The sequence below is a fragment of the Rousettus aegyptiacus genome, unplaced genomic scaffold (genome assembly GCF_014176215.1).
Source record: "Rousettus aegyptiacus isolate mRouAeg1 unplaced genomic scaffold, mRouAeg1.p scaffold_m13_p_1, whole genome shotgun sequence".
In the NCBI taxonomy this organism is placed as follows: domain Eukaryota; kingdom Metazoa; phylum Chordata; class Mammalia; order Chiroptera; family Pteropodidae; genus Rousettus; species Rousettus aegyptiacus.
Window position 1 is genome coordinate 155,875,793 of NW_023416284.1, and position 144,179 is coordinate 156,019,971.

At 37.8% G+C, this 144,179-nt stretch overlaps 2 protein-coding genes across 7 annotated transcripts; one reads left to right on the forward strand and one right to left on the reverse strand.

The window, feature by feature from the left end:
* The first annotated feature begins 775 nt into the window (after nucleotides 1-775).
* Nucleotides 776-84,928, forward strand: TPD52L1 (TPD52 like 1). 6 transcript variants are annotated; one of them, XM_016161341.2, is made up of 8 exons: nucleotides 776-979; nucleotides 53,245-53,360; nucleotides 61,240-61,388; nucleotides 71,648-71,749; nucleotides 75,182-75,196; nucleotides 76,695-76,733; nucleotides 79,683-79,743; nucleotides 84,300-84,928. In XM_016161341.2, the coding sequence occupies exons 1-8, from the start codon at nucleotides 961-963 to the stop codon at nucleotides 84,423-84,425; spliced, it is 627 nt and encodes a 208-aa protein (XP_016016827.1). In that variant the 5' UTR covers nucleotides 776-960; the 3' UTR covers nucleotides 84,426-84,928. The 6 variants fall into 6 exon arrangements, with proteins under 6 accessions (XP_016016827.1, XP_016016828.1, XP_016016829.1 ...); XM_016161342.2 differs by lacking the exon at nucleotides 75,182-75,196; XM_016161344.2 differs by lacking the exon at nucleotides 79,683-79,743 and having other exon boundaries at nucleotides 781-979; nucleotides 84,300-84,430.
* A 1,868-nt stretch (nucleotides 84,929-86,796) lies between these two features.
* On the reverse strand, nucleotides 86,797-107,726 carry HDDC2 (HD domain containing 2). The gene is made up of 6 exons (XM_016161348.2): nucleotides 107,598-107,726; nucleotides 106,345-106,466; nucleotides 104,539-104,641; nucleotides 99,171-99,239; nucleotides 90,822-90,960; nucleotides 86,797-87,169 (listed from the first exon to the last, which is right to left on the reverse strand). The coding sequence occupies exons 1-6, from the start codon at nucleotides 107,679-107,681 to the stop codon at nucleotides 87,072-87,074; spliced, it is 615 nt and encodes a 204-aa protein (XP_016016834.1). The 5' UTR covers nucleotides 107,682-107,726; the 3' UTR covers nucleotides 86,797-87,071.
* Nucleotides 107,727-144,179: the final 36,453 nt, after the last annotated feature.

Genomic DNA, 144,179 nt, shown 5'->3' on the forward strand with positions numbered 1-144,179 from the left:
GCTTCATCAACTTACAGAGATTCCTATGGGTTTGGGGTTAGAAAACATATATACATAGTTGATGCTTATTATTTGCAGATTCCATATTTGTGAATTTGTGTCCTCATTAAAATTTATTTATGACACCAAAATCAATACAGCTCTTTCATGGTCATCCCAGATATGGGCAGAGCCCTGAAAATTTTAAGCCGACAGATGCAGACAAGGCTAAGCTCTACCTTCTGGTTTCAGCTCTCAGACTGTAAACAAGGGTCCTTTTCACGGACCACAAATGAACCATTTTTGTGCTTTTGGTGTGGGGTGATTTTGCCATTTAAAATGGCTCCCAAGTATAATGCTGAAATGCTGTCTAGCGGCCTAGGGAGAAAATAGGTAAGTTTAAAAAGCTTAATAAGTTTCATTCAGGTATGAGCTATAATGCTGTATGTGGCGAGCTCAATGTTAATGAGTCAACAATGTTAAGTAAGGTGTCTTTAGGGAGAAACACATAAAACAAGGTTATATATTGATCAGTTGACAAAAACGTTGGGTCCACAGGATCAGAGTGGCCAAATTGTATTTCCACCTGGAGCAGTGGTTCAGTATTGTAAGACCCTCCCTTCCTTTCTCCCGTGGTATTTGCCCAAGTAAAGAGAATTCGGGGCCTACTCGATCTCGGTTAGGCATTTATTGGGCCGGAGCACGCGCCCTCACCCAGGAGTGGGCGCCTCTAACACGGAGTTACCGGCAGATGGCGCCCAGCGGTGGGCTCCTTCCCAGCGCAGTCTGGGCCAGGTGGACTGTAAGGGGCGGAGGTAACCAAAAGCGGCCAGTGGTGGCTGCCCGGTGGTTCCCCACCCCCTGTACGCAACGACAGGGTTGGGGCGCAGGCGGCTGGGCCAGCTGCGTCCTGAGCTCGGCACCGCTGTCTGCTTCTCTGCGAGCGCGGCCCCCGCTGCGTTCAGCCCGAAGTCGGCCACCATGGAGGCGCAGGCACAAGGTGAGTGGTCACTCGCCGATCGCCCTGAGGGTCAGCCCCGGGGCGCGCAGGAAGGTGTTTTTCGGTATCATCTAACTTCTCGGACAGAGTGGAGCGGTGCCATCTTCGCACGTCCGCAACTCTGCTCCTACCCGCGCCTGCGGGATAATTCCTGCTCCCCAAACTCAGGGTTTGCTGTGGGGCTGGGGACCAGTGAAGGAACCCCTAACTGGAGAGGCTCCTCCGCAGGAAATGCGCCCACGGAATGCTCTACCTCCTTTCCCCAGCCAGTTGCCCCAACCCTCCGGCCTCCTGAACCTCGCGGGTGCCCAAAGAACCTGTTGTGCAGGGTCGGGAATCCGCGTTCGTTCCTTTTCCCTCGGGGCAGTAGGGAGGAAGCTCTCTCTACTCTTCTAGCCCTAAGGGTGGGCTCGCGTCCTGCAGCTCCCAAGTTCTGGGCTGAGGGCGGCGCGCGCGGAGGTGGTGGCGCCGCGGAGACCCGGGTCTCCCGGATACGCGAGGGGCTTGCAGCGCGCGGATCGGCCTTCGCCAACCAGGAGAGCTTTGCCAGCACGCTGATCTCCCGCAGACCGACACGTGTGTCTCTGTTTCCCACGGAAGGGGATCGCCCTCAGCCTCCCCAGGCGGTCCTGTGCCCCCCTCGCCCCCTGGGAGGATGTGGAACACGAGACTGGGAGGACGAACTCCGACTCTGGTGTCTGTATTGGGAGCGACGCTAAGAAGGGATGGGTTGAGGAGTTCAGCTTTCTTCACCCTTTGAAACAATCATCACCACCTTTCTTCTACAGTATAGGAAATTCTATGATGGTTTTTAAGATAAAAGCCCGTTTAAAAAAAAGAAGAAGCGGTCCATGACCCTCTGAGTTCGCCCTCTAGGGGCAGAAGCGTCCTGAATGAGAGCGGTTTGGTTGGTGCACGGGCCTGGAGCCATCCAACAGGTTTGCTGCAAGGATTACAGTTGTCTGAACAGTGAAAACCAACTTTGTTTGTTCCATCAGCCAAGATTCTGTCCATAAAGCTTCTGCTTCCAGTCCCTCACCGCCCCCATTTTCTATATAAGAAAGGAAAAGTCAACCAAGGGCGGAGGTAGGGAGAGGGCATGCAGGTGTTGGTCAAATTCAAAAGCAGAGGTCGCCTGGAGTCCTCCTCTCCTGAATTGAAGCAGGTGGGAACAACACTGGAGCTTTCCAACCTGTCTTGGAAACTAGAATTATTTGGAGAGTTTTAAATACTGGCCATGGCTGATCCCAGACCAATGAAACTAGAATCTCTGGGGCCTGGGTATGGGTATATTTGAAAGCATCCCAGGTCATTCTATTGTTCAGTGAGCTGGAGAAAAACTACAGCAGGTAGACAATATTCATCTGAATCCTGAAGACACCTGAAACAACCTATTGGACTCACAGGTGTCATGGGTTTACCTGCGAGATTTACTTAACAAACAATGTAGTGTTTTCCTTTGCCAAGCTCTGTGCTAGGAGAAGCAAACAAACTTGATTTCTGCTTCCTGAACGAGGAAGAGACACAAATTAATTTGTTTGTTATCCGATGAATGTGAAATTGTTTATGATATGAAAAAGGGCCACATATTGCAGTGAGAACCTGAAAAACTTTCGACCTGGTAGGTGATAATCAAAATAATGAAGTTTATTTACTGTGTCTGCATTTCTCTTCTTTGTGCTGTACCTGTGTGTTGACTCATTTCTTCACAACAGTCCCATCAAGAAGGTAATGTTTCCATTCCCATTCTGCAGAGAAGAAACAGGTACAGGATGTAAATTCCTTGTAAATCAAGTAGGTAGTGAGTAGCAGAGTTGATGCTATGAATGCTCCTTTCCCAAAGCCTACCACTTTAGAGGAAAGATAAAGAAGTCTGCCTACTCTCTCCTGTCTTCTCTGCTGCTTCCCCTGCCCCTCATGACTAGTTGGAACCTGAGTGGGTGTGGGGGGACACATTTTTTTTGTCATTTAAGCAGCTGACATATTAAATTCTTTCAGAATAAAACTTTTCACAAAATATTTACAGAGAAAATCTTCATTTCACTTGGCATATTTTTTTTTCTGGCTAAATGAATTGTCTCTTAGATTCTGAGAGTCCTGTGTGTAAGTTTGTATCATCAGCACAATTTATTATAGAATATTTATAGTGTGGATGGCTTTTCTTTCTGCCTCTTAATCTAGAGAGAGGAAAGATGAGTGAGGTTAAGTAGGCAGCTGCTGATGACATGTCCCCTGTATTTTTCAGACCACCCAGGTGCTATGGACATTATTTGCATATATAGTTCAATAAATGAAGTAGTCTGTCCTAGAGACTTTTTCATAAGTGAAATTCTGCTAATATGTTGTTTGACTTTGTTAAACAAAAGATTACTTCCAGCAAAACAAAGCACATTCTGGGAAGTTGGTAGAACAGAAAATACAGAACTGGGATTATGAGCAGAGTGGTTCAATTAGGAGGGTCTGGAGAATAACGTGGAATCGAAACCCACAGGATGCCAGCATTCCCAGTTGCTTTCCTAGTATTAGAGAATTTTGCTTTAATATATTAGAGTAGCTATTTCCTGAAACGTGTCTGTCCTTTAAAATAAAAAGTTTCTGACCTTTTTAAACTATCTTTCTATATTTCATTTTCCTACAAAAGAACTTTTTGTCTTTCCTAATGTTTAAAGGACCATTTTCTCCCCCGCTTAACCCTTCTGGATATATTCAGGTGAATAACTATATTAGTTTCTCAGGAGTGCTATAACAAATTCCTACAAATTTGGTGGCTTAAAACAATAGAAACTAATTCTCTCATAGTTCTGGAGTCTAGAAGTCCAAAATCACTATCACTTGACCAAAATCAAGATATAAGCAGTACTTTGCTTCCTCTGGTTGCTTTAGAAAGAATCTACTCGTTGACCCTTCCAGCTTTTGGTGGCTGCTAATGGCATTCATTGACTATCATTCCAGTATCTGCCTCCATGGTCCTATTGCCTTCCCTGCTGTCTGTGACAAATCATCCTCTGCCTCCAGTTGCTAAGAACACTTATGATTTCATTTAGAGCTCACCTGGGTAATCCAAGATAATCTTCCTATCTCAAGATCCTTAATTTCGTCACATCTACAAAGACCCTTCTCTCATATAAGATACTATTTACAGGTTTCAGAGATTAGGACCTGATATCTTGGGGGCCATTTTTCAGCCTGCTACAGTAACTATTTTTTATATTCAGATATTCTACTGAGAAAGGTTGTCAGAAGTCCATGAATGACATAAAGTAGTAAATGCCAGATTAATCTTACCTGATTGCAAATTCCACTAAAGTAAAAATGACATATATACCTTACATTATACTTTGCTTACAGGACATTTATTTACCCTCATCTTGCTCCAGGAAGAACTTAGGGCATTTTATACAGTTATATGAAACACAGCAAGGCAATATAATTAAAAACAGAAGAAATAAGAATAAGAACAGAAAATGAAGCAAGGAGTGAAGTGCTAGAAAAATAAATAAAATTATATCCTTTTTATCAGTATTGCATGGAAAAGAAATTATTGCTTCATAAAGTGTGTTATTTTGTTATAAAACAATAAAAAAATTCCATAGCAACTGGCCAAGTCACTTTACATTGTAGGGATCAGATTCCCCAAAGAAAAATTTATTTTGTAAATTTTAGGCAATAGACGTAAACATCAAATAGTGGAAGCTAGGTGTTATACATTTTGTTGTATGAATTTTAAAAGTATTGTTAAAAACATTCTTCCTGTCTTCTACCTCCTATTGTTTTATTTTCCCTCCAAATAAAAGTTTTAATGTAGATAGTGATGTATACATAAGATGAAGTCAATCTTTGCAACAAACCATATACTATTGTTGCAATTAAAATTCTCATTAAATCTAATAATACGAATTATAGATATTATAGTATATGGAAACCTACTTTAAATTGCCTTCCCTAATGTGCATCTTGTTTTCTTGATATCCATGGTGGGCAGAATCTGAGAAGTTGCTTCAAAAAACTTAGAAGCAAGAGAGTCCATTTTTGTGGCCTATGTTAAGATTTGATACTTAGTGAGCTACAATAAATAATAAGGACTTCAACAAATATTGAGTCATTTAATAAATATTTAACTCAATATTTATTGATTACTGTAGTAATAGCAAATTTTCAACAAGCACTTAATATTGAGAAGTAGTACGAGATAATGGTTAAGGTTCCACAATTAAGGCAAACTGCCTGGATTTTAATCCTGCCATTATCACCATTAACATGACCCTGTGCAAGTTACTCGATCTCCCTAGGCCTTCGTTTTTCTACATGTAAAGTAAGGATAATAATAGGACCTAGATCATAGGATTGTAATGAGGATTTAATCAGTTAATACAAGCAAAATCCTTAAAGCAATGCCTAGTACATGGTAAGTATATATAAACATTTGCTTTTGATTTTAGTAGCATATGCCAAGAACTTTATATGTATTATCAAATCTTTATAATAGCACCATGAGATAGATATCATTACATTGAACACATTTATAGACAGGGAAACAAGGTCAGAAAAGTTAAGTGAAGAAGGCAGGATTCAACTCCAGGCCTATCTGAGTCCAGAATGTGAGCGCCACAACTATACAACACTGCCCCTCAATATGCACAGGGCAACATATGCCAATGGGAAACAAGGATGAATTTGGCATGGGTCACCTTCCTGGGGAGGGTAGCCAAGAAGAGTCATCCCTGCAGGTGATGACCCATAGAACTGACAAGATGCTGCATTTTATTCCCAGTGGAATTTGTAGAGTGCTAACATGCAAAATTAGAACAAATTCACATTGAGGATATTAATAATATTTTAGTATTTTTTTTAAATGTCAGATACCATGCTATGCACTTAAAAAATCACATTATTTAATAGATACAACAAAGTCATGAGGAAGGTGATGTTATTTTCATTTTACAGATGAGAAAACTGAATAACAGAGCAGTTACACAAGTTTCTCCAATTGTACAACTTGGACATGTTGGACCCCGCATTTGGAATCAGAGAATTTGACTTCATACCTTGAAATTTTAATTCCTATTCTATACTGTCTCAAATAAGTGTGCCTAGCAGTCAGGATGTAAAGTTGCAAATAATAGATTTTGTTTTACATTCCATATGGTCAAGGGGTTATTAAAGGGTAGAATTTATTTGCACTGTTTATCCCATGTACGGGCAGGGGCTGGGACTATGACTATGACCCAGAAGACCTGAGGTCTCTAAGAACGAGCCCCATAATACCACAAGTTCATGTATCCACAGCTTGCTGTTTTAGTTCTATTGTTGAAATGAAGAATCCTATAAAAGTCACACAACATGTGATCGTTTAAACCTGTATAGCATTTTACCACTAGCTGTAGGGAAAAACCAGTTCAAATATAAAGTGTTTCAAATATATTATTCCATTTGATATTCATCTGTATCCAGTAATCTCAGGACTTTGAAATAATTAAAAGGCATAGGATCTGCATGCTTGTTTCCAGAAGGTAGGATCTGTGCTCTTTAGATGCCAGTTGAAAGGACTAATAAATAATCTCAATGAATACCCATAAAAGAAAGATTTTTATAGTCTGATGACTATTATAATTACTTGTTTACGTAAATATGTTTTATTTACTTAGCCTCATTAAGTAAATAAATCATGTTAGCACAGTATCTACTTTAAGAAGGTACCTAGGGGGAACAATGGATAGTCAGAGGATTTGTCCCTAAGCTGCTGTAGCAATCTCTGTGTGAAATTTTTGTGGTCTAAAGTGGCAAATGAAGAAAAGGGGGCATCAGCCTCAGTCATCAGCCTGGCTTGCTCTACATGTGTGCAGATATCCACCATTTCTGCACTTTTGAAATGTCTCCAGCAACACTTTGAAGCCATCTTAAATTTACTTACTGAGTTGGTCGTAGTTAAGAACACATAAAGGATGACTCCATACTGTGGATTTTTCAAGGCTGTCATTCTGTTTTTCATTAAATATTTAAGAAATCAATTGTAATTTATTCAAAATATATGCATTAAATTAAGAATTGTCATGAATGCACCAGGGAAGGCAGGAGAATATTTTAATTAATTTAAGTTTGCTAAAAGGAAGCTTTGAGTCTTCAAGGAAAGATGAATTTTAAATAGTTCCTCACAGTGTCAGTGGTTTGTAAGTGTTGCATTTTGATGCAGAAGCAGTGAAATTCCCAGAGTAAAACCACAAATCTCTAAGAATACCCCTTCATCACCAACATATTGCTTTTTTCTCCAAAGACAAAAATCTGACACTTTGCTATTTGTGCTATAGCCAGATAACGTACCATACACTGAAAATGTATATATGCGTTATACCTCATTGCCAAACTTACCTTGCCAAAGGCTATTTGTACCTTACACAAGTTACGTGTTCTCTGATGTATGTCTAAACTATAGAATACTCCAATTCCTTGGAAATTGTAAAATGCATTTTTCTTATAATTAAAATTTTCTTTTGCCAATCACTAGCAAGAACCCTCATCAGGGCTCCTGGAAATGGACCTGATTCATTAAAAAGGAGAAGAGTCGAAATGGGGTGGGGGTGGGGGGTGGGGGTCTCTCTAGATCTCTCAATGTCAGAGTCTCTGGCTTTGTTTTTTTTTTTTTTTTCTCCCACTAATTGTTTCCCACTGCATATAAAAGAGCTGGCAGAAACAATAATGAGAGCTGAAAAAAATTGTTTATAAGCATTTTCCAACATTTCCACTGTTAAAATGGATTCATTTGTACATACAGACATCATAGAAAGATAGTTTCCCTTGAGAGTTAGGATGGGCCAGGAGGAAAATGGGGTCTTTGGCCCCATTATTCCGTTTAGCCACCCCAGGGCTCTAACTGGAAGTTTCAAAATATCTATGCTTCCCGCTCTTAGGAGATGTTCCATCAGGTTCCCATAGCCTGCTTTCAGTGAGACTGTACCTGAAAGAAGGTAGCACACTTTAAGGGTTAGAACTTGCATATTTTTTATTGCAACAGTTTAGAGAATCTGTATAAATAAGAACATACATGCAGAAATCTTTTGAAATATGATCCAGCCTTCTCTGATGATGATGCCCTGTGCTCTCCTCCATAGAGCTGGCCTCTGTCCTCAGATTTTTGTCTCCTTATCCCTTTCCCTATTATATATAGATGTTATATATGGTGACTGTATATGGAGGAGACATACTGGTCTCATGTAATAACCGAATTTGGGTTTCATTTGAATCGAGGAAAGAAAATTAGCTCTCTTTACAAAATAATTCTAGCGATCTGTTCTCAGTCCTCATCTTAGCTGAGCTACCAGCATCACTTAGCACGGTTGCTCATTACCTCCTTCTTGAAGCACTTTGTTCTCTTGGTTTCCAGGACACTGAACTTTTTTTCTCTTCCTTTTTCACAAGCCCTGCCTCAGTCTCCTATCTTACACTCCTATCTACACACTCTCTTAATGAGCTCCTCATTACTTGGGGCTTTGGATTTCATCCATCCACTGACAACTCCAAAATTCATTTTCCCCGTCTGTCCCTGGCCCCTCAACTTCAGATTGCCCACTTGCTATGTCTGCATAAAAGTCTAATAAACATCTTGAACTCAACGTGTCTAACACTGAACTTCTGCTCTCCTTCCTCTAAAATAGCCCTAATGGAAACTCCATCTCAAATGCAGAACCCCCAAACCTATCCACGGAACGATTTTTCTTGTTTGTTGTCCCCCCGCCCCCATCTTACCCCTGTCTGTCACACTAGCTCTACTTTCAAAACATACCTGGAGTTGAACAACTCCCCACACCTCTGCTTTTGTCCAGGGCACCACCATTTCTTTCCTGTACTTTCCTAGTTAATCTCCCTGCTTGGTCCCTGATCTATTCCCAGCACAGTAACCAGAGTGAGTGATCCTGTCAAAACATGTAGTATCATGCCACTCTTCCCTTCGAAACTCTACAACAACTAATCATTTCACCCAGAGTAAAGGGTGAAGTCCTTACAGTGGCTACAAGAGTGCTCTTCCCCTTGCGTGGTCTCTTCCCTTTACTCTCCCATTATTTCTCTGACCTCACCTCCTAATCTAATCTGCCTCAAAAGCTCTTCTTCAGTTACCTTCCTAGCCTGTGTTCTCATCCTCGTCCTCATCCTTGTTGCTAGCTAGTGTTACCTTTAGACCTGGCAACTGGACCCCTGTTGTTGGGAGACAGTTCTCCATGGGTCAGTCTCTCAGGTTCTGCATAACTGGTCTTCTGAGGAAAGACATTAACAGCTAATTTTCTCTAGATCATTCTCTTTTCCTAATTAAATTTATGGAGGTAACATTGGTTGGTAAAATTATATAAGTTTCAGGTATGCAATTTTATAATACATCTTCTGTATATTCCACTGTGTACTCACCGTCCAAAGTCTGGCCTCATTCCGTTTCCATATAGTTGACCCTTTTACCTTCTTCATCCTTTCCCCATCACCATTCCCCTCTGGTAATCACCCTAATGTCTGTTTTCTAAACAATCCTTTAAGGACGTTTGCATAACAGGCAGCCTTGGGAGGTAGAGACTATCTCGCTTAGAGGCAGATTGATTTACTGTCAGGATAATAAAGAGAAGGTCTCCCTCTGGATCAGATTTTGGGGCAGCCCCTATACTCTCCTGAAATATACCCTACTGTGTAAAGAGGCAACACCTAGCCTTCCTCATGTCGACCTTTTGGAGTTAGGGCTCAGGGAGCTGTTGCAACAATGTTATTATGGCTAGTGCTATTGCTGTGACTAGTTGTCTATTTTCTCTGACCGAAGAGTCGTGTGTCTTCAGCCAGCATCCATGAAACCATCAGGCTCATTTGTTTGCTTGGAAGTAGGGTAAAATCTGACCCTTCACAATTCTTGACATTTGTTCTGAGCCTTTACAGGGCCCTGTTCTAGCCACCTTCTGTCTGAGCCTTGTCCAGAATTAGTCAATCTATAGGTCTACCTAGAACCTATGCCTCCTCTTCTAGACCATTAACCTGGATACCTGGGACTCCAGAATTCTCTGCTCAAACAGCTCTCAGTGTGTCACTGGGCTTGCATGTGCCTTCCAAGGACAGATCATGCTGCCAGCATGCCATTCCTAATCCTGAGAAACTAAGAGCTGGCTCTGGGGGATGGCAGTGGGATGAGCTCAGATATCCAGGCTAGAGTACTGGTTCTCAGAGTGTAATCCCTTGACCAGCACCATCAGCTTCACCTGAGAACTAGTTAGAAATGCAAATTCTTAAGCCCTACCCTAGAGCTCCTGAATAGGAAACTTTGTGGGTGGGCCATCTGTGTTTTAACATACACTTCAGATGATTCTGGTGTACACCCATCTTTGAGGATGCTGATGTTAACTCGAGGGGCTAGGTTGTCCATGTGCCTATGCCTGAAGCCCCTGTTGGTGTTTATGGTGGAGAGACCCTACGGTGATCCTGGTGATTTCTGACTTCTGGTATTCACCGCTTCTTATAATCCCTCCCCCTAGATTTTGGGCAGGACCTGTGGCTTCTAACAGAATATGACAGACAGGAGGGGATGTTACTCCCTTGATTATGTATGTTCGAAAGACTGTCTTAGCAGACTGGAGCCCAAACTCCTTGTAGGTTGACAAAGTAGCTGTGTTCGAAAATCCCACATGGCGTTTTCTAGGACCCGAGAAAGGCAGCAAAAACCTGGAGCCTTCATTTTTATAGCTGTCAGGAAATGAATTCTGCCAACCACCTGAGTGACCCTTGAGGCAGATTCTCCCTGAGTTAGTCCTGTAGGTGAGAATACAGCCCGGCTGACACCTTGATTGCAGCTTTGTGAGACTCTGAGATAGGACCCAGAAAGCTTCTAACCCACAGAAACTGCTATTCTGTGTATTGCTTCAAGCTGAGAACCCTATGATAATTTGTGATCCAGCAGCAGCAGATAACTGACACCTCGTGGGATCTGTGTGGGAAGGAAGGATGGGCTGTGTGCCTAGCTTTATGTTCTCGCCTTGAGCCCTGCAGATGTCAGTGATGATCTGTGCTGGCTTCTCTGTGTAAAGTTCACCTTGCCTGCGTACCACACACACAAACACTTAATATTTCCTTTTCCTGCTCTCTCTCTCTCTCTCTCTCTCTCTCTCTCTCGCAGCTTTCCCCCTCTCTTATGCTATATATTTTACCTGATTTATTTTGTTCTCTCTTCCCAGCTCTTCTAAATGTAAGTTCCATGAAACAAAGATATTTTACTGTGTTGGTCACTGCTTAATCTCCAACACCTAGAGCTTACACATAGTAGGGGTTCAATTAAAGTTTATTAAGTTAATGAACTAAACTACAATCTTTTTAAAAGTCTATTGGTTCCTTGTTAACGCTCCATTGAAACAATAGGCTCTTCTTACTGTCTTAGTTCAGAATCAGATAATTTTATGAATGGTAAAAATAAATGTGAAGGAAATAATTGAAGCAAAGTAGTTAAATAAGTGAAAAAAAAATGAGTGCTATACCCTATGTTTCTCCCCATGTAAAAGAACTAATTAACCCTGGGTTTGCCATTCTTTCTAACAAGACCAGCATCTATCTACGAATATCACCATTAAATCTAACACTGACTTTCTATGAGCAGGTATCCTCCTACTTCGTGCAGCCTGGCTGCTGTGTGTGTGTGTATGTTGATGTGAGCACGTGCTCACAGGAGGAAGACAGAGTCCACCTTCCCCTTTAGCCCATGTTCTGTTCTCCTCTCTTCCCTTAATTTTAAGGCTGTACCAGCTCAGTCATTTGAGCCAAAGGACTTTCCACTTGAGTCAAACACATGGTCCAAGGAACAATTTGTAGAGGGCCTTGGCTCTTTTCTTCTATGTAAACCTAAAATTTTCTCTGGGTTGTTAGATATTCTCTGTTGTTTTTGTCATTTGTCTTTTGATCAAACTCTTTTGGGAGGCAACTTGATGCAGAAGAGGGTACTAGATGGGGAGCCAAGGGGCCTGAGTTCTGATCTCAACTTTGTCATCACCCTGTCACTCACCTTTTGGGTCCTTTGTTTGCTCACTTCTTACCTGAGAGGGTTGGATCAGATGCCCTTTGAGATCCTGATTAGCTCATTCTTAAGAGACTTGTTCAAATTACTTCAATACATGTTGCTTTAAAAAAAAAAAAAAAAAAAAAAGCTTCTGTTTTATATCTAAAACAACTGTTCCCTAAACTATGTTTGATTTTCTATGTTGAAAGTTTGCAGCCAATTAGATATTTTCATTTTCTAATGCAGTGGCTAAAATTTTATTCTGGATGCTGGTGCTTCTCATTTAGAGAATGACCATATAGCCACATAAGCGATTTCTCCAAACTAAGGAAATGATTGTGGTTATATGGGGAAAAGTCACAAGGAGTAAAGGTTCTATCATTTAAAGAGACTCTAGCCTCATGGTGAAGAGCATGGATGTTGTCACAAAGATTTGGATTCATGGCCCAGTTTGGTCACTGCTTAGCTATGTGACCTTTTAAACTTATTATCCAGGTCTCACTTTGCTCATCTACAAAATAACGAAGGTGGTAGCCACCTAGTGGGTTTTGTGAAATTGAGTGGGATGATGTGTGTATAAAGCTAGGATACTATTGCAACAATTAAATGGGAAGGTGAGGTTCATTTATTAATTTCTCGTACACATGAACTGAGCACTCCTTGTGAGGAGTGAAAGAACCAAAGCCCTTTATTTGTGAGTTTACCACACGATTTTTGCTGTAATAGTTAGGTGTTAAGCTAATACATTCTTTGGATTTTGTATACCACCTACCACATTGTTAAAAATAACTTTCTGGAGCTAAGGAAAGATGAGTAGGTTGAAGATAGAAATAAATCTATAAGTTGAGGGAAACTCGGACATCTGGCCCACATACAAAGTTCTTTTTTGAAGCGTAAATTTTACCTACTAAAGCATACTGAAAATTTGTTATCAGGAGGATATTTTAAATGGTTTTCTTTTGATCCTTCTTTATTAACTTAGATGAAAGCTTAAACAAATGCAGACATACAAAACAATGTTCATTATTTGAACACGTTCTGAGAATGAACAGGTAAATTTTTTGCTTATGTTTCCAGTACTTCTCTCACAATAATTTAATAAATCATTGAGAAGAATGCCGGGAGTGCTTATCTTTTCAGTCAGCAGATCTTATTTCTAGTCTTTGTGGCTGAGTTGTAGCTTATTTCAGTGCAGCCTTGCTGAAGGAATGCAAAGCCAGTGGAGAAAGGTGTGTATTCTGGATGGCAGGGCTTTGAAGATCCTGATGTCAGTTGCTTAGCAGCATGTTTGAGATTTCTGAGTCTTCTGAAAGCTTCTAAGGACAAATGTAGATTTCTGCTCTTGCTATTTTAAACTTTTTTTTTTAAAGACAAATAAAAACTCGTAGTATGTGTATGGATATATACATGTATACATTACATACATATGTGACCCCACCTTTGTCTTTCCCCTTTACTCTGCTTTGTTTTTCTTCATAGCACTGTGTTATTTTGTATTATGCATAGTTATTTGTTGTCTTTTTCCCCCAATGAGCATCTAAGCTCCTCAAAGGCAGGGACTTTGACCTTTTTCTTTATTGCCACATCCCCTGTGTCTAGAAATGACTGATTCATAGAAAGCACTCATAAATACTTGTGAGGAAAAATGATGGATGGATGAATGAATGAATGAATGAATGAATAATATTGAGTAAATAACATCATCCTTGACCCTAGGAGGGTATGATGGGGGATGCACCTATCAACTTTGATAAGAAATGAATAGGTTTTTAAAAAAATTTTATTATAGCTTATCACAGAAGCTCCCCAAATTAAAGAAATGCTAGAGTGATGGTAAGAGCTCTCAATAGTCCTCCCTTGTCATTTAATGTCATTCCCAAGTGGTAATCGGAAAGATGACATGAAGCTTAGGAATGGGCTATTTCAACATAAAGATAGAAGCTGGGGTAAAACTAAAGTACTCTTTTTAAGAAAAAGAGAGTGGGAAGTGGGGAAGAAATGGCCCCTAGAGACTGAGTCCTGGAGAAGACAGAAAGAGAGGGAGAGAGAACGGAGATGCCTGGAGGCTGAGGAGGGACCCAGGAAATGCTATAAACATTTAGTTCCCCTATGAGATCTTTAGTCATTCTGCATTGTTATTTAAATGTTTTGTGTGTGTGAGAATAGAGTTTTGTTGTGGGACAGCTTAAAAGAAAAGAGGTCACTAGATACCTGGTGTCTATTTTACAAAGAAATGGGTATTCATTTTCTCACAATCTCCATTAAGCAAATACTGAACAAATACTTAGATTATCAGTGTGAGATGTGCAAATGAACGATGTGCTTTGGGTGCTCATGTTTTTCTAGCTGTCTAGGTATGGAGGTTCCAACAAGGCAGATGAGGGATGAAGAGAGAGCTGCAGTCCACAGGCATGGAGAGTGGTTTGCCTGGGTAGCTGATTTTCAGTACATTCGAAAACCTTGGATCAGTAACACCTGTTCAAATTATTTCAACTGGACAGATGAAAGTCTCATTTATAGAAATAAAAGCTACAATAATTTGGTGGCATTTTCTTCTTTAATATACACGGGGCCTGCTCTGATTAGCTAGTATAGAGATTTATGAGAAAGTATGCCCATATTCTTGTGTTGCTTAAAAACAATATTCTGTGTGCTACACATTGTTATTGAACTAAACTTGAAAAACCAATATTTCCTTCCCTCAGTGTGCTACCTCCCCCAAGTCCTCACTGATAGCCTGCGAGGGTTTGAAATATTGATGAATAGAAATTTATTAATCTCTAATTTTCACCGACCCTTCAGTAGAGAGTATTTTTAGCTTTGTTCAGAATTTAGGGCAGAGGAAATCTTTTACAGAAGTAACAAATTATCTGAGTATTTTTTTCATTTTCAAAGAGCTCAAGATGGATTCTGTAACATTATATTTGCGTCATCCTGAGCCTTACACTAATGAAGTAATATAAGCTAATTTTTAAGTAAGCTGTCAAGAAATTGCTGTGTAATTTAAAAGTGTATTCTTATAAAATCTAATCTTAATACGAAGAGATATAATTTTGATAATCAATTGCTTATTTAGGTTCTATGCAAATACTGTTGTGCTATGAAACTATCTCTGACATCCTAGCAGATACAGTAAATGCTGCTACTAATACATTAGCTTTCTGGGTTATGACATATATTTATCAACATGCTGGTGAAGTCCTCTCTTTATGAGACTCGATGCCTAGCTCACTACTGGACATTTTCTCTTGACTCCTCTTTTTCCAAACCCGCTTTCTACTTTCCCGTGTTAGAGCTTACGCTCCGGTGGTTTTGTTCACCTCAAATACTGTTCCCCTCCTTTGAACTTGTCAGATCCCACCCAGCTACTAATGAGCTCCTGATTTTCCCACTGGAAGTAATCCTCCTGTTTTCTCTGCTCCCACAGCATTTCGAATCTGTTTTATGTCCTTAAGGAACAGCATCATAATTTAGAGTTGGGAGAGATTTAATAAATGATCTCATGCAGTCTCCTCATTTTGTAGATGAAAGCACTCCAAGACATCAGGGGATTTGCCTAGGCTGGTTTCTTACAAGTGGAGGCACTAGAATAAGAACTTTTTCTGCCTTGCAGCCCTGTGAACTTTTCTCTGCGCTGTGCAGCCTTTCACCTATAGCATATTGTGGCCGTGTGTACCTTTGTCCTGTTAAAAAGACTATTTGGAGGTTTATTTTTAATTTAAAAGTTAACATTTTATTTATTAAAGTCAGGTTCAGAAAACTTACACTTTTAAGTTCAGCTTCAAATTTATTCTATTTATAAAATTGGCAAATGTTAATACTCTTAAAGGAACTTTGGATAGCATGGTATTCAAATAGGATATCAACTGATACAAAAATTTAGCTGGTATACTCAATTTCATATTTAAGCACTTTAATTTTCTAATTGGCCAACCTTCCCAAGTACTAAAAGCTTATAAATCTAAACATTAAATATGTAAATATAACAACTCTGAAATTTTCTTAAGTGTTCTGTTATCACTTACAAACTTAGTAGGATTTCCTTCTATAATGACATTTAATTCGATTACCTGATTAAACATTTAATATTGTAATTATGTCTGATAGTCTCTCAGTAGACCACATTCTCTAAAACATAATATAAAATATCAAATATTCAGATGCCTTCCTACAAAATACTAGTTCTACGGTTTTGGATTTATTAATTTTTCATTTATTGCTTTATTCAATAATTATCTAAAATATCTATATGCCAAGCACTGTTCTAGACTCCAGGAAAAAACATAAGCAACCAAAATGAAAATTTCTGTCCTCAGGAAGTTCATACTCTAGAGAAGAGGCAAAAAGCAAACAACAAACTAATAAAAGACTTGGTATACTTGATGTTGGCAAATGCTAAGGAAAACAATAAGTTGATGAAGGGGTTTTGTGAAATGGGGGGTGGTGGTGGAGTAGTTGTAGATGATTCTACATCTTTCTGGCATTGATACTCTGCACAGAGACTTGATCAGTTAACAGAACTAAGTTTGCAGAAGACAGGGGTAGCTTTCTGAGTACACTGGAGCCTGCATAAGGACCAGAGATTTGGGCTGGGACTAGTTTTTCACCGGCGACTCTGGTGAATACTTTGAAATTTAACTTGCTGTGTCCACCACTCCATGACTTCTAAAGGGAAAACTGCACCCTCCCACACCACTTGATTGGATTTTATATTTCTTTGGCTCTTACAAAATATAAACATACTTTCCACCCAACTGTAAAGACCTTTGATGCAACACTGAAGTCCTTCATATTCTTCTGACCACTCAATCTTAACAGACATATCTGACTGAATTCCAGGCATCCCTGGTAGTTTTGTCCTCCACTTTGAACATAACTTCCTGAGTCACTTTCCTGATCAATTTAGTTCTCCAGAAGACAGTGAAATTCAAGAGGAAACACACCATGCCTTCGCTCTGTTTTGTTGCTTGTTCATCATTGTGTACTGTAGAGCAGGAATCCCCAACCTCTCCCCCCCGCCCCACCCCCCCCCCAAGCTGCAAACCAGTACTGGTACTGTGGCCTGTTAGGAACCAGGCAGCACAGCAGGAGGTGAGCAGCAGGTGCAGGAGCTAGCAAAGCTTCTTCTGTATTTGCAGCTGCTTCCCAGCACTAACATCACTGCCTCAGCTCCTCCTCAGATCATCGGGTATTAGATTTTCACAGGAGCACTGATTCCTGCTGCCAAAAAGGTTGGGGACCACTGCTGTAGAGCACAATGGGTTACCCAAGTAGACCCTCAGCATATGTTGTTTAAGGCAGGACAGTGCAGCCCAAAGACATAGGGTCATCCCACTCAGCCTCCTGGTTGCAGACAACTGCTCAGAGATTGTATCCTTCAATTGTTAGAGTTATTATAACAATTTCCATGTGCCTCAAAGCACTTTGTAAACTAAGAACCAATGTATGAATGCTAATTTTCCTTAGTATTAGTAGTTGATTTTTTTTTTATTCTTGCAAAATATTTTACAAGCAGATCATCTTTTTCCCTTTTTATATAGGATTTATGACGTGAGTTGTACTATTTTATTTTTACAGTGTTGATAATTTTATAGTATGTGATATATATGTAAGGCATAAATTCTTTTCACAGAATGACTTCAGTGTAGCAGAATGATCATTTTTCTTCCTTTATTTTCACTCTGTGGTACTAACTTCTTTTTTCTATTCCTTCAATGAACCTACTCTGAATACCAGTGATCTTTTTTATGGGTGGAAATGTTGAGAAGGCAGCTGTTGTTTAAAGTGAGTCTTTTCTGCTCTCATGCATGATGCCATTGTTAGAGCATTCTAAGATAAGTTCAGAGACGGTGTTTAAGAGAGGATTATGTCGCTCTGGGGAGTGGCATCTCATGGGCAATCTGGTTAATAGGGGTTGTTTGAAAGCCATTTCAACAAAGAAAGTCGCTTTCTCCTTGGAGTCTGAGCTCACCTGAATCTACCACCAGAGAGAATCCTGATGCCGCCTTGTCATCACCTTTAACCCACAGCTCTGGTTGCCGCTGTTATTCTCTCATGTGGGTAACTGTTACACTCAGAGTCTTGGGAATCATCGAATGCCTCAGTTTCCCTCTGTCCTTTAAAATAACTGCTGTGTAAGCCCTTTTACTTTTATGTAATTATTAGTTCAGCATATATGACATTGTAAGCCAATTTGACTTTATGGAGTGAAGATTGAAGGGAGGGAAGAAAAGAACAGAAAGTCAGGCTTGTACTATTACATTTTCAAAGGCAGATTTATTTGAGAGTGAGTCTCTTCTCAGAATTACCTACCACCTGCTGTGGGTAATTGGACACAGTGTCAAGCATAGCTTATAACCTTTCTTGATTGAGCAACATTTTACTTTAACCTTGAAGATCCTGAAATTACTGAATTACTAACACATTAGAGTTTGCGAATTAAATGTGGTATGTAACGTTTTAACTAAATAAAGAAAGGTGTGTGTGTGTGTGTGTGTGTGTGTGTGTGTGTGTGTGTTCAGCTGTTTCTTGATTGGAGAACACAAAGGAGAGTTTTAATTCCCCCCATTACCCCATTCTGGAAAATTCAGCTTTCAGTTGAAAACACGAATTAGGACTGTTTAACATCTATATAAAACACTGTTCCCTGGTCCTTCAAATGATACATTCAGGTGTCAACAATGTTTTCTATTTGCTTCCTCAGAGTTCTTTTAAATAAAAGAACAGAATCACACCAGCTTCCTGCTTTGAGGGCCCACAGAATCACAGTGAAATGATTTGTTATTACCATAGCCCTTTATATTTGCTGAATGCTTTTCAGTACATCTAATTGTGAGTATTCACAGTACTTTCTTGTGGTGTGAAGGAGGCTGGCGTTGTTCTTGTGCGGATTACAAAGCTGGAACCATACGAGGGGAAAACTTGATGGTTTAAAGTAATCTTAGAAGTTGGATCCAAGCCTACTGTTTGTTTTCCTCTCTAAGATCTAGAAAGATGAAGAAACTGATGGCAATGAGCGAAGTAATGAATATGATGTCATAATTATAATCTATAATTAATTTATAGCAATTAATTAGCAAACTTGACAATATGTGATCTATATGATTAGCATAAGTGACAACGCCAAGACCGAGAGAACTAAATAACAGACCTATCTAAGAAACTCAAGAAATATTTTGGCCAGGGTACAACAAAGAACTAAGGCAGTTGGGGAGTTTAGCTTTAGTGTCGAGGCAAATTAGGTATTTTACCTTATCATATACATGCTGTCTGTTTTCTAGAGAAAAAAGAGGGAACCAAACTGAGACTTAACTAGTATCTTAGGATTTAAATATCAGACAATGATTAGGTAAAGAATTTAGGTGTTTTATACTAGCACATAAGACAGGCCTAGATAGAAGCATATGTTATGATAACATTTATTTACTGACAAACATTTGCCGAATTCTTCTGTGTGCTAGGCAGTGTACAGACTCTGGGGAGATAGTGATGGACTAGAATGGGTGCTAAGGTGTATCAGCACAGATAACTGTAAACATCCAGGCCTTCTCAGTTTACCTTGGCATGGTGTGCGCCATAGGCCTTTGGGCAGTTTTTCTCTTCTCTCAGGTTGTCAAAGTCCAGGATTTTCCAGGAGAACTGGAATAAGTCAATATTGGATAGACCATTGATTCCAGGCTCTAAGGGGTCCCTGGGACATTAGGGAGATTCTGAGCAGTTGAATTTCATTTGGAAAGTTGGCTTTGGACTGCCTTTCCCCTGGCGGTCCCTGTCGAAATCATCCCTTTGGGCAACCCCTAGGATACTTCTGGCTTTAGAAAGGCACTGAGGTGCTTCTTTGCAGCTGTACTTTCTAGAAGCCAATTAAGCATAAAGACCAAGAGTCCCTGCGAAGGCAGGGAGTCACTGCCGGGGGCCTTTATTAACCAGTATTTGTGTATGTTACGTGACTAGGCATTATACAAAACAATTTAAACAGCAACTGTGCATTCTGTAAGGCAGATGTGCAAACACAAAAGCATACAGAAGCACAGGGGAAGTATGTAAACCCTAACCAACTGCAAGGTGCTGTGTTACTTTTGACCACGTATAAACACAAGCTGCCTTTTTGGGGAGTCGTGAGCTGAAGTCGTGAGCAAAGTATTATAGGATTTGCATTTTTAGAGGGAGTAAGGTGGAAAGAAGTGGCTCACTCTATAACAGTCAGGAGACAATTGTTGAGGGGGCGGTTTTTGAGAGTTGGTTGAAGGTAGAAAGAAAGGAAATCTGCCATCTGAATGTGTGATGACATTCCAGGCTTTGGGTACAGCTTCTTTAAGTAGCCTTTGCTTTTGGAGTATATCGGAAAAAGAAGATATTAGGTTAATTGGGCTGAGAACATCTGAGGGGGTCAGGATATTAAGAGCACTGGATGGCTGTCAGACATCATCATCCCTACATTTTCCTCACCTCGGGACTCTGGACAACTGCTGAGTAAACATTGCCAGACAGGATCCCATTTAGTCTTCTCTAAAATAGATCTCTGCGGTAGGTGACAATATCTCCATGTCACAGATAAGTAAATGGAGGCCTAGAGAATTGAAGTAACTTGTGTTCAAAATCACTGTGTGCATGTGTGTGAATGTTTATATGCCACATATGAATATACACACATATTGAGACGTTATGCCAATCACCATGTTATAGACTACGAAGACAACCAAAAAGGCAAATCCCTACTTTGAACAATATCCAATGGAATCAGTCCTTATACAAAAAAATAAAAATGAAAACAAGAAATAAAAAAAATAAATAAAAAGAATATTTGGAAAGCAGCATTAAAGGTGCCTGGAAAACACTGAAGCATTCAGAAGGTTCAGGCCGGCCAGACAGGTCAGAACTATACAGGAGAACTTTGTGGAATGATGAGATTGGAGCCAGGTTTGTTAGTTAGAAATGATAGGCTATAACTATTTGAAGAAACATAGATGAAGATTGCCAGTTCAAGGGCCTTGAATAGAAGCACATATTTATATCATTGATATTTTTCTATATTACTCTACTGGAAGATTTTAAGGGAAGTACTTTTAATGAAAACGATGAACAAAACATCACTGGATTATATGAGAATAAAGTTACAAAACATTTCTAAAATCTGTGAAACGTGACTATAAAACAATAAGGCAGGGATCAAGCTTTTACAGTCTTTTTTTCTGCAAAGACCGATCTCTAGCAACTTCGCTGACACTCAAATGTTGGCTGAATGTAAGTAGATAATGATAGTGGTTGGAATGTGTAATATAAGAACTGGGTAAAGATTCTTGATATAGACTAGACATATGGAAGGGGAAACTTCCTAAAACCAAAAGTACTAAATTATTATTATCTCAGTAAAATCTGGGAGTTCTATGGGGAGAAAGGGAGAGTATCATTCAGGGTCCAATTGCAGAGGACAGAATCCACCCCTCTATTTTAAACAGGAAGGGATTTGTTACAGAGCCATATTAAATGGCCACAGAATTATAGTATAGCTGAAGTAGTAGACTCTAGACTTAACTTTCAGGAACAACTCTTAAAACTACAGAGTAGTGTTGCTACTCTGCCACCGCTACTATTAAGAAGCATTTGGGATTAAGAAGCCACTGCTCATTTTATAAATTACATAAATGTCTAACGAATATACTGTATATTTGAAATTAATAATAAAATTAAATTAAAAAATAAAAAGCCACTGCCATCGGAACCTGCCTTGTCACCAAGCTGCTACTCTAGCCATTGGCTCCAGAACTGTGCTATACCCACTCCTGTCTGCAGCAGCAAAATGGATTGGTCGGTCACGCGGTGAAGTTAGTGGGTAACACTGGGACCTCCTCCAGAGAAAGCTAATGTCTCCAACTGTGCATGGCTGCCAGAACAGCGGAAGTGGCTGAAGAGAGGCCTCTACCTCTCTGCTCTTGCAGATCTCCTGGACAGTCTTCTGACTGATAAAACTAGTCACATATTGTGCCTCTGGCACTGAGGAGGCCAGCTCCTGCGATTTCGCAGCAGAGGCAGGCATATCCAGCCAGAGAGATAATTCAAGCTCTCATCTTATCAAGGCAAAAGGAAGGCAATGTAAGAATAACATATTTGGAAGGAAGAAATAGTTGGTATTTTCTTTATATGATAGCAAATATTCGATTATTTCTGATTACTAGCATTAGTCATTCTGTTTTCAGAAGATTTTAATACAAGTATTTGTGAAGGGAATGCAACAGCTTATAGAATTGAAAAGAGTGTAGAACTTATAGATTAACAAGAGAGATAAAAAGGAATGAACAGAACTTTACCAAGCTGGCAAAAGAGAGAGAAAAAAAGGAGAAAACAATAAACTAAATTATAAACATAAAATAGGAAAAAAATCAAGTATACCATTGCTATATTAAAATATAAAAAGTCTAAATGCCCCAACATAAAGGGAGAGACCATTGGCATAAAAATAATAACATAGATGAGATGTAAGAAATATATTTAATATTTTTTAAAGGTGAAAGGAAGACAGAGATAGACAAAATCCTCAAGCTAAAGAACCAACAAAATAAAAGCATGAGGAACAATAACTATATTGGAAAGGAAGCACAAAACAGTAAAAAGAGGTATAATTTGTGAAGCCATAAACTTCTGTGCCCAAATGGCATAACAGCTAAAAATCCATAATCAAAAGCTATCACAACTGCAGGGAGAATTGTTTAAAAATTCAGTGTTGTAGTTGTGTATTTTAATGAGTAGAGAGTAGTTAGTTAAAGACAGAAGAGTCTCGAACAATCGCATTAAATTGACTTAATAGGATATATTATAGAACTTTATGTTTTTCTCTAACTCCCTAGGTGCTGTGAAACACTAAGAAAAATTATCGAACTACTTTGCCCAAAGAATACCTTAAAACATTAAGAAGAGCTTTTGTAGACCACATTCTTTAATTACTGTCTAGCAAAATTAGAAATAAATATTAAAATATAACCCTCAAATTTTCACAACTTAAGAATTAAGGAACATACTTGGGCCAAAGGTAAAATCAAAATGAAATTCTTAACTGTCCAGAAAAAAATGAAAGGGACCCTCTAAAATCTGTGAGACACAGAGTAGCTACAAATAATACAAGTTAATACTTACATACTAGAAAAAAAGTACACTTTAAGAGAATTTTAAAATATCAAAGCGAAAATTAATGAAATCAGAAACATCAGCAACAAGAGTAACAGAAAGGATAAATGAATCCAAAGTTAATTTTTGGAAGATTACAAATTTCTTGCAAACCTGTTTCCAGAAAAACAAGAGCAAAGTTAGAAATGAAAAAAGAAACATAACTAAAATAGTGAAGAAATTTTAGAAGCTGGAGAATACCACATATAACTTTTTGGAAACTAAATTTTAAACCTAATGTAGGGACCTGCAAACTTTTTCTATAAAGGACAATACAGGAAATATTTTAGGCTTTTTGGGTCATGCAGTCTCTTTCACAACTACTCTGTCCCTGTAGCACAAAGGACCCATAGATATTATAAAGACAAGTGGGCATAGCTATGATCCAATAAAACTTTATTTACAAAAATACACTGAGTGCCAGATTTGGCCTGCAGTTTCCTGGCCCCTGAACAAGAGGAAATATAGCAACACATAAACTACCAAATTGATTCAAGGAGAAATTTTCAGTAGATGAATTAATAACTATATTAATGTAATTCCATTTACAGTCTCAACAAAGGTATTTTGGAATTGTATAAAATGCTCCTAGAGTACCTGCAGAAAAATAAATGTGTGAGACTAGATAAGGCATTATAATATAACTGGGTGGGGTGAAGGAGTTGCCTATGGACTATCAATATATACCATAAAGTTGCTTTCATCAGAACAGCATGGAATTGATGCCATAGGTAAGTACCACAAAATGGAGTCCAGAATGGATCTTAGGATAGTGTGAAATTTAATATATGCCATTCAGTGAGAAATATGTTTTATTTAATAACAAATACTAGTACATTTGACTAACTGAAAAAAAATAAAGTTTGACTCTCATTCTGTGCCTTACAAAATTAACTTCATATGGATTACAGTCTTAACAATAATAAAACAATGCAAATATTAAAAGAAAAATCAAATGACTATTTACAATGTAATAACTGGGGGACTGTTGTAACCAAGAGGACAGAGGTACAAAAAAACCACAATAGACATTTTATTCTATAAAATCTTTTCATGACAAAAAATTATCAAATCCAAATGATAAGAAGTAGATGAGAGAAAGAATTTTATTGCATATTGCAGTTAAATGATTAATATCAATAAATTATGAAAAAATTAATGATATATCAAGAAAAATAGGCGAGTAATTTGAATGGATAATTACAGAAGAACAAATCCAGTTGGCCAACTGCATGTGAAAAAATCCTTTAATTATTCTAGGGAAAGGCAGATTTAAGTAACAGTATGATATTGTGTTCTATACCTTGGATAGGCAAGAAGTTAAAAGTATAACTCCACTGCTCAGAAGGAAGAAGAAAGAAAATGTCCCCGTTCTGGATTCCTTTTGGAAAACAATACGCACCATCTATTGAAATTGAAATTCTCTTGGAATATTTTGAAACTAAAACTAACTTATGTAATGATACATGTACAAAGGTATTCCTTGCAGCACTAATTATAGTAGATACCTACTCACCCAGAAAAAAGTGAAATAAATGTCTATTAAAAGGACTATGTTTGAATTCATGCAGTATTTGCTTACCATGAAATATTCAGTAGTCGTTTAAAAGAATGAATTACAACTGTACCATTTGGCACATATATTTAGTATAAATTATTAAGATACAGCAAGATACAGAGGAGTATAAAAATATGATGCTGTTTTTGTCAATCAGTGGCAAAAAGTACGTGTATATATAATTATATATGTACATGTACCCACACACACATTGCCAAAAAGTAACCGATCTTGTGTTATCTTAAATCCAGAAACTATCAAATTCACTTTTATTTTTATACCTCCTCATGAACCAAGGTTTTTTATGGTGTTGAAGAACAAAGGATTTTAGTTGGATGTTGGCAGAAGGAGTAAGGGGAGCATTTCACATTTGAGAGTAATTATTAGGGATCTTATTTTGGAAGTGTCCAGGTTTTATGGCATCACCTACTTAATAAGATATCCTACAGTTATGCAAGCATATTGTGCATTTCACCAAAGCCTTCACAGCTGGTTAGGTTTTGAACAAGTTACCATAGCTGAGAAAAATAATGACTCCAGTGGTAACTTTACAGTGCCTCTCTCCTCTGTTAAGATATCTGTGTCATCAACTTGTTATCCAAGTGGATAACAATTTTTTATCCTTCAGTGGATCTATCTTCATGTGGTGTTGATTCTTCCTCCAAAAGCAGTGTCCTGAGTATAGCTAAAAGCAGCCTCATCATGTGTGTGTGTGTGTGTGTGTGTGTGTGTGTGCACGCGTGCGCATGTGTGTGTGTATGTGAGTGTGTATATAATAGTGGCTATAACTGAAACAAAACTTCATGAAAGATTACTTACCCTTAACTATGTGTATTCCTAATAATTTCTTCCCTGTTCTAGTCTATTTCATTTTTAAAATGTTGGTCACAGCCTATTAAATTGACTTAATGACCCACTAAATGGGGTAGTGACCTATAGTTTGACAAAGATACTGCATTAAAGGGCTTCTATCAAAACTGCATGCACGGCATTCCATGGTGAGAGGATTTCCACTCGGCCAAAAAGGAGGTTACTCAGGGAGGCCAAATCCAGACCTAGGTACATTTTGTTTCATTGAGTCCATGCAAGTAAGGCCAGCTTATGTAAGACATCTTGATAATAGGTTTCTTAAGGTAGTTTTAAGTCTTAGACAAAACTCTGTGATACTTTTAGAGAATTAATTTAACCGAGGCAAAATACTTTTTCTGCTGTTGTGGTTAGGATTTTTCTCCAACAGTTGGGATTGGCATGAGAAGGCTGGTTATCTTGGTATAAATAGAAGGTATCTCAGTTGATTTCACCTCTGCTCTAAGCATTATTGAATAATCTTTCCAATTTAGACTTTAAAATTATATGTTCAAGTTGGAAAAAGAAGACTTTCCATACAAATGAAACCAGTATATTCTCTTATGATAATTACCCCCAGTTGGGCAACATGCTAAGTTAATTCTTCCTGGGACCAGTAAGAGAAGTTGTGTACTCTGTTTCAAAGATAGGATTGGTGTGGGTCATAGGCACAGAGGTGGCTGAATGCAGGCATGCGAAGTGGAAGTGTTTGAAAACCTGACTAATACTTCAACCATAAAGGAAAATAACGTATGTAATATCTAACTAGATTTGGGTACAAAGATATTCAGAAAGAAGATGGAAAATGAACTCTGTTTATACACCTAATTTAAGATGTGTATAAAAACATTTTTAGATATTTATTAGGAAAGAAAGGCTGTTATATCTTGCCATTAAGTTTATTTTTCTCAATCTAACTTATTTTTTTCCTTGTGACTAACACTGATGCCTTGATGTTGTGGGTGTTGTCGTACAATAGTCAATCACATGGAGAAAGGGCAGAGGAGGATTGGCAGTCTCTGTCTTAGTACTTTTCCATGCAACTCTTTTCACCAACTTCACTGTTACTTTCCTTTTAACTCTGAAATAGCTCCAAATCTGATATTGTAGGAACTTAATTTTATTGCCTGACTACATAGGTATTTAAAAATCAATTGAGCCATTTTTTTCAAGTTATTTAATAAGCAGCAAAGAAAGAAGAATGTGAAGTAAAAGCAATAGTAACAATGACTTACAGTTGACAAAACAGCTAACAAAAAGGGTATGCCAAAGTGCAGAAAGTCAAATTATAGGGACTTCTAAAATTCACATTTCCATTTTCCTTCCCTTACTAGACTTCTCTACCAACGTGGCAGACTTTCTGTTCTTAAGACATTTATGTCACTTCTTTCTATAGCTGAAGACATAGTAACTGAAAGGGTCAGACTGGAAGTAGTTTCTGTGAACTACAGTGCTATTCATAATTTGAACTATTTCTACTAGCTGTGACTTTGTGACTGGCAAGAATTAATATGCTTTTCTTGGTTCATAGGTCTGTCAAAAAATAAGACACCAAACTTGTGACCAGTCTCAAACAAAGCAGACTACTGCTTTTGGTGCTCCATTTTCAGAATAAGTCCTAGAAACAGTCTCAAAGTAAGTGGCATATGGGAGCCACTGCAACAAGCAAACTGATGATGACAGGAAATTGATGAGACTGAGGGCCGTCGAGATTACATTAGCATGTTTTAGAATTTTTATGAAGTACTTAGTATATTTTTTTTTACTATACCAAGGAAACAAGAGGGAATCAGTCTTGTCTCCACTCTACATATTGACTATAAAATTTATATTATAGCATACGATGTTATGTGGAATCTTAATATGATTTTAAATTCAGTGTCTTCCAAAATATAACTAACATTTTCTTTCAAGTTGAATAATTTTTCTTGACTTTCAGGTTTGTTTTGTTTTTGGTGTGTTTGTATATGCATGCGTGTGCATGTGTGTGTGTGTGTGTGTTGGTTATTTTGTTCAAATATATTTTCTCCATTTTTTAATCTCAATAATATTCCTAGCCTTATTTCCTGCTGGATGATTTTGCAAAGGAACAAATTGTCCTTTGACTCTTGCATCTCACCCATTGTCCATTTGCTTGATGTGTTTCTGTGAACACAAACAGCAGTTTTCCACGCTTTTTTTTTTTTTTTTAATGAAGAAGAGAGAAACCAAATGTCCTTTTCTAGGTTCCATGTAAATATGGATTTACTTCTTTTCCCTCAATTTCAAAAGGAAAAGGTGAAGGAATAATGATGTGTTCAAAATCGAACAAATGGTATTTTTCCTATAACTGAAACAATGTGGTGCAACAATACAGATGTTCAAAAATAGCAGTCTTTTCCATTTGGCTGGCTGTTCTCACATGCAGTTTGTCAAAACAGAGAAATGAAGTGCAGGTATTCTGAGGATAAGACCAAACATACTCTGAGCGTGTTTCTCTTCCTATCATCTGAGAGAGAGCTCTGAGCAAAGGGGGAAATAGGCACTTGTGGGACATGTCTCAGTCCTCAGTGGCCTTCAGATACCTCTGTTTCTTTCTCCTTCATTCTGTTCGTTGGACGGCAACATACCTTGTCATGATGAACTATTACAATTTTTTTTTAATGAGTTTAAGAAAAAAAAAGAACAGTATATACACTGTATAAGAACATGTGGCACTAGGCAATTCTAAGGCAGAATCAAAATAGAATTACTAAAGATTTGTACAAAATTATCAATGAAAGATCCAACATAGCTACCACGTAGCCACCAGCTTTCCTGATAATTTCATTAACGGACTGTTGGAGGAGAAACCTGCATCCTCTCATCGTTCCCTCGAAGACTTCATTATATGAATATAGTGGGAGAAGCTGAGACTGGCTTTGATTTCAAGTGGAAATTTTTGTTTTCGTGATGAACTGACTAGCGCTCAGGACATCAAATATTTATCTGAGGGGATGTGACTATCACCTAATCATACCCACACCTGCCCTTCATGCTAATGGCAGCTGGTCCTAGCTCCATAAAGTTCTTTTGGCTTAATCTGTAGAAAACTGTGTTTTTGCGTCTCAAAATGTACTTTCTGGTAACTTGAAACACAGTCTATTAAGGGGAGGGGAAATGGACATGAAGATTTGATGTGACTCATCCAGACTTTGTCCCTTTAGTGGAAAGAAACCTGCTGTGACATCACCTACTTACCAGGGGATGTGCCATTGACAGAGGGCTCTTATTTCATCTACTAACCCCTCCTGAAGAACATAGCAAGGCTTGGGTTTTCGTGCAGCAGAACCTTACAGGGAGTGTATCTGCTGCCTAGCTTCATTTCTAAGGAAATAGGCATTGATTTTTCTTTCCCACATTGGTAACTGGCCAGCTAGGGCTGAGTCCACTTTTCTAAGTGTCAATAAAGAGTCCAGAGAGGAAAGAGGATATTAGCTATGGTTTTAAACACCGACCAAGTGCTTTGCTGTGGTCTGCTTTGGTGGCAGGCCTCAGTCTACACTGACCTTTGGGACTCACCTCCCTCGTGCTCTGCACCTGACTCCCTCGCATGCCTTACTGATGAAGCCAGGCCCACGTTTGTCCACTCTAGTGGCAGCTGAGTCTATCACAAGTGTCCCGCCTGATTTCTTGAAAGATTTTATTAGCTTCCATGCCGTCCATGGTAAACATTTAATTATAAGAGCACTGACAGCACAGTTCAGCTCTGCCTGACTGTTCATGATAATTATTGCTGCCACTTATTCGTTATCCTTATGTGTTAGACATGGTAACCAACAGTTTATATAGTTTAATCTCATTTAATCCTCCGAACAACTGTTTGAGGTAGTTACTATTATTTTCTCTATTTTACAGATGATAAAAGTGAAGCTTAGAGCAGCTAAATGAAATAGCCAGGATTATTCAGCTAATAATTGTGTTGCTAGGACCAAATTTATGTCCATCTTACTCCAAAGGCCATGTTCTTAAATTATACTGTGATTCTCAGTTTATGGGACAGAGTATAATGGAAGGACTTAAGGAATTCTTTTCAAATGCTATGTTTATATTCCCCTTTTCCATTCCCATTTCCCTCCTCCCCTTTTCCCTATTCTGTCTGATTTGCTTTCCTGGGTAGGTGGGATCAGGGGCGTGTCTGTTCTCACTACTGAAGGTCATTGCTACACTGTCACTCTTCCTGAGGTGGTTGGTGTGTCATAGCCCTCAGGAGTACTGTGATGGAAAAATAGCAGAACCATTCGACTGAAGGAGGGCTGACAAATCCTCAAGCAATCTTTCTGTGACTTCTTGTGTGTGGAATCTTCTCTTTGATGACATAGTTTCAGGTAGCGCACACAGCTGAGGACTGCTGAGGAAGGATGCAAAAAAACTTCTATGTGTGGAAAACATACGTGTGTGTGCATGTGTGTGTGTATACATATATAAAGGAAACATAAAATGCATATATACTTAGAAAACATACATATGTAAAACACATGAAAAACATATACGTATAGGAGAAAAAATATATAAAATATATACATTAGACTGTAGGTATGTATTTCCCCCTCTCCATTTCAATGTGAGCATTAGTAAGGGTGCGAAGCTGTTACATGTTCCTTGTGCAGCAGCTCTTCCTTGAGCCTTGCAGAGTGAGCTGAGGAGTTCATGCGGATTAAGGCCATACCAGGCCTTCAAAGAGTGCACAACCCAAAGGGGCCTTGTTTTTCTGGAGGATGGCACTGACAACAGTTTAATTTATAGATCAGTTCTCTTAGAGCATCACAATTTAGATAGCCATAGACTTCTGTGGATAAGTTTTCTGAAAAGTAAAAAATGACAACAACAAAAAGAAAAACACAGCTCAAACGAGGTCCCATGCCTTTTAATTCTAAGACCTGACTGGGTCCACTTTTCAGACTTATTTACTCAATTATATTACAGGTTTAAGTGTGACTTTTTCGTTTCCCTTGGCAACTTCTGGTTTGTAATCACTTAGAAATGGCAGTTGACAGCAGGGAGAGATCTGGAAGTAACACCAACGTTACATTCTTAGCGTTCCTGAGCTTTTTGTTTAATGCTGTTGAAAAGCCCCTGCAGTCATCCATGAAGTTCTATGTAGCATCAGAAAAGTAGTGTTTTTTCCCTTAAGCATATCTCTTGTGTTATCATTTCTCTGCTCAAAACCCTCTATGTTTCTCTACGGCCTCCATTCTCTATTGCAATTCTATCCTCTATGATCTGGACAAACATCCTTTTCAGTATGTTTCTTACCACCTTCCCCTAAAAGCCCGACCCCAGCTAGTCAAGCATCTCTTCATTCTTTCACCATTCTTGAACTTTCTTGGTTCTGATACTTTGCCAACACTCTTCCCTACAAGATCTCCCTCCCCATCTCTACCTGTCAAAATCTCTTATTTTGTAAGACCAAACTCAAACAGCATTATCTCTATGAAGATCTTCAGAATTCAGTACTGAATTACACATTCTTTATTTGTTTAGACCAAAGTCTAAACCATGTGCCATTATTTAATACATTCTTTATTGATTTGTATTAGCTGGGTACATTGAGGATCTCTTTTCTGTTCTTTGGAGATAAGAAGTATGTCTCCAACTTTTGTGTCACCCCTCAGTGAAAAACATTTTGTATAAAATGAGTAGTTTTTAAATAGTTTAGCGTTCAGTAAACTTTAGATTTATGGAAAAGACACTTCTGTGGAATTCCCTGATAATACTAAACAAACAGCATTGTCATCCTGAGTTACCCTAATCAGCACTTGCATCATTTGATCCTTTGATGTTAGAGACGTTTTTAACCAGAGGGCTTTTGAACTAGCTATTACCTCTTTTTGGAAATCTCTCTTTTTTTTTTTTTTTTTTTTTTTTTTTTTTTGGAGTTTGACATGGCAACTCCATCTTGGGCCAGCTCAACTGACCTATCTTAGAGAGTATTTCTCCAAACTCTCAAACTATTGAAGGTGTGTCTCTAGTCACTCTGTCTCAGTGCTCTGTTGTAGTCACAACTGGCTAAGTTGCTGCTTGTCTGCACAGCATGTGTTTCTTCATGAGGGCAGAGGCCCTGTCTACTGTGATAATCATTGTATGTATTTCCGGGACTTAGAACAAGTCTTCCAATAGCTGGTTCCCAGTAGAAGGCACTGTGCTGGTATCTGCTGATACAGGTGGCTGTGGCAATCCAGACTGTTCTAGAAGGCTGTCACATGAGACAGTGGCACAGGTCTACTTCATGCAGTTGCAGGCATGTGACAGAAGAAGGAGATTTTCCTGGGGCTGCCGATCTTACTTGGAAAACCTGGTGATTATGGTATGGAAGGACTGACCTTTTGTATCTCTGTTGCATTGGACTTAGGCCAGGTTACAGCGATATGCCTGCCTATGACTGCCCCTGTCCTGAATTCTTACCAGGAGGCATTGGGCTGCTTCCCACCCTGTGCTTGCCCTGTCTCTGCTTCCTAATTAAAAAAAAAGAGGAAGAATACATATATTTGCCACTTACAGTGGTGCCACTTATATCATATCATATTATTTAAAATCAGAGGTTTTCGACATTGGCTGCCTATCAGTGTCACCTGTGGAGCTTAAAAAAAACACAGACGTGCAAGGATGCTCTAAGTGTATGAATCATCCAAGGCTCGAGAAAACAAGGAAAGATAGGCTTTCCATAATTTTTAAAGTTGTTGTTTTTAAAACTTTCTGTATTCTATTTTAAATCTTCATTTCATATCTTTAAATCCTGCTGACCATCAGAGAGGTAGTAAGATCAAACATGAACTTAGATTAGTCACAGAAACATCTGAGGTAGTTTCAAAGTTTTAATTACTGTTTCAGCAACGTAAGACTTTAATTACAGTTAAATGTGTAAACAAGTTTTGGTATGTTGCCTTACAAATAAAAGAAACAAATAATTGTCAGCCAGTCTTCTGTCTCAATGTACAACCAACAGTTGCTAAATTATTTTTAAGAAATGTACTACATGTTAAATGGTTATTTTTCTGTTCACTTATGTAAAGTACACAACATTGAATAATTTGAAATAAATGCTTATATATCTTTGGTGTTTATGAGATTCCATTAAAACTGTACAACAAATTTCCATGAAAATAGAACTTTCCTTTAATCCTCATATTTCTGTATTCGATATCAGATATTATTCTTAGACTCTCATCACTGTGTATCTAAACATATTTCTAAGTATGACATGCTGTCCCCCTTACTTTACACATGAGACACAGAGGTGAGAATGAATAAGAATCCTGCTCAGAACCGTTTACCCCGTTAGTGGCAAACCCAGCATTAGAATTTATTCACCTTGGTATCCACGGTGTAGTCACATTCCTAAATCACGAGATAGGAAAATTAAAACAAAACAAAACAAAACACCTTGAACTATTCCTCAGAGATACCTGGCCAAGTCTGTGCCTTCAATCAGAATAATTATGTGATGAATCTTCCTTTAGGGATCTCCAGAAAAGATTTTCCCAATCTTTTCTAGACCATGAGGAGCTACATTAAATTTGTCATCTGGAAATAGTTCCTAAAACAGAATCAAAATCGTGCTCGCTGAAATTTATTTCATCCTTCTTACGAATGCTGGTAGAACAGCTGTTGTCCTTTTCCTTTTAACACGCCTCCCGATGTGAAGTCTCTACAGATGTCCCTTTTCCAGACTAAAATATGTTTTTACATGTTACTACTTTCACCTTCCAAACCCTTTAATCATTTTAGTTTTTCACCTTGGTAGGTCTTTTCATAATCTCTAATTAAGTAGTTCTAAACCACACACATGCACCAAGCAATCAGTTCAGTCTAGAGTGGGAATAAGTCAAGTTCACAGGCTCAGTAATGCAAGAAATGTAACTTTTCTTGTTTTTCTGAAACTCATTTTCATGTCTATTTTGAGTTCTTTTTCTACCAGAGAGCATTTTAGAGAAACGTTTGTCTCCTAAAGCAGGAGACACTCCTTGTTTAACTCCCTGCCAGGCCCAAAAGTAAAGACTTTTTTTGAAGATAAGTTTCAGAATTCTTAAGAGGCAGAATAGTTGAAAGAATTTTTTTAAAGTAAAGTCTATTTTGTACCCAAAGCAGAATATAATAAAAGTACTAATCAAGCATGAAAACTTGCTATTTCTAAAATAACATATAATGTAATATTTTTGTGAAGTTAGACCGCACTTCTGAAACAAGAATGCCTCTCAACTAAGATGTACCCCCAAAAGATAAGAACCATTTGTTAAGTTGCTTTTCCTTTAATTTTAATGCTAAGAATTCAGAGAAGTGGCAGGAACTAAGCAAGTGAAGGAGTTCATAATTGGTAAAGTGGAAATGTCCAAAGGGAATTGAAGCTCACTAAACCTCAGAGGTGGAGAGATTGCACCATCTATGTTCAAAGAGTCTAAAAAGGCATTTGAGTGCCTATTACCTAAAACAGTAGAGTCACTAGTGTCTCCAGAAAAAAAAAAAAAAGGAAATAAAAGAGGGAGGGGACACAGCTCATTGCTGGAATCCACAAAGGTGAGGTTGGGCAATTGCCACTGGTCAAAGTGACTAGTTAGCACATGGACCTCTGAATGAGCCTGTGATTCGAGGCCAGGGTCAACATTGTCAAAGCCTTACCAGGGACTGAGATTGTCCCTGAGCTTCAAGCCAAGACTCTGGCTCTTTTACTAATCTGAGTGTGATCTTGATTTCTGTTTTGCTCTCAGAGAGAAGGAGCCCAAGGCCTGTCTGCCTTCAGGGACAGAGATCTGTGATAGTTTCCAGTGAATCCTGATTACGGTTGGTGCAAGCAAAAAGTTTTCAGCCACTGGGAGGCTCTTCCCTTGCTTTAAACCCTTTAAGGCAATTGAGTCTTCTGTACTACTGTCTTAGTTGTTCTGCGAAGTGTTCAAAACCTACAGTGAATTAATGTGCATAAAACCCCTGGCCTAGTGCCTGACACATTGTGAACACAAGTGCCAGCTCCTGTCCAGAGACGTAATTGTAGACACAGAGCTGTCTCTGTGCCAGAGCAGAGCTTCCTCAGTGATTCTCAGTGAGCATCGTTTTGCTCCACAAGGGACATTGGACGATGTCTGGAGCTGTTTTTAGTAACCATACCTGGGGGGATGGGTACTACTGGTATCTTGCAGTTAGAGGCCATATATACCACTGAACATTCTATAATGCACAACACACAACAAAGAACCCTCCAGCCCAAAATGTCAGTAGTGCCCAGGTTGAAACCCATAGAACTAAATAGTCATAGTGAAAAAGGATGAGGCTGATTTTACTTCATCCTTAGGAAAAAGAACATGTTAACATACTAACATTACTGACCTCATCTGAAACTTAAAGAGACAAAGAACTTATAGAATCTAGACACTGCAATGAAACTAAATCTAATTCTGGTGAAAAATAACTTTTCCTTGATTCTAAAGAGAAAGTAAAGGATATTTTTTTAATTAAGCAATTCTAACTACTCAACTAGTTTATTGTATCGTAGATTGTAAGGTCTAAGACTGAATTTTGTTGATTTTAATTTTTACCAGTATACAACCTAAAATTTATTGATAGATTTGTATGATTTGCTAATTGCCAATATTTGAATGACACATAGGACTAAGAAAAAGTCACTTGTTAAATTCTGCATATAGAGTCTTATTTCAAGTCAAGTGTACCTCTAAAGAAAAAAAAATGTTTATATTAATGTTGCCTTAAATACAAACATGAAATGTGCTCTGATTGAGTACTTATATCACAAAATATTGGAAATCAGATGTTGATAAAAGTTTTAAAATGACAGTGCATAAAAATACTTTGGAGTCATAGGCAGTTTTTACAGCTCGACTTTGGTTCTGTATCCACACTGTTCTGTTGTTAAGTGAAATCTTCTTCGTGGGTTGATTACCACCCAACTACCTGGGCTGGGTTCCTGGGGACGCGTGAGAGAGCCAGCAGTCATCACATGTTCTGTAGTTGCTAGACCCTTTTAAACTTGCCGCATCTTTAAAAGGAACATACTTTTTCAAAACCAATGGTTATTATTAAAAGTCTTCTTTCAGACATCTTATTTTTGCAGACTCATTTATTTTTAGTTTTGTTTGCCAACTGGGAAGAATTTTAAAAGAGGACTTGGGCCCTTTCCTGCTTCTATGTTTAGCATGCCATAAATTCCATTAGTAAATTCTTAAGGTAGTTTGAGCTTCTGTTTTTTAAAATCAGTTCTAGAATTCAGTTGTTTGTTAAAAAGGTGTTGAAAATTGACTACAGTTGCACTAACCACAGGTAGATTTAAGTACATATTTTCTTTGAAAAAAATTCCATTAAAAATATCAGAATTGTTTTCAGAAATAGAAAGAAAAGATATACTTAGTTTCTCAATGATTCAACATGACCTAATTCTTAGATGTTCATCAGAAGTCATCTCTAGAGTGGAAAAAGGCTGTGTGTTTTCTGATTTCAGTAGGGACACGAGCACTGTCTGAGAGATACACAGAACATTCTCACAAGGCAGCCGAACTTTGGGACTGTGTGTTCTCTCTGTCTCTGCCCAGCTGGTCTCCAAAGACATCAACCCCTCAGACACTTTCTAAAATCCAGACCCACTTTGCATGGATCTAGTTTACTTGGTTTGAATATGTTCAGATTTATTCATTCATACTCCTTCACCATTCTATATTTGAAATAAAATCATTTCCAATTTAGAAATGTGTATGTATGCCTCCCAGTGATACCAAAACTGAGCCGAGCGAGATACTTAATGGTTTAAATATCTCCTGTACATTGGTGATAACATTTTATAGTTAAAAAGACAACCTATTTTTTTCTACTCTTGTATATAAAAATCAATCTTCTCTGAGTATAGGTTTTTTTTAAATGGCCTTTGATTTTTATTTTTAATTGCAATTAATTGCGGGACAGGTTTTCTTCCCAAACTGTGATACTCTCAGAAAAAACTTGCCTATTCAGTGATTCTTGCTTTTTTTCCTACTTGGTGATTTTTGGACAGAGGTTTCAATAATTCTCTGTGATTTCATGGGACATGAAGTTATACTTTATTCTTATTTAATTATGTATTCGCTTATTCATTAAATAGATTTGAGCACCTATTCTATATCACACTGTGTTCAGAAGGGCCAGAGATTCAGACATGATTAAGACTGTCTCTACTCTTAACGAGTTCATAGCTAAAGACTAATAAACACTAAATTCAATGTGATAAATGGTAGGATGGACGCAATGCAAATTGGTAAGACATATGAACAAGCAGCTAATTGAGAGAGCAGGTTCATGGTGTAGGAACCATTTGATTTGGGCTTTGAGGATAGACTGTATGACTTGCCAAAGAGTAGTACAAATAGAGGAATGGAAGCAGAAATTGCCCATGCTTTGAGAGTGACTGGTGTGCTGGTGTGGCTGGAGAGTAGGCTGCCTGATAAAGAAAGGCTGAAGGACTCTACCTGGTCTTGATGATCTATCTGCTAAAAGGGTTATATTTTATTCTGTACCCAGTGAAAATCCATTAAACGTTCTACTGTGATGTTATAGACCAGCTTACCCTTAGTTCGATTAGGTATGATGTAGGGTCCCCAATAGAGAAAGATCTATGTTAAAAAAAATAATAAATTTATTTATTTAAATTAGTTTCAAGTATACAATACATGGGTTAGACATCTATATTGTTCATAGAACAATTTCCCCAATTATTCCCTCCCTCCCCTGGCCCTCTACTTAGCTGTCAGAAAGATCCACATTTGTTAAAAATATATATTTATTTTAGAAAATTTGAGGAATACAGAAAAGAAGTTAGAAAGAAAAGAAAAAAATTACCTATAAATCCATGTACCAGTAATATTTTTTAAAAGTTTTTTTTGTGAATTTCCTCCTAATACTCTGTCTACACATATAAAATATATGTACTTTATATAATATTTGATACAGAATTTGAAATAAGAGTTTCATATATTTCAACATAACTATTTTGAGCTTTTGATGTTATCATGAATTGTTTTTCTAGAAAATGATATTTTATGTGTTCTTGTATAGATTTACCATAAAGCATATAAATAAGCCTTCATTTTTGGACATTTAATATATTTCAGTTTTTTGTTGTTTGTCTTCAATAATAGTTTGCTGAACATCCCAGTTAATATTATTGAAGCATAATAATATCACATCAAAGATACAGTTGAAAAAAGATAATAAGAAATGAGCGTTGGTTGATTGACCTGAATGGGAATGAGGCAGTTGCTTTGATTGTAGTGAGAGTAATCTGAGTTAGATGTTAGGAAAGACTCCCAGCTATGAGACAGTATTTACAACCACAGAATTCATCGTTTTTAGGAATACTTCAAAAAAGAAACAGCCAGGATTTAATTACTATCTTACTTACAAAAACTGACAGAGATAGACAGTATCTGATGCCAAATCTAAGATTTTCAACTTGTGTTAATTCATTTAGATTTTATTTATATTTAAAATTCGATTTGTAATACAAGTTTTTTAAAAAATTTAACAATTACATGCTATCTTAATCCATTCAGGCTGTTAGAACAAAAATACCACAGACAGGTGGCTTAAATGATGCATATTTTTATCTCACGGTTCTAGGAGCTGGACAGTACAAGATCCAGGTGCCAGTAGATTCATGTCTGGTGAGATCCCGATTCCTGGTTCATAGCTAGCCATCTTTTTGCTGTGTCCTCACATGATGGAAGGATGAGAGAGCTTTTTGGGGCCTCCTTTCTAAGGAGGGCCATCAACACATAAGCAGAACAAAAGAACACATACAGAACAAAAGAACACATACTGAGCCCAACATAGAGAAAGATGTTCCCTTACAAACTGATAAACCAAGCTGACACAGGCGATGTGGATTCTGTATCTCTTGGTAGGAATTGTTCCAGGCCCAAGGCCAATTCTGATTTGGCTAAGTGGGGGTCCAAAGACTGCTTACACAAGATTGCCTTCCCAAACAATTTTTATCCCTCTCCCTAAATGGATTATATATAACTTGCTTTTCCCATTTGACAATACACAATGAATATTCTTTCTGGTCATTATTTTCAATAACTGAAAAATAGTACGCACTGTGGGTACACTGTACTTGTTTTATTTATTCCTCTACTGATGGACAGGTTTTTATAGTTTTGTACCACTACCAACAATGCTGCAGTAAATATTTACTACCTATCTTTATAGGTTGACTTTTTTTTCCCCTAAGATTGATTCTCAAGAGTGGGATGGCAAGGTCAAAGTCTCTCAATCAGTTATCACAGTCCAGAAGCCAGTAATATGTTGGAAGATCTATTTATTCATAATGTTGCCAATATAAAGTATTATCCAACTTTTACATTTTTGCTAGTCTAGATGAAAAATTGGTATATCTATGTCATTTCTATTTGCATTTCCTTTATTACTAATTTGGTTGTCTTTTCATATTTGGTTTGGCCATTGCATTTTCTTTTGTATGGCTTGCCTTAAGCTTTCCTAGTTCTTGTGTATTTTATTTTTGCTAAACAGTTCATGATTCAGAAACACGTATTTTCATCTTTTAACATTCATTTTCCTACCCAGATTTTAAGAGAAAAGGAGATTTCCTCCTGGACGTTGTGAAGTAGTAGCTATTTGAAATGCCAAAGATTTGATAAGTGAAACTGGCAAATGTGAATGTTACTAAACTGATTGCATAAAGGGACAACTGCTTATACCTCTGGCCAATGCTTTTTAAATGACAGACCTCCAAATCTGGCCGTAGTACCAAAAGCCATGGATCCAGGCTCTCCGTGTTGGCGTCATGGCACCACTCTCTGATCCTCACCATAGCCTTGATGTTGTGTGAGGACTAGAGAACTTTAACAAGCTCTGGCCTGTCTGAAGAGGACTTTCATACTATCTACCCCTTTCTTTACATATACCTTGGAGAGGGGGGAGTTATATTTTGTCCCACTTCACATTCATAGTGGATATCTTCCATTGCAGAGGGAATGGTTTTACTATTTTCCTAAACTCACCCTAAAAGATGGTGTAGCACTTTATAAAGACCAGTGAACATTCAAAGAATGACTGAGGATGGGAATGCAGCCTGTCTAGTGAAGGTGACTAAGGGCACAGCTGTGTCTGTCCTACTCCTTCAGGGATTAGAGAAGGTAGAAACTAGTCTTAGAGCCCTGGGCTGTAGCTTGGGTATCTCAGGACAAGTCATCAAACGAATGAATGGAAAATCTAGTTCTCAAGTCTTTTTTTGATGGAGTAAGAAGAAAGAGGAAGTAAAGAGGAGGGAGAGAAACAGAGGGGATTTTTTTTTCTTTAAGTGTTATGTTTTGTTTATGAATTTGAAATCAGAATAATTTGTTACGTTGGCATTTTCTTAGTAATACAAGTGAGACTGTCTCTGTTCTTGCTGGAGGCAAAAATCTAAGATTGGGTGTTAGATTCTGAGGTTTATCTTTTTTCAAGTTCCAGGAGGGGTAAATTTGCTAAGGTGAGGATGCAAAGAAAAAGATAATTTAAGGATTAAAATGGACTTCCTATGTTTGTTTTGTCTATACACATTCCTGTAATAGTTTAATTTTTCATGCAATGTAGGTGGTTATTCAGAGAAGGAAGTTCCTAGAGTCTGTCCATCAAGAACATAGCTATTTTTGTTTTTTCCATAACTGCTTGTTTTTTTATTCACAAATTTGTAGCTGTTGTGTTTTTATGTCTTTGGGGGGGGGGGATCTTTTGGTCTAAGTTACAGTTTTGTCCAGTATGCACCTATTTTATATGTGTGTCAAACTATATCTTTCAAGAGTAGCAAATAGTAGTTTGAAATGGGGAGAATATCCCAAATGCCTAAATCTTGTATTTGAAGCTGAGATTTGTGACAAATATTTTATATCTTTTCATTGAAAATTAACTTAGTGTTTTCCTTTGTGGTTTTGAGTATGGCCACTGAAATGCTCATAACCAGCAAAAAGCCATTCATGTGGATGAGGTCATGTGACTTCATGTGAGAAATAAAAGCTCAGGTCTGAGTGGCTCACTCTTTAGTCGTGATTCAAGTTGGTCCCACTGGAGTGAAGTTCAGAAGCAGCCCCTGGAGGAACACATCTATCACATCCTCTGTAAGGAACTTCAGCTTCTCTCTTTCTGGCTTTCATTTTAGAAAACCTAATGTCTTCTAGACTTGTTCCTTTTACTTACTTATAAAACAACTTAAAAACTTTTTTCTATAGTGTTCACAGTTAACTAAAGTGTTGTTTGTTTGTTTGTTTATTGATATATTCTAAATGGCATGAATTAACTTGGAGTCTGGAAAGTATAGCACAACTATGTCCTGGTAACATGAGAGACACCCTTCTACCACAGATAGTCTCAGGTATACATTAGTTCTCAATTTATCAGGATGTTGGATAAGATCCTGCTGTTTCGTCTTCTATTGCCAAATGCAGTTAATATTCTAGGGTCACCTGTCATGTCCTAATGGTCCTAATTCATCTTAATCTTTCTCATTTTACTTATCTATAACCTTTCTAAGGAAGTGGGGACTTAACATTATTTGATCTGGGAATGTAAAAGTATAAACTCAAAAGAACATTGATGGAATAAAAGCTAGCCTCTTAATATAGTCCTTAAAGGAACTAGACACACCCACAAAGATGGAATAGTGGTACCAGCACAGCTGATGTATTGGTATGTGCTGATTGCTCCTTCTCTGTCACTTGTTATTTACTATTTCTTTCAATGGCCATTGCATTGGTTGTAGGTCTTAGTTATTTTATCTGTAAGACTACAAAAAGAGAGATGTTCCACTGGTCAATTGTCAGATTTAATTTATAGGCATTTGAATAGTACATATGTAAGGTCATGATAGCCAATTAAATATTAACAGTGGATAAAGTACCTCATAATCTAAAGGAGGAGAAAACTATTCAGTTAAAATATAGCATAAGTGCAGCAATATCTAGAAGTCATCTAACTCTCTTTTTTCTTCCCCATGCTTACCAAATGATCCTTTGCTATTTATTTGGTTTCTCAAGTAGATTTTATTCTGAAGATGTAAAGACCACAGTATTTGCCATAAAATATTTGGTCTACTTGGTCAATCAATCTCCCAGGAGATTTGTTAGTAGAAACTCATCCAAGAGATCGATGAGGAGCATGGGATCAAAAGAAGATGCAATGTGAACCAGTGAAATAAAACTTCTGGACTTAACAAACCACAGCAAGTGATGTGAACCCAAGCTTCACAAGTGATATCTTAGAATATGATATCTCTCAAATATGTAGCCAACCTGGGGATGCCAGCCTCCATAGCCAGCTGGTCATACATAATAATCAAAGTCGTGTTTTAATACAATGATAGTTTCCGTAGTTAGCCTAGTAAAAAACTATCATGAAGCAAGCCACTCCTATGGCCATAAGCAGTGCCACTGTGACCATAGGACAAACAAGTCCCATCCATCACCCAAATTCCTAAGCTCTCAATGACTTCAGGAGCATCTTATAGTCATGCGTTAGGCATGAGACCCAGGAAGCCTTAGGTACTTAAGGCCTGTTCGGGGTCTCCAGGATTCTCGTCCCTGGAGCTGAGTAGGAGTCCTAGTCAGACCACAGCCACAGAAATAATAGTTAAGATTTATGTACATCCCTAATTGGTTTGACCTCTTTAAAGGTTTCCCACCCTTCAGGGCTGTACAGTACGTGTGTAACTGTTGGATACCATATATTTTCTATTTTTTGTATTCTATTGAATTTTGGTGACTTCAACAATACATAGCCTGAGAATCTTATATCAAAGTTAAGTTTCCTCTTCCAGCCAGAAGACAGTTGCCTTGTACATTTGAATGAATGCGAAAGGAAGGAAGGATTTCCATAATTTATTAATCTCTATAATATCATGTCACTTTTAAATTTAACCACGGTTTGGTTTTGGCCAGCCACAAATTTTTCTTTAGATATCAGAGTCAATTTTAATTAGCATCCAACTATTTGAATTCTCACCTAAGCAGCATATTAAAAAAAAAAAAAAAAAACCCTGAAAATGTGGAGTATAAGAATTTAATCTATAACCTGAACATATCTTCAAACAAAATTCTTAGTAAAAAGCATAAAATGTTTCTTTAGTCAACTGATTAGTATACTCTGACTGAGCATTGCATACATGACCTTTTTTTAGCTGCGTTATTAAATGAAACCAAAGCTTTAGAAAACAGTGCTATTAATAGTGGTGACTCATGTGTCCTTGATGTTTTAAGGACAATAAACTTCTACAGGACAATGTTTGAAATATTTTTTCATAAACTTGTTTAGCTATAATTATGGTACCATATAGTATTATTTGTCCTAATGCAATTTATAATACGAGTCATAATGTATTTTATATATAGTATTTAGTAGTAATGTATATAGTAATATGTATAGAAAGCAAAAATGTCAACATTTTAGATTAGTTTAAGGCACACAACATGTAACTTGTTATTCTAGTGTTGTTGGCAGCTGGTAGGCTTCTTAGAGGAGAGACTGAGGAGGAAAAGGAGAGGGACTTCCGTGAGTGATGGAATGGCACAAAAGCATAGGATTGAATAGGACATGACTGAGGGACACTGCATATAGCAGTCTGGATCGTTTTGGCTTAGGTGGGGAAATCACAGGCAGAATCTTTGGAATCATTGCTTGCAGCCGGCCATGGAAAGTTTTGAAGGCTAGTGTAAGAATTTTCAAATTTAGGCTGGAAGTGATTGCATCCATTGAATGTTTTTGAACTAGGTTTTGACACAATGAAAATAATGTGTTCAAAATATTGATTTGAGTGTCATATAAACTGGGTGGTGGGGAAGGAGAATGCATGTAAGGAGATAAAATTTAGCTAAGATTTAAATAGTCTGAGTTTGTGATGATAAAACCTTAATCACTGTCATACCAACAAAAATTAAAATGGGTAGATAAATATTATAGATAATGAAAAGATATGGAATGGGCGGCTAGACGACATGATAGTTTAATTTTTTTTTCTATCCTAGGGGATTAACTCAGCAAACATTAATTGAACAACTTCTATATGAGAAGGTTTAGAAGACGTAAGTCCACCCTGGACCCTCCTCAGTGCTCAACGGTGGGGAGGCTGCAGACATTAAAGTTACAGACCTTGGCTTTCAGGAAGCCTCAGTCTTGCTGAGCAGAAAGTTTTACGGAGGGTTTTCTGAGGTGGAATAGAGAGACATTTTAGTTCCTGTCCAATTGCTGCAAGAGGTGTTGCGGTCAGGTTGAAAAAAGCATGAACTCTGTAACCTGACAGATTTGCATTCAGTGCTTAAGTCCACCATTTATCAATCATGTGAGGTTGGGTCAGTCATTTAACATGTTGAGCCATCATTTCTTCATTTGCAAAATGAGGAAACATAACCTAGAGAAGACTATTCTTCATAGATCTTTTGCATTTCTTCCCATCTTTCAAGCAGAGACACTGACAGTTTTTTTTCTAGACTAACCTTTCAAGGATGTTAATAGGTAACAACCTTAGAAGATATAGTGCCTCTCTCTATAGCAGCAGCCAGGTTCACTTACAGTCCTGTAGAATGAAGATGGTGTCTCCCACCAAGGTATAAGTCAGGCAAATTCGCTTGCTGCCTATTAAAATGGATCAGATTCCCTGAGCTCAGAGTTTTTTATCTGTGATGCAGACCCACCATGTGAGCATTTCCCATCTAGGTCCCTCCATGTAACTTGCCTGTGAATCTTGTTGGCAAGGGAAGCAAACCTGAATGTGGTGGTCATGCTGCTAGCTATGTGATGAGTCTGATCCCAGGAGTCTCGGGTCTTCTGCCAGCATCCATGAAACTGTGGCAGGCTAACTTGTTAGCTCACAAGTTGCATAAAATTTGAAATCCTTTATCTTAATGCTATCTGCTTAATGTGTTTCTAGGGAGGATGAGACGAGATATGGCCTGTAACACACCTGGCACATAGCATGTGATTAAAAAGAAAACATTTATTCTGCATCTTTTAAGAGAACAATTGAGCAGCTGCTGAGAGAAAGTTCCCACAGTGATAGCAGCAGTTATGCCCTTTTCAGTATGGTCTCTGTGTTCAGGGAGATGCTTTGTCTTAGTTTCAAGATATATTTTGGTGCGATTCAGAGAAAGGGACCCAAAAAAGTTTGAGAACAGAAGATTATTATACTGCTTCATTGCAATTGTGGGTCCAGTGTTCCTTAGTAACTTCTCTCAAGGCCAAGAGATATCATGAGGTAGCAATTGGGAAGCCTGATAGTAATTCTTTAAACACTGAAGTAGGGTTGAGCTGGGGATAAGGAGAAGTAAATATGGTTCATCTATGATGGTTATCTGTGAGAGAGGAAAAGGGGTTGGGGCCTAGGGAAGAGGAGAGAAATTGCAGTTTGAATAAGAAAGAAGAAATTATCCCTATCAGAAAGACTGATAGTTCCCAGAAAAGATTAGCAGAGGAGGGAGTGTCATCCTTTCAAATCTCTTGAGATTCTGTAGTCACCTTTGCACATTAATGTCACAGTAGTGGCTGCTGTTTTCAGAGACACTTTCTCAACAGTGGTTCTAGACACAGTGAGCATATTTTGCTTTTGGTGTGGTCTGCTCATACATCATCATGCTAGAATAAATCATTCTAGAAAATGCAGGATGTCAGGAGGAACAAAACTGGCTTTCTGTCATTCTGTTGCTTGCATTCTAGTACAAGAAATAAGATGTAGTCAAAGAGACTTAACATGGGGGATAAAATAGCAAGTACCTGAGAGCTGCAGGTGCTGATGAAGTGCTGTGTGATGATGAGACCAGGGCTGACCATTGCTGAGGGCGAGACCGGCTCCAGAGCCCTCCTAGTCTTCAGAGCCCACTCTCACCCCTCACCCCAGGCTCTTTCATCTTCCTAAAAAAGACATTATGCCAGTGGAAAGAGCCTTTAAACCCAGACGGCCAAGAATGCGCAGGTAGGTCCTGGGTTGTAGCGCAAAGCCAATAGAAGCCTACACAGGGCTATTGAAGGAAACTGTTGAGCGCTTCCTTCTTCAGGTCTCAGAATCTCTACCATGTACTTCATCTCTGACGCAGCTTTACTTATTTCCCAAACCGGACTTTGAACTTTGAGACTGGACATTACCTGTGTCAGGCTTCTCGGAAAACAGCCCAACTTGTTTTAGATCCTCTAGTGACTCAGATCATCAATTTGGAGACACCTAACTCTATGCTGCCACCTCTGGCCTTATAACTGAAATGTAACCATGATTCTGACTTGGCCTATGCTGTCGGGAGGCCCGTGCTATAAAGGACCAGGCATGGTGAGCCCAGCCACAAACATTGGAGTAAAGAACGTTCACCTGTCATTTCTCAGGGCAGATAAAGAATACAGTTCCTAAAGACAAGCCTACAGTTGGGGTCTGCACCAATCTTCCCAAATCTAAAAGACTCAAGAAACTATAGGAATCCAGTTTTATACCCTCACCTCCAGGAAATTCCTGGTTGGCCTCTCCAGAGATATTCACTATAGTATCTCCAATGATGTCTTTTAGCAACCTGAGGACAGATTAATAGTTTCTAATTTTTTCTCTCTCATAACACTTGGATTTTATAAACAATTCAGATTAAGGATGAATATCAGTCAGGAACTAATATCAGATTAGGAACTAACTAATATCAGATTAGGAACTAACATTTTCTCATTATTATACGCTGGGTACTGTGCTAGGTATTTTGCAAAACTAACTCTTGACAACCTACCCTTGAGGGTAGACATTATTATACCCATTTTACAGATGAAAAGACTGAGTTTCACACTATGATCATCACAAAATTGAAATGGATAGAGCTGGAATTCTTTCTGAGATTGGGTTGTCTCTATATCAACAAACTATCTTGCAATCGCCTAATGAGTCATTAATCAAAATACTAAGATAAATTCTGCAGGACAGAGTCTGGTCTCTTCTAGGAGTCAGTAGTTTGAGGAAAAGAGGCTTAAGGGGCATAACAACCAGGAGAGTATGCAGTTGTGGATTGAATATTGGTTTGGGCAAACCAGCTCTAGATACATCATGGGATCAACTGGGGACCTTTGATATGGTCTGGTTTCTGATAGGATGGGAAAAGATGAGAAAGTTTTCTGGAAAAAAAATCAAGTTACAAAACTGTTATCTTGTTTTTTTAGATATATGGATATATCTACATATATATGTTTTATATAAATTATTAGATTATACATTAATATATTAGATTTTAAACATATTTGTCCCTATTTTTCAAAGCTAAGATGCTAAAGAGTTTAAGATACCCATTGTTTTATATACCACTAAGGAAGAAAAATGCCGCCAATTAATTGTAAGATACCATAGATTGAAAGAGGCATCCTGATTTCAGAAACATTAAGTGGGTAAAAAAAAAAAAAGCGTGTATAATATATAGCAAAAGATCTGGAGAGATGTACATGAAGTTTTTATAGTGGTGACCGCTGGGAGATAGGAGTATGATTTGTCTTTAATTTACTTATCTGCATATGCAAATTTCCTACCATGCTGCTCTCTCCTTGCTTTGCTCTTTACCCTATTCTCCAAGGCTAGAGTTAGGTGACCCCAGGCCCTGGCATAACTCGTTTGCAAGTCTTAGTGTGTCGTTCCTTATGGTTCAAGCCTTGTTTCAAGGATGTAGTAGGAATGTTAAGCTCCCACTCTATTGTTCCTAGCACTTGAGACCTCTGCCAAATCCAGGGCAACAGGAACACACACCTTTAAAGCCACATCTACTATGCATGCATTCAATAATAGGCTAAATAATAAGTTACTGATAAATGAATGGAGAGCAGATCAATGATGGAGATCCGTGAGACATAATATTTAGATTTTTTGTGATAGGTTTAGAAAATATGCAGAAATGATTCTAATAAATAAGCTTATTTTATATCTTTAATTTCTACCCTCCTAGAATTAACATGTATAATTTTTTGTGCACTTAAAGATAATCATGAATTCAGCCTTAATGAGATTAGCTCAATAGTTTTTCCCATGGGGAATAAACAGAGATATTTTGAAATTTTATGTTGCTTGAGGTTATTTTTACCAAGCATCATAAAGAAAGCATAATTAAGTAATAAATATTACAGTCTTAAATTTATTATTTAAAACATGGTAAATTTTTATTTAAGCTACTTTATTGCATTTTTTCTTATGAAGTCCTGTGATAATTTTGTATTCTTTTTAAAAGTATAGGCTTTTCTTCTTTGCTTGGTTATATAGCTGGATTTATTTGTTAATTCCTTAATATGGTCCACTAACATATACTTGCAAGGTTATTTTGCTATTTGAAAGAATCTCTGTAACTTTTATGTATTTTCCAACAACTCATCTGAAATCGTAGTTTGTAACCATTTTAACTCACGACTCTCTGTACTGTTTCAGTCATGTGTGTGAAGCCATGACCTAATTCACTGAAGTGCTTGACAGGGTGCCTTAAAAGTGTATGGGTGCCAATAGGTGATTTCATTTCAAGGTTGAAGGCGGCACTTTAATCCAAAACTCACTTCTCATTTGCACTTGCCAACATTTTGTTTACTATTCTTCAAACATTTGTAAGAGAGGGGAGGGTATAAGCATAGGAGTCAGACTAGACTAAGAACTAACAGCTTCTGACTGAGCCAGACCCTTAACCCACATATCGCAAGCGAGGGTCCTTGTCCACCAGATGAGGACTAGCCACAATGACTTCTGTTTTGGGATCTGATTCAGTTTGTTGTGTTATTCAGCCCCACAGGTGGCACTTAAATGAATCATCACTGGTCAATTGTAGGTATAGTGGAAATAGGCACATGATAGAGTTTGGCAAGTACTCTAAGACACGCTTGCTTCCAAAGGGTGTTATCTGGCCAATAAATAAGTACAATTCCTACATTAGAGTCAGACCTGTGGATATTTGTTACCTTTACTAAAACAAGTCTATATATTTTATTGCATGCAAATGAAAGTAAAATGACTGTCTTTAGGTGGATCATAAATTTTGCTCAAACTATATGGTGCACATATGTGCTCTATTTTTATTTTTTAAAAACCTATACCTAAGCCCTTAGGTTTTAGGTAATGGAGAATGAAAATAGATTTAGGCCATTCCAATGCAATGATTTTTAAAACCCCTTAAAATAATGTTCAGTTTTTTGGTGAAATTACCCCCTAGCTCAGCTTTCTCCTCATCAGCTCCCCTTTCCCTTGCCTTGGTTAAGGTGGTATATGTTATATGGAAGAAAGAAAGGCCCCTATAGTGCCTTGTTTTCTCTGCTGGCTCTTTGGGCAGCTGGCCCTACAATGTCCTCTGGTGCTGACATTTTCTGCAGACATTAATTCATGATCTTGTCATCTTTGGCTGGATTGGGGCCTAGTAGCCCTTCCAATGTGATTCAGCCTCACCTTGGCTCTCTCATTTGTGGAAAATTTTCTTTACCTCCTCCATCCAGACTTGTGGCCAGGGCCAGTAACTCAAGTGCTTCCTGCAGGGGCGCCAGGTGACAAGGTACTGTGTGGACCTCTGGATCCCATGTGTGATTAACTGACCGCAAATGTGTCATTTGGGGAACTAAACACAAAGGGCCAATCTACCCAACCATTCAGCACTTGCCCAGTTTATAGGCACATGGCTGTGTTCCAGGTTGCTGTGGGCTAGCCTTAAACAAATATTTTTCTAGGGCTCAAAAGAGAGATTAGGATAGCCTTCCTACACCAGTCAGGGACCAGGGAAGAAGCAGATGGATAGCATGCCCAAAAGGGGCACCTGATTTAAGAATTTAATAAAAGAACTACTAGAAAGATAGGAAAAGTTAAGGGAAACAAGCAGTTGGGGTGTCTCAGAACAACAGCAGCGGGAAGTCAGCACAGTCCCTAGTGGGTAGGGTTCTTGGAACTTGATGAGAGCTGAGCTGTAGAAGAGGGCTTCCTAATAGTTCCTATGGCTTTTAGTATTGAAAAGCTGAAACCTGCCAGTGCAAGCCCTCTTCTGCAGTTCAGCTGGTTTCTGGGAGTAAGACTGAAAGATCCATGATGTCCCTGAGGAGTGGGACTTGTGACAGATAGGGCTAAAGGCCAGTGTAAAATATCTCACTTTATAAAGTTTGTGTACCTCCCCCCTAAAGAGTAGAAGCTTTCTGCTGGAGAGTCTGTCTGTCCTTAAATTCATTAGAAGTTTCCCAATTCATGTACTATCAATTAAAATGGATTTTAAGATTTCTTTTCTTCCTAGAATATAGGAAGATACTAAAGATGTTTGATGTCTTGAAAAGTCCTAAGCTCCTAGAACTATTTTGTCTATCCCCTGGCCTGGCACATGTATTCTCACATGTCCAAGAGAGGAAAAGTTTGAGAATTTGGGTTCCAGCTAAATTTGAGCAATATCCCTAAGTTCCTGGGCCAGGCTGAGTTGGGAAGAAGACCAGAATATTTTACAGGCCTGTATCATAGTGTTTCCTAATCTCCAATGCAGGGGGCAGCTTATCTGCTGGGCCCATCTTTTAAACCTGTGCTTGGAATTGCTGCTGATTCTTGATTTAGACAGTTATCCTAGAACAATGACTAAAAATACATTGGCCACATTTAAACATAAGTACGTACTAGCAGAATTAAATGACTGTGCTTTTTTCCCCTTTAAAACATTTATTTACATTGTTGTACTAAGAGCCTAGAGATATTCTTATAGATTACTGGTGCTTACAAGAAACTGGCACAGCCTTTCCAGGGAATAATTAGGCTATAGTTTCTCAATGTCCATGTCCTTAGATTCTAATGTATAAGAAATCAAGATTTTATCAATGACATGGCCAGGAAACATTCACTCCAACTTCCCAATAAGCAGGATAAATTATCATTTATACATGAGACAAAATGCTGTACACCATCAAAAATTACACATTAGAGTTGTGGTTTTAGACATAAAGGATTTTCATGATGTCCTAATGAGTGAATAAATAAATCAAGTTCACAACAGTAAATTTACATAAAAATATGTAAGAATATATGGACAAATGCATAGGAGAAATATCAGTAGGGATAAACCAAAGGGATAATTATTTCTGGATAGTGTGATTAATAGTGATTGTAATTAATAACGGATAATTTTATTTTACTCTCTTCTATAATAAACAGGTATTACTTATGAAAAAGAACATTATTTAGTACTGACACGCCTCTCGAGCACATAGGGGAGATAAGGATCTGACGAACTTGGGTCAGACAAATCTTAATACTCTGAATTCTTATCACGAAGTTGTTTTGGACCACCCAGGAAGTGGGCATTCAAGCTGCAAGTGCACATGTAGTCCCTCTCAGCGTTTATCAGTTCTCAGGGGAGGATCTTTTGGTCTGTCCATTCAGTGCTGAGCATCAAGGCCATGTTCACTGACTTGTGTTAGGGTATCAGTAGTGACACAGGTGCTGATGGTATACCGTTGGTTCAGACAAAAAGATGTGGGTACAGTCAACTCAAAAGTGAGGCCGGCTTCAAAAGAACTTTGTAAATTGAGCCATATTTTTGCTCTCTTTAACTAGAATGTTCTCATTTTGTAGGATAATTATTTACCTTTTTCTCTTTTGACTTTTGACAAAATCTGTTTTAAATTGTTTTATCAAATAATAATACTAAATACGCAAAAGAATATTTACAAAATAAGTTTAAAGTACAGAAAATACTCATGCACAGAAACTTGGAGTCCAGAAATGGAGCATTAGCATTAGTGCCGTGGAGATCACCTGTAGGTCCCCCATTGCCATCGTCCCCTCCCACCCCGACAAAGAAAACCATGGTCCTGAGTGTTTTATCATTGCCTTTGCTTGATAATTTTATCCCTAGACAATATTTTATTTCGATTTTCCATGGTTTTGGACTTCATATAATTGGAATCATACTTTTTTGTTTTTCTGCAACTTGTATTTTTCATTCAGCATCTTGTTCCCTAGTTTCATTCACGTAGTATACATTCACTCATTTCACTATTACCCAGTCTTTCTGTGTAAATGGACCACAATATACTTACACATTCTCCTGTTTATGGACTTTTATATGACTTAATGTAATGGTCTTTTGCTTCCATGAAAGTTCTTATTAATGATCTCTGATGCTGGTATATAAGTGTCTCAGGCATATACATGGGTATGGATTTGCCTGATTGTAGGGTGTCTAAATGTTCAACTTTGTTAGGTAGTGTTAATTATTTCCTAAGTTATTTGTGTTTATTTATATTCTTGCCAGCATTGTATAAAGGTTTCTGTCTTACACAGCCACCAACTTTCAGTAATGTCCAACTTTAACTTTTTGATAATCCAGTGGGTGTAAAATGATTTAATATGTACTTTCCTGAACATCACTGAGGTTGAGCATGTTTTCTTGGGTTTATTAACATTCGTGATTTCTATGTATAAAGAAACTGTTTAGGTCTTTTGGTCCATTTTTCTTTTGGGTTATTAATATTTTAAAATTTGGTTTGTAGGTATTCTGTATGTGCTAGGAATGAATTTTTTGATAGTTATACATGTGAGAGATATCTTCTTCAATTGAGTGACTTGTCTTTTCATTTTCCACTTAGTACATTTGATGAAGAGGCATACTTAATCTTATCCATCCTTTCTTTCATAGATCCCCTTTTTTGTGTCTTAAAAAAATCCCTTCTTACCTAGAAGTTCATAAATATAAATTCCTATATTGCTTTCTAAAATGTTTATAGTTTGATTTCTCTGTATGAATGGCGAAAGGGTTCAATTTTATTTTTTCTATATAGATAACTAACTGTTGGTTTCAAGACAACTTATAAGACTTTCCTTTCCCCACAGATGTATAAATGCCAGCTCTGTCGTAACTTCTGTCATAAATGAGCCTCCTGTATATGCGTGGGCCTGTTTCCTGGGCCCTCCAGAGAACATTCGCATTTAAGTTGATCAGATGCCAAGGGACTCCATTAGAGAACTTCTTTATATTTTTAATAATAAGGCATTTCTCTCACATAACAAGTTAGAAGTTGAACCATGCTGGGTTAGCCTGTGGCACAACAATGACATAAAGAACCCAGGCACTTCTCATTTTCCCTCTGACAAAATTAGTTTTTTCATGATGTCTCCTCACAACTGCAGCTGCTCCAGATCTTGTATCTGTCCATTACTACATCTGAAGTGGAAAAAAGTCTTAACACTCTGAATTCTTATCTCATAGTTGCTTTGGAACATCCTGGTAGTGAGCATTCAAGCTGCAAGTGCACATGCAGTCCCACTCAGGGTTTATTAATTCTCAGGGAAGGCAGGCAGGTGGTCTGGAGAGAAGTATTCATTTCCAGTTCACTTTATTGTCGAAGTGTAGCCCGGAGGGGACACAGATTTATGTAGGGTCTTACCTTATACTCTTCTCCTTGAGTGGCCCTGGACTTTATCTTCTGTCCCCTGCGCCCCATGAGACAGCAAAAACCAAAGCTGGAATTTATCTGGATGGCAAATGTAGAACTAATGAAAACTTGTTTTGTTTGCATATCTGGCTGCCGCCTTTCACTTAGTGTTTTTGGTTTCTTAGTATTTCCTTTGTTAGCAGCTCATCACACATTTAGAAAGATTTTTTTCCTTAAATTTTTAGTTCTTTTTTAATGGGTGGGTCAGTGTATCTAGAGTTGCAGACTATGGAAGTAGAAGTTGATTAAATTCATTTTTAAAATTGCATAATATTTCATCAATATCGCCTAAAGGTTTGTTGGAGACTGAACCATTACAAGGAAGAGATGAAGACACTGTAACCAGTGCTGACTTCTCTAACATGCTCTCTGAGGAGGAAAAAGAAGAGTTAAAGGCAGAATTAGTTCAGGTATGTTTAGTAATCTACTTATTTTTGATATGTCTATCTCTGCATCTTGAAAGTTATTATTACTTTGGTATGTCCTGTATTACAATGATGTGGTTTTTTATTCAATTTTATATATCAAATTTGCGATATATCGAATTTAATAAATGATATATTGTAAGATGACATTTTTTCCCAGGGTATTCTTATAATGCTGATTATCCATTACCTGTTGGTTACAGTTTATTATGCTGCTTAAGCAACAATGATAATTAGTTGTAAATATGCACCTCTTTTTTTTTTAAGCATCATAGTACAGTGGGAACAATAAATCACAAGCCTGGTGGAATTCCTTCAAGACCTTGCTACAAGTACTAACTGCTGTTCATTAGTAGTTCTTTTTTGTTTTAGGTCAGCAACTTAGCTCAGCAAATACTTTGAAATGATTTCGTTTTGTAATGAAAAAGTCAATCATAGAAGCAACTGCATTGATTGAATTGTATACTCTTTTGCAGAATAGAACGCTGGGGGTATGGTGGAAAGTGACGATGAATATAGGCTTCATTAGATCTTGTGTAGTTGCTTGGGCATCTGGACCTACAGGAGAGGAGGATATCTGGCTCATCGTGAATACAACTCTTTATTCAAGCCTTTTGTTTGCAGCACCCGTCAACCCTTAAACATTTTGTTAAGGAGTGGTACATTGTAGAAGGAAAGGGGGCTTCTCAAATAGAATGGACAGTAGGGCAGGAGGGGATAAGACTAGCATTCCCTACCCATTCCTAATTCTTGGCTTACTGAGCAGGAAACTCCTGGTCCAGCCAGAAGCAAGGCTTCACCCTCTTGCCATGGCCTCTTCTGCTGGCTGGGGACAGAGCTTTGAGCTCCCCCTTACTCTCACCATGCTTTGTCCACTACAGACTCTTCAAGCTCCAATGTTCTGGCAGCTTATAACATAAGAATGTTCAGGTGCTTTCTCAAGACACACCCTAAAATAACTTTATTACAAAATAAAAGAGCAGCTTGTTCCTTGGGTACAGTGGAACTTATGTCAGTAAGCACAGTATCTCAGATCAAATAGCCTGCTTCTTTAGCTGGGTTTGTCTGTGACCACTGATCCAGAACCGCCCAGTTTACCTCAGATTGGCCACACATGCCAGAGTGCACAGACCGAAGTCAGCCTTAATGGAGAATGTATCAGCTCCGTGTTTTCTTAAGACTTGAAGTTCTGGTTCATGACCCGTTCATGTCAGTTGTGATGTCCAAAAGTTACATTCTGTAGACTGGTGTAAGCTAACTGATTCTAAGCTATAATTAACTCCTTCACATTTTAAGCTCAGATACAACCTCTATAAGAGACCGATTTTTATAATATGCATTGATTTTTCGAGATTCTGGGATTACCAGATTACACACACATACATACATATATCAATGTATTTTCGTGCCTTTTATATTTTCAAAATGTTAAACAATAAGCATGTATTTTATAATAAAGAGAGTAAACCTTGGTTCTAAATGGAGGCACCATAAATGTTACAAAAAAAAAAAAACAGTATTTTTTTTCCAGAAATTCTTGTCTTATTTAGTTACATTAATAAGCTTCCAGCATGTCTCATTCCTAAGACTTTTTAAGCCTGAGTTCTGAAAATAGCACCACACTCCTTTTACAGTGTTCAAGTTGCCAGGATTCACGTTTTCAGTCTTCAGAATGCATTAGCCTCCATGCTTCCTGTCTCTTATTTCTGGATTCTTAAATGATGAAGAAGGACCGCATCTTGCCAGAAGTAGCATCATGACTTTCATGGGCACAGCTATATGCCCCAGGCCTGGTGAAAAACAGAGAAAGTGTATCTTTGCTTTTTCTCTGTTCTCATTTCCATTTATTCTCCTTCCACCTCAAACCACCTCTGCTTTATGCTGATTCTTTTCTTAAATATTCTTTTCTCATCTCTTCTACAAGTGTAGGTGCATGCTTGTGTGTGCATACATGCACCCCAAGTCAGGTTCTTTCAGGCCACACCTGTATTCATGTTACCTCTGGTGCCGGGGTTTAATAATAACAAGAACACAGAGAGCCATCTTGACAGTCCCACTTCTGGCCAACTGAAGAACTGAGACATCCTTTAGATAGTTCAGCTTCTCTGCCTCAACTCTCCAGTCTTCCTGGGCCCATCGTCTCAAGCAGCCCCTCCCTGTGTCTGAGGGAGGACCCTACTGGGTCTGTTAGCTACTTGGGTAGGAGGACACCTGCCAGGCCAGCCTATTAGATTGCCTTTGAGTCAGACAATCAGTTGTGGCCATGATTTAAAGCAAGACCTTTGAGTATAAGGACTTATTATCTCTGGATGCTTTGCTTAGTCAGGGGTCCAGTCTCCTCTTCAGTACATTCCTCTCCATAGATCCTCCTCCTGTCTTCTGGCTCAGCTGGATCCCTCCTCCTCACTGCTTTATCCTGCGCTGTTCTTTGTTCATATTCCCATGTGGATGCCCGTAGACTTCAGGGGAACTTCTCACTCCATTTGCCATGCTTCCAACACATTGCTGTGTGCTTACCAGGTGCTGGGAAGTCCTGTCCATGTGGTAGGAGATGTAAATGATCCGGTATTGTCCAAAAGGCTACATCTTAGATGAAGTCTACATTTTAAAAAGAAGAATTTGTTAACACTATTTAGTCTTTATTTTATTATCGTGGCCATTCAATGTGTCCTTTTAAAAGTTCCTTCAATGTGAGTCCAGTATCACCTCTAATCTGACACAACGGTTTGTGTATAGCAGGTGTACGATAAGATTTATATTTAACTTGAGTTACTTTATAGTTTTAATGAATATATTTGCAAATACTAGAAGTAGATTATGCTTTTTGCCAATATATTAAGAAATATTATTTTGTTTCAGAGATTTGTTCTCAGTTGTCTTATTACCAGCTACTCTTGAAATCTTTTCTGAGGTCTTTACATATTTATTCTGTGGAGATTTTTTCCCCCTCTTTCTCTTTTTTAAATAAACTTGCTCAATATTTCTGTGCTACGAATATCCTATTCCCACTCTCATCTCACTAAACTGCATTTTATGCTTAGTATTCCTTATTATGACTTGGCTTTTGAAAAGGATGAAGTGTTGGCATTAGTACAGTAAATTCATATTGTATAACAATCAAATACTGCCAACATCCCCTCAATAAAATGACAAAACAAAAAGTAGGCATTAATAGAATTAGGAAAAATACCAGACAGCATTATCAAGTAAGCAGAACCTATTTTCAGATTTTCTCCATTTCTTTCTTGGCTCTACTGTCTTTATTGTGTGGTTCCCCAAGAAGAACACACAGTGCCCTGACCCCACTCCCCCCACCTCACCATTTAGACTTACAAAGACGTGCCTTGGGCTCTTGACCTTTCTTTCTTCAAAATCTTCATTCTTTCTGGACTGAGCTAGTAAACAACTAAAGTGTTCCTAACCAATAATGTCTTATTGTAACTCCCCTCTGTATCAGGGTTATCCAGAGAAACAGAACCAGTAGGATGCGTATATATGTATATAGAAAGAGATTTATTTTAAGGAATTGGCTGATGTAATACAGAGACCAAAAGGTTCCCAGATCTATAATCAGCAAGCTGGAGACTCCAGGGGAGCCAATGGTGTAGCTCCAGTTTAAAGGTCAGCAGGCTTAAGATTCACAATTTGAATCTAAAGACAAGAAAAAAAATACCGTCCCAGCTCAAACACAGTCAGGCAGGAAGAGTTCCCTCTTACTTGAAGAACAGTCAGCCTTTTTGTTCTCTTTAGCCTTGGATGAGGCCCACCAATTTTGGGCGGACAATCTGCTCTACTCAATCTGCCAATTCAAATGTTAATCTCATGCTGGAGCATCCTCACAGACACATTCAGAATAGTGTCTGGTCAAATGTCTGGGCACTTCATGCCCCCATCAAGTTGACACATAAAATTATGCATCGAATCTTCCCAGATAGTATCTGCATTTTAATCTTAGTTCTTCTAGTCTCTTAGCCAAAGGACAGGAGTAACCAGAAGAAGAAGCAGGACTTGAGGCACTGTATGCAAGAGATCAAATATTCTTACTCCTAGACATCGTACAGAGGATTAATAGTTGATGAAAGTTTTTCTTTTTATGGATTTAAGTTAAATATTTCATATAATCTAGCAGATAAAATAGAAAACTAAATTTTCCATATCTTCTCACGTAAATTTCAAATCGAAGTTAACTTATTAACTAATTCAACTTATTAACTGATTTTTTGCATTTTTTATGGAGGTAAATCGATATAAAACAAAATTAAATATTTTAAGGTGAACAATTTAATAGCATTTAGTACACTTACAATGTTATGAACCAGCACCTCCATCTAGTTCCAAAACATTTTTATTACCCCAAAAGGAAACCCAAAACTCATTAATCAGTTGCTTCCCATTTTACCCTTCTTCCCTACAAGCACTCATCTTTGGGGAATATACCTAAGAGTGCAATTGCTTGATCATATGGTAATATTATGCTTAAATTTTTGAGAAACTGCCAGAATGTTTTCCACAGAAGCTGAGCCATTTTACATTCCCACCAGCAATGTATAGGGGTTCCAGTTTCTCCACATCTTCGTCAGCATTTGTTCTGTTCCTGTTAATTCATATTTAAATAGTTGAGTTTAAATATCTAATCTTGGTCATAAATATTTATCCTGCAATGTGATTTTCTAGGGAGTCAAGGAACCAAAGACTGTTAGTTTCTAATGAAAACATGATTAATTTAAAATGAAAGGGGAAACGATATATTAAACACTTTAATTAATGATTTACCTGTACTCCGACTCATTCCAGAAGGAATTTGACATGTCTTACAAGGTTAAAATATAGAGTTTCCATACTACCTGCATCAGAATAACTGGGGGTGCTCGTTAAGTAATGTATGTCCTCTGGCTCCACCAAATTTAAGACATTAAAATCTCAGAGCATTAATATACTAAAAGCTTTGTGAAGGGTGAGTCATTTCATATGGAACCTAAGAATAGACCCAACTAAGTAATCGGGTTCAGGTTTTCATCATTAAAAGTCTCTTCCCCATAAATGCCTTTTAACCTGTGATTTGATTTTAAAGCGTGAGACTTTATATTTCTTTCTTTATATTTCTTTCTTTATCCATGGAGAGATGATATTCAGTAAATTAGTCATTTCGATGTTTCTCTCTCACTATTCTGAGTCAACGATTTCATTAGAAAACTATGAATCCTTTACTCACTGCTCCCCAAATAACAAAATAATATCCTATTGTCCTCCCAATTTTGAATACATTTCTGGGATTCCATAGACATGAGGTTGAGAATATCAAAATGTTTGAGCTTCTTTCTTCTCTGCATCTATAATTTCTTTCTACAAGTTAAATTTTTTCCCATTATTTTAATACACAATGGAAACTACAGTAATACCTGATATGTCAAAAAAAAATTAAAGACTCCCAGTAATTTCAATCGCTCAAAACATATTATTTACCAAAAAGAAAACAGAGAAGGTCTTTCTGATACAAATAAAAGGCTGACATGAAACCCAAGCATTTTCTATGGTAAGAGAGGTAGAGATACAACCTTGAAAAATGTTAGGCAGCAGATTAAATGCAGAAAGACACACTGACAAAATTGAAAAGTAGAAAGAATAGAAGGGTTTACTTGTAGAATAACAATGTGTTCTCATTTAATGGAGAGACTAAAAGCCTTATTCCCTTTGGTGGTTGCTGAACAGAATCCTTTTGCAATAATGAATATATGTTTGTATACTGAAGACTCGTTCATTAAGACAGGGTTCTATTGTTTCTAACATGTTTATGGAATGCATAATTATTTTAGAAAAATTTTAGAAATATTTCCGTGAGCATTAAAAATTTTCATAAACATAAAAAATGGATAACATTTGCTGATATTAACAACCCCAAAATATTGTTTTTTTTCTACTGTAGTATTTAAGATGCTTCGAATTCAGTATTTCTGCTGTTTTGCTTAAATCATTATTTGTATATATGAATGTTCGCAATGCTATTCCTGTCTGTTAACTAATGGAGCAAAATCTTCCTTGCACTAGTAAAAAGATGAATTTTTGCAAAGTTAAATGTCTTTTTTGAAGTACTTTTCTAGCAGCTATGTCTCTGGTGACTCAAGGAGCACATTTGCAAGATGACTAACAGGGTTAGTGATGCACTTTGTGGTCAGAAGTAGAGTGATAACTTTGTACGTGAATGAGACACAGCTGCTCCATTTATTTTTTCAAATAAAAATATCTAGTAAAGTGTCAGCCTTTTATTAACTCCATGCTAATAGAGTACTAATGATTCTCTTCTAGCTTCACAAAGAAAGTCACAAATAGTTATATTTTCAGAAAACAAAGACGTAAGTTTAAGCAATGTTACCAGGACAGTGCATTATAACATACGACAATCAATTAGAATCAAAGGCTTTTTGGAGGTTCGAATTTATTTTCATGGGATATAGCAACATTCTCTAAAATCTGGGTGTTTTACAAAACTCTGTTAGAAATTATATTTGTGAGAGTAATTTTATAGTGGTGAAGAGATTTGCTTTTCTGCAGCAAGAGAGAAAGAGGAAACATGTCTATAAAAGCTTTATACCTGAAGGGTCCCTAACCCCCAGCCTGTGGCCTGGTACTGGTCCATAGCCTATTTAGGAACTAGGCTGCACAGCAGAAGGTGAGCAGCAGGCGAACAAATTAAGCTTCATCTGTATTTGTAGCTGCTCTCCAGTGCTAGCATCACCACCTCAGCTCAACCTCAGATTATCATGAGGCATTAGATCCTCATTGGGGCACTGGTCCCTGGTGCCAAAAAAGGTTGAAGACTGCAGTGCGAATGTTCATAGCAGCTTTATTTGCATTAGCCAAACCCAAATGTCCTTCAGCAGGTGACTAGATACTCAACTGTAGTATGTCCATATAATGGAATACTACTGTGCCATAAAAAGGGAAAAGCAATTGATAATGCAGCAACATGATTTATCTGAAATAATCTCAAGTAATTAGAGTGAAGAAAGCCAGATAAACATGAGTATATACTGTATGATTCAATTTATATAAAATTCTTGAAAATGCAAAATAAACTCTACTGAAAGATCAGTGGCTGCCTGAGAGAGTGAGAGTAAGTGGGAAGAAGGAATTCCAAAGAAGACCTAGAAACCTTTTGAAGGTGATGGATGGATATGTTCACTATCTTGATCGTGGTGATGGCTTCAAAGGAGTATGCATGGGTCAGTATGTATAAGTGGTACACTTATAAATGTGTGTAGTTCATTGTGTGATAATTACACATTAATAAAACTGTCAAAAATTAAAACAACACAAATCTCTCCTTCACACACACCCTTTCCTCCCTATTGCTCTTTTCCTAAGATACTAGCTTGGCAAAACCACAGTGTCTGCTAAATCCGTGCCTCCACCAATGCGGCAGTGTGTGGTTGGCAAAATTAAAAAAACAACACTGACTACTGACACCTGAAGTTGTTTATAAAATAAGGCCTACAGTACAAAACCAGTTTTTTTTTTGTTCAAAAATTATATATATGGACAATTTTAGAAAAATGTTTGGAAGATTAGAAACCAAAAAAATAAGCAGTGTCTATTTTGTAAGAGATTACAGATTATTTTTATTTTTTTCGTTTACATTTTGCTGTATAAATAAATTACAAAAGTTACTTTTGTAACTTTGAAAACTAGAAATCTATTTCTGTTTTTAAATATTAGACTGTCATCTCTCCAGGACGTATTTGCTATAGCCCCACGTGGGCTGTGTCAACGAGAGGGTGCAGAGGCTGTTTTGCAGGCCAGAGGTTTTGCAGGTATACGTTTCAGTTTGTCTGACATCTTTTCCCACCATTTTCCGTCCCATCTGTAGCTTGAAGACGAAATTACAACATTACGACAGGTTTTATCAGCGAAAGAAAGGCATCTGGTTGAGATAAAACAAAAACTTGGCATGAACCTGATGAATGAATTAAAACAAAACTTCAGCAAAAGCTGGCATGACATGCAGACTACTACTGCGTAAGTATATTAACAGAATTTTTTAAAAAGTACTCAGCCTCCTGTCTCACCACTCCTCTATTTTTTTTCCTACGGGGCCTCTTTGGTACTGTGGCGAGAGAAAAAAAAATAGACTCTCTAGAAATAAAATAAGTATGAATGATCATTATGTTGCACATGAAGTGACTCTATAAAGTAGCTTCATGAAATTAAATTTTGTTCACCAAAATTCTGTTTTCACTCAGACCACTTTTTGGGGTTGTATACTTTAAATTTTTTTCCTCTTTACTATATATTTTTAAACATTTGTTAAATATGTATATTTTCTTCTACATTTTTTTATAAAATTGTAACTGGATGTAGAGAGAGGCTGATAGTAGGTAGAGGTAGCAATGATGGACCACAATTACTCCAGTTTTGCTGGGTACCACTTTTGCCTGCCAGCTCCTGAGAACTGAGGCCTAAGACCTTTTGTTCCCGTGTGAAGGTGCCCTTTGTTTGAGGATCTGGATCTCAAAGGAGCCTGATGTTTCCCTACTGTGATTCCTTTAGTTTCCATGTGAAAGGAGAATGTTCTCTCCCCTTTTAACAGCCTAGCCATCCTACAGGCTTCTATGCTTATGTATCCCAAGGACTCATCCAGATAGGGTCAGGGCACAGGCCAGAGGAGGGCAGGATGGAGCCAAGGAGCCCGGCAGTTTATCTCCAGAGGCTACCCAACCTTCCCCAACCTGAAGATTGGGGGAAGGTTGATACCATACATTGATATCAATTTTTATTTTTTTATCAATTTAAACTATATATTATAACACTATATGAACAATCTTCTGAAAAGTGTAGCTGGATTGTACGCACTAAATCAAATGAACTTTTCTGTCAGTGGTTTTAAAGCCTCTGTCTTTGCACTTCGATGGCTTATTCCAATTAATGGCCCTGACATCAAAGGCTGAACAATCTCCAGTTCCCTGGGTCTGTTCACCTCTGTATTTAAGCCAGGTCTAGGGGCTTCATATCACACCAACATGAACTTCCTTCTGGGGTATAAGAAGCAGGCCACTGGCTCTTCTGCTGTGGAAGGGAGGGTATGGGTAGGGAAGGAATATCTGGGAGGAGTGTGAGTCAAGTTTGCTCTAGGTCTGATGGGGGCAAAGTGGGAGATGAGCAGTGAGGAGAGAGATTCATAGTCTTCCTGGGACATGGAATAGGAACAAGCAGGTTAGAATGAGCCTTTTAGCACCTTTACACAGGGAAGACTATGCAGTTTGTATTTTTCTCATATTTGAAAACAAATTGGTTTTATAGTCAGGCAACCTACTTAATATCAAGCTTTTTGTTGAATGAATAGAATAGATTTATCCCCTGGTGTATAGAGTTTGCAGTCTAATCAGGAAAACAGAGTTTTGTTTTTGTTTTTCTTTGTTTTACAAGTTATTAAAAATTACCAGTTAAAAGATAAGTGTGGAAAGTGATGTGGAGGCAAATACAGGATATTTTCCAGGTGGAAAGCTGGAGATTGAACCTTGCTGGGGTCTCAGGGAAACTTTCCAGAGCAAGAGATGCGTAAGCAGAACTCGGAAGGATGAGTCAGAATTTAATCAGGACACAGGGACAGGAGGGACCTCCTGGGGGAGGCAAAGCCTAGTGAAGCCAGCAGGAGAGAAGGCTCTTCCCAAGGGAAGTGGTCCAGTTAATTAGTGGTGTGGAGATAGCAGGAAGTGGCCTTGTGGCAACTGTTAACAGTTATTCTTTATCCACAGATACTACAAAGCCATGAAAAGTATTAAGTGTCTGCTATTAGGCATTATCCAAGGACTAATCTAAACCCTCAGGATATAGAATTCAAGAAGATGGGACAAAGTTCCTACTCTCTTCCTGTGTTGAAAAGAGCAAGAAACAAGTAACAAAATAAACAGATGAGGAAATATTAGGAAGTGCTATCATGTAAACAGCATAGAGTGATGTAGTAAGAGTGACTTGGAGGACAGGGGAGAAACTGCTGTGATAGGGTCCCAACCAGGGAAGTCCTGTCCTGGGAAGTTACCTTGAGCTGACACCTGAATGGTAAGAAAGATCTCTTCTTGTGATGATCTGGGAAAGAGCATTCAGGCAGAAGCAAAAGTTGCTACAAAGACCCTGAGGCTAGACCTAGATTCGCAAGTTTCAGGAGCCCAAAGAAAGTGCCCTGTCTGGAGTGTAATGAGGGGAGAAACTCAGATCCCTGGGGTCTCCCAGACCATGGAGAGCAGTGGGGATTTTCTTCCAAGAGTTCTAGATGCCACTGGAGAGTTTGAAGCAGGAAGCACCCTGTTCCGATTTACTTCTTAGAAAGATAACTCTGGTTATTTTGTGCAATATAGATTGTGGAGAGGCAGGAGTGGAAACTGGAAAGTCATTTATGAGACTATTGCATTAGTCCAGGTGGTGATGATGATGAGGGAGAGTCGTGGACATAGAGGGGACAGAATTTGGGGTAAGGCCAGTGGGATTTCCCAATACTTTGGAGGTGGAGAATGAGGGATCAAATGTGACTCTTAAGTCTTTGAGTTTGGCTGTTGGGTATCAGGACTGTTTACCGCGATGGGAGTATATCATTGTGGTTAAGCCTGTGGAGTACGGACTCCAATGGCTTGGATCGAAACCTAGGTCTCCCTGCATCTGTAAAATGAGATCATATTAGTACCAATTTCATAAATAGTGAGGATTCAATGGGTTAATATTTGTGCAGCATGCAGGACAGTGTCTGACACTTTTGTAGGTATGTTCACTGTTGTAGGAAAAACTAAGATAGGTCTGATGGGGAGACCCAGAATTGTTTTGGCTATGTGAAGTCTTAACTACCCAGTAGGCAAACAAGTTTATAACATGAGAGGGTGACTTGGAAGGGACAGAGATAGACATTTGGAAGCCATCTGCATATTGATGTCATCGAAAGGAGTAGGTAGAACTAGATGAGATTTCCTCAGAGATTATCTAATAAATACAGATGAGGGTGGAGTCATTAACCTTAGGAATGATGTGAACTTCATTTTGTAGGGAAGAATCAATCCTTTTCTTAAGAGGGAGGCGTACATCTATTAACATAATTTTGGAAGAGCATATTCCTCCCACCTTTTTTCCTTGGCTGCTGAGGGAAGAGAGAAAGTCTTAATCATGTTTTTTGTTTGTTTTGTTTTTCTTTGTTTGGGGAGTGGCAGGGATAAGGGTTTATAACAGAATCTGTTTTCTCCATGAATTAGTTAAATCCCTGCTGTTAGGCCCATTCCAGGACAAGTGTATACCTCACACAATGAAAATTTCTATGTGAAGGAATTGAGGTGGGGTTAGGTTGAGTAGAATCAGATTTCAAAGCACTAAAAAGAATTCTAGTTGTCAGAATTGCAGGTGATTCCCAAAGGCAATACTTTGCATACTGATTAAGTAATCATGACCTATTTTGTTTGATTTAGAATGAGAAGAAAATTTGTGGTATGGTAATGAAATATCTTGGCATATTTTAGTCTATGGTAGGATTCGAATTGGAATAGGACTGGATGAATAGGAATAATCAATTACACAGCAGACTGAAATTTTCTCCTTGCTAGAAGGGTAACCACACGGTAGTAGGTTAAAAGATCACCCGTGTCCAGGGTTTGTTGTTGCTGTTGTTTTTGTCATAGCTTTTTACTTGCCTTCTTGATTTGAGAGAATCTAAGAGCAGATACAAAACATCCCCTCATCTTTTTAAAAAACATTTTCCACTGCTTTTTTTTATGTTGTCCTTAAGCTTAAAGGTGCCCCAGGGGCTGTATGTGGCTTTTGGGTGTAGTGGTGGGGAGGCCACTAGAGAAGAATTTGAATCTCTTCTGTTGGAAGAAGAAGAAAGAATTCAGAAATGCAACATTGTGGTGGGCCATTTAAACTGATATGCTTCATTTTAATTAATAAGTGTTCGGCCTTTGCTTACCCATGAGATTCCCTGACAAATAAACCTCTCTGAGTTGCACCACAGACCAAATGGTCTACAAAGGGGAAAAGGGTTTGGAAAGGAATTTAAAGCATGCCATCTTTTTGAGGAGTTTAATAACTTCATCCTATATAAGAACAAAACTCTAATGTTTGGCATTAAAATAATGCAGTGTTTGAAAATCAAAGTTTAGTTTATGATTTATTTACTCTTTGATTTTGCACTTCCAAGACTTCTAGGCCATTTTGTTCAGTAATGGTTATTATCTCTTTTTATGAAGAGCCTGTTGTAGCACTGTTGAGTTCAGAAGTGGCTGTAAAGATTAAAGACCTAATTTTAATAGGCACATATAGCCAGACTCTCATTCTGTTGTTCGTTCTTTTTACCTTTTGGCTTTCATCTTACCACACAGACAGGAAGTAGATTCTTTTTTTCTAGATTCAGGAGGTAAATCTGTGTTTTGATAGCATGTTTAGGGAATCTTTGGAAGAAAATAAGCCTAAATATTTTTTGTCTTTGGTGAAATGCTGCATAAGAAACCATTACTGTTCTCTTTCAAATCCCATAATAGAAAAATGTTTTCATGCTATAGAATATCTTCTTGTAAAAAGACTGTTAAATTTTAAATTTTTTCTTCTATTCGTGTATAGAAAATTAAGACAAAACATTTGAAAAGACGACAGGCATTTTTATTATTAACACTGACTTTCAAATTAGTAAGACGTGACAAGAGGAATCTACATGAAAAGTCAACAGAATTCCTGTTACTCAGCTTGCACCGAAACTTACCCCACATACTGCAGACACCCTTGTTAGCATGCTGACCAAATAGCTAACCTGTCCTAGCCATAAAATGCTGTCCATTCGTAAAAGAAGATGTGGTATATATATAACAGAATAATATTTGGCCACGAGAAAGAAGGAAATTCTGCTGTTTGTGACACTATGGATGGATCTTGAGGGCACTATGCTAAGTGAAATAAGACAGAAAAGACAGATACTACATAGTATTATTTATATGTGGAATCTAAAAAAAGTTTAAAAAGGCTACACTCTTAGAGAAGAAGAAAGGGGGCTGGGGGAAAAAGGGGAAGATGATAAAAGAGTACAAACTTTCAGTTATAAGATGAATATGATCTGAGAATTTAATGTATATTATGGTGACTATAGTTGATATCACTATATTGTGTAATTGAAATTTGCTGAGAGTAGAACTTAAAGATTTCTGTGGATGTATCGATTAACTAGGTGGGAGGAATCTTTTCACAATGTATATGTATATCACACTATCACTATGTACAGCTAAATATCTTACAATTTTATTTACCTCTGTAAAGTAGAATAAAAAGATATTCATTCCAGCCAAACAATCTATGAAGAGCAAAACCTGTTTTTCTGTTGACTTTCTTTGAAAAATAGGAAATTTCCTTCTACTTGAAACAAACAAACAAAAAATTCCCAATAAACACTCTTCAATTAATTAATGCATATAAAGTGGTCTGAAAATGTGAGCTGCTATTTGCTGTCACTGTTAAATCTTTGCCCAAGAAAGGTTCAGTACTAGATGAGGTTCAAGCCTTGCTGGGTCCTGCTGTTTCTTGGGATTGCTTTTGAACATCCAAGAACAAATTTCCCTTCACTCAACTTAAGGCTCCCACTGCTCTCCTCCAGAGTCAGAAATTTCCACTGGAAAGCCCTTTCTTTGCACCTGTAGCTTAAATCTGGGACTCAAACTGGAATTCATTTCTTTCCTTTGGCTTCATGTGACTCTTGGTCTGGTTTATTCCAGCCCTGGGGATATAGTGATAGAACACGATGTGGCCCTAGCTCTCAGGCAGTTTAGGCAGGTCATGGAGACAGATTTGAAAACGATTAATTGTAACACAGTGAAAAAAATGCTTGGAAAGAGCTGTGCAGAGGGGTCGATGGGAACACAGAGGAGAGACACATAACAGCCTTCTTGAAGTATAAACTCTCAATTTTTCTGCCTCTCGATGTACGATTGACAGCAAACTGGGGATATCTTAACCTTTTGATTTTTATTTAAAGAAAATGTATTACTCCTCTATTAATTATGTAATTCAGCAATGATGTAACTTATATTTAACTTAATGTAAAAGACACTAATAATCAAAAATGCTAAATACTACTTCCATTTAAATTACGGTGTTGTCAGATCAATCTGCAGGTTGGTATTTACGTTGTTTTTCATTATCTGAATATTATTGAACATAATTATATGTGATAAAGTTGAAAAAAGTTCTAAGTATTAGTAGTTCAAACTGTGTACCAAATTTCAGGGCACAATAAAGGGAGTAAAATGTAAATACGCCAATTTATGGATTAGCAGTGGCCTGATAAAAGGGCCTTTTATCAAGATACAGGCTCCAAGCCTCTGGATGGGAATGTATATTACTTATATAAGTTTATGATCAAGCCCAACTAGGATCCAACATAAGGTTATAGGTTCTGGTACACAACTCCAGAAGGACCCTTCGCTTAGACTATGATGCGAATGGTGCTCTTTGGAGCTTTTAAGGGTTCTGTGCCCAATGGCCAATTTCTCATGTTGTTCCTGGTTACTTGGAAACCACTTCCTCACATATAACCTTCTCTCATTGCCTGCCTCCTTGAAATCTCTTTCCCTCAATTATTGGCCTCTAAGTAACATATGTCAAATGACTACTTATTTTCAAGAAAGGTGATGGTTAGCCTAAGGAAGAGATGTAAAAATGTGGGGGAAATGTGCATCTTAGAATTCTTGAAATACAGTATTATTTCTCTCCACAAACAATAGAGTTATAGAAAACTTACCTGATTCACCCTCTAATGGCTGTCATTTCCAAGCTCACTGGACTGGGTCCTGACTCTACTTCTGTCATTAACTGGGCCTCAGTTTCCTCATCTGTAGTCTGAAAGGATTGGGCTCTAGTGCTTTCAACATTACATAATTCACAGAAATAAAGAGTTAACAGTCCTAAAAGTCTCCCTTCAGCACTTCATTGAATTATCCATATGGCTGAATTTTAACTTTGAAATCTCACATGTAGAGTTGAATTTTTCATGGTGAGGATGTAAATGTCACTAAAAGCTCAGGGGCCCCTGTACACCCACCTCACGTTTTGATATAAAAGTGTCTTTAAAACACAATGTAGCTCACACTTATATGTACTGCTCTCTAGCTATTTTTAAATTAAGCCATCAAATTCGGAATGGCACACGCACACACACAAATTTTCAAAAGTTACCTTTATCTCAAAATTCAAAGCATTCTCCAATACACAAAATTAAGCTACATGGCATAGTTTACAAGAAAATTAAATATTTGCTCTAATCACAAAAAATTCCTGAAGCAATGCAGGACCAACAGAAATAACTTTCTAACAAATCCAAAGTCCCAACCTCATGTGAAAACCACAGATATTGCAGAATATTTCTTTACTTTTCCCTTGAGTCACCTTTGAGGCCTTACAGAGTCAGTGCTAGGTGAACGTCTATTAGACTTTCTTCCTTAGCCTTACTCAAGTCCCTTTTCTACCCCATTTCCCCTTTCCTCCAGCTCTATTCTGCTGACACTCACTTGACCAAAGTTCTAGGTACGTCTGGTCTCAATTGGACAGGAAAAGATGGTTTTCAGTCTTCCTAAGGGTGCAGGCTTAAATCTTTTTAATTCTTTTAATTCTTCAAAGTAGGGCATACAACAAAACCCTCCTCTTGCTAACTAAGATGGAGAGCAGTAGAGGTGGTGAGACAGTAGACAAATTCTTGATATATTTTGAAGGTTGAACCAACAGGGTCTCTGGATGGACTGGATATGGAGTGTACAAGGAATTTAAGGGGTAAAAATGATACTAAGTCTCCCGTTTGGGGTATTTAATGGATTACTCTATTTCTCCATCTATATACATGAGAAACTTAGATAGCAAATAAGTTTTTCAGAAAGGTGATGTGAGGAGAAGGAGTCCTGGGTCGAGCCTAATTCTAAAGCCCCATCCATAGTGCAAGAACATGTTTCCTCTGGATCTAAGACTATGCTTTCCTCACTTCCAACATGTATGGATTCCGCTTCTAAATGCATTCTTCATAGATCTGATTTCATAGCTCAATTACTGCTTTGTGAAAACTTGGTCAGCATCTTAAAAATATAATGAAATAGGTATTGAAAACTTTTCTTTCTTAATTTGTAAAGAATCCCTTTCATTTTTAAGGCCAAATCCTTTGCATTTAAATTAAGCCTAGTTAATCCAAGTGATCAGGACAAACCGACAACATATTTAGCAGCGTATTTCTTCTGAAGAATTCTCAGCACATGCCATTTCAAGATTGCACCTCACTAAAATCTTGTAATAATGACTGATGTTTTTCTTTCTAGTCATTAACATTTAGTACTATTTTAACTGCCTTCTCACTAATAACAAGTTAGACATTAGCATTTATTTCCTATGTGAACTGCCTGAAATTCAATGGTTTCATGTAATCAAAAACATTTTCCCCATAATTAAAACCTAACGTCATGTAGAAAAATGTAAAAATAAAATTGTAATTTGAATAAGTTGATATTTTTTACCTACATAGAAAACAACATAGGAAAACACCCCAGAAGCCATTCCTTTCTCCCGTCATCTCACTTCTCATCTGCTGCTTTGACCCAAAGCCAGCAGGGCCCACCTTCCCCACTCTACTCACACAGCTCTCCCTCTCCAGACATACTAATTCTCTCCTAGGCACCAGATTCTTCTTCAATCCTTATTCTCCCTGGTTTTTTCATATTCTCCAGGAAATGTCTGTTTAATGAATGAATACTAGATTTGGTTTTATTGTCTAGATCGTATGATTTTTACCCTTTCTGAAAGACAGGCATTGTGTAAATAAATAATATATGGTACTAATAATATTGTAAACTCATTCCTACCTGCTAACAAAAATTCAGTAATAGGCTACCATATTCATACAGTGATTTCAGTCCCAAGGAAGACCAAGGGGCATGTTTTAAAGCATTTCCTGAGAGTTAATAGTAAATTTAGAACTGCATGACTTATGGGAGATGGAAGGGGTGGAGGGCTAAAGGAAGTTCCTACACAACTGATTTTATATAAAGTCTTCTCAGAGGTACTGTACACATGCAGGTATTCTGGGCTAAGCAGGTAGCTTTGGGGAACTTACGTGGGAACAGCGTATATTGTAAGAAGATGGTATGGGCATTATAAGGATTAGTTTTAATTTTTTTAAAAACTACACAAAATATTTTTCTTTTTGTCTTTGTTTATTTTATTAAGATGTAATTGACATATAGCACTGTATAAGTTTAAGGTGCACAGCATCATGACTTGCATATATTGTGACATGATGTATAAAACTTGTCATTGATTGCTTTTCATTCCCTCAGGTTAGGAACCTTTAGTTGCCCACTTTATTGAATAAATAACTCTTAGAAAGTTTTTGTTCCTATGGATATACCACTATTCTTTCTGTCACCATACTCAAAACCCCAGGCCAATCTTTCCACTTCTTTCGTTTTATCACTTTTAACCCCATCGAGTCTACCCATTCGATTTGTGTGATCCAGCACATTCCTCTCTGTTCTTACTGCCATGACTTCCAGCTCAGAGCCACAGAGGGGCATCCTCTTTGATCATTGATTCATTCATCTGGCATTTATTGAGTTTCTCCTGTATTCCTCTGCCAGATACCAGGGGCACAAAGATGAATGACTTCCTTGCCCTCGAAGAGTCAGTCTAGTGGGGCATAGGCTTATGAAGAGACCATTGCAATAGTACATTCCTAAAACTATTTTGAAAAAAAGTCACTATATTACGATTATGTTTCCTTCTTATTCCCAGCGATAGTATTAGCAAAACAAGTTAAATATTAGTTATATTTTGCTTTTTTATTGGTTAATTTTACCCTCAATAACAGTAAAAGCTTAAATTTCCCTTTGAAATGTGCATTTTCTAATCTCTGTGTTAACTTTGGTGGCTAGAGCTTTCATTGGCAAGTGTCTCTTCATAGGGTTAGTACACTTCTTTAAGAATAACTGTCTACTCTCAAAATAGTTCCACTCTTTGTGATTAAAAATCTACACATTACACATTAAGATCTGTACTTGTATATTTTTCCTGAATTCAGATTTAATGGTCTGACTTTCCCTCTGCTAAGTGGCAGCCAACCCATCATTCCCAAACAATGAATAGAAACAATTACTTCTGTGGATCATCTTCTCCCTAAAGCTGTTTAGGAAAAGGAATTTTCAAAGGAAGGAGACAGAAGGACCAGGGGTATTTTATGGGTGATCACGACATATGTAAACTGTGTTACTACTGTTCTGTTTTACTTACAGCTACAAAAAAACACATGAGACCCTGAGTCACGCAGGGCAGAAGGCAACTGCGGCTTTTAGCAACGTTGGGACGGCCATCAGCAAGAAGTTTGGAGACATGAGGTACTGTGGGAAAGAACTGTGGGAATGGTGCCAAGCCCTTGGCTTTCGGAGAGAGAGGGAGCTTTTATAATCTATCGGCTGGACTTGCTAAAATGTTCTTTTTGTTATTATTGGGGAAAAATTTTATGTGGTTGATAGCCGTTGGTGACTGAGATAAAATTTTATATTGGGATGTCTTCTGCCTGAAGGTCGCCTTAGTGGCCTGGGCCCAAAGATGCCTTTTCCACTGGGGCCCGATCTAAGTAAAAATAGCATACGCCATTAAGCACTAGTAATGAGGGGGGATTTCAAAAGAATGCAGCATACATGGAATTTTAATCATTGTACTTTAAACAGTAACTTAAAATGTGCATTCAGTGGAATATGTGCTAATAAACTATTCTAGTTACATTTCAGTATATATCTATCTAGTATATTTTTTTCTATGCTAAATACATACATATTTATTATTTTATTGCAAAAGGTACTATATGGTATATATTTCTGATAATTTTCTTTCTTCACTTTAGGAATATACTGTGAATATGTTAATAAACGTTTATAACACTTTCATTTTTAATGACCATATTATCTTCCAGTGTGTAGCTGTAGCAAAACTTCTAAACAAGTCACCTTGCATGTTTTTGGTTACTGTCAGTATTTCATCATTATATAAAATTAGGATGGACATCAAGATTTCGAACTGAGAACCAGATATCCTCACTATAGGCACCAGAAAAATAATATAGTATTAACCATTTTTATTTTTTATATCATGTTCTAGGAAGTTATCTTATATAGAGTTGTTACTCTCATATTTTTTGCTTGCTTAAATAACTATCATACTTTATTTTGAATTTAGCCGATATGCTTAGGAGATTTTTCTTTGTAAATTGATTTCAACTTTCTCTCTAAAAATCAAATTTACTTTAAAAAAACTTAAAGTACATTTTAAATTTCTTCTTTTCAAAAGATCTATTATTTCACTAGATTCTTTAACTATTACTTTTTATCACCCTGCAGCTTTGATATCTAGAGGCAAATATTCATATCTTATATTTTAGCTATTTTTTTGGCTTCAAAAATTGCCGGATTGGCGTTCATGAAGTTAGAGTTAAGTACATGTACATGGATCTGAACACATTGTTTTATCTTCATTTTTACTAATAATACAATAAGGAAAAGCCATTGAAATTCTTCAGAGGTAGCATATGATGAACAGGTAAACATCCTGGATTATTAACTAACCTTAATTTTATTACAAATAAAATTTACTTCTAACTATAAGAAGATACATGGAACCCTGAGTCACGCAGGGCAGAAGAGGCAACTGCTGCTTTTTATTAAAAATAAATTTGCAGTGATTTCAATGGCATTAAAACATTTATCTGAACTAATTAAATAATTCCTTATAAAGGGAAGACGCTATTACCGGTTATATTCAAGAAAAAATATTTTCATGTTTATAAAATTTGTTCTTTATATATGTAGTTGAAACCTTTCACTTGAACACTGGGACCTCAGCATAATACTAGAACAGTGTTTCTCCATTTTTAAGGGAAATTTACAAATACCCCTGAAGCTTGTTTAAAATACATATTTCCAGATTCCACCCCTCCAAGACTGTGCCTTAACAGGTCTTGGGTAGGAATCTAGTAATCTGCATTTGTGACAAGCTCACAAGTGATTCCACTTCAGGTAATGAGGAGGCCAGATGTAACTTAGGTTGCCTATACTTGGGTGTTCTCAGTATGAAATAGGTATAAGAATAACAATGTTATTGAGCTGTTATAAAAGTAACAGAAGAGAGCCTGCCATGTATTCAGCACTCAATAAATGCTAGGTAGCTTTTATCTTGACTAATTGACCATCTCAGTTACAAGGTGGCCCCATACTACAAAAGTTAGAGACAGTCCATTAACAAAAGCACACTGTATTTCATAAAGGTTGTGCTCATTTTTCTAAGTGGTAAAGAATGAAGACTGTTTCACATGTGCAATATGTTGACATATTCATGTTCATATACTATCAGGTACAGTATCAAGGTTGTGTCAACTGCCTTTCCTCCTGTTTCCATGTGGCTTTGTTTTCGTGTAATAGGTAATCTATTTCCCGGGAGTTCCCAACTTTTCATTAATTATTATTCTCTACAGGGGACACAACATTTTTATTACAAACTATTGGAAAATATAGCCTGTTACTAGAGACTCAGATAATAGTCCTATAATATGTAGACCTGTATTTTCAGTTACATTTTTTCTCTAACTAGAATATTTAACATTTTATATAAGTAAGGATAAACTCCTGTGAAAGCAACAAGTTTTACAAAGAATTTTTAATTTTAAATTATGCTAGCACTTCCTTGCAATCTGTGAGGTCAACCAAGGGTTGCCTCACCTAAAAAATGAATGAATGAATGAATGAATGAATGAATAAATAAATAAATGATAAATAATGCTAGGAGAAATAATATAATAAAAATCATGGTTGAAAATTGCTTAAGTTTACTCTAATAAAGATTTTTAAATAAGAAAAATTAATAATTTTTTATTTTCTCAAATTAATTTGCCTATTTATAAAATGATAATGGGGAAATTTTAAAAATTTTTTGCAGACATTTTACCATGAATCCCTTTTTGGTTTAAAAGTATCCTGTTTTTTTATATTGTTATTAGTTACATGATAAAATTCCTTTGTGCATTCTTAGAACAAATTTCTAAACTTGTTCAAAAAGATTTCCACAAAAATTCAAATACCTGAGATGAAAAACAGTACTTCTTGTTTTTCTTTAAAGTAATTCCAAGTTAATACATATGGATTTTGAAATCCTAGGATTTGGGCATTTTAATTACTGAATGAGAAGGCCTATGTTAGAATTTAATTTATATGTTTTATAAAAATAAGTAATATTTCCCAAGCTATAATTGTCAATCTCACCCAATTACCGTTAAGTGAAGTCCCCTTAGCCCAACCATGGAATTGCTAGGTCTCCTTCTCTATCCATAAAATAACATTGTGAATAGCTACCTAACTAAAATGTCTCCTGTGAAGTTACAATGAGGTCACATTTGTGAAGGTACTGTGAAGAAACTCGAGCTGTTGGAATAACTTTTATAATATTGACATCTTCCTGAAACTTCTCCGTGAATTTGTTTAAACTGTGTGTGTTCTAGTGGAGATGAAGTCTTTGGAAGAGGCACAAAATTTTATTAGCGAGTCAAACCATTCCATATATTCATGATAATAATAGAAGCACAGCTTATAACAGGTTGGTAAAGTAATTGTTAATACACATTAAAAATTCAGTATACTCAAAAAAAGTAATAAATGGAGTTACGTAATCTTTGCTTTGGGTTCTTGAAAGAGGGGACAGCAGCCAGTGTTGTCATTGCTTTGCATCCTGATCCACTAACTCTGCTCCCACTGTTCTCTCCTGTGCTGCCCTCGCTGCAGGTCTCACTCCATCGGGTAAGCGCTGCCTGTGGGGCCCTGCTGGTTCCTTGCTATCCATTTTGAATCCCAGAGCCTGCTGTTTCTTTCACACTGTGGGTGTGCCTCAGCCAAAAAAAAATAGATGTCTTTTCCTAAAAGTGTTCATGACCAGGGAGTTACAGAGTCTAGGGCACCTAATGCATTCGGACACATTTATCTCATTTCTAGATCATTTACACCAGTTTCACTTGCTGAGCCATCTCTCACCAATCTCTTTTTCTGCATCGTTCCTTTCTATATTGGCAGAGGTCTGTAGAACAAAGATCCGTAGAAAGAAGAAAAGAAGTAAAGTGGATGTTGGGAGTTGTTTATTTTTATAAAACTTATAGAGAGTAAAAGGTCGAGAAACCAAAAATTATTTTCTCTACATTGTCATGTTTTTCTGAACTTCTTATAACTGGTAATTGTTACTTATGGGGATGATTTGCCTTCAACTCTGTACCTTCTAAAGTTGAAGAGGAAAAAAGTTACTGGAGAAGCACATGTGTTGGGAAGGGTGCGGACATTGTTCTGGGCCTCTGAATCAAGCTTTTATTTTTTTAGCTGGAATCCTATTATATACTTTTCAGAGCAGGGGAGGATTTGTCCTTTTCTAATGTAATTTCTGAGGAAATATTTTGCCTATAGTTTCCAAATGGAGTATCTAAGATAGGACCATAGGTTTCCCCTGAATTTCTTTGTCCTTTTCTGTCTGAGCTCCAGTAGAGAGTCACCCATATCAATGACCTCAGTGGATATTGTTGGGGAAAAGTGAGGAGTTTGATCCCTTCTCAGGAGGAGAGAAAGCAGGGATGGTGTTGGAAGGTGCAATGGGGAAATACTAGCCCAGGAAAATGAACCCTATTTTTGTGTGGAACTCACATAGAAATAACAGGCAGTCAATCAGAGGGAAAATGAGTCAGCGACCCTTGGATTAATAGGTTAAGAAGTCTTAGAGTTCTTAGAAATGTTAATATTTGTATCAGCATTTTAGAATGGAGACAGAAATCCCTGCTCCCATGCTAGACTGTGAATTATGTTTGCGTGGTGTGTGTTTCCTTGATTGTCTCATGTTAACTCTGTATATTCCCCTGGAGAGAGTTTCTCTACAATGGAATGATAAGTTTTTACCTGCCTTGGCTCTACTTCCTGGATTCTACCCTTCCTGTGGTTCTGACCAGGAACAAGGAGTAGAGAGGGAGCTGGAGAAGATGCCCATAAGCTAATGGGCTGACCAGGAGGAAACTAGACATTCTCCTCAGATTCCCTGGCCTACAGGAAACCTCCAGGAAGTTAAATAATATGCAGCTCTTCCTTTGTACCCTTGGAAGCAACTGTGGCCCATATTCCCAAAGATAACAAATATCATCCTGGTGGGGTGAGCAGCAAATACTGCAGAGAGCTGAAATTAACTGTGAATAGGGAGTTTCTCGTGTACTTACATTGTGCTATCTTCTTTTTTCTTTCTTCCCTTTAATCTGCTTTTGCCCTGAAGCTACTCCATTCGCCATTCCATAAGTATGCCTGCTATGAGGTAACGTGTGTAAATTATTTTACATAATATTAATGCAAAATGTATATGAAGTATTACTTTACTGATATTTACTTTGTGGGTTTTGTCTCCCTTTGAAAGGAAGTACCATGACCTACCTACTCATTCTCTTTTCTGATGGGCCTCAGGAGAAAAGGCTGACAATTCTACAGAAGTATTGTAGGTGCAATGAGCTTGACCAGACACACTGGCCTAAATCCAGCCTCTCCCGATTTGTGTGATCTGAGACAAGTTATTTAACCTACCTCTTTTATCCACATACCCAGAGAAATAAGACCTACCTTATTAGGTCCTGTGAGATATAAACAAAGTAACCTCTGTAGAGCACTTAACACAGGGCCTGAGCAACTGGCAGAGATGGAAATATGTTTCTTATTTCACCAGAATTAAATGCAAGCCTGGAAGAAAGTTTAAATGAAAGGATAGGAGATTAAGAGGGCTACAGTTCTGGAAAGGATGTCATCACAAATTTTTAAGGTATATAGTAAGGTGAAGTGTCTGTTGAACAATAATAATGTCATCAAAATTATTGGCTGAATGAAAACTAAAATGTTCTCCACTTCCAGTTTTGCTTGATTTTATAATACAATCACATGAAATCAAGCTAATAGTAGTACAGAGGAATGAATGTCAGAATCAGAAGATGTAGGTTGTAGCCCAGCTCTGCCAAGAATGAACTTTGCAGCCTTGGAAAACTCACCTCAGTTTCATCATGTTTACAGTGAGGCTAGAACCAGATTCACTGCCCTTCCCATGGTGCTGGCCTTGGGCTGCCTCGGTGGTGGTGGTGGTGACAGAGTAGGAATCAAGCCTCTGGGACCCTCCCCCACTTTAGTCAGAACTGTGCCTCTCTGCCTGTTTTATATCATATATTGTGGTGTGAATACATTTTAGAGGGGACTCAGTTACTCTAAATAGTTAGAGAGCACTGAAGCCAACTTCTTTCTAGGGTCATGTGCAGTACTAAAAGTTTGTAGTTGTATATGATGTGATTTAATCTGAGTAAATCATTTCTCTGTTTCTGGCACGTATTCTACTGTAATTTGGTTAAAGGAATGTCTGATTTGTTATGTCTGATAATGCCTCTTCTACACTGGGGTTGTTTGGTTACTTTGGAAATTTAACAACAGTATTTGATTTCCCAAATTTGGTGGTAAATTGAGAGCATAGATTTAAGATTGTCTAGCTCGTATTTGAATGACTTGCTCCCCCTAGCACAAGAACACCCAAACTGAGAAGTGCAGCCTGAGGCTCTGAGCTCTTTTACTTGTCAAATTCTAAGTCCAGGTGTCCAAAGAAGGTTTGCAAAAAATTAATGTGATTTTGCTCTGTGAACCAGGAATCCATCTAGTTGGCTATGGGTCAAATGCAGTCCTCACGAGATTGTCTGAAATGAACTTAAAAAAAAAAAAAATGATTTTACTCATCTAGCATATACCTATGAACTATTAGGCTAAATTGTCTGCCTACTGCAGTCCTGTATAACTGATGGATGTCAGCAATCATGTGAGCAGACTAGGCCAAATAGAATCCGCAGTTTAAGTCAGGTATTAATAAGTGTAACTTTTGAGTCGTTCAAGTATAATTTCACTAATATATCATCATGAAAAAGAGGTATTTGGAGGATTACTCGTAGGAATTGGACTTATGTTTGAATCCAATACAGGATGTGATGCCATGTTCAGGCCCATTTATCTCACCATTGTTAATTCATTTATGACTATCTGGAGTGTCAGAGTCTTAAGAGACAATCTGTAATAAAGCCAAATTCCCTCAAAAATGTATTCTCTATATTAATTTCTTCTTGATAGTATTAGAGCCATGCTCCATCCTACACAATACAATGAAGCCTATATTTTATAGGCTATTCCTCTTATTTTATATCTTCCGCACTCGAGAGAAAATAGCAAGTGGATTGTCTAATATGGTAACATTCAGTTGAGTTATTTGATCTGAAAATGACGGCAATCATTGCTGAAAGCTAACATGGATATATACTTTAAGATGCATTTTTAGTTTCTTTAGTTTTTGTTCCTTTAGTTGAACTTGGTAATGTCATTCTTAATGGTAATGCTGTCATTAAATCATGTCACGTGGTCAAATCCAGTACAGGAAACCAAAAAGCACCATGTGAAGTATTTAATGCTTATAGTGACAAAATGCTATAGAGAGATTATTTAACACAATGCTGAGTTACTAATAAAATGCCGACAGACTGCTAAGGTTGTCTCTCATAAGAGAACAAATAGGTATATCCTCTTCAGGAGGAAAAATACCACATGCTAACACCATTTTGATCAAGCATTAGACAAGTGATATTCCAACTTATAATAATTACAGCGTTAACTTTCGGAAACATCTCTTCATGGAAGTTGACCAAGTGGTTACTTTTTAAGGCATTGAAAAGAAAAAAAAAAAAACCTTATGAACATTTTTTTTCTTTGGGTTATTTCTGTCCAGTCTCGCATTCACTGCAATGAGGAACTTTAAAATTCCAAGTGGGAAAAGCCAAATACGACATCCTTAAGATAGTCTTTTCATGCTATGGGGGAAAAAAAAATGAGTTTGGAAAAAGAGTGTTGCAGTAGAAACAATTGGTAAATGAAAATTAAGCTGTCACTCCTTCGACTCATTAAAAGTGATTTACAGGGTCCCAAGGCATTTTTACAGCAGTGTCACTGCCAAATGCTATATTATTTATTCTACAGTGGAGTATCTGGCTATTTTATTTAGGAAGAGTCCATGTTAGGTTATGGTTTCTGGATCTAACCTAGCAGAAGTGAAATATATGTTAAAACATGGTTTGCATAGGTGGTAAACCAACAGCTAGCTCAGGTGCAAAGGTGATGTTTACAAGAGCAGGAACCAGACAGCATGGTTGCTGAGACAGCCGGGTCTTTGGAGCTGACCTCTCTCTTTTTGTTATTTTAGGAATTCTCCTACTTTCAAATCATTTGAGGAGAGGGTTGAGACAACTGTCACAAGCCTTAAGGTACAAATGAAGTGAATTTTGTGTCACTGGGTCTACCGAATCAGGACAGCATAGTCCTAGCTGCAATTAGTTCCAGTGGTGGGGCCATCAGCATTTGGTGCAGCCAAGAAAGCAAGTCTTGCACAGAGTCAGTCCTTTTCTTCACACATAAATCCATAATTAAAACCAATATTGAAGAGCGTCCCTGTATCCTTACAAAGTTGTTCATGTAAACCATTCAGGATGAATTGTTCATTATGGTGAATTAGGGTTTGTGTTCTTCTCCTCACTGGTTAGAACTCTTAATGCTATTCCCTCAATAGTAGGTATGTGAGAGAGGATGTAGATAGGACAAAGGATATGCGAATTCTGAATTTATATTGTAAGTGAAAGTTCAATAACAGCTCAAAGCTCCTCTGGTTCGGGCATGGACTAGCTAAAACAAACTTGGCTCCCTGTATTATATTGCCATCCACTACTTGTCAACTGCCTATATTTGCTTACTCAGTTCACATACTAAGCGCCGCACACTTCAGTTATCATTCAAGAAAAATAAAGCTGAGTTACAAAATGCATTATTTTGTAATAGTGCATTTGATCCCTAGGTATAAACTAAAAATATGCCTGTTGCATAGTAGGTACTAAAAAAAAATTGTTGAATCTATTGTTTGTACCTAAGTAAGTTAGCCTGCAGAGGGGAAAATAGCAAAAATAAAATTAGTCTGGCCCTAAAATGTATAGAACTTTTAAAATAGGAAAAATCATTGAAACTGCTTAGATTTTTTTAAAGATATCACCTAAATGATGACTTATTACACCTTGGTATCATTATCACTATTTTGTATACAGTCCATTTCTGTATTTCTCTGTTATTGGGAAAATGAAGAATATGTGAGCTATTTAACCAGATTAAAACCACATGCTGATTATCCAGCTGCTCCTGAATCTTCTATCACCATACTCCTCTCACATGTGCTGCCTGGGAAGGGTCTGTGAGGTTACTAGAGTTCCCAGATGCTCTTACTGATTTTGACCTGGAGGGTCTTTCCCTTTAGGGGAGAGTCTTTAGCATAATCTCCTACTTCATTTGGTCTGAATTAGGTGGTTTAAGGCCCAGAATGAAATTATTACTTGGCATTTATCATACCTTCATTGGTTTCATTTAGCAGCAGCTTCTGGTTGTGCAGTTTCACTGCTCTGCTTGTCAACCTTACTGAGTGACCAGCAGAAGCCACTAAATTGCTCCCATTTGTAGGGAAAACTTTAGATATGGAGAGACATGCAGTATCTTGGACGTTTCTCTTGCTAGAATATCTAGTTTCAAAACAAAAGGCTCAAAAAAAATCTAGAAGTCGATTTCTCAACATTTGACTCTCAGCCCTAGACACTCCAAAGAGAATGAACTCTGTTGCTTGTTAGACATCTAAGTTCTGACATAGAAGAAGTTGTACTTTTTAGGTTTTCTTTAGAAGGAGCTATGAAAAAGCAAAAGAAGAATAAAGAGCAATCTATTTTCATTTGCTTTTAGAAAACTCTGGTAAGCTCACAGCTCACATATGATTTTATGATTTAAGTGTTTGACCCAAACTCTCAGCTTCTCACTTTATTACTTCATTGGGAAGGAAGGTATAGAGCCTGCCTCCTCCATCAGACATGCACAAAACTAATTTAGCTAACTGGATACTAGCCTGTGTCAGTACCTTCTGAAAGTGGGTTCTGTGTCTGCATGATTGCTAATGGGTTTAACAAGACTCACAACCCACTCACTTCCTACATCATGATCAATGCCCAGTACCTCTTTTTCTGCCCACCCAGGCAATGGAGAATAGCTGATAGTCGTGCTTTGTAACACACCTCCCACTTCCTCAATAATTACAAATTGCTCATTCTTTTTTAATCCAGACTAAATCATAGATGTTTAACTCTTCTTTATATAGCTTATTCTCTGCATGGTTTACTTTTGTGGCCTCAATCTTTTATGAAATATCTATAACTTTCTTCAATTATGGATCCTGATGTTATTTCCTGCTGAGGGAATGACTCACAGATCAGCAAGGATGAGTGAAAGTGCTTGCTGCATCTCCGTTCACATATAATGCTTTAAAGCTTGATTTTAAAAACACCACACAAAGGGAATCATGTTCATATTTGTGTTCTATTAGAAAAATGTTCTGCTATGAACTGAGGTCAATTCCTGCCATTTTCTCACACAGTCTGTCACACACCATGTGGCATTTGGACCGAATTGATTGTTCCTCCTTTATACACAATTGATCGTCCATGAAAAACTTTCAAATTCATCATAATCATATAAAATTTAGTCCTTTCTGCCTATATCCCTGTAGTACATCAATGTATTACTTGATGAAGTCTCAGCTGGTGTCACCTGTACACTCAGTGAGCACACTTATTGGGTATATACTACCATGTTCCCCTGAATCATGAGTAACTGCGTCCCTTTTAATCATTCTGCACCCATGTTAAACAGACCATATTTTTAGCACACCTACTTTTTGATGACTATATTGCATGCCCTGAATTAAAACCTTAAAAAAGGCAAGATATATTATACTTATTGTTTCTTTGTGTCCTTTCAACCAGCTATTTTATTATGAAAGATTAGGAAGCCCAATTCCATAATCCAAATAAAATGTTTTACAAAGAACAATTATAATTTGGGGGACGAACAGACAAATTCTTGGATGGAAAACCATTATGAAGGGAGGCTCCAAGAGAGGTTTATTGTTCACATCTTTACTTAAGATGGTTCTTGCTTAGAATATTGTGATGTGCAGTCATTAAACCCACATGGTTAGAAAACCCCTTTAGTCTACTTCCTTCTAGCCAAATTGCTGTATTTCAGAGCAGTTCCCTCCTCCTTGGTTTTTCTATTTTGATGTGAGAAAGTCAAGAACTAGGAGGGAGGAATGAAACAAAGCCCAGAAGGAAATATCAGTAATTGGTATTCATCTGATACAATATTGTGTGTGACTTCTATGTCAAAAGAGAATATGAATAAAATAAAGAAGAGAATGGGAATTCTTCATAGAGAAGATTAGGTTGGATTAATCTTGTTTCTCTCAGGAAAGAAAGAAGTATACTGAAAAATCACATAATTGAAAGCAGTGACATTAATTGGAGGACAAATCAATGCTCAGTGCTAGAGGTTGGTAAACTAAGGCTCGTATGCCAAATCCAGCTGGTCATTTATTTTTTGAATGGCTTGTAAGCTGTTTTTTACATTTTTATAATGGCTGAAAAAAAATCAAAGAATTATATTTTGAGATGTGTGAAAATTAAATTACATGAAATTCACATCTCAGTGTCTATACAAGTCTTTTTGAAACACAGCCGTCCGTGCTCATTCACTTGCATGCATTGTCTTTGGCTGCTTCCTACAGCGGCTGAGTTGAGTATTCGTGACAGTTACTATGTGATTCCCAGGCCTAAGGTATTTATTATCTGCCTCTTTCCAAAACAAGTCTCCCAACCTTAGCAGATGGAAAATTTCAACTTAGTAATTGAATTTAAAGGGGCAGATGGGGATTTTAATGACAACTGGAGAAAATTGTGCGTTTGTTTTGCAATAATAGAACTGTTTTTAAATCCTGGTTAAGGCTTTAGAAGGGCAGGCAAGGCAGTAGGTGGATGCATTAATTTCCCAGTGTGGTTTATGTTCTTGTGAGTGATCACTTTGGTGACAGTGGGATGTAGGTAGCATTTTAGGATTGGCAACATTATCTATTCCATACCTTTCTTTCCCTCAGTGTTTTTTTTCCTTAGTGCTATTGCTTAAAAGAAGGCCACTGTTACCATGAATGACTTTCATTAAACATTTTGGACCATTAAATATTCTTTTGAAGGACTTTTGAATAAGGAATTTTCCAAAATACTTAACCATATTTCTTTTCATTATAAATTTCTTCCTGAATCTGTTTTTATAAGCCGATAACACGTACACAAAAAGGAAGCCTCGTAAAACATCATAACTTTGCATTTTAAGGGATTTTCCTCCTATTAAGGCAACTGTTTAGGAAGATGGAAAGTGACCAGTGCTCAAGACTTGGTTCATCCCCATCTCTCAAAGCAGAGACCAGAAATCGTGTTCAGTTGAGTCACTGCTTTTCAAAGGACGTTTGTCCAGAAATCCATATTGTCTTGCTAAATCTCAAGTAGAAACCTTGAAATAAAGTCACTTAAAAATATCCATACATTTGTAAAATGAGGGGACTATAAAGTCCAGTTCTGTTTTGATTAAATGGTTCTCTGGGAGAGTGAGTAGATGGTGCAAATCTACAGATCTGGTTATGCTCCTGAAGAGACTAAGAATCTTAATTGCAGAAGAGATAAAGAGAGAGTTGCTAAAATTGTACAAAATCAAAGTTACTAATCCAATCCCAGAGCATGAGTTCGACTGGCATCCTAGCACTCTGTTAAAGGAAATGAACTTCTCTCTACACTCTTTACAACCCCTCAAGAAAAAGAAAAAGTGTTTCTGAACTTGAAAGTTATCACTCCTCTAAAAACATTACAGAAGTAATGAACTAACTGCATTTTTGCATCTCTGGCCGTTTCAGACGAAAGTAGGCGGGGCGAACCACGGCGGAGGCAGCTTCGAGGAGGTGCTCAGCTCCACGGCCCACGCCAGCGCGCAGAGCGCGGCAGGCGGCCCTCGGCGCGCGGAGGAGGAGCTGCAGTGCTAGGGCTGCGAGCCCCGCGCCCTCGGAGGCCCTTCGCCGCCTGCGCACGCCAGATGTGAAGACCAAAATCCCGCTGGGAGATCCAGGCCTTGACCCTGTGCTTCAGATGGCCTCACCACAAAGTTTAATAAAATGATTTCCATTTCTCTTTGTGTTGATAATGGACCACTTGACCATCACACTTCAGTATTCACAGATTATCATCTTTTCGAATGTCCTGACTTGAGCACGTACACAACTGATCATGATCCGTCTCTGTGTAACAACATATTTTCCAGACACGAGCTATTATTCGTTTTGATTTTTGCTCAGACTCCTTTACCTTGTGCATGTCTTTGAAGGCTGAGTGAGCACTTCCTTGCAGTTCAGTCTCCCCACCGGGTGGAGCTCTTTCTGCCTCCAGGAATGGGATGACACAGCAATTCCATCAAACTGCTTGTGATCTCCCTCCCCTACATCAATTACATGTTTATTTAAGCAATTAAAATGATTGATTTTAATGATGACTTTGAAGTCAGTTTTTTTAAGTCTTCAGGGATATTGATGATCTTAAAAGGTGGTAGCTATGATTCTGCAGACACTATTTTAAATCAACTTCTAATCTGGTGAATATGAGATATATGTAAGTAATTATAACCTCAGCTACCTTAGGATGTTAAAACAATCTTTAATTCTAAAATTCTCTCTGATCTACATTGACCAGTAGTTAACCTTCCACATCATGTGCTTCTTTTCTAAATGGGAACTTAACATTTGTTACTAGGTAGCAGAGATGCATCCTATAGATGTTTAAATGTACACAGATTAGGCCTACTAACCAAAAAAAAAAATCACAATTTTTATATATATATATATAACCTATATCATATATAAATATATCTTTACCTATTATATATTTAAATATGTAATCCACATAATATATATAACCTATAGTGGGTTCATTTTTAAAATTTATTAAAGTGAGAGTGAAATAAAACCAATCTGAAAAATTCTAGTCGAATTAATGGAACAGGACAAACTGTACACCTACCTGACAATCAAGTCAATGCAGGGTCACATAATCTGAGACCTTGGACTCTTATCTTTTGAGGAAAAGAAGAGCTTTTTTTTTTTTTTTTAAGTGAGAATGCTCAAATATTTATATTTTTAAATTTCTTACCTCAATGAGGAAGGTTTAGGACTATGTGAACCCTCACTTGATGGGTAAATGGAAACTGGGATAATGATTAAGTGACCAGTATTAAGTCTGACCCAGTAGAGGCTTTCAAAGTCTATGAATTTATGAGTATCACAGATGGCAAAAAAAATCCCAAATAAAACTCCTGCACCACAGAAAATCTAGTTATAAATATTTGAACCTTATCTTGGGTTATTTTGTGTGCATGTTTTCATGTCAGAAGAAAAATCTCCAAAATACTGATGTAGTTCTGTTTTCCTACCAATTGTCTCTCCAATAATGATCATACATTGCTGATTTTCAACCCTTTATCACTGTTTAAATACTGTTGCTATGATGCAGCAGTATTTTGATGCAGAGAAGCATTGCTCTTTTCAAAGCAGAGCAGCTGTATGTACATGCGTGTGCTGCTGCTGAAGAGATCATGCACCTTGCTTCCTGCCGACTGGGTATCCATGGATACTGTAGAGTTTCCAAAGAAACGCTGCCTAGAATTCACACCGGGCCAGCCAAAGGGTCTTCTTCGAATGGAAACTGACATTTGAATTAAAGAGACAGACATCATATTCCACACCAAAATATTGAACAGGTTTGCAAATGTAGAGTTTTCCTTCCCTTCCTAATCTTGTGTATCATTTAAAGGTAAGCGGGCAGATTACTTATCCTATGAAAGGGAAATGAAGGAAGGAAACCAGTTCTGATGTGTTCCCTATATAAGAAAACCTATATAAGGTTCAGTGACCCCAGCAATACTCTTCTGAGTATATATGTCTCACCTGGTGATAAATGTTTTTATAGCTGGTCTAAAGATCTGTATATCCTATGGAAAAATACAAAAAGGAATGACGAGTGGCACTGGAAATTGCATGCCCCAATCTGTATCTCCAAGTGACAAAAAGGACTGGAAGAAAGGATGGGACCTGTTAGCAGTCTATGATTGGGGGTGGTGGTGGCGGGGGGAGGCTTACAGCAGGCCAAATAAAAATTTGGCTCTAGAGAGTGATCCTTTGAATAAAGTATTTCATCTGAGGAAATCCATTATAATGCATTCCTTTTCCTGGATCTTTATCACAAAGTCAGCTAAAGAATCTGTTCTTGAAAGCAATCATAATTAAATTTTCTACACATATGGCCCTTGGGGGTATAGGTTATTGATTCACAATAAGCTGATTTAAAATCGCCAATAAATATTCCAAAGTTTATTGTTTTTAAAATTTATTTAGTGCATAAAAAGGAACCCGGCCCCCCCTCCCCACCTCCCAGTCTTCAGCCATACATTTTCATAACCACATCCTGTTCTGTAAGCTTCTTTTATTGCCACACTGTATTCATGTTTTTTGCTGGAGTCCAGGCAATTGAAATTAAACAGACTCACATCTGGGCAAATCAACAGACCAACAGTGGCAAAACACAGTACCACAAAACAGAAAAATAAAATGTTTGTTACAGGAGTGCATGACATAGAGCACATCTCAGGAGTGCGGCTCCCTGGCACCAGCAGCTATGTTAGCGTTTCTTTCTGCCTCGAGTTCAGAAACAAGCTGGACTATCTCAGGGTGACTGAATTTTCCTGCAAGGCAAGAAGATGGGGAAAAGATAAGGACAAGAGTTCACATCAATCTCTCCAGTTTCATCCCAGAGCTCATCAGGGGTTCAATTCTGTGACCTGACCCATGCTTCACTCCAACGCAGAACACAATTCCAGTTCCTTCCTTCCGATTTAGAGAGGGGCCAACAGGGATCGAACACCTGGAGCTTATTCTTTTTCACTCCAGATGCCACCATGCATATGGATGAGAAGGAGGCAAAGAACTGTTGATGAGACAGAGCTGGGAGAAACTTTACCAGGCAGCCTCTGAATGCCTCTACCAGGAACTCAGGGAAAACTCAACTAGGATGGAGCCCAGAGAGCTTGAAACAATCTCTGGCCATTCAGAATCTGCAATTAATTGGGGGGACAAAGCAACTACATATAAAAAAACTAGTAGGAAGACCGGGGGGTCTAGGCTTTCCCAGGATACAAACAATAATGCAAACATGTCTTTTACAAACACCTCTATGCCAAAACCCACTGATCTGTGCTCTCTTACCTTCTCCTTGGCCATTCCCAGATTTCTGCCTTGGGCAGCAGCCACGCTCCAAACAATCTTAGGTTGATGGTGGCTAGCAAGGGAATGTTAAAACTGCCATCTCTTCCCTATCTTTTCTTGCCAGTGCCTTTTGTTGCTCACTGTTCATTCCAATTTAACTTTATTTATTCCCTATCCACGACTTCTCTGAATGTTCCCTGCACTTTCCTGCCCTGACACCTGACTCATCCTTTCCCTACAGGCCTCTGACATAGTGGCCACTTTCCCTGTTACACAGTTCTTACCCCCAGGTCTGGACCTGTACTCCATGCTCCTGGTTGACTCCAGGCCATCTTCCTCTGCCCCACCGGGTAAAGGTCACACTGTCAGGCTGTTACTGCCATACCACCAAAACTGCTCTTATTGAGGATACCAGTTAGCTCCATGTTGCTAAATCTGATAGCTACTCCTTCCCTTTTGAAACTTTCTTCCCTTCACTCTTGGGACTCCAAATTTCTTCCCCTGAACCCACTCTTCCTCCATCATCCCCAGCTAGTGGCAACTCCATTCTTCCAGTGGTTCAGGCCAAAGTCCTTGGAATTCTTTCATAAACACACAACACACGAATCCTGTCGACTCTATATTCAAAATATATCTGAACCGCTCTTATTTTTTCTACCACTACCACTGTGGTCCAAACCACCTCCTTTCACTAAGATACAATAGCTACTAACTGGTCTCCCTGCATCTAGCCAAGTAACTCTTTCAAAATACAATTCAGATCACATTAGTCCTGTGCTCCACATCCTCCAAGGGGTACCTATCTCACTCAGAGTACAAGCCAGCACCTTACTGGCCTGTAAGTCCCTATGGGCCTCAGCCCACTTCTCAGAGCTCATCTTCTACCCTCTCCTCTCATCCAGCCTCACCGGCCACCCTGGCCTCCATGCTGTTCCTCCACCCTCAAGGTTTCAAAAAGAAAAGAAAGAAAAAGAGCACTAAGTTATGACTGAAATAGAGAAATAAAAATATGTTATCAAACTAACTAAGTCCCCTTCAAAATCTTCGTAATGGTCACAGTCTACGTCTTCATCCTTTTCTAATTGAACTTTTTTTTTTTCTTCAAGTATTATTGAGATAAGAAACCATTTCTTATAGCAGTTACATTATTTATATTAATTATTTTTTTTTAAATAAGTAATGCACTAGAGTGGAAAGTGCAGTAAACTTTAGTCTCAACTCAGCTATAGGCACGTCGCGACCTCTTCCCAGGCCCAAGTTTCTTCCTCAATAAAATGAGTTTAAGCTAGTTCCAGCCCGTCCGTTTTGTTTATTATTAGTACTTTCACGTGTCATTTTCTATTTTTCATTGTGAATATATCAAAATAGAAGACAACAGTGTTAAATGCAATGTACCACATAAACATGACTCGTATTTCAGTTACATTATGGGTGACGTGTGCCGCTGTAGAACCCAACCATTGCTTATAACACGGTTGGCAAACCTTCTCTATAGAGTCAGATAATAAATATTTCAGACTTTGTGAACTACAACTATATAGCCTCTGTTGCCAACTACTCACCTCCGCTGCTGTGGCACAAAAGCAGTATAGACATTTCACAAAGAATGAGTGTAACTATTTCAATAAAATTTTATTTATACAAATAAGAAGTGGGCCAGTTTGGCCTCCAGGCCTGAGTTTACTGACCCCTGGCTTACAATGTTACTCATTTAACTAATGAGTAGCACCTATATCAAAGACAGGTGAAACAAAGCTGGTCTTGGCCCTTAAACAACTTTCTATGGGGAAGTGAGGGGTGGGAGGGGTGAGCAAGTAGGGGTCCGAGAAGAGACCCAATGAGGACCATCATCAAGGAGAATACAAGTCAGACTGTGACAACACGATGGCAATCTCTAGACCAAGTTCAGATTGAACAAATGAAGGAAACACTTAATTCTGATGGGGAAGATTAGGACAGGAAACCAGAGAAATGAGTGGTCTCAGACTACAGAGCTTTTTAAGTCATTCGAAAGTAATAGGATTTTATTTTTTAGAAAGAGAAAACTCGCAAGAGTTTAAAAACAAAGATGTGATGATATCTCTATCTGCAAAAGAGGAAAGCATTGAGACATGCAGGATAAACTAGAAAGCCTGGCAGGTTAAGTTAAGTGGTTATAACAACAGTCCAACACAGAAATAATGAGGGTCTTGTCTAGAGCAGAGGTAATGGGGCTGGAAAAGAGAGAAGGAAAATCGAATCAACTTCATTACAATGCCTTACCATATTTTGGAGCTTAGTCTGTGAGCTGGGATCTTCCTCTATTTAGTGAAGTCACATAAGGGTCCTGAGAAGTCCCAGAAAGGCTATCTCTAATGGTACTCTCAGGAGAGATGGAGGCTAAGCTAAGCCTGAAGAGCTCCCAGGGAAGAGAGATGGAGTTTTACTCCAGGGGGCAACATGAACACCAGCTATCACACTAGCCATCACTAATGCAGGGTACTTAGCTCCTCAATCTGGAAACTGTATCAAAATCAAGAGAGCTAAGGCTTATTGCCAGATACTATTCTAAGCCTTTTACATGAATTAACCCACTATCTCTTCAAACAAATCATCCTATGAAGAAGATTCTGTAATTATAAGGAAACTAGGTTAGTTAATTTGCTGGATGTTACATAGATTCGAATGCAAGCAGTGTGACTCCAGGTCTGTGCCATCAAGGGCTATAATGACAATGGCATGGTGACTTCAGCCATTTGAGATTTTATTTTAAATCTCTATTTCTAGATCCACCTTATATGACCTTACATCTACAAAGCACTTATAGGTTAATAATGCACTTTCGAGTACATGCTGTCTTTGAATCTCACAACCAAGTTGTGACTTAAGTAGGATAAGTATTGATTTCCCTTTTTTCAGAGAGGTCACACAGCTAGTGGGTGGGAATGTGAACCTGGCACTCAGACTCTGGGAGGCAGTGCTCTCATGCCCTCGGCCGCCTCCCACCACAAATCCCACCATTTTCTTTTCAGATGCTCCATATGGAAAGGGTCAGAAGAGGATTACAACAGTGGATTCACTAACATAATGTTAGTCACTACACTAGGATTAAGCCAAACTAAAATTATGCTTATTGAAAATAGCACTGAGTACCTGCTGTGGAATCATAGAAGTCCTGTAATCTCCCAGGTTTGTTCTCAAGGTCTTCATATTCAGATGCCTGGAGAATCATCTCACATTGGTCCAGCTGCTTCACAAATTTGGCTTCTGCACTAGATTGGGTCTCATACTCCTAAGTAAAGAGACAATTAGAATGGCACAATTAGGGCTACATGATGGGGTAATGCAGGGAAATTCTGATGCTGGCACCTGAAATCAGACTCATAGCTAAAAGCACATTTTATATTGGCCGTATTTCTCTATGGTATACAAACCCTTCGCAGAGACACCTCACCTTTAATTTCACAGCTAACATCAGCATTCCATGCAAGAAGCATGTGCTCACAATTCCAAGTGTCCCACCAGGTGCCTTGGTTCATATTGACACTTTCAAGCATTTTTCTTCCTGTTTAGTGTCTTGTTTTCACCTCAAGATCTTTGTCCTTTAATCCACCTAGGTACTGTAGGTCTATTTAACTCCAAGCTAATATTTCATCTCATGCTTCTAAAACTATTTCCTTTTCCATTTAATGTCATTTCCTTTCCCTTTATAAATGAATTTCCAGCTTTCTCATCTGTTTGTTACCACTTTACACTCGGAATCTCTATGCTTACTGTCCCAATAGGGAAGATTTAATCAAGTCTCCCGGGGTTATGACTCTTGAGGACATAGTTAGGACCTATGAATTCTTCACTCAATGTTGTACGTTAGTGGCAGGGAGGTGGGGAAGGTAGCGGACAGAGCAGCTTTTTTACCTTTCCTCTTTCCATTGGTCCCTCCCTCCTCAGCGAAGACATGAAACAAGAAGCTACAGGAGGTCTGCTTCTTAGAGCATGACGACGTGTCATACAATCACAAGTCTCAATCAATACTATATAGAATCATTCTTTTATTAAGACCACAGTGTTCCCAATGGTTTCCCTGCACAGTTCTCATTTGTAATTCCACCCCAGATGTATTTCGGTAATGAACCTGTCATGCTTTCTTGGCAGGATAATGCGATGTAAATCACCAAAGGTTTCTTGGTTTTTATTAAATGCCTTATTCTTATAAAGCCAGCTATTTGGATTTTGATAGAGCTTAAAATTGTACAGGGAAATCATTTTTAATATGAAACCAAATACATTTAGTTTTATTCCAAAGGCACTTAGAAGTAATTACATTTAATTGAATTGTCTATTTACATTTATAATTATATATTTATATTTAATAAGTTTAAGTTCATTATTTAACGAAAAGAGATGGAATACTCTAAGTGTAGCAGACCAGGATTTTTTTTTCACTGTTGAAAGTGAGAAAAAGAGATTATGAGACCATTAAGAAATAACGACACCTTATAACAAATTCTGGTGAAATTACACATTTAAAAAAAAATTATTGTTTTCTTTCTCTCAAAAAATAATGGTACTGGCATTTCTCAATTTCGCTTTCCAACCAGGAGGCAGGGCAGGGAGAAGAATACTGCAGACAAAGCTCTTGAAGTAAGGAGGAGCATCTTTGGGGGAAATCACTGCAAGTAGTTCCTAATGGCAGGATGGAGTACTGAAGGGAGGAAAGGGAGAGAGAGGAGCAGAAGGTGGAGAAGGAGCCAGCTCCTGAAGGGCCTTGTGGTTTATGTTACGGAGTCTCAGCTTATCCTGCAGCTATTGGACATCGCTGACAGGTTTCAAGCAAGAAGTGTCATGATTAGATTTGCATTTTAGAAACTTCATTCTATTTGCAGGTTGGAAACAGGAAAATCAGGTTAAGACTTTGTAGGACTAGCAGAGAAGGTATGAGAATATGGTGTGACCTATTAGTGTGGCAATGAAAATGGGGAAAAGTGGGAAGATTTGAGAAATGTTAAGGATGAAGAAGCAAACCAATATGTGAATATAAATTAAAGGGAGAGTCAAAAATGACTCCCTAGTTTATGGCTTGGGTAATTAAATAAGGAGCAAAACAGAAGAAACAGATGAAAAAAACTGACAGAAAAAAAAATAGCAAAACCAAAATCCACATAGATAACATTTATAACAAAACTAAGGGACATAACATTACCACAAATTGCAAAACATACATGAGTGGGGACAAACTACCTCCAGCCATAAGCCCTATATGCAGTCAGCATCTGTCAGAGAAAAAGTAGCGGGGGAGCAACAGGGCATCTGATGGACCAAAGAATAGGAGACTCTCCAAACAGCCAACAGTTGTTCATAGAATTACCAAATTTTAAGAACAGAAGACAACTCTGGAGGAATCTTGCCCACTCCAATACCAGCAGATATAAGCCCAGCCCTGGGGAATTTGCCAGTCTGGTCTGTTGGGGCTCCCTTCCAAGATAGGGCCCCCCACATGAAGAGAAAATACCAGTAGTGGAATCAAAGTTGAGTGGGATAAGGATAATAGAAATAAAGAAAAGAAAAAGTTCACATTAAAGTGGGGAAGGGGAACAAAGCCAGAAAAATCTCTGAAAGCAAGCCACTGTATTTTTAACACTAGAAACCAAAACAAAAGAAAAAGCAGAAAAGAAAGCTCTGTGGAGTTAAAAAAGTTACCTGAACCAAGTGTCCTTCCAAAAGTTCCGGAAAACTAACTGCATATCAAATGAGTAACAGAAAAAGCACAGAGATCAGATTCCACAAAAACTTACCATAAGATAGAGAGCAAGGAGCAAAATAACATATTTACAGACAATTCACAACAGAAAGACATTCTCATTTTTTAAAAAAGGATTAAATCTACCACAAACTATTTCAAAAAGTTTAACTAAAAGATATTAAGAAAAGGATAAGACATGAAGGAGCAACATAAAATCAATTAGAGATAAAATAAAAAGTCATTTTAAAATGCAGACTAAGCAATGAGTAACACAAGGATAACTAAACATGATGAATGATGCCTTAAGAGAAAACGAAATTAGATTTAAAAGTCAAAAAGAAATGAAGATATAAAGGATTTACGAGGTAACAAACATTGACAATAGGCAAAGATGAACCAACAGATAAAAGGAAAAATTATATTCAAAAATATTTTCTCGAAATTAATAAAAAAAATTGCAAGTATATATTACATACTTAACATATATTAAAAATGCACACTAAGTACCTAAGGATATTAACCCAGAATGACCAACACAAAGACATATCCTAACAGCATCATATATAAAAAATATGCAAAAAGAGCATCTGACATAGAAGAATAAAATAAAGAAAGATCAGACTCTTGACAACAATGCTCTATGACAAAAAAAAAAAACTGACCTTCAAGTATAAAGAACACAGAGGAACTATTAAAAACATGCAAGATTTCAAAATTTAGAGAATATTATTCCTGTGAGTCTTTCTTGGAGAACCTACTGGACAACAAGTTTCAGGCAACCAAAATGACTGGGGAGAGACTGACATTAAGGACTGGTATTTAGCTTGTAGAACTAAGATTAAATGAGGTCTAGAAGAAGGGGGTTATAGTATGTAATGGTTATATGTACTGACAATGTAGTTACAGTAAAAACATTTAAAAAAAAATAGGTGAGATAGGACAGACAAAACAATTTTTTAAACTGTTCTCAATAATCACAATACTTGGTGGTGGTATATATAATTGTCGTTCTGAGATAGGTACATGTGTAAAAAGGGATAAAGCCTATACAACCAGGATTCCTGGTGTAGAAGAAAGGATATGTAACATAATACGTAAGAGATTAGGTACAAATTGTGTAATTCTGAATTTGAATTGGCAACATCTCTATCTATCTATCTATCTATCTATCTATCTATCTATCTATCAATCATCTAATTTCCTAGCTTTGTCCACTAAAAAGTATAGAAACAATAACCAACTCAGTAGCAATGAGCATCCCTAGTCCCCATATTGTGGTCTTGACATAGCATTTTCTATTTAAAAAGAAACAAAAAGCAAAACAGGAGGTCTGGTCAGAACACAGTCAACATAAATGTTAGGCTGGAGCACCTTGCCATTCCTGCTATCAAAGAAACTATCAGCATCAGCATTTTTACCCCTTTCCCACATGAACTGTAAGCAGAGAGGAGATGAGAAAGAAGCATCTGTTAATAAAATTACTTCAGCTACAAAATGAAAACAAAATAAAGACATTACCATTCTGCAACCCCAAAGGACTAAAGGACATAAGAATCAAGGAAACCCAGACATCATGCACTTCATGAGAAAGAATCCAACACCGCCTATGGTCTGCCATAAGGAACCAACCTGAACGATCCAGCCTCTGGAGGCAGCTGCCAATCTACAGAAAATGAAAGGACAGAGAAATACAAACTGCATTGTTGAGAATGCAATTGCTGAAACCCAGACTATGGGAAACTCTATAGTCAAATGACCTGGAGTCTTCAACAGGTAACTTGTAAGAAAATGAAAGGGATAGGGAGAGGGGCTGTACATGAAAGGGTACTTAAAAGACATATTAAGGTTTATGAAAATGGTCAAGAGCAGACTAATATCTAGGGATAAACACTTGGGTGATAAAACCATAAAGAAATTCAGGTGACTGCTATGAAAATCAGGGTAGTGGTTACTTTCTGGAGAAGAGAGGGGCTATGTTGGGTCAAGGCATAGGACAGGGCTTCTGGCAGAATGGCAAAGTTACAAATCTTGTCATGAACGGCAGTTACAAAGGAGTCATCCTTCTAATAACTCGCTGTGCTATACATTGTTTTTTTTTTTTAATAGAAGGATTGAAAATAATAAAAATGGCCGCATCATCGACCAATGTCACCATAAAATTAATAAATAAATAAAATGGCCACAGGCCACGAAGCTGTTGAGGTTCCTGTGGCTATTTAGGTGGAGCTGTCCATTAGGCTGTTGCATTCATGAGTCTGTAGCCTAGGAGGATTCAAAGGGATATTTCTTTAAAGCAAAATGCAGGCGATGGGGCAGGCTTCTTTCTATGATACTTTGAGAAAAAAAATGAAAATGTTTTCTCTCGCTTTGCTGAAATTGGATTTCACACTTCTGTGGTGAAAGGTACATTATAATCAAGGATGTTTATTTAATTGCTTTAAAGAGATGTGACCCTCTGGGCTGACAGCAATTTACAGTGGTGAATAGCTGTGAATAACATTTCAGAACTCAATCAACTGGCATCTTCTATCGGTACTATTCTAAGTTCCCTGGGTATAGAATAACCAGATTTTCTTAAACCAAAATCAGAACATGTGGACTGGAGACAGAAGAAAAATAGAGCTTACTATGTATCATGCAATATTTTAAGTGCTTTACATATACTAATTAATTTGATTGCCATACAACCCTATAAGACAGGAATACTATTTTTATTGCCATTTTAGAAATGAGAAAATTAAGGCACAGAGAGGTTCAAGAAGTTACCCAAGATCACACAGCTAGTGAACAGAGGAACCAGTACTTGAATCTGGAAATCTGATACTGAAGTCCATGTACTAACTGAACATGAATTACAAAAATGCTTGTTAATATGAGAGTTTGTGTAGCGGGTGGAATAGTATTCCTCAAAAATTCATGTCCACCTGAACCTATGAATGCAATCTTATTTGGAAATAGAGTCTTTGCAGATACAATCAAATTAAGATAAATTCATGCTGGATGAGGATGGACCTTAATGTGATGACTGGTGTCCTTATAAGAAGAGAGAAGTTTGGGTACGGATACAGACACAGGGAGAGTGCCATCTGACTATGGAAGCAGAGACTGGAGAGGGGCAAGGAATAACAAGGAATGGCAAAGCTAAAAGAGGCATTCACCAGAAGCTAGGGAGAAGCAAGAAAAGGATTCTCCCCTAGAGCCTTTGAGAACGTGGCCCTGATGACACCTTGATTTTGGACTTCGGGCCTCTGGAACTGCGAGCCCATAAGTTTCTGTTGTCTTAAGCCATCTAAGTTTGTGGTGATTTGGCACAGCAGCCCTAGGAAACAAAGAGAGTCTCTTACTACTAATAATAAGTAGCTGGCATGGTATCAAGAATATCATAGAACTATAAGTGCTGTTCAATTAATCAACATGCAGCACAATGACATAAAGAAAATGCTGACCTGGGCAGTGGGCTTGTGGCCTAGCTTTGTCACCCACTAGCCAAGAGACCTGTGGCAAGGTAAGGCCCTTTGGCCCTTAGTCTTTCTATAAATAAATTTCATAATTTTGTCTGAAAAAATGTGTTGCTGCTTATTTATATGGTCCACATTTTCTCCCTCTGACACTTAATAGAAAAACGACAAATAAAAAAAAGTTCCCTAACTCTTTTATGGCACGCAAAGATGAGGTTCATGTCAGAAGTAGAAAAGCTCACTTTTCTCCTCCACATGGGTCGTAGACATCCCATGGTATTACCGTAAAGAAATTTAACCCTTTGTTGTTTTCCTTCAAGTTGTTGGTTGGCCCAGCTGCAACAATTTTAAAGGAGGACTGTCACATTCCAGGGTGGACACTGTACCTGTCCTGAGATCTTTAACAAGCTTAACTAATTCAACCAATGCCTTTCACAAGGTCATGCAAGCGTTACCTGTTTGAAGGTTATAGAGTCATTTAATGTTGTTTCATATTTTTCCAAATCTAAAGTCTATGCAACTGTTGTAGTGTTTTTATTTGGAAGATATTGTTATAAATTTTACAGTAAGCTTTATTAAGCCAGTTGTTGATGGCTAACTAAGAAAATAATTTAATAGATACTGCCACTATGTTTACAATTAATTATGAGGCACGAAGATACAAATTTTTTGTAAAAAGTTTTCAAATTATGAGGGTCTTATCTCGCTCAGAGACAATACATAAAATTAATTTCATAAGCTCAGGGGTCAGTTTTTCCTTTTTATGTATGAAATGCAATCCAGCTCCACTCCATTATTCTCTGATTCGTAGTGTTTCAAAAGTTTACTTGAAAGTATACACTTTGGAATAAGGGACTCTTTTTCCTAGAAAAACCCTGTTATACCACCTGAGCCAGGGTCTAGCTAGATACCATGCATACTTTGCCAGATTTAAGTTTCACAGTTATTCAACAAGGTAGGTATTAAAAGTCCACAATCTCTCATCTTAAATCCTAAGGCCAGAACTGTCTCGGTTTCCAGGATTTTTTTTTTTTTTTTTATTTTAGAAAGTAATAATGTACATATAGTATATATTACAGAAAGCCTCTAGTGGGGTCTAGGGCAGACTCGGTTAACAAACAGATATTTCTACATCAAAGCATATTCATTTTCACATCAAGGGGGATGAGTGGGGATTCTAAAAGCCTCATGTTGATTCAGGTAAGATTTTCTGCTGAATGACTTTTTTTAAAAAAAAAACTGGTTCTCTGAACTTTGTAAATGTTCTAATCGTGGCGAAGAGATGTGGAGTTCTATTACCCCCATTTTCTAGAAGAGAAACAGGTTGACTAGAGCCAAGTATATCACACAAGGGCATATAGCCAGGAAGCAGGATTCAAATCCAGGTCTCAGACCGCAAGCCTTTCTTTACATCACACTCCACTGCATTAGGCAGGGTTGGGGCCCAAGGATGTGAAAGAAATGGTGGAAGATCAGGATATGAATATAGGAGGAGGGTGTAGGGCTTTGAATGAACTGTGAAAGTGAGAATGGAAGGCAGGTCTATCCGAGAGTAAGGAGTGAGTCCAGGGACTCAAGCAAGGAAGAGCCAGGGTGGGTGGAAGGGAAGTGAGAAACTGCAGCAGGCAGGGTTTTTTTTGTTTTGTTTTGTTGTCTCTTCACAAATGAGAAACAGCACTAGAAGGGAGGTGCAATGGGAGCGCAATCGCTTTCTATGCTCTTTCCACTCTCCCCACCTTTCTCTCCAACCTGCCTCTGTAATCCTTGCCACCAGCAGCACTGGGAAGGGAGAGCGCACTGACAGAGCCCCTGCTCTGTGCTGGGGCATCAGGAAGCACTTCACCTTGACCTCACTCAGTTCTATCAACCCTTCAGGGTCTCACAGATGCACGAAAGACTCAGAGAGGGGAATGTGCCCAAGGTCACTGAGCCAGGAATTAGTGAGATAGGAGGCGAACCTGGTTCTTAACTACACCAAAGCCCATGCTTTTTTCAAAGACCAGAAAGAGGTGGGTGGGTAGAGGGTTGGCAAGGTTGGAGGTGAAAACAATATAAAAGGAAATCCAGGGGCTCTGAGTCAAGATCCGCAACAGGTATTACGATGACAAAGGAAATGGGGAAATTGGAGGGGAAAAAAATCCTATTAGCCAGGAGAAATTTCTGCAGCAGCTGAGAAATGACAGACAAACCAGGAAGTACTAAATTAGAGACAGCTTGTTAAAATAATCTAAGTTAACTAAAACACCAATGAGGCATATACGTTCAGTTACAATAAATAAAAAGCAACCCATCATATATACTTACTTCCCAAAGTTCATAAAGCTCTTTTCCAAGATCCTCTGAGACAAGCTGGGTTAGCTGCTTCATAGCTTCCTAAAATATCAAACCATTATTTTAATCATGTTCAAAGCCAAGTAATAGGTTCAGACTCCTACACATAACTCCTGAAGGGGCAGTAGAACATTGGACAATCTTTATGGCTTACAAGAACAGCTATGTACCTTAAATAAGTGCATTTATTCATATGAGTGTCACTGAGCACTTATTTTGCAGCCTGCAGCACACCACACCCATAAGGATGTGAGGCCAGGAATTTTACATTTTGTGGCTGAATCCCAAGATGCCCAATCATAAGAATGCTAGACTTCCAAACAAACCTGAGAGTGGCGAGAATAGGCTAGTAACTGAATTACGAAGCTCAAAAAAACATTTTGTATAATACTACACTCATTTTCTATTGTTAACATTTATAATGTGAGGTGCCACACAAAAGGGCAGCTATTGTCATTAACACAAGGAAATCACATGATAGCATCTCGTACGCACACAGACTCACAGGCCGAAAGGAATATTAAAGGGCACTTAGCCAAAACAGCCATGTGGTATCTGAACCCTTCAACAGTACTGCTGAACATTTCCTGCCCTCCCGCCATAAACATGTCCAGTGGTAGGAGCTAGCCAGCACAAAAGGCTGCCCACGTGGGCTTTCAGCAGCACTGAGAGTACTTTCTTATATCAAGTAGAAAATTGTCCCTGCAATTCTTCCACTGTGCCTAACCCTATCCCTCCTGCTTTCCTCCTCTCACACACACACAGTTGGGTGGCGACCCAGATGGGCGGGAATCTCCGCAGCCACAATGACTGGTCCAAAGAATGGCCATGTAACTCAAACCAGTCATTCGGGGGCCATCTGCATGATCTGTCCAGCAGAGGCTGGGAGAGAGACACCACGAACAGAAGTTTGTGAGAGCCAAAACCCAAAGAAAAGCAGAGGTGAGAGAGGGCGTGGAGGGTGTTCAGTACTTAATCTAATCTCTCAAGTCCCAGGAGTCACCCTCGGTCCCATCACTTCCTTCATTTCTGTGTTGCTCCAGTGTCCTAAAATATCACACTCTGGGGGCACAAGGTCTGCGGTCTGCACGTTACTCTCAAGTGGCTTCAAATTCCTTGACCATCCTTGTCCTACACCTCTTAATCTGCTTTCATTCTAACCAGAGGTTAGGCTTCTTGAAAAGAATACGGTTGTAAGAACTACTTTTGGCAAAGTGATTACATAAAAGTAGCAAAGGTCTTACAGAAAATCAAAAAGTGAGCTGGGAAAAACCAATGAAAATTAAAAGTAGATATCTGTGTGTACGTTTATTACTGGGAAGAAAAAAATGTTATAGAATACAACCGTCTCTAGAGCAAAACATATCTGCCAATGTCACCAACCAGCTCTTGTACATAGTAATATCACCATCTTGAATGGCTTACAGCATACCACTCTTAGAGGTATAAAATTTAGGGTATTTTCTACCTGCATTCTCCCTTGCTCCTTTTCACAAATCTTGGTCAAATACTTGAGAAAATACTTCGCATTTTCAAAAATTAAAGATGTCTTCACAAATAGTTTGTCATTCTCACCTCTATTCCAGAAACACGTTTGCACATTAATTTTGTTTGAAAAGAATAAACTGAATAACATACATGTATGCGTATGTCGCAATCTAAACTTTTAGAATGCAACAGTCCTGCTTTTATGGATAAGGGGTTATTTTATCCCATTTCAAGTGACATGGCCAGTGCTGAGTGTGCGGTCTGACCAACCCAGGACAGAATGGAACCAGTTTCCTCACACTAGATGCTGTATTTCCATAAATGCAGCCTAAGACTGAAGTGGCTCCCAATTACTGACTTATTAATAAGCTTCCTGTTGACTAAGATCACCAAGTCCATTAAAAAACAGATATGTTATTGCTCTTTCTGAAACTGAACAACAATGTTCTGGATGTAAACTGATTGGTATCATTTGCTATAACACAATCAGAATTGCATTTTGAGACCTCTTGGGTAGTCAATATTCCGTTTGGCAGCATATGCCACAGAATCATGTTCACCTTTTTAAATGAACCCTTTCACGTCGATTCTGCTATAGTCCAGGGTACATGGCTGAAGATGCCAGACTTCCTCTTCCTGATGGTGAGCACTGCCACTCCCACTCCCATGCTAGTTTCATCTTGTTTACACATTTAAAGTGACAATTTCTCTAGCTTCTTCGTATTAGCAAAGCATGCCAAAAATATGCCTAAGGTTCTAAGCTGAATGAAGCTTTCAGTAAATACCTTGTGTCAGTTTTGTGACAAGCACCCAGAAAGTATTATCATCATTCGCACAGCCCTGGTGAGGCCGAACAGTGCAGCCGTCAATTACAAACTGCAGATTCAGATGGCATTTGAAACTGGCTTGCCATTTACCAGCTGTGGAACCCTAAGCAAGTTACTTAACCTATTTGTCCATCAGGTTTCTTACCTATGAAATGAGGTTAATAATGTACCCATCTGAAAGGACTGTTATGTGGATTAAATAGTTAATAAAGTATTTATTATCTAGCATATACAAGCACTCTATAAAATGTTCACTAAATTTTTCATTTTCTCCATTTTGCCATGTTCACTCCCATAATAAAGTCTGGTTCTTCTTTTAACCCCTTGGATTTTCAGCAACTTTAAATTAACTCTTGTAGATATATACATACTTTAACACTCCTTCCGTCTTAATAAGTTTTTCTCTTAGCAAAAGAATATAAATTAGCATTGTTGTATTCCAGCCTCCAGTACCATCCCAGTAGTTCTTGATAATCCTTACTAAGCACCCTTTACCAACTTGGGTCTAATATAAAGTTAATTTTATCCTTTTTAGGAAGAGTGTCAGATCACAATATTGCTTTTGGATCCTAAATTTTCTCCTCTATGCCCTCATCCTCCCTTCATCTAACACCTGCTCTCCTCTAAAACCACCAGCCTTCCAGGCTTATGAAGTATTTTTCCTCTTTTCTCCTTCAGTTTAAAGCCTTCCTGATGCAGTTGGCTAGCCTCTGGACAAATGATGCTTCCTGGTTCTCATTATGTGCATTCCACCTCAGCCAAGACACCCTCATTTAATTATCTGAATGCATGGTTCAGACATCCAAACCTTATTCATAAACACCCTCTGCATAAAGAATGGTTCACCTCCGATATCCTTCTCTCTGTTCCCAAATCATAGCCAGCAGTAGAAAGAGGCAATGGGACATTGGCACTCTCCAAGCCCTTGGTTTCTTATCCAAGAACTTGTGGTCCTTTAAGATGTTTGTTCTGTCCCTTCTGATTATGCTATTTTTTCTCCTATAAATCAGGAGTGGGCAGCATCCAGGTGGTTTAATAAAGCCAGAAAGATTTTTCATCATCACCAGGATACAGTGTCCAAGAAGAGAGCAATACTCTCTGATGGTTCAGGTCTTCTCTATGCCCCTCCATGGGGACCAGGACTTAGCTCTTGTCAGGACAGCAGTAGGTCTTCTCTCGATTCCAGTGGTTGGAGAGTCTTCCTATTGACTGTTTTTCTTCAGAAGGTTCTGACTTGCTCCTTTGCAGAGTAAGCTCAAGTTCACTGTACATCTACATAGTGACAGCTTGTCTTTTCTTCTCCCTCTGAGTCACTTTAAGGTCTTTGATTACCCTCTGCACTTCAGTACATGATTTCTCCTCCATAATGTCCAGATGTACCCCTGAATAAAACTATTGTATATCCTGAAATAAGCTGTTTAATTGAGGAAGTTATCTCCTTTCTTTTCCTCTATGACATACATCATTACTCAGCATCCTCTGGTTCAGGGCTAATTCATTTTTGTAACTCAGTATTAAGCTAACTGGTTTCTTTTTAAATTAATTCTGTCAATTAATATAGGACTTTTTTTTTTTTTTTTTTTTTACGAATGTCTTAACCTTTTTTAAAGATTTTTTAAAATTTATTTTTCAGTTATGGTTGACATACAATGTTATATTATTAGTTTCAGGTATACAGCATAGTGATTGGACACTTATATATCCTACAGTGATTACCCCACAACAACAGTCTAAACTCTTACAGAGAAACATTTCTTTAGCTACCTCCCTTTTTACAGTCTGCCATGATGTTAAGCCTGTATTCTGGACCTGTATTTTAGCAGAAAGAAATACATTCCTCATACTATTACTCTTGTTCCCATAATTTAGGATATGTTAGAACTCCTAAATTGGGATTCCTCGTGGATTTTCCCTCTAGAGGGGCAAAAATGCAGTTGGCTACTGAGCTTATCTCCCCCCAAGTCTCAGAATAGCTATTTAAGGCTACCTACCCGGTTAAACCATCTTGATAAATGATGTGTCCACTTAGCAATTTAGGATATCTGGCCTATAACAAAAGTAGTTTCCATAATGCCTGAAATGAGAACCAGCCAGTCAGCATTATTTAAAAAAAAAAAAAAAAGCCTCCCTGGATTTTCCAGCCTCTTGGCCCTGGCCTCTGGGTTTAAATCCCAAATTAATATTGACTTAATAGTCATTGGCCATGCCACCCTTAACACGCCCAATTTCGTCTGATCTCGTAAGCCAAGCAGGGTCAGGCCTGGTTAGTACTTGGATGGGAGACCACCTAAGAAGACCGGGTGCTTTAAGTATAAAAAGAAAAATAAAATAAGTAATATTGACTTAATATTTTATTGATGTTGTTCATTTCTTATTAATACAAATAGGTTCAAGGACTAATTTAAAATTCACAGAATAATAATTATATATATTTGTAATGTATAGAACTCTTCAAAGAGCTTAACTCACATGGAAAATTCCTTCAAGTTTAACTATTTCCATTGTTCTAATGAAAGCCATGCCATCTACATCCACATATTAGTGAGAACTCAAATCAATATAGTTTCCTGTCCCTGTGTTTAAACATGACTGGGAGCAGGCATATTTTCCTGTTCTTATGTTAAAAAAGGTTGAGAACAACCAAGAACCAATTCACTCTTACTCCAGGACATCCTTACTTCTGGAAGATATGACTGTAAACCACCCCAAAATAGAATAAACGCTAACAGTTTACTCTTCAAGAGTCTCTTTAAGACTTTGCCTCACCAGTCCCACCAATCCAAGGCTATTATGTCCTAAAATCTGTATATGTCAACTAGTTGTCTATTTTGTAAGATCCATCTAAACTTCCTCCAGCCCAGGCCCTAAAACTCTATATAAATATCTTCCTCTGACCTTCCCTTCCTGAGACACTAAGACTCTGTTGAGGTGGTTCTCCCTTACTTCAACAGGTTTAATAAACTTAGCTTTACTTCAGCAACAGGTTTTTGTGGTGGGCTCTTGTGAAGCCAATAGTCAACACTGACCTCTTCTCGCCTATGTTTTTCTTCTTTGGGGATGTTATCTGCTGGTGCTATGTCCCCAACGATGCATTCTGCCATATCGTGAACCAGGGCTAGGCGTACACATCTGACCAGGCAAGAAATGGTTAACAATTACACAGAATTATATTCACTATAAATTCCTTTTATTATTTTGAAGTTACATATTTTTCTTTCTCCATCTTCACAGAGTATTTCTTTTAATGCAGTATTTTCTAAACTAATTATATTCTGCCAACCTTCAACAGTTCTGAATCAAAATTGCTAGTTAATATTCAACAGAATACATGAGAGTGCAGAGAAAATTGTTAGCCTATATATTTTTTAAAAATGGCTGGTTTCTCAAATATTACTTTAAAAGATTGATAACCTCAGATTACAAAGCCAAGAGATGATCTGGTATAGTATTTACTTACTGATACAAAACTCAGAAACAATCATTTCCCCAACATACTAGTTAGATGTCAAAATGAGGCCCTTTATACAGAAATGAATGGAGTTCGGATAAATTTAGGTTCAAATACAGCAACCAAGATTTATTAGCTGTGTGACCTTTGCTAAGTTGCTTAATTTCTTTAAATGCTAAGTTTTATTGGCCTTCATTTTATCATCTGTAAGAAAGGAATAATACTTCATAAGGTTGGTAGTATTAAAACTAAACTTGATAATTTATGTTCCTAGCACATTTTGATTATTCCACAAATGGCTGATTATTAGTGATACTGACTAGTGTTCAGGATAATCACTATCAAAATAATGAAGGCAGGTCATGAGATAAATGCCCCAGAGGGCCAGTCTGTTTCATGTTCCCACGATTACCAAGACAGTGTAAGGCCTAACCACCTCCTCTTCGGTTGTCCCAGCCTACAGCCTTTCTCTCAGCCAGTTCAAATCTCAGACTACTCTTAGCTTCATCTCCATTGGACATCATGTTTTTTGTACTGTTTCCCAAAAATCTCAGTTCCACATTATCTACAAAGTACAGGGTTCCTCAGACTCCCTAATGAACTTTTGCTGCAATTAAATTGATGTACTTATCGTTTCCAAAGTATATACCTTTACTTTCTTGCCACCATGGCTTTGGTTTCTACGCCTTTCCCTCTGCGTGTTCTACCTTCTACTTCTCTGCCTAATCAACCCCTCAGAGCACATCTCAGATTCCACCCCTTAAAGATCACCCAAGAACAGGTGAAGTCTCCTGTTAGAACACTGTGCTAAGTTTCTAACGTAATTTATTTTGTGCTATTTATAGAAGCCATTTGGGGCCTATATAATTCATTTGGGATTTATTTATTGTCTTATATTGCTAGGAAACTCTCTTGTGCTCAAAAAGCATTCTACACAACACTGATTAACTGTAGGAAGAGAAGATATCTCTTTCTCAGTTATATCTTCTACATACCACCCCAAAAAGTCACCTCACAGATGGGTGCTAATATTCATAAAAGGGGCTACATAAAAGTATATAGTGGACTAATAAAGTCATAGAACTTTAGACATAACACACTCACCCTCAGAGGCCCTGGAAACCCTAATATCACACTTATGTTTCTTTAAGACCAAGGCAGGCTCTTTTCCTTTCCAACAGAAAATCCAGAGTTCAATTAACAGTGGATGCAATCAACGCACATAGTTCCCCTTCCCACATCCTAAATCTGTATGATTTGCCTCAAATACTTTTTCTTGACATATAAAACAAATATAGAAGAATTTGACACAGTCCTCAGCCATGAAAAGTGGTGGAGAATCACAGCCCAGAGACCCTAACAAACACTAAAGTTCATAGCTTACCGGTCTTTGTTAAGATGATCATCTTTGGTCACCAAAGCCATAACTGCCATCCTGTACATGTGATCTGATACACTCTCTGGCCTCGCGACATTTCTATACACCCAGCCAGTCCGTGGGACTCTCTGTGATGAAAATGAAACAGAGAAAGTTTATAAAAATATTAACTATCAGCTATGCTCTTCAAGAGAAGTCCAGGAATAAGGCACAGAAACAGGATAATTGTTTCAGAACACATTAAAAAAATACTTAATTAACCAAAATGATCGACATCTAGAATGAAATAAACTAGTCAGGTCAGAGAATTTTCAAAAGAGAGAATAATAATTTACAAATATACAAAAGTTCAATAATGAAGTTGCCCTGTGCTACTGATGTATAAATTACAGAACATGTGCAAGTCCTTTACACATAAAAACAAAACTGCAAAGTCGTTTATTTTTCATGACTACAAGAGTTAGGAAGTTTTGCTTTCAAGCAACCCTATTAGACAGACTTGAGTAGAAAACACTGTGGTGAAAGCTTGAACCTGAGCAAGAGACAGACTTCCAAATTCTGAAGAAGACACACACACACTTTCCCGATTCATGCTACACCAGTCAGGCTCTTTCTTTAATTCAGGTCATATGTTATGATTTTACGAGACTGCATTTCCTCCTCGAAAGTCGACAGTTCTCAGGAATTTTATAACTCTAGTAATTTTATAAACTCATGAAAGAAATAATCTGCTTTGAACTCGCTGAAATTCTGCAGAACCACTAATGGGCGGGGACCCGGGGAGGCACGCGCACAGAGGAATGTGATGTCAAAGTCTTGTTATTTCCGCAAGGGTGAGACAGATTTTGAGCGCCCCACTGACAATGTGCAGGACCAACGGGTTCTGCTCGTGCCACCTGCTGCTCAGAGGCCCCCATCATCGCAGTTGTGGGGTCGTGAGTCCCAAACGTACTTGTACTCGGGGCAGGCCGGGGCCGAGGTCCCGCCAGGACCCTCCGCAAGGGTCACCTGGGCCGCCGCCGCGCCCCCGCTGCTCCGCGGTTCGGACGCCCCAGGCCAGGCGGCCGGGTAATGCCTGCCCGCTTCCCCGCCTACCGCCAGGGCGCAACGGCCCCCGCAGGGTGTTTCCTTGGCGGGGAGGGCGGGAGAGGGGAGGCCCGGCCCGGCGGGGACCGCGGCGCCTCCTAGGCCCGCGGGCGCCCCAGCCTGTCCTCGCGCCGCCCGCTCCGGCCCCGGACGAGCCGCCAGCGCCCTCTCACCTTGAGCTGCCCCACCAGCCGCAGAAACTGCAGCAGATTCCGGGCCCCGCGGCCCGACAGGGCTGCAGCGGAGGCCGAAGCCATGCGACCAGCGATCCGGACAGGGCGGAGCAGGCCGCGTGGCTACCGCCTGAAGCTCCTCCCCCTCCCCTTTCCTCCTCCTTCCCGTCCGGCTCCTCTTTCTCTCCCTTCGTCTCCACCACTTCGTTACCCTGGTTTTCTCAGCCACCTCTGTCTTGCCTTGCACCCTCAGGCCTTGGTGGCCGCCCCTTGAGCATTGTACCATCCACGGCAGAAACAGTGCTTGTCCCATACTAGGCACTCATTACTTGTTTGCTAAACTCCATTCAGCTGGACTTCATCAAACGTTTAAAAACACTGCCTTTTCTGGGGAGGGGCGGATAGCAGGTGTGTTGGAGGAAGAAGAGAGCTAAGCCATATTGCACCAAAATCTTACCTTATGGGAACTCAGTGTCTGGTTGGGAAAAGATGAAGAGCTTTACTTCAAGGTAGACAAACTATAAGCGTTTGAACAGAAGCACAAGAAAAGTACTTTGGCAGGGAGAAATTAATCAGGAATGACAAAAGTACCAGTAGGACTTTAGGACGAGTCACAGCCAAGGACTTTGGAGAAAAACGTAAATAGGCCAGGGAGTAAAAACAACTCCAGGATAAAAATCACAACCTCCCTAAAACCTCAAGTGCTGAAGAATCCTCTCCTCCCAAAAGTTGGATGGAGTCCGTGTCAACCATCTGTCTTAATTCCATCAACAATGGTACCAATGTTTAAGGGCATTTAGTGGACAAGCACACTGAAGAACTCAAGATAATGTTGAGAATAGACTATGTGGGGCAGGGAGACCAATTATGATACTACTAAAATAATGCTTGGGGAGACGATTTTGGTTTGGTTCAAGGTGATAGCAGTGGAAGTAGTGAGAGGTTATTGAATTTTAGATACAGTTTGAAGATAGGACTAACAGGATTTGTGACCGATTGGAATGGGGTATAAAAGAAAAAAGTCAAGGATGACTCCACAAATTTTGACCTAACTAGAAGGATGAAGTTGTCATTTACTGAGCTGGAAAAAACAGCAAGAAGAGTAAGGTTGTGAGAAGGGTAGGAATCAGAAGTTTCATTTAAGACATGTTGAGAGGCCTATTAGAGATCCTAAAAAAGGTATAATCTGGAGGTCCGGGGAAAGGTAAAAGTTTTGTGACATTGCTATTTTAGATGGTTTGTAAAACCCTAAAACTGGATGAGACCACCTGGCGAGAAAGTGTGAATGAAGAAGAAAAGACATCGGAGGCTAAGCACTAGGGCCACCCAACATTTTGAGTTTGGGAGACCAAGAAGCAGCAGCCCGTGAGGAGGAAGAAGAATAGAGATAGCTGTGTCCTAGAAGCCAAATGAAGAAAATATTTTAAGAAGGAAGGAATATGGTCAACCAAGTCCACGTCATATCACATAAGGATTGAGATTTGACTACCAGACTTAGCAAATTCCATTATCGGTGGCCTTGACTAGGAGGACTGTGGAGTACAATCTTACCAGGATCCTGGCAGGAGAGGAGACCATAATATTTGTGAATGGAGGAGGAGAAGGCATGCACTGGAGGATTAAGGAGAGAAAAGAAGGCATAAAATCGTTGTTTTTGGAAAGTGGGACAGCAACAGGATTAAATATGACTAAACACCCAATGGGTGCCAAGGGCATGTATTAAAAATGGTTAGGATGATGGACTAGAAACTTTTTAAGGTGGTAGGTGGTACTAAACAAGGATTAGAGACAAGTAGTCGGGTCCCCTGGAGGAAAACAAAAACAAAACAATAATAATAACTTAAAAAAAAAAGATCTAGTAGAATGAAAAAGATGAGGTTGTTTGAGTTGCAGAAGAATATAGTGAGGAACATTCTAGAGATGGGTGCCACAAAGCAATAGGACAGCAAGCCAGAAGGTGAATGTGCAGGGCAACCTGTTGTTTCCTTCTGAGTAACCTTGTCCCCTTCCTTTGCCAAGTGAGCCTTGATTTCCTTTGAGCCTTTTCTAATTCATGCAGGCTTGATTTAGTCTTCCTTGGTATCTCTACTTGTTATTTGCAACTTTCTTTACAAAATACATGTGAGTTCTCTTAATTTCGTATAGTGAAATATAAAGAACTTCTCTAATTGCCTAAATTATCAAGAATCGGAAGACATTAAATTGCTGAGAAATTATGAACTGGGTGTGTGTAACTTTTCAGAGGTCCTATTTTTGAAGATGATATGGATTTTTTAAGGAGATATTATCCAAAAATACATGATTATAATGACAACTTAAAAAAATACTGTCAACTTCTTGCTTTTCTAAATTGTAAATGTTCATCAGAGCTTGTAACAGGGCTTATTTCTACCTTGTCATCAAAAATACCAAGGAAAAGGGGACTACAGAATGTAAAAAATAGCCTCCCAAAGGTTATCCAGAGCCTATGAATATGTTACATTATATGGCAGAGGAGAATGGTGGCAGATAGAATTAAATTTTCTAATCAGCTGGATGTAAAGTAGATTATCCTGATGGGCCAAATGTAATGATAAATGGCCTTAAAGGTAGAAGAGGGAGACAAGGAAGTATCAGAGTGATCCCAATATTTGAGAAAGATCCAACTGGCTATCACTGGCCTTGCAGATGGAAGGTGGTCATGAGCCAAAAAAATGCAGAAAGTCTCTACAAGGTAAAAAAGGCAAGAAAATTAGATTTCCCTTTCAGTCCTCTGGAAAGAAATGCAGCCTGGCCAAAACTTTGAGTTTAGCCCAGGGAGACCCGTTTTGGACTTCTCACCTCTAGAGATTCAAGATAATAAATTTGTGCTGTATTAAGATAAGCTATTAAGTTTGTGGTAATGTGTGACAGCAGCAATAGGAAACTAATACAATGATTAATCATACCGAACAATCTTGACCCTTTGTTACCAATTACTCTTCTTCACCATTTTTCCCCCCAGATAAAGGGACACTGGCGATCCTCTTTGCACTCTACCAAACCAATGACTTATTTCAAGGAACTGTTGGCCGATCACTAGAATCAGGGGAAATACGAATCAATTTGTTTCCACAGTAGTGGGTGCTAGTTTAAAGCAATGGGCAAGGATAACAGTTTGGCATCATTATATGAGTCCACTGGAAGAAAAGATGAAATGAGAAGGATTTTAGAAGGATTCTTCACTTGGCCTCACTATACACTTCAGAGGTATCTGTGAATATCTTTAAATTGTCTACAAATTGTGTCAGTTTCAATAAATTTTCTGTTTGTCAGATTCTTAAAGAGGTCTCTGACCAGCATAAGTGCAAAACCTGCCAGTTTTGAGAAAGTTGCTTTAGTGTGTAGCTATAGTATAGGACACAAAGCTCGGTCTTGGTGTTACAAAGAAACAAACAAAACTGTAACTGACCAGTGAATGGTGGTGCCAGAATCAAAGCTCTAGCCTGTCTTCTTCCAAATCTCTTTTCCATGATGCCCACTTCTCCTAGTCGACCAGCTATTAGTATCCACTTCTTATCTTTATGGAATTAAATGAGATTCTAAGTATAGAACAGATTTTGTAAACTTATTTATGTAAAGATTTGGGCAAGAGAATAGATAGCAATGGTTTGATCTGAGAAAATTTGCCCAGAAAACACTCAGTAGTATGCTTTAGGAATTGACTACAGAGACCAAGTCTCACCAAAATCCAAGTTCTTTTTTTCCCCCTTTAAGACATTCTAGGAGTACTGCTTCTGACTGCTGTAGCTTCATAGATAAAAAGGTTAATAGTTGGTTTACATCAGTTGTCTACCTCAGGGTGATTTTTCCCAAGGGGAACATTTTGTAATATTTGGAGACATTTTGGATTATCACAAAGTGGGTGAGTGTGTGTGCCTCTAGCAGGAAGGAGCCAGGGCTGCTACTAAAATTCTTACGAAGTGTGTGACGACCTCCCATGACAAAGAACTGACTGGCACAAGGTGTCACTAGTGCTGAGCTTAAGAAGCCACAGTCTATATGTCCAAAAACAAAAACCCACAATTAAATCTTTTACATTGCTAATGAATTATGATTAGCAGAAAAATGATGTTATGATGAGATTAAAACAAGTGAAATAATAAAGGAAACAAACCATTTCCACATGGTAGCCCCCTCTTTTTTTTAATAGGGCAGATAGGCCTCTGAGCTTGGCTCTGCCAGAGACTCTGGAAAGATGAGGGGAATTCAAGGAGGGCTTTGATCATTTATGCAACTAGGTTAAAGCAGAGCAATTCAGCTCAGAAAAAAAAAATAAATGTATGGTGTTAAGTCTGGGAGCAAAGGAACATTACAAAAGTCATGTTTGTTCAAGGGACAGAGATTGGGCTTTGTTCTGTTTTGCCACTTTCTTGCCTGTGATGCAATATTGCAGGGCAGCAAAAAAGTCAGAGTGTGTACCACTTCCCACCATAAAACCAGCCATTAATTAGAGCCAAGGGAGGACTTTCTGCTGAAATGAGCAGCAGTGGAGTGAACAAAGCTTGTGCTGGCTGAGAGTGGTGGCAAAAACATTACCAAGAAAGATGTGCCTTTTCCCCAGTAAAGCTTTAGCCAAGCAAGGACGGTTTGGCTCCAAGCCAATTTTTATTAATTAATAGATGTGTTAATAGGTGGATACTTCTGGATTCCAGTTTAGAGGAGTTCTGCATGTATAAAGACATTATGGTTTGTCTTATTTTAAATTATTATCTGAGTAAATACAGTTGACCTTTAAACAATGTGGGTTCGAACTTCATAGGTCCACTTATAGATTTTTTTCAATAAATACAGTAAATGTATTTTCTCTTTCTTATGATTGTCTTAATATTGTTTCTATCTTACTTTATTGAGAGAATAAAGTATATTATATATACATGTATATCATACAAAATAAGTGTTAATCAACTGTTTATGTTATTGGTAAGATTTCTGACCAATAGTAGGCTATTTTCAACTTATGGACTCAAAATTTATACTCAGATTTTCAACTGAGTGAGGGGCTGGTGCCCCTAACCTCCGCATTGTTCAATGGTCAATTGTACCCTCTTATACCAGATTTCATGTAAAACCTCAGATCTTCTCCACAGTTACTGTCTTTAGTAACTAAAGATTGTCTTAATTGTACAAGAATCTTTAACTATTCTATCACTCCATCCTTATCGTATGACATAGATCTGACATTTTTTCCCTCTAGAGCAAGTCCGTGGCCTGTTAATCCTGGTCCTGGTCCGTGACCTGTTAGGAACCAGGAGGTGAGTACTAGGAAGGAAGCTTCGTCTGTGTTTGCAGCCGCTCTTTAGCACCAGCATCGCCGCCTCGGCTCTACCTCAGATCATCAGGCATTAGATTCTCATAGGAGCACCAGTCCCTGGTGCCAAAGAGGTTGGGGACCGCTGCTCTAGAGTGACCAAAACTTGACTCTCTTCATCGGCATGTATCATTAAGAACAGTTGCAGGTGAATTTCACAGAGACTTGACACCTGCCACTGTCTTTGGGAGCTACTACCTGGTGACTCATCGGATATCTTAGATCTGGTAGCATAGTCCTCTAAACATAGGACACAAAATGAAACTATGATATGGACTCAGCAGCAGCATTTTCCTTTAAAATAAAGGAAAATAATTACTCTTTCAAAACAGCAGCCAAAGTAAGTAATATGTAGAATAAGTTATATTAAAAGAGAACTGGGAAAAATTTTGGTTAATATGCAGGTTTCAATAATTTAGAATATTTTTCTTTACTTCTGATGACAGGAAATGCTGTTGTTCTTCCAATGTCTTCTTAACTGTTAGAGAGTAAACCTATATGTTTTACAGCAAGATTGCAGTTATCCGAGAGGCCAAATTCCAGTAATCTTATATATCTAAAATGGCATGGAACCCAGAGGATTAAAGGGGGCAAAAAGTTAAAAATATGTCTAAAAGGAAAGGAAAAAAAGCTGACTTAGTGCATCCATCATTAAAGCCATCAAACCAGAACACTAATTGGACTTGACCCAAGATGGCACTTGGCACTTAATGGTCTCTTGATTTGATGTTCAGAAGGAATAGAGCAATTTCAATATCCTTAAAAAGTCACAAAGGACAAAGCACATTAGCATTCAAGCCAGAAGTTGTAGAGGAAGTTCGAAGGAAGAGAGAAGAAAACAGGAGAATAGCAAACGGCAAAAGCAGCAGGTGGTGAGTATTGCAAGTGGCGAATATTGCAATGAGCAGCAACAGATATTGACACCACGAAAAAAATTAGATATAAGGGCCGATAATAAAACTGCAGGACACCTCATTTGTGCCATGCACTTTACTAGAAGTGTTACCATATTATTCTGATTTGTGCATCCCTTCCAATATCATTATTTACTTTGTGCAGGTGAGGATATGGGCTCAGTAGGGGTAAATAACTTGCCCACGGTTGTACATTCATTAAGTTACAGTGTCAGAATTTAAACTTTGTAATGCCATGGCTTATGTATTTTCCAATACCCATACTACCTCCTAGGACTTTCCAGAATTGCACTGTGAGAATCGTGGCAACCATTAAGGTCATCTGTGTGAGGAGATCACTTCATTCAGACAGATACGATGATCCACAAGAAATATATATCTGGTTATTCAGATGACCAAAATATATTTCTCATATATATTTGGTGTTCTTCCACAGTTCTTGACTCACAGTCCCCAAAACCCTTGGAATTTCCTAAGTGTTGAGAGTGATAAAGGTGTGTTTTGTCATGTTAATGAGGTGACTTTTGGAAAGCACCAAAAGTTGGGGCCTGGTTGCCAACAGAGCTGACCACGTGATTGGAGGGTTGAACTTTTCAGTTCCCACTCCTCACCCCCCCTTTTCAGACATCTGGAAGAGGAGATGGCCTAGATGTTGAATCAATTGCCAATGGCCAATCATTTAATCTCTGAATCCTGAGACGGGAACACCTGGAGATAAGGGGAGAGTGGCACTCTGGAGAGGGCGTAGAAGATCCATGCCCTTTTACCATATCTTGTCTTATGCATCTCTCCCTTCTGGCTGTTCCTGGGTTATATCCTTTTATAACACACCAGTAATCTAGTAAGTAAAATGTTTCTCTGAGTTTTGTAGGGCACAGTAGCAAATTAATTGAACACAAGGAAGGAGGGGGTCATGGAAATCTCTGATTGTAGCCAGCTGGTCCAAAGTAGAGGTAAAAACCCAGACTTGCAACTGGCATCTGAAGTAGGTGGGGACAGGAAGTGGGGGGAAGGAGAGTTTTAGAGGTCTGAAGCCTTAACCTGTGGAATTTTATGCTATCTCGGGATAGATAGTGTCAGAATTGGGTGGAATTCTTAGACACCAGCTAGTGTCTGAAAATTGCCTTTTAGAGGTTTGAGGGACCTCCCCCATTGTTGAAAATTGAGTCTCAACGCCAATTTAGAGAGGCTGTGGTACTACTATGTAAATACTGAGTGAATCTGAAGCGGCTATATTGCCAAAGAATCATATTTTAATGCTTGGAAGGGAATAATCGAGCAAAACCTTCTTTCTATATAAAGTGCATCTCAACTCATATAGAATATATATATTATTATAAAATACTATATAAAGTATTTTTAAGACTATTTCAGGTTCTTCATATGTCTTTGATTCATCCTAATTGAAATGGCAATTTTTAGCTTATGAATTTGGTCAAGTTTCCTTCCTGATGGCTGTTCCTGTCATTCCATAGTAGAACTTGACCTTAAAAGGTGGAAAAACCAAATGGCCAACCATGAAGCTTCAGAAGCATTCTCTAACTTTTTGGAAGTACATTTCTGAACTCATGGACTATTTTACAGGTAGTTTTATCATGATGGTGATACTAGGCAGAAGAATTCTTGGGGGTAGATACTGTGTCTGATCTGTCTTTTATTCTCAGAACCAAGAACTTTGCAAGATATTCCCTGGATATGGTGAGGAGAAAATGGCAATGGGAGCTGGGAGTGGGTGGGGTGAGAGGAGATGTAGATGTTCAAAGGAGACTCATTTCAAGGGCAGAATCACATCAGGATGTTTATAGAATGGTGCAAAAACATTACTTTAATGAACAAAACTAGACTATTTGGGAGATGTTTCCCAACTTTTACCAGAAGAGATACTGTTCACACAAAGGCCAACAGCATCTAAAACAAGGGCTTCCCCTCTTCTCCCATGCCCAGGTGAGGCTGGGATGGTAGAGAGTCAGGGAGGAAGCATGTCGAACTGCAGGGGTGGTTCATCCTGCCTCTGAGGCCAGGGCCCATCTACTGCCAGCAGTGACATCTGTTCTGCTCTAACTTTTTGTTTCTTCCTATTTTCTCTTCATTTCAGCTTTTAAACTGCTTTTAAAACAGGAACAGCTTTGGGCTTGTATGTGCCTTCAGCTGTTTCTAATTCTCCCCAGGCCTACTCTCTCTCAATAAATGACACATTGTAGAAGGTATTTTACAGCCTGATTTGTTAATAGATCCAGATCGTCCTATAACAAAGCCTAACAGAGCAATCAAAGTTAAAATACAAAAATCACAAAACTACAAGTTAGGCAAATATAATGTCACCTATAACAGAAGGAGCTGGGCCACCAAAATTTTAAAGTGCCTTCTAATTCTAAAATTTTAAACTTTAAAACAAGATTTTCTTACAGTTGACGGATTCACTGCTTCATGCTTGGGCTATTAGATATTCCCCCTGTTAGCAAAATTAGGTTTTCTTCTACTATAAATAAGTGAATGAATAATATAAGGATAATTGAATCTGCTCATTTTCTCTTTTCCACAGGTTCAAAATTGAATGTCTTTACAGCTCTGTAGGACCCCCTCACTTAACTTAATTGCTTTTAAAAGATAATAATTGTCGGTAAGTAACTGCAGGATGCACTATCAGATAAAACATTCTTTAACTTTCATAATTAAAGGTGAAGATTGTCTTCCTTCTTCTCAGATGGGGAAAGAATTCTGGATGGTGAGTAAGGCCACAGTTTAACTTGCAAATGTCAAGAAGACTCTCACCATTCTTTGTTATCTGGTGATTAATATTTTAGTTAATTGCTGATTCTTTACTAATAAGCTAATTTAGAAGCACAGAGAGGCTCTAACTGTAAATATATAAAGAAACACATTAATAAGCGTTGCTGAACAGACGTGAGTGTGCCGTCCATAGCCCTGCTCAGGATGGTGAGAAAGAAGAATGCGGGAACAACCAGTGCTTTCCTACCTCAAGAAAAGACGCCTCTCCTTGGCAATTATTTCCCCACTGCTTACAAAGTCGCTTCCTGTAGTACTCAGAGAATACCACTAAGCGGCACTATTGCATCAGTGTTCTCTTTTACAGGCAGGATGAAGACCGTTCCTTCACTTCTGGACCGGAATGCATTTCTTGTTCTGTGTTTGCCCATTTGAGTTTTAGGGAACGCTCTTTGCTCTCATCATGATTCCTTGCTTTTTTTCTACCTTTATACTCTTCTGTATTTTTCTTTAGTTCTCGGGAATCTGGGCCAATACCTAGGAATTGGTGTAGAAATGATAGCCATCATGGTGGTAATAATCAGAATAGGCAATTTAAAGAAAAATACTGATAGTAACCTTGTATTGAAGTTCTATTATGTGTTAAAGGATTTCCAGGTATTACTTTCGAAATACATGGGAGTTCTGTAAGGTTGCCTTCATTTTATGAGCAAAGGAAGTGAGCTTCAGAGACTTGAAGCAATTTTCCCAAATGACCAACAAGTAGTAAATAACAGAGACACAATGTGAATCCAAATTTATCCAAATTTATGGAGTCAATTCTCTGAAGAATTTTCCTGCAAGACATAGTTCCAGTTCTGAAGATGAGAGTGAGGAGGGCAGAATAAAAGTAGATATTCTTGAGTTTATCCTCAAACTCATGAATCCTTACTGTCAGTGATTTTGTTTCATGACACCTGAATTTCTTCAATGTCCTCTGAGGTGATGTCTCAACTAGAGCTCTATACGTAGGTGACCTAAGAAAAATATTTTCAGGACTAAGAAACCCACTCTCAGATTATTTACTTCACAGAACCATATGAACATCAGGAATCTCATAACACAAAGACTAAAGTTTATTAACTGTGGGCTGGATATTTCACTAGGAGCCTTGCATCATCTCTGTACTTAATTTTAACACAACCCAATAAGGTGTGTGCTAAATTGGTATTCCCTCAGGATGTCTAGTGTAGGCAGCGGGTTCAGTAACTCGCCAGAGGGCACACAGATAGTAAGTGGTGAAGCTGGGATTCCATCCAAGTTGGCAGATCAAAGAACCCAGCTTTTAACTTTTAAACACATTGTGGCCACTTCTCATGCTATGTGGCAATGACAAATGTTCTGACCATTGTAATACTAACTTAAAATTGATTTGTAAATCTCAAAAACTTTCAGATATAGTATTGGATGATACTAGCAACAATCCAATGAGAAAAGCAGTTCGGATTTTCTTACCTCTGCTCCCCCACCCCCCATCTCTGCCCTTGCTGACACACACACTTCTCTGCCAGGAAAGTTTAGGTGACTTGGGTTAAGTCACAGAGTTACTGAGTGGCAGACACTGAACTTGAACAAAAAGTTCTCATCTTTAGTTTATTGCTTTTCTTCAGCAATAGAAATACCCCTTTATAGTAAATTATATATTATAAGATAAAATTTCCTCCACTGGCACTCAAAATACATTACCTCCAAAAGTCTCTGTTCAAAGTCAAGCATCAAATAATACAGGCACATATTGAAATCACTTAAAACTCTCTATATGAGAAAAAGAATATAAAATATTGTTTTCAAAAAAATTACATAAATGATTTTAGAGGCATATGCAGTGACTTACAGAACTCTATTTAGAATCAACATACGTGTTTTTGTGTTATGAATAGAGACATTTGTACTTTGTTAGCACAGCAGAATATAATAAAAATATAAAGATAAAAGCTCTATTCAGATACGACCTAATAGATCACAATGAGTTTTCACACAGTCCCAATCTCTTCAATACCCTGTAAGATGTCAAATCCTGGGAATCCAAGAAGGGCGGGGGAATGGCCCCAGGGAGAGGGCCTGAGGGCAGCAGCCAGTGGGCGTGGAGTCCACAGGGGAGGGGGATGACATCACTGCACCACTCTGGACTCCAGAGTCCTCACTTGTAACAGGAGGAGACCAGACGACTCTTAAAATCCCTAAGATGCTAAGGAATAATTCTTAAGGCGAATAAAATTAGGATACTTGTTTTATTCAGTAGAAAATCCAAAATTTTTAAGAACAGTCCAGACTGAGAAGTAGATTAAGAATTTTCCATTGCACTCTTTTAAAAGTAAATTAATCGATTGTGAAGAAATACTGCCATAGAAAACTTGGGTTTTATTTTCAGAGCACAGGGTCGCCCACTTCTTGTGTGCTTCCAGTAGAACAGGCATGATGTACAATCTCAGGTACTTTGCCATCACTGGGGAAAGGGGAATTTGCTGTGCAAGAAAAAATGCTAGTGATAGGTAATTCACCCTTCCTCTGGCTGACAGTACCACTTACTCTGACTCACAGAGAGGCTACATCAGTTTTCTGATGAGAAGTCTTTGCCAAAAGATCATCACAGCAAAGCCAGTGGTTGGGCAGGAGGCATACCACTTTATTACTTCCTTTAATGGGCCACAGATGTTCAGCATAAATGTGCAATGCATGGATATCGAAGGGGTGGTTATCAAGTACCACATTCCCTTGGATGAGGAACTTCATTCAGAATTAAAAGAAAGAAAAGGAGAAGCAGAAGGAGAAGGAGAAGAGCTCTGGGCAAATGTGTATCAGAATTCATACAGTGCTCTACAGAAGAAGACCATGTTCTTGGAGACTTTCAAAGGTACAAATGTTAATCATAGTAAAAAAGAAAATAAGTTCTATAAATATAAATTAAAATTTTAGGATTTAGTAAACTGTGATTCAAATTTAACAAAAAAATTCCCAAAAGAAGGCAGAAGGATTTGATCAACTGCTTTAAATTGATGATATTTCAGGATTCATTTTTAAAATAATTTTTAAGTAATAAAACTTTTCATGATTGTAAAGTAGAAGGTGTTGGAACTGTTCTTGACCTATAGCCAAATTGGCTGCCACTCTGCTAGCCTCATAGATCTGGTCAACTCTCCAGTTTATGTAGCAGTTTCCCCAGTTTATGTAATGGTTTCCTCAGCTTATACTTGAACTCCAAGGATGGAGAGCTTGCTGTCTATCCATGGACAGTACTTTTATTACATCATTCCACTTACATTAAAATGAAATTTGCTTCCCTGACTTTTTTATCTTTAACTCACCAACAAAACAATACTTGAAGTATTTTTGAGCATCTGCCACATATCAGCCCCAATTAGGCCTTACAAATAAAAAGATGAGGAAATTATGTATGCTCAGTTGATCTCATGGAATTTCCAGTCCAATTTGACAGATCTCTTGATTTTTTTTTATCCTGACACTCCTGTGAAATAGGTCACACTCCAATAGGTAGCTGCTCTCTACTGTAAGCACATTACCATTTCAGCAGAGAAAGGAGTTGTAGCCTGAGGAAGTTCCCTGAAGAAGTGATTCTATTTACCACCACACGCTCATTTATGAATCACTGTTCTAATAGTTCTATATTTCTATAAAAGTTCAATCTTATTTCAACAGTATAACATCGTATATTGGAAGATGACTGTCATATATCCTTTACCCCAACCTAATCATTTCTTCTTTAAGTTAAACATGCCATAGAATTTAAACTGTGGTTATCTTATTCTTGAAGAAAAGACTGTCTCAGTAAAAGCCATTGATAGCATTTCTATTTGTAAACGCATTGCCATCTGTGGTAAGTGAAACGGATTCCATCAGTCCAAATCAATAGCTGAGGAGGAACGGAGGTGATGAAAAGGGAGAAGACAGACTTATACGTAGTGACTTGTGGATATGGTCTTTCCACTAGAACAGAGTCTACAATGGCTAACCCACAGCATGGTGAACATGGGGAAAAAAAGGAGACGTGGCTATACCCACTGGCTCACTGTCCCATCTTCTTATCTTTCTTTTTTCTGAGGTAGACAGATTGTTCCTTATGGGTATTAGAAATGAGATAGAAGAAAGCATATTCTGTACTGATTGGCAAAAGTTAAGATTTTCAGGGAGATAGGGGAGGGAGAAGGAGAAGGAGAGGGAGGAGGAGAGGGAAGGAGAGAGAGAGAGAGAGAGAGAGAGAGAGAGAGAGAGAGAGAGAGAGAGAGAGAGAGAGAGAGAGAAGAAAAGAAGAAAAAAGAAGCTAAGATAAAAATCGTTCCTGTTTATATGGCTGGAATGTTTATAATGTAAAGAGACAGCTGCATTGAAGGATTAAGTCCCACTGCCTGATTAACATCATTTGATCTTTTGCTGTTGAAAAGATCCTGTGTGTTTTCAAAGGCAATGGGCTTCTTAAATAAAACCAGGAGTCTGGGGTAGCAGAAAGCTATTAGAAAACAACTCATTTTTTGTTTAGTAATCTTTTGTCCTACCTGCTTCATAATCTTCAGTTTCCTTCCCTCTGTTATTGGGGGATGCATCTAAATCTGAAAATTGGAGTTCTGGCAGATTCAATGTGACAAAAACAAACATAAAAAGTTAATATGACCTAAATTACTCAGATCAGAGATCTTCCCCAATATCATCATAAGGGAGCTTCTTTTTCTGTTTGGTTCTGAGTTTATTTTTTAATTCTTTACTTCCCATCCCTAATAATCACCATGCAATCTCAATAGAGAGATGAACACACCATTACCTCACAGTATTTTCATGATTTATCTTGTTTATCTGCCTTTTTCTGTCGTTGCAAGTTTCAAGTGAAATTGATATTTCTGCTGAATTTTATTGATCAGGAAGTCAAAATTTTCTATTAACCAACTTGGTACGGTGTACCATGGGAGGGACCTAAACATCTCCACATGCATGCTGTCATTCTAGGGTGGCCTGGCGATGAGGTGGGGAGGCCTTCTGGTGGTTAAAGAGGACCCAGCGGTCGTCATAACTAGTTCAGTCTCTGTGGCCCATTCAGCTCTTGGCATCGCTGCCAAGCCAGCCAACAAAGGAGCATTGTAATCCTGACAGTTTCCCAGCATTGACTGGACAGGCACAGACCACCAACCAGCTTCTTTCACTTCTACTGTTCACAACTGAGACGATGAATGGAAAAAAGTCAATGGCAAAAATCCCACATCCTGCTGAAGTTGGTGTGGATGCTTTTTTAGCAAGTGATTCTCCCTTAAAGCTGGTAATCCTCATATCTGTTTTCTTTTTCTTTTTCTTTTTTTTTTTAAAATGCAACAAGCTTGAATGGTAATGCATAATCTTCATCAAGGCCTGCCAAAATATTAGATTTGAGTTTTAAAAAACAAGCATATGGCATGCAGTACTTTGGAGAAAGGGAAGTGTAATAAAAATGAGATGTCATAAATATAAAAAGATAAATTAAGATAAGCTTCTAAGAGAGAAGCAATAATTCCAGCTAGTATCGGAGATCACTATGGTTCTCAAGAAATTGAACTTGGGGGTATAAGAATAAGGATTTCAGGTATAAAATTGAATCATTTTAATTCAATTTCGGAATTTGGATATGCAACCAAAAGTCTGCCTATTCCATGGACAAAGCCAGGTACATCTCCAACTCTCATTTTTAAAATAGAAATCAGTAAAAGAAAATGTTTAAGAACAAAATAAACTCAGAGATATTTATCATTTTATTTATCATTGAAAGTAAGATAATAATTTTAACGATCAGACGAAATGATCTTGTAATACATTTGTGACATAATTCCATTATTTAAAGTGCTTTCCTTATAAGTAAAATTTACAATAATGGGATGCCATATTTACTTATCAGCTACCAAATACTCTGAAAAATTATAGTGTTCCATGCTGGTAAGGGGAGATAGAATAAGAATATGGTGTTTAAACTGGATCCAGTTTTAGAAAGCAATTTAGTACAACCTTAACAATAGTCTGCCTATTTGACCCAGTTATCTTATTCCTTAAAATATATTTTAGGTGTGCATGTATTCTAATATTTTAATATTATATAAAAGGCAAAATAAGAAAACAAATACAATATAATTCATCAAGGCAAATATATAAGCAAATAAAAAAGAGGAAGCCCCCCCCCATTACAGCAATAAAATTAAGTAAATTGTTAATCGAAGTAAATCTATGTGATGGGATACTATGTAGTTATCAAAATTGATATATCCAGAGATTCTTACTAATATGGAAGATTGCTTATTTAATTGTTTGGGTGAGAAGAGACACTGTAATTGAGTAACTCGTAGCATGCAAAGTGCAATAAAAACATTAATGGTCTATGTCTTGCTGGGTGGGATTGTGGTTGATTTTTCACTATACATTGACACATTTTAAAAATTATTCCCCAAGAGCATATGCCACTTTTTTGCAATCATAAAAGAAATTATTTTAAAAAACCTTCTTTATTCCGTTGTAAAAAGACTAATAGAATCTAAATTTCCACCTTCCTTACTCTAAGGGTTATTTTAAACACAATACAAATGGATCAACATCTTAACCTGTTATTGCATGTCCTGCTGAAACAAATTTTGATATGATTAAATTGACTTTCAGATTCCTTTATTTTCTTCCTGATCCACCCATAAAAGTATACAACAGGCCAAGCAACATAAGCTGGGGTTATTCTTCTCCTGTTACCCCAGTATTACCTCTGGGCTTATTTAAAATGGATAATTATGGATAGAATGAATACTGAGTCCTGAACTGTGGATGAGAATCAAGCATGTTGGAACCTGTGCACTTGGAAATAAGTGCCTTTACTGACAGCTAAGCCAAAAGGTGCTCCTCATGGAAAGTCTAACCAAATGACACAGCTCCGGAAATTGGTAATGATCAGAGCTTTTATGCTCCTTCAGCCCAGCAGGAATTCAATTTTATAACATAGATAATATACAAGTCTTTTCCTTTGAAACTCCAAAAGGACAGATACCACATCTTCCATGCAATCACTCATTCAGCAATTTTTGAAAAATTTTTTTTGTGGAGGAGTTATTTAGTTTAGCAGCTAAGAGCATCAGCTTTGGAGTTAACCCAGATTGGTGGCACTAGCCTTAGACAAAAGCAGGAGGTGGAAAGATACATTGGCGTCTGCCTCGGGCTCTACATTTTGGAAATCCCTGTTCTGACCTCTGGGCCTAGCATCAGGGGAACACAGGGTCAAGGGGCACGCTTCCATGGAGCCTGTGGCCGCTGCATCAATCTCGCCTCTTAGGCCATCATCCATATACCAGGGACCCTGGCCTTTCCTGACCAATAGCCCAAGTCTATTTTCTATCTGCTCAGGCCTCTCCCAGGTCTGTTCTTCTGAAAGTGCCACTATTGGCGATGACGTGTAGGCTCAAGAGCGGGTCAAGGAGCAGGCATCTTGAGGGGAGTGGAGGGAGCTTGGCTGTGTAGACTGGCACAGAGGCATTGTGAAGAATAAAAATGTTTAACACAGTGCTTAGCAGGTGAATGCTAGGCAAATGTTATTTCTGATATATTCCTTTGTATCTTATTACATGATATTTTCTGCTTTGAGAGAGAGAGAAAAAAAAATAACCATGAGAATACAAGATTCTATAAGGGGACACTATTTTAATTTTTAGTATTCAAAATGGAATCTTTTTTTTCTTTCTTTCTTTCTTTCTTTCTTTCTTTCTTTCCTTTCTTTTTTTTTTTTTTTTTTTTTTTTTTTTTTTTTTTTTTTTTTTTTTTTTTCCAGTAACATGGCTGTTCTCCTGGCCCAATTTCAATACTCTGTATTCAAGCTAATTACATTCCTCCTCCACTGGATAAATTATTCTTCACTTCCCCCATAAAAACCATCATGTTATACTTGTGAAACAAAATAGCTTCTGTGTTCTACCACACATACAAAAATGGTTGTATTTCAATACACAGTGTATTTTTCTGTGTGACTGATTTGAAGGCCTCATTGGGATTTATTACAGTGAGATGTCAGTTTAATCCAATGATGTGTCCAAATAGTGATAGATTTCCTGTTAAATGGAGGACTATCACAAGAGACATTCTCCTGGTGACTTAATATGAGACAATCTTTTATTATTATTATTATTACTTATTATTTATGCCTACAGAACTTGGTCTTCCCAGGTGGTCTGCCATCCAAGTACTAACCAGGCTCTACCCTGCTTAGCTTCCAAGATCAGACATAATGCTTGTTCAGGGTAGCATGGCCATAGACCATGGACCGTGGCTCCACTGGGACGCAAACCCAGGACCTTCTGCGTGTAAAGCAGACATGCTAACCACTACACTATGGAACCACGTCCTTAATATGAGACAATCTTTTAAAGCATTATTTGGGTTGAGACGAAGCAGATGTGAGCTATCGAGCTTACCTCTAAGTCTCTACATTCCCAGGCAAATCATTTACCTCATCATTTTGACTTTTTTAATGCCAGAGACCTGAACATTCATGAATTGGTAGTCTACATTCATCTCAAAGACGTGATTTTAAGATAAAGATGATAAAGCTGGAGAGAAAAATACTGAGAATTTTAAGAGGTCACTCTCCCTTTTCTCTCCTTTTCTTTTAGTTTAGGAGCACTTAGTCCTAAAATCCCTTTTTTGGTGATGGATTTAGGAACGTGAGTTTCACTTCTTGAGATCACAGAGCATGGAATGGTGGGCATGACTAAATAATAGTAGCAAATTTTCATGAGGGAATAGCAGCTTAGGGCCCAAGGCATGGCTTACAGAGAACAACACAATAGCCTCCCCTTTGAGAAATATACTAAGAAACATCATTTCTAAATCTAAATCATTCTAAATACTTGGATTTTAAAACTTCATACAAGACAACCTTCATAAAGAGCTACTTTTTCCTGTTTTGTACTCATTCGGTAGAGACCTTGCGATTGTGAATCGGGACTTCATTCTTTAAGCTTGGTCCGTGAGACCGCTGTGTGCCAGGAACAGAGCTGCCTTCCCATGTTGTATGTGGAGAGCTGAAGTCACCCCTTTCTGTGAGGACTTACAAATTACAGTAAATCCTCACTTAATGATGTGGGTAGGTTCTTGGAAACTGTGACTTTAAGTGAAATGATGTATAATGAAACCAGTTTTACCATAGCTAATTGATATATGAACAAGAGTTAAGTTCCTATGGCATATTTCTGGTCACAAAGACATCACTGAACTTGGAAATACTTCTAATATTGAACACTTTTAATATTAAACATTGACATAAATGTGAGCTTTACATACGTTTTTAAAGATTAAAGGAAGATCAATAAAAACAAGTAAAAGAATGACTTTCCAACCTGCTTATTTCAGTTCAGGGTCAAGGGTGGCCAGGGCCACTCCTAGCAGCTCAGGGCACCAGGCGAGAACCAACCATGGACAGGCACCCTTCCATCATAGAGCACACCCACGCCCATACCCACTCCTACACTCACTCATACTGGGACATTCAGGCACGCCAATTCACCTAACGTATATACTTTTGGGATGTGGGAAGAAACTGAAGGACCTGGAGAAAACCCACACAGATATAGGGAAAATGTGCCAACTTCACACAAAGTGACCCAAGCTAGGAATCAACATTTTTTTCTCATCAATGTTATAACAAAATGACGATGAACTAAAACACATTATTCAAGAACCTGCATACTGTACTAGGTTCAAGCCGAGGTAACCCAGATATTGTGACTTTTCAACTTTTGATCTGAAATGTTTTTCTCATTCAAATTTTCTACCACGAAAGCAGACAGGTAATTGAAGCAATGATATAGGTCATTCAAGCCCAAATAACTATTTGGGAAAGAAACTAACTGTATAATTCAATGAAATATGACTGCTTCATTTGATTAATTCAGAAAAAAATCTCTATTATTTGTCTTTTGGTTTGTATCTATGGACGTATAGTTCATTTTTTTTTTTAATTTTTTTAAAGTACTGCCTTAGTCCCACTGCAAGAATTGGTGGTAGAAAGAATTGAGACTATCATCCCAGTTATTACTATCTTTTGCATACTAGGCATAACTTTTTTTCCCCAAATGGACTCAAATTGGTGACTACAGAATAGAATTTTCTTATAATAAGGGTGTGATAGGCATTCTCTCTAGTAATGTTGCAGGATTTCAGAATGCTGTACTTTATTTCTCGAGGTGTGTCTCTCCACAGATAAAAAACTGTGGACATGAGAAGAAAGGCTCTGCTTTCAGTTTCTCCAGCAGACCAATATGTTTGGCACATGGTAGATGCTCAACTGACTTTATGCTTTAACTAATAAAGAAGAACTTAAGAGTGCTGACTAAATTGATTGATTAACAATTCAGTTAAGCAATTAGCTGGTTAAGATCTACTTAAAAGGACACTTGTTAATTTTGTAGTGACCACCTAAACAAAACTTGTGGTTAATAGCAGGAGAATGATAGATACTAGAAAAATGAAATCAGAGGCAATATGAACACCACTTCTAACCGTATATAAGACATGTGGAAGTGAGACCTAGATTTAAAGCATGGTTTAGCCATTGACTAATCATATATTTTGGGATAATATTTTTAACTTTTTAAACCTCTCAGTGCCTACATTTCCTCATCAGCAAAATGAAGACAATAATGGCCTTCATCGTGCTATTGTATTTATTGCTCTAATGTGTATAGACTGCTAAGCATAATGCTTGAAACAAAGTAATTACTCAAGATATAAAAGCTATTATTTTTATTAAGAAACTCATATCATTTCTTGTTATACTCATAAAAAGGAATATGAGTAGATTATCGGTACGATTCCTTAAAAAAAATCTCTAAATAAAAGAAACACGAAGCTGTATGGAAAATTGTATATTGAGTCACTAACCTTCATTGAAGTGTTTAAAGTGGTGCAGCAGGAATTTGAAATTTCATTTAAATTTTGTGAGCTTTGCTGTACTGCAAAGTCTAAAAAGAGGAGAGAATAGTAGTCTACTCAGAGTAAGCATTTCTTTCTAGTTCCCATAGTTCTCTCAGTACTATCAAAACTCTCATTTTTGATGGTTTCACTCCTTTACCTCTTAGCCAATTATTGTGATCTTCCTTTCTGCTCCCATCCACCACCATACTTCATGTTGAAATCACTTTCGCTTTGACTGTTATAGTAGTGCTCACTGCCTGCAGGCACAGCTAGAGGCCCTTCTCTCCCCAATTCCTATCAATGAGAAGTAGCATGAACTTGTGGTCCCCAGAGATGGGATTGTAGCAAGATGGTATGTGTTAAACTCATTTCTAGGGATGCTCTGGGCCCTCCTGCTCTCGCAACTGTTTGCTCTCATCTCTCTGAGCTGATCCTTTCTCACGCTGATCTTGTCTTGCCATGAGAGCGGTTGACCGTGGAGGGTTAAGAATCGTGAGATTTCTTGGCACTTTTTGGTCTAAGCTCCAGTCCTGTCTCTGCTTAGACAGACAGAGTTCTCCGTACAATCCATCCATCTGGATTCGAGCTGAAGATAACATTCGTTAGGAGTCAAGTTCCATAATATTAAAGGACAAGCTTTTGCTGGGCTTGGTCTCTGCACAGTTTCCCTTGAAAACTGCTCAGCATTGATTTATACACTTTAAATAGGTAGATTGTGTGATATATGAATTATATTTCAATAAAGCTGTTGAAAACAGTGTTCGAGGATTTGGGCTCCTGGCTCAAAATCATCTCTTTTAAATTCATTGATTTCCCACTAAAGTCTCCAAACTGATCTTCTGCCTTCATTTAGTTCTTTCCCCAATTTTCCATCCCAGGCTATTATTATTATTATTCCTTAAATATTCCATACAGCTTATTATTTGCTTGCTCATAGATGTTCCACACCTGCCATTGATTAAAGGAAAAAGACCAGTACTTTTTGCATGGCATTCAAGGCATTTCTGAATCTGACCCCAGTTTAGCCTTCCGACTAATCCTAAAGGTTGTCTGACCTTCTCCCTGTTGTCTTTGTGAAGAGCTGGCATGACTCCTAACTTTCTTGCATCACCACCACCCCTGCCTAAGCAATTCCACAGAGTGGAGCATGGTGAATTAAGGGCACGGACTTTAAAGCCAGGCTACCTGGATTCAAATTCCAGCTCTGTCACCAACTCACTGCGCAAACCTTAGGGTAAATTACTTGTACTTTAGGTTTCTCATCTGCCAGATGAAGAAAATAATAGTGCCTACTTCATAGGGTTGTTTGACAGATTAAATTAACTAATGAATATAAAGTACTTTGGATAGTGCCTCTTGTATATAAGAGCTCGACAATTATTAGATATGACTATACTCGACATAAAAGCTCATATCCTCACTGCAAGGAAATTCTTCCCCACTTTGTCTAGGTTCTTTATTAGACACTTATTAGATGCTGTCTTAAGGCACTAGTCAATTTAATTCCTTTTAGCAAATATTAAACATATTCAATTTACGATACAATATTTCTAACATATTTGAAGGGTATAAAGATGAACAATAGTACAAATATCTTTATGTCTTTGAACAAGCTTTGGAGATAGAATATTACTAACCTCCAGAAATGCCCTTGAGTGTTCCTTCCAAATCTTATCTACTTTCATCCTCATTTCCATAGGTTACTTTGATTCAGACATTTTTCTTTAAAGCAATAGTAATTATCAATGCCAGTCATTCAATATGTAGTTTCAAGTGTTTTCCCCCTCAGGAAAGCTTTGTTGGATTATAGACTTTGGCATTTGTCATGTCCCACTACTTTGATTTTTCCCCTTGTGTGCTCCTATCTGCCTGTCTTTCCTATCTATTATATTTTCATGAGTCTTTTTATTCCTTCATTTCCTTTTTAATTTAAAAATTCTTTTTAAAATTTAATTATTTTAAAAATATATTTTATAACAAACTTTATTGCGATATAATTCATATACCATGCCTATTTAAATTTATCTATTTAAAGTGTATAAGTCAATGGTTTTCAATATATTCAGAGTTGTATGATTATCATTATAATTAATTTTAGGATATTTCATCACCCCAAAAAGAAACCCCATATCCATTAGCCATCACTATACATTTCGTTAAACCTCCCAACCCATCCAGCCCTTAGGTGACTACTAATCTACTTTCTGAGTCTACATATTTGTTTATCATGTACATTTCATATAAATGGAGGCATAAAATATGTAGTCTTTCGATACTGCCTTTTTTCATGTAGCATAATGTTTTCAAGTTTCATTCATGTATATATCAGTACTTCATTTGTTTTTATCGGTGAATAATATTCCGCTGTATGAATACACCACGTTTCATTAATCCATTCATCCATTTATGATTGACATTTGAATTGACTTCATTTTTTTCTACTATGCATAATATTTCTATGAATGTTTGTGGAGCAGTGTAGAAATACATATTCATTATTCTGGCGTGTATACCTAGAAAGAGAACTGCTGGTTCACTTAATAAATCAATACATCTTTTTGAAAAGCCATCTGACCACTTTTTATTCCCACCAGCAGCATATGAGGGTTCCGATTTTTCCACATCCTCACTAACACTTATTATTGTCTGTCTTTTTGATTATCGCAATCCTAGTAAAGAGGTATGCCATTGTGGTTTTGATTTTTATTTCCCCAATGGCTAATGACAATGTGCAACTTTTCTTGTGTTTATTGGCCATTTGTATAAATTCTTTGGAAAAAAATGACTATTCAGATCCTTTGCCCATTTTTTAATTGGGTCGTTTGTCTTTCTGTATTGAGTTGAAAAAAACTGTATATTCTAGATACAAGTCTCATATATAATTTGCAAATATTTTCTCTCATTCTGCACATTTTCTTTTCACTTTTTTTGATAGTGTAATTCGAAGCAAAAAAAAGTTTTAATTTTGATCAAGTCTAATTTATCTATTTTTCTTCTGATGCTTGTGTTTCTGGCATCATATCTAAGAAACCACTCCCTAATCTAAAATCTTCAAGATTTATGCCTATGTTTTCTTCCAAGAGTTTTATACTTTTCGTTCATATAAATGAGTATTTCATTAATTTTGAGTTAATTTTCTCTGTTGGGTGGGAAAGGGGTCCAACTTCATTCTTTTATAAAGTGACTATCTAGATGCCCCAGCATCACTTATTAAAAACCTGTTCTTTTCCCCATCAAATTGTTGTGGTAACTTTTCTAAATCAATTAACTATGAGCGAAAGGGTTTATTACTGAACTCTATTCTCTTCTATTGATTTATATTATGACTTTCTATATATTCTTATGCCATTGCTGCATTGTCATAATTACTATAGTTTTCTGTTGTTTTGAAATCAGAAAGTATCAGTCTTCCATATTTGTTCTTTTTCAAAGGATTTTCTTTCTTTCTTTCTTTCTTTCTTTCTTTCTTTCTTTCTTTCTTTCTTTCTTTCTTTCTTTCTTTCTCCTTTCTTTCTTTTCTTTCTTTTTTTCTTTCTCTCTCTCTCTCTCTCTCTCTCTCTCTCTCTCTCTCTCTCTCTCTTTCTTGCAATTCTGAACTACCCAAATTTTCATATAAATTTTAGAATTAGCTTTCCAATTTCTGGAAAGAAACCAGCTGGCATTTTGTTTTACATACTCTTCAATTTCTTTTATGAATGTTTTATCATTTTTAAAGTATATAATTTGAACTATTTTTGTTAAATTTATTCCTAAGTATATTATTACTTTAATGCTATTACAAATGGAATGATTCTCTTAATTTAATTTTTACTGTTCATTGCAAGTATATAGATATATAACTGATTTTTATATTTTGATTTGTATCATATAACTTTGCTGAACTTGTTTATTCAATTCTAATGGTTTTTAAATTGATTCCTTATGGTTTTCTGTATACAAGATCATGTCATCTGCAAGTAGAAATAGTTTTACTTCATTTCCAGCCTAGATGCCTTTTAGTTCATTTTCTTGCCTAGTTTCCCTGGCTAAACCCTTCAATAGCATAATGTTTTTAAGGTTCATTCATGCTGTGTACATCAGTACTTCTTGAGTAGAAGTTGATGAGAGCAGATATCTTGTCTTGCTTCTCATTTTAGAGGAAAATCATTCTGTCTTTCACCATTAAGTATGTTAGCTGTAAGTTTTTCAGAGATACCTTTGATTAGGTTGAGAAAGTTTGCTTATATTTCTAATTTGTCTAGTCATCTAATTTTTGAAAGATATTAGCTGTTGTGTTCACTTGTTCTTGCATTCCTTCTATTTACTCTTAAAATTATATCATTTTATTTTTTAATTCTTTTATAAGTTCTGTTATCTTTTTTTCAGATTTTTCTTTTCCTCAATCACCTCATGTTTGAGTTTTTCTTAATTCTAATTTATTCTTTATAGTTTCTATTATTTTTTTTTTCATTTTACTTTGGTTGCTTCTAAATATTAGATTATATTTTTAATCTTTCTCTGGGCATGTTTTTTTGAGACATTTTTTACTGTTTGTAGGGATGTTACTTTCTCTCTCTCTCATTTAATAACATATCAGACTCAATTCTCGTATTTTTTCTGATGCTAATTTTTAAGGGAAATGAGCTTACCAGCATTTTTGAAGTAGCGGTGGTAGTTTTTGATATCTTTTCTAGTTTGTTGACTCTTGCGCTGTCTCTTCTGTTGTTTTAATGACACATATCTTGACTTTTTCTTTCATTTCTGTTGCCCCTGCCTGCCCCAATTGGATTCTATCCCAGCACTTTCTTCTCATTGTGGAGCTTTGTCCTGGTGGGAAGCTTTGGTGAAATCTTCCAACTTAAGCCACTCTTTTAGATGGCTGCAGAGCCTCCTTTGAATGTTTGTTGAGGTTCCCTTATTTTCAGGGCTGCCAGGTGCCCTGCTGATTTCTCTCTGCTTTCTCGTGTGCTAAAGATGATTGCACAAGGGTCTTATAACTGTGGGTGCCCTGGTATCTCATATTTTGGGGTTTGCAGGAGATACCTTGTCACCCAGTTTGCTGTCCATGTTGTCTGTGGGTTTTGGGGTTTGCTATCATAGTTGCTCTGCCTGGTCTTTTTAAGAGGACTCAAGATCATTGAAATAGCATACCTCTACCATTGTCATCTTCCCCAAATCCTCGTAAGCTGTTTAAATTCCTTTCTGATGTGAGGCAGATGATAAAGCAAGTAAATACATAAACTTAAAGTTTCCTTAATATACTTTATAAGCCTCTATGTTCATATAAATAATTTATACTACAGTCAAAGAGAAATATAGTATGCTTTTGCAGTTACTGAGAAGCTGCCTGCTTATTAATTAGTCACTGTTTGGGTTTTTATTCCTCCTTATTTCCAGGAAGCACTTCACTGCCAACATTTTAGAATAATGAGAATCTAATATAATCTGAAACCAGAAAGGCAGCTTTCATTTCTTGTCTGTTTCCTTCACCCTTGTGCTTTCCCCAACTTATGTGTCCTTTGAGTCTATTCTCAATGGAAGTGGAAAATGGTGGTTTGGAGTTATGCTATGAATAGACTGAGGGGCCACTTGACAGTCTTTTCCAAGAGACTTAATAATCTTAATATTACAAATACAGACATATGCATGACTTCTCTATAAACTTCAATGTTTCTTTCAATAAATGTGTCCGAGGTATGTCCCAATTGAGTGACGTACATTGGTAATATTGTGTGTGAATGTTGTTGAGAAAGAATTAACCTTTGGGTTTCTATGGCCTATTATGCTTGCTCTTAAAAATGATTATTCTACACCATTATAACCATTAATTTGTATTCATTCTGAGTCAAGCCTGGGTGATAGTCTTCTGTCATTCTTTAACATAAAAAGTCATTCTAAATAATTTTATTTCTATAGTGGATTTTTCTATTTCTAAATTAACATGCAATTTTTCTCATTGATTTTAATTAGCTTCCATCTGAGCACTTTTCCAATTCACCATAATCACTGGGAATTCAGAAGATGTCTTCAAAGATGGAGGAAAGCAGTTTTGGCCCCTAGGTATTGATATATATCTAGGCTTATATTTAGTCATTCATCATATTGATAAAGCTATTAAATAATACTGAATCAGAGGTGTCGATTTTCTAAACTTAACCACGTACATTTGCGATCTAATGCAACACTATTGTATGAAAGCCTTTAATGGAATAGTTGTGATATAATTATTAAGCCTACTTTGGAAATCTGTGTAGATAACACCGTGATAAACATGTAATCATTTTTGGTCAATACTGTTGAAGGAAGAGAGAGATGGAAGGAAGGAAAGAAGGGAAGAAGGAAGGAAGGAAGGAAGGAAGGAAGGAAAGAAGGAAGGAAGGAAGGAACTGCTACTTACTGGTATGCAGATGAGTGCTAAGTGGTGATATAAATGAGTTTTTGCAAAATGGCCTTAGAGAAAAAAATTGAGATTTTATTTTTATTCCTTTGTAGGAAAATGCAAAATGAAGGTACACAATATTTCACTTAAGTAAACTATTTAAGAACTCTTTGTTTTACAAAAACAACTGCAAAATCAGCAAAACTCTTCTGCTGTGCAGGGGGGCGCTGAGGAAACAAGATTTTTTTCAAAAGAAAAGCTAAAAGGTTAAAGTTGTGCTTTTATAGACTATTATGTTTTTAGATAAAAAGTAAACATTGATGAAAATATTTTATGAAGTGCTTCTTTACACCACATCGTTTACTATTTCCTTTAAAGTGGAATATACAGATGTTCTTAAAGCTAACACATCATCAATTTTTAAAAGTTCTTTGAGATTTTTTTAATTTTATAAATTCCTTGGCATTATTTTACTTCATAGCTCATCTTTGATACTGAATTAAACTGTAATTGCTGTGTCACATGGAAATTTATCCCTGTCCAAGAAAAACAAAATCACTAAATCAAAGATAATATTGTTATTTTTTATGACTTTTGTTTATTAACATTACAGCAACACAGTCAAACCTTATGATACAACAACTTCTTATTACATAGATGTGGACACACTGAGGATCAAAAAAGAATTTTGTTTGATAAACTGATTCACAAATTAGAAAATGTGTGTTCTTTCCTTTCCCTAACATGAGCATCATCATAAGTTTCTACTATAAATATATGTGTCTGTCTTTAGCATTTTCAAACTGAAGAGCTTAAAGATGACCTTGTAGATCTTCAACTTGCTATTATATCATTTATTCCCAATTTTCTTATCACTTGGCTTAATCATCAAGCCTTCAGTACTATTTAGCACACTGAATATTCAGCTCTATGAGCTTCTATAAGTATTTCAGACAAATCCTAAATACTGTAGGTGACCATGTATGGGTTTCCAGTGCAACTTTTATATGTCTTTATCATTGTTCCTCTCACGCTGTACTATAAATGTGATTATTGGTTTGTCTCTTGCCTCCTGTGGGCCAGTGACCAGTTTGCCCATTTCCGCGTCTCTTATACCTAGGACTTTTCCTGGCCAAGAGGAGGCACTAAACAAATGTTTATCAAGTGAAGTAAAATTTACACTTTATGAGACACACTAGAAATTTTCTTCACTTATGACCTTTGTTCTCATTTTATAAATTTTGAACAGTATTTCTTCTCCTAAATGGTTGAAGATATTAAATTATAATAAAAATATACAGATGAAAGAAAAAATTAATGACTATTAGTGGACATATTATTGGATGATCTTTATTCCAGGTACTCTTTGCAAACTGGCATGCAGCATTTTTCATCAGTGTGCATCTTATGCACTGACAAGTCACTGTGATGACTTTAGGAAGGCGATAGTGCTAAAAGAATGACTCAACAATGAGACACAGTCATTGCTATGGTGGATATTTAATGAGCGATCCTAGAGAATGTCACAACTGGGTGAAATTGTTTTTTCCTGGCACGGTTTACAATGGTTTAATAATATGTTAGACCTGAGTTATACACCCTGTGGTCATAAAATGGATGATCAAATTTGCATCCTATCTCCTGGGTACTTTTTGTTAGGCTATATCTATGAGTATAGCAACTTTTTTTTTTCTGCCAGTATCATGGTCATTTTCATTTTGAAACTTGATTTTAGACACTTGAAGGGGGAGAAGTAATTTAAGCATAACAGCATAGCTGCCCATAACTGCGATGGATTTGTTGTGCCATATGAACATATTCTCACTAAACATTAAACGATAATGTGGCTAGTTTTCTCTGATCAGGGGCACATGGAAACACAGATTAGACTTTTAATTTTTCTATTAATTGAATTTAAGTATTTTATGCATTTTTTCTCATCTCAGAAGTAATGAAAAATGTAATATATACCTTTTGACCCAGAAATTCCACTGTAGGGAATCTCTTTTACAAATACAAACGTGTCTATGCAGAAAGGTTTATGATTAAGGAAGTCTCCTGGAACATTGCTTGTAGTGATATATCCAATATATTTAAAGACAAAATTAAGAATAAAAATAAGATTAAACTATTCTTTAAAAAATACCTTGGGCATCTCTCTAGGTTAATACATATAGTTGTTTATTATTCTTTAGCATGAATATAGCATGTTTTATTAGTTCATGAGGAAAAGATTAGAGGGAAAGAAGATAGTATTATTTTTTATTTATACATCTATTTGACATGTTATAATGAATGCGTATCACTTTTATTATTAAGACGATCCAAAAAAATGTAAAATGTCGTAGTAAATATTTACTCAGGGAGACTGGCTTAAAGACAAAGATGTTTATAATGAACTCTTTGAATATGATGAGTATTCAAGATGATTGAGCAGTTTGATGACAAATTTAAGATGCGAACACAAAATAATAGGTATGCTTTTTGTTTTTAGTTTTCACAAACTAAATTAAAAAATGTTTCTAAAGGAGCAATTCCACAGGCTTTTAGATAAATATAGTAGCATTGGAATAACTGCATACTTCCAAGATTATGGAAAATAATAATTTGGATATTTATGTCCTGGCATTAAAAAAAAGTCAGTCTCAAAAATTTATGGTCACATTTACAATGTATTTGTATAGTATATACATGTTTGCAGCAAGCAATCTTAGTATGTGTGAATTTAACACTCGCAAATAGAGAATGAATCCAAGCATGGCATACTAATCAGTAACATCTACTGCTGAATAGCTAAAATTCTTTCTAACTTATACATACTATTTTTCTTCCATCCTTTACTCATTATATTAATACATCATTTTCACTGTCATTGTTATATATTACTTAGGCTGAATAGTCTTGTGACTTTTCACTATTCAGATGTCATTTAAAAAATTATATTGACATACTTTCCCTTGTCATGCTGCCCTTGTGAGACAAGCATTTTAAGTGTTACAAGGAGGTGCTGTTATTATTACAAAGGTTATTATAGGAAGGATGAAAGGACTTCGTTGGGAACAGTAGCCCCATACATGAGAAAAAAATGTTACACAGTTCCAGATGCATTGTAACAAGAGTGGAGGGAACATAAATGATCTCGGGTCACCAGATTAGTGCAGATAATAGAGGGAAGCATGTGAACCTAAGTTCCCTCTATGGATATAAATTGGGAAATGCAGAGGAATTTGCAGCACGGTGTACTAGGAGTAAAGCAGTGTGCAAATGTATCCTGTGACCTGGTTATCTACAGAACATTGGGACTGGGTCCAGCTACTTTGATCCTCTAGAGGAGCAAGACTGCTTCCTCGTGTAAAGCTAATTTTGTAGAGTTCATGGGAAGTACAGAGTTGGTCCTGAAAGCAGGCTGCCCGAGTGACCTCATTGCAGGGCACACAAGGGCTTGGGTGTCTGCCATTCTCCTAATCAGAAATCCTTGATATTGCTTGTATGGTGTTGTTTCTTCCTGAGATGCAATTTTGTCACTCCCAGAACAATTCTAAGGCTAATAATACTAAGAATATACAGTATTCTGATAATTTAGGGGGTTCTGTTGCTGTTTTTGATTTCAGAATATATTATGAGCAATAGTCCTTCATCAAACAGTAGTCCTCTGTCCCTCCCAGCAGATGGTATTGTGGTTGGAAATCTTTACAGCATTCCAGTGGAACCCTTGTGCCTTTGGTATATCATTATGCCCAGGGGCTAAGGAACATATTACCTTACCAAGGAAAGCCAGCCTTACACTGCTTTGGCACTTGCAAAAATGGTCTTCACACTGAGTCCCAGAGTGCACCTCACAGAGTAATAAATTACCAACAGCCGTTATGACCTCAGTGAGAGATTCATGCAGCCAAGAGCAGCTACATGTTACTGTCAGTTAATTAGTGTTGGTATTCATTAAAGGTGGGAGTGAGAGCCCGGAAACGATCCATTACTCATTGTGAATAGAGTCAAGGAACAGCATAAAAGCTATCCAAGAAACTTAAAAGCAAGAACCAGGAAGCAAAATAGAGATCAACAAATAAATTGGTTACTTGGTTATATGGAGAAAGACAAATAAAGAATGCTAGTTGGAAGTAAAATTTGAGATGCATATTCTTTACCATGTAGCACGCACTGACACACACACACATACACACACACACACTCATATCCTGAGCTCTCGCTTATACAGTCACACATGCATTTCCATTAGCTCCCATAGTTCATACTCTAGATTAAATTATGCCCCCTCAAAAAGATATGTAGAAGTACCTGTCAATGTGAACATATTTGGAAAAAAGTTTTTTTGTAGATATTATAAGATCAGATCATACTCAATTTGAGTGGATCCTAGTCCAATATGACTGGTGTATTTATAGGAAGAGAAAACAGAGACACAGGGAGGAAAAAAGGCTGGTGAGACACAGAGACACACAAACACGGAGGGAAGATGACCAGAGGCAAAGATTGGAGCTATGCTGTCACAAGCCAAGGAACACCTGGGGCTATAAGAGACAAGGAAGAATTCTCCCCCAGGGGAGGGAGTATGGCTCTGCCAGCAAGTACTTGGAATTTAGACATCTAGACTCCAGAACTTGAGACAATAAATTTCTGTTGTTTTAAGCTCCCACTTTGTGGTATTTTGTTATAACAACTCCAGGAAATGAATATAGTTCACCTGTGTAAAACAGACACCCTCACACTTATGGCACTTCTTATGTGTATCTTCTGACACTTTCACACTCACATTTATGTCTCACCTAAAGCTATTCAGATTTGAACACAGTAAGCTCATGCACTCTTACTTCCGATCAATTCCTGTTGGGCTGTCCTATTTTGAATAAAAGGAAAGATGAGTCAGAATCACAAGGTGGGAAACTACTACTTCATGCTGCTTTGGAAGTAAGGAAAATGTACCCCTTTCATCATGGTTTGTCAACCCATAAAACTGGTGTCATAGAATTTCAGTAAAAATCTTTATTTAGAATCTATTTGTCCGTTACTGACCTAGTTTTAGAACACCAATAAACTTGCCCTTTTAGAAAATAGTTTTTTGGGGAGTTTTTAATGTGGCAATCTTGAACAAATTTGAAATTTGGGCAGAAAAAAAATTGTGAATGTTCATAGCAAACTTAAAGTATATGATTTTCTTGTCATATACTGTTTTTTAACTACATCTTTAAAAACTTTCCAAATGAACAGTTATTTGGCTTCTTTAAAATAATCTATAAAATTTTTCTTTCATACCATGTGTACTTCTTGCAATGGTTATGTAGTGTGTGTGTGTGTGTGTGTGTGTGTGTGTGTGTGTGTGTGTTAGGCTCTATAGAAAATATAAATGATTTCAAAGTGGTCCTTACCATCAAAAGTCTTCATTGCCTGTAATCAGTATTCCCCAGTTTATACCTCCTGCCTACCATACCTTTCTTTCCTTTGAGCTCCCTACTCCTAAATCCAACTGTTTACTTCCACATCTCCATTTGGATACCTTAAAGGCATTCAGACTTAACATACAGAAAATCAAGCTTTTGATATTTTTTTAATTCTCACTTTAATTCATGTTCCCTTTGATGCCACCACCCATCCAGGTACACATGCAAGTCAAAAACCTGCACTTCAGGCTTAATATCTCCAACTCTCCCCACCCTTCATCACTCCACCTTTATTTAATTGAATATCACTATCTGTTTTACCTCCTAGCTATTTTTAGAGTCTGTCCCAATTTCTCCATCTCTTTCACCACTAGGTTAGTCCAGGCTACCATGATCTTTCCTCTGGATTACTGTAGCAGCCTCCTCATAGCAGGAAGAATAGTAGGCACGCAACCCACACCCAGCCTCTTCTTTACACTTCAGCCAAAAGGATGTTTTTTGAAAGCTAATCTTAAGATGCTGTCTGCCTGCTTAACTTTACAATGGTTTCCCAAAACCCTTAAATAAAGCCTGGAATCCTTAACTTGGTCTAGAAGCCCTGCATACTTTTCCAAGTCTCAGTTTATACCATTCTCTTTTTTCCTCCTACTCCAAATATGGACCCTTCTCATGGTGGTACAAATGCACTGGGCTCCTCCCAACTCCAGGCTTCTATGTCTATCGTCTCTTTTGTCTAGAATGCTTTTCTCCTCTCTTCTCTTCCTAGATTCTTCCAGTTAATTACTTCTCATCATTCAGGATTTTGCTCACACAACACTTCTTAAGGAAAATCTTTCCTGAAAACCCAGAACAGATCACAGCCTGTGATAGAACGCATTTGTATCAATTCTCTCATTCATTCAACAATTATCAACATCTCTGGCATGCTAGGAACTCTTCTACCTAGAAGAGTTATATCAGTTAGGTATATCACTGGACATGAAGGCAAAGTCTCATGTACGTTTATGATATAGTTAGAGGAAAAAATAATACACAAATAAATGAAAAAAACCACTAGGCAATCATAAGCTCAGTGATAGATATAGGACTGAATGAGATATTAGGGCTCTCTGAGAAGGTAATGTCTAAGCTTAGACCTAAGGGGTCAACAAGGAGTCAAGGGTATAAGATTCTATGGGAAGAATATTTCCAACAGAGGTTCTGGCAGAGGAGGGAAGGCTCCAGAGAAGAGAAAGATGGCTTGAGTGTAAGAATGAAAGGGATCATTGGGTTAAGGATTACATAAATCGAGGTAAGGTATTTGAATTTCATAGAAGTGGGGAGATACCAAATAGCTTTAAGCAAGAAAATTATATACTCCCATTTAAATTTACAAAAAAAAATCACCCTAGCTGCTGTATATAGAAGGATTTTAGGTGTGCAAGAACCTAAGTAGAGCTATCAGATGGGGGCTACTGCAGTGGTCCAGGCAAAAGATAACGGTGGTGTGGACTAGGATTATAGTGATGGGAATGGAGAAAGACAAATAAAGAATGCTAATTGGAAGTAGGAATAAATAAGAGAAATTGCTGGCCGATTGGGTATAAGAGGAGGGAAAAAGAAGACTCGGGGATGATTTCCTGATCGAGCAGCTAGGTGAATGTGGTAGCAATTATCGAGGTAGGGATGTTGAGTAGGATCAGGTTTGGGGATGGGGAAAATGAGTTCTGTTTTCAGCATATAAAATTTGAGATGCATGGTAGATGGCCAAGTGGATGTATCAGGTAGGCTATGGCTTTTAAGAATCTGGAATTCAGGTGACAGGTGATGCTTGAAATCATAAATTGGGAAACCATCAGCATATAGATATTATTAAAGCCATAGCACTAGATGGGACATGAAGAAGGACAAGAATTGAGCTTTGAGACATACTATTATTTGGAGGTAGAGCCGAAGACAAGAGACTAGCAAAGAATGCTAAAGGAAGCAGCCAGTGAAAGTAGATAACCGAAGGGGCCTGCTGTCAATATAGACAGAGTAAAAACGGTGTCATTAATTTAATTTAGCTCAAGCTGTTCTATTGCTGTTGCAATTTCAGTAAAGAAATCTAAATAACCTCTTCTTAATATATTTGATACAAATATGAATCCTGCTTCAACTATCAAATTTAAATTTACTTCTCCTACCAATAGGAGATGATCACTCCCTTTGAATAACACATCTCATTCTCATTAGTAGGCATAACAGACTTTCCTCTGGCTTCTAACCCAGTCATCCTGGTTAGTTCCCTCCTCCTTTCTATTTAGATTTCACACACCAGTCAGGCAAAAGATGAATTTAAAACATCTAAAAATAACAAATTTATGTCTGAAGATCATGGTCAAATATATTCTCCCAAACAGGTGACACATAAAATACTGAGAGTAGGAGGCAGGATACTCAGTACGCAGTTGGTAATTTTATAGCTTTTCATTGACCGTATCTATATATATGTATCTATACATATTTTTAAAGCAAAGGAATCTTCAAAAGAAATGAAGTTTGGGAGATTAGGGACAAGGGGAGATAGTAAAAAATAATTTTATAAATAAAATTAATAACGATACAAAATAAAAATATAAAATGGTTATTTTAGAAATAAAAGTAATTTGAGTTATCAAGGTGTTTTCAAGCTTTGGGGGCATGTTTGCTTAAACTGGTATGCATGCAAGCATGTGTGTGCCCTCTTAAGGGTCAGGCTCCAGCATGCTCATTTGGGGTAGCAGAGCGTGGGCTTGCTCTGGGCTTGCATCAAAACACTCATCAAAACACAGGCTGCATTCCATTTGCACAGCCCAATACCGAGATTGCCCAGAATTACATCCTTATGCCATTAGGCATCTAATGCAAAGCCATCAGGTCTTTCAGCTTTCCCCGGGGACCCTTTGGGAGGAATTTCTGCGGAGAGCCGGCAACTCAGACCTGATGCCTGTCAGGAATGAACTGTGTTACAAGCTTCAGGGAGGGCTTCCGTTGTCAAAACAATAATAGCTGTAATTTTCTCTCCCTCTATTTACAGGAAACAAACTCTTCCTTCCTGTCCTCTGCCTGTAGTAGAAAATAGACAAGCCAAGCAGATGTCCAGGGATGGCGGAGGAGTACCTGAGGCTGCAGCTTCCTTGGAGAGAAAACAAGAGCTGAGAGAGCCTTGGGCTTAAGGATAGGGGTTGGGGGAAGGAAGGTGGCAGTATTACTTCTTGATTCCTAATGCAGGCCCTTGCCTTCTTCTACCCCCTCCAAATCCCTTTGTCTGTTTCTACCTTTTGTCTACCACCGTGAAACATGTGAACTAAATATGGCCAAGGAAGTCTCCAGCAGTCATAGTATTTTTAAATGGTTGTGGCCTTCTGTTTGCAGACTCATGTGACGTAGATGAACTAGATCCAAAGAGTTTCTCATGGGAATCCAGGATACTTCGCCATAACTGCAGGCTTGTGCTGAGCCAAAACTGCTGGACTTTGTTAATGCGGCCCTTGGGGTTTCATTTCACATCTTCAAGATTTGGGAAGCTGCAGATCTTGTGAAAATACTAGGAATGGACCAGGCAGGCTATCTCCACAGTGCCTCCCAAGGGTGGCCTCCATGGGCCTATGAAAACTGGCAGGCTGTGAAGCCGGAGCCCAGCTCAGGCTGGAGATAAATCTTCATGCAAACTTGGATACTAGCAGAGATAATTAGTTCTCGCAACCTTCGAAGAGCTCTTCATGTTGAAGTCTTTGGTGTCGTCACTGTATTTTATTTTGCTTTTTGTGGGTATTATCCAGCTTCACCCCAAATAGTCTAAAAGTAGACATCTCTATTCCTTTTCTTCAATATTACCGTTTCCAGTGACTGTTAGTTCTCTTTTTGATGCTTTTGCTGAAAAGATGTTTCGAAATGTCCTAGAATAGGAAATATTTTATTTAAGAAATATCTTTATTTTCGAGCAATTTTTTTCCACAAGAATTAAAGCATATTTGATGATAAAGATGAAGATAGGGAAACACCACTCATATACTTACTGAGAAAAATCACCTTTAAAACAATGATAAGAAAGTGAAATAGTCTCACATTGTAGATTTAATTAAAAATGATGACTTTTTGGCCGATGTCACTGAAGTGTCTTGAAGGAACTCTTTTTCTGTTTTGTGCAAAGAGACCATATGAACTAAAGGTTTCTGCTTTTTTGGTTCTTATTGCACTTTACCTCTTATAATCACTACTGTTTACCAAGTGCTGACTTTGTATTGGATACTAGTATAAGCACTGTGGTGCTGGTGATCCAGCTCTGGATGAGAAAGGCCCTGAATTGCAGTGTTTGCCAATTTCTAAGATGTACATATTCCCCCCACAGCTTAGTTCAAGCTATCAAAATTCTTGAAAATGAACATGGAATTGAGAAAAGATAACCACAATTGGCTTTCCTCAGCCAGCGTACCACCGGTGATAAGTATTGACTTGTATTAACTGCTTGATGGGTAAACAAATGTTAGTTACTCTATAAAGTAATATTATCATACACTCTCATACACATAAGGAAACTGAGGCATGAGGAAGTAGTATTGCTTTTCCAAAGGTGACAGAACAGTAGAAAATAGAGCCCGGCTTTGAGCCCAGGCAGTCTAACTCCAGAGCCCACACACTTAACCCCCTCACGTGTGCTCAGTGATTTCTGAACGAACTGGCAATATATATGTATGTATGTTAAAAAACTTATTGTAAAGCATTGGCTTATGTGATGGTGGGGCTGGCTAAGCAAGTCAGAAATCTGTGGGACCAACCAGTAGGAAAGGCAGGCTGGAAACTTGAGCAGAGGCTGACACTGAAGGATCCAGGTAGAATTCCTTCCTCAGGGAAGCATCAGTTCTGCAACTAAGGCCTTTCAGCTGATTGAATCAGGTCCACTTGGAT

What these genes read in the sequence shown, in the direction of transcription:
- TPD52L1 (XM_016161341.2), top strand. An exon ending in ATAAGTATGCCTGCTATGAG is followed by an intron (nt 76,734 to 79,682) that starts GTAACGTGTGTA and finishes TTGTTATTTTAG; the next exon opens with GAATTCTCCTACTTTCAAAT. An exon ending in CAACTGTCACAAGCCTTAAG is followed by an intron (nt 79,744 to 84,299) that starts GTACAAATGAAG and finishes TGGCCGTTTCAG; the next exon opens with ACGAAAGTAGGCGGGGCGAA.
- HDDC2 (XM_016161348.2), bottom strand. Translation starts at nt 107,681, where the DNA reads ATGGCTTCGGCCTCCGCTGCAGCCCTGTCGGGCCGCGGGGCCCGGAAT. An exon ending in GGCTGGTGGGGCAGCTCAAG is followed by an intron (nt 106,467 to 107,597) that starts GTGAGAGGGCGC and finishes TTTTCATCACAG; the next exon opens with AGAGTCCCACGGACTGGCTG. An exon ending in AAAAACATAGGCGAGAAGAG is followed by an intron (nt 99,240 to 104,538) that starts GTCAGTGTTGAC and finishes TTGATATTTTAG; the next exon opens with GAAGCTATGAAGCAGCTAAC.